At 40.3% G+C, this 132,500-nt stretch overlaps 2 protein-coding genes across 5 annotated transcripts in view; one reads left to right on the top strand and one right to left on the bottom strand.

The window, feature by feature from the left end:
• Nucleotides 1-10,974: 10,974 nt before the first annotated feature.
• LOC128699320 (PHAF1 protein CG7083) lies at nt 10,975-65,151 on the top strand. Of its 4 annotated transcripts, none has more exons than XM_053791934.2 (9): nt 10,975-11,282; nt 18,917-18,999; nt 20,849-20,976; nt 21,231-21,390; nt 22,127-22,346; nt 42,050-42,252; nt 43,697-43,870; nt 61,405-61,545; nt 61,912-65,151. In XM_053791934.2, the coding sequence occupies exons 1-9, from the start codon at nt 11,219-11,221 to the stop codon at nt 61,969-61,971; spliced, it is 1,233 nt and encodes a 410-aa protein (XP_053647909.1). In that variant the 5' UTR covers nt 10,975-11,218; the 3' UTR covers nt 61,972-65,151. The 4 variants fall into 4 exon arrangements, with proteins under 4 accessions (XP_053647909.1, XP_069954352.1, XP_053647908.1 ...); XM_053791933.2 differs by having other exon boundaries at nt 11,023-11,282; nt 61,399-61,545; XM_053791935.2 differs by lacking the exon at nt 61,912-65,151 and adding an exon at nt 44,540-44,575 and having other exon boundaries at nt 11,023-11,282; nt 61,399-61,519.
• A 59,648-nt stretch (nt 65,152-124,799) lies between these two features.
• The window catches only part of LOC138854516 (uncharacterized), a 484,295-nt gene continuing 476,594 nt past the window's right edge, over nt 124,800-132,500 (bottom strand). Inside the window, exons 4-5 of the mRNA XM_070098286.1 lie at nt 128,452-128,658; nt 124,800-127,675 (exon numbers count right to left, since the gene is read on the bottom strand). Of these exons, the coding sequence (XP_069954387.1) occupies nt 124,884-127,675; nt 128,452-128,658 (2,999 nt within the window). The 3' untranslated portion in view covers nt 124,800-124,883. The remainder of the gene's footprint in view (nt 127,676-128,451; nt 128,659-132,500) is intronic.

Here is a 132,500-nt window from a genome sequence, read left to right on the forward strand (position 1 = left end):
AACAGAAGTAAGACATGAGAGAGAGGGGTGGGTTGATTGCATCTTCTTGGACTGCAAGAAGGCCTTTGACACAGTTCCTCACAAGAGATTAGTGCAGAAGCTAGAGCATCAGGCGCATATAACAGGAAGGGCACTGCAATGGATCAGAGAATACCTGACAGGGAGGCAACAACGAGTCATGGTACGTAATGATGTATCACAGTCGGCACCTGTGACGAGCGGGGTCCCACAGGGGTCGGTCCTAGGACCAGTTCTATTTTTGGTATATGTGAACGACATGATGGAAGGGTTAGACTCAGAAGTGTCCCTGTTTGCAGATGATGTGAAGTTAATGAGGAGAATTAAATCTGATGAGGACCAGGCAGGACTTCAAAGAGACCTGGACAGACTGGACACCTGGTCCAGCAAATGGCTTCTCGAATTTAATCCTGCCAAATGCAAAGTCATGAAGATAGGGGAAGGGCACAGAAGACCACAGACAGAGTATAGGCTAGGTGGCCAAAGACTGCAAATCTCACTCAAGGAGAAAGATCTTGGGGTGAGTATAACACCGAGCATGTCTCCGGAAGCACACATCAATCAGATAACTGCTGCAGCATATGGGCGCCTGGCAAACCTGAGAACAGCATTCCGATACCTTAGTAAGGAATCGTTCAAGACACTGTACACCGTGTATGTCAGGCCCATACTGGAGTATGCAGCACCTGTTTGGAACCCGCACTTGATAAAGCACGTCAAGAAACTAGAGAAAGCACAAAGGTTTGCGACAAGGTTAGTTCCAGAGCTAAGGGGAATGTCCTATGAAGAAAGATTAAGGGAAATCGGCCTGACGACACTGGAGGACAGGAGGGTCAGGGGAGACATGATAACGACATATAAAATACTGCGTGGAATAGACAAGGTGGACAAAGACAGGATGTTCCAGGGAGGGGACACAGAAACAAGAGGCCACAGTTGGAAGTTGAAGACACAAATGAGTCAGAGAGATATTAGGAAGTATTTCTTCAGTCATAGAGTTGTAAGGCAGTGGAATAGCCTAGAAAATGACGTAGTGGAGGCAGGAACCATACACAGTTTTAAGACGAGGTTTGATAAAGCTCATGGAGCGGGGAGAAAGAGGGCCCAGTAGCAACCAGTGAAGAGGCGGGGCCAGGAGCTAAGACTCGACCCCTGCAACCAAAAGTAGGTGAGTACACACACACACACATACATAGTTTTAAGAAGAGGTATGACAAAGCTCAGGAAGCAGAGAGAAAGAGGATCCAGTAGCGATCAGTGAAGAGGCGGGGCCAGGAGCTGAGTCTCGACCCCTGCAACCACAATTAGGTGAGTACTATTAGGTGAGTACACACACACACACACACACACACACACACACACACACACACACACACACACACACACACACACACGTGTAAGGCAGTGGAATAGCCTAGAAAATGACGTAGTGGAGGCAGGAACCATACACAGTTTTAAGACGAGGTTTGATAAAGCTCATGGAGCGGGGAGAGAGAGGGCCTAGTAGCAACCGGTGAAGAGGCGGGGCCAGGAGCTAGGACTCGTCCCCTGCAACCACAAATAGGTGAGTACACGTACTCATATACAACAGGCCTAGTGTCTAATCGACATGTGCCTAGGACAAAATGGTAACTAACTAACTAACAGTGGAACTTTTGTTAGGGCGGGGAGGGGTGTCTATCAGGGGTATGCAAGACACGCCCACAATGGAAGCATAAAAGTCTTATCACTGGTGACTCTGCAGCATAAATCAGTTAGATTTTTTATCACTTAAACTTTTTCTTACAGATACCAAAAGTTGAGTCATCGTACCCCAGCTGCGTAATTATTTTTAACAAATTTCATGCGCTACATTGTTACATTCATGAGGGCAATGATGAACCCTTAGGGTTATGCAGTGGGTGGGGAATGGAAGGTAATTACGTTTGAACCGAGACAGGGAAGGGGCGGTTAAAATTCGTTGGGTCAAAAGTCGTTCACCAGCATCAAGATCTCCCCCCTCCCTCCCTCCCCAAGACAAGACTACTGCACAAGTCTTCAAGAAAGAAGAGGTACGACACTCCCACCTGGGGAGTTACCAGGTCACTTCATGGAAAAGACCTGGACCGGGACTATACTGGCGAACTACTTTACTTCACTTTCCCCATAAACAGGTTGTGCTTTAAAATAATAAACTAAGGAGCGTAACAGTTCTCATTCTGTAAATTCGGAGGTATTCTAAATTAATTATCACATAAGTATATCTCTAGGACGTAGGACTTTATACAGTGGACCCCCGCATAGCGAACGCATCGCATAGCGAACAATCCGCATAGCGAACGCTTTGTTCGCTGAAATTTTGCCCCGCATAGTAGACAAAAACCCGCTCAGCGAACTTCGTCCGAGACGCGTCCAATGTGCGGCCTCGGCCAGCCTCACATGTGCCGCCTGTCCCATTGTTTACCAGCTAGCCTCCGCGGTAACATTCAAGCATACACTCGGAATATTTCGTATTATTACAGTGTTTTCGGTTCTGTTTGTTGAAAATAAGTGACCATGGGCCCCAAGAAAGCTTCTAGTGCCAACCCTGTGGTAAAAAGGGTGAGAATTAGTATGGAAATTAAGAAAGATTTTGAAGGGTTTGGGGCTAACCCTGAGAAGCCTATGCCAGTTGTGGAATCCATTGTGCCTACTTCAAAAATTAAGGAAATGTGTGCACAGTGGGTTGAACTGCAAACCTTTATGGATGAAAATCACCCTGACACAGCTGTTGCAAGGCGTGCTGGTGACTATTTCAATGACAATGTTATGGCCCATTTTAGACAAATCGTAAAGGAACGGGAGGTACAGAGCTCTATGGACAGAAAGAAGTCCAGTGACTCTCAAGCTGGTCCTAGTGGCATTAAAAGAAGAAGGGAAGTAACCCCGGAAAAGGACTTGCCTCCTCAAGTGTTAATGGAAGGGGATTCCCCTTCTAAACACTAACACTCTCTCTCCCCTCCTCCCATCCCATCAATCATCACCAGATCTTCAATAAAAGTAAGTGTCATGTAATTGTGCATGCCTTTTTCAGTTTGTGTGTACTAAAATTAACATTTTTTTGTGGTAAAAAAATTTTTTTTTCATACTTTTGGGTGTCTTGCACGGATTAATTTTATTTCCATTATTTCTTATGGGGAAAATTAATTCGCATAGCGAACATTTCGCATAACGACCAGCCCTCTTGCACGGATTAAGTTCGCTATGCGGGGGTCCACTGTATTTCCTGTCAAAATACTCGCGTAGTATAAATACTGAAGCTGTCGTAGATAATGAACTCATAGTGGAATGGAGGATAGCCTTGTCTCCCTACAAGTCTCCAGACTTAGGCTTACATATTTCATTATTTCTTCTAGACTTCGTCATGTGTGATGAAGTATTACTGGAAAACATCTAGACTGGTTGAGTATGACAGGAAACTCACTGTGACAGGAAATCCATCTTTTGCGAAGTATTACGGGAAAACCATTTGATGATGGTGTATGACAGGCAAGCGAGATCAAAAATGGTTATAATCATAACCATAATTTTTAAAGGAGTGAACGGGTAATCCAGCGGAAGGCCTCGGCTAAATGATCAAAGCCGCAGCGGCTGGTCATCATATGACTATAACCTGCGTCAGAAACACTTGTCCTGTTTCCTGACAAATCTTACCTAAGCTACCCTAACCTATGACAGGTCGAGCAGTAAAATATGATAGAAAAACCATCCTGTGTGACAGAATGACAGGAAAACTACCGTGAGTGTTAGGGACAGTTCTCGCTGGAGGCAGTTGCGAAATGTGGAGTAACCAAAGTTTGATAAAAAAAAAAAAGATTGAACTGGCATGGTAATACCCATAAGATGTAGAAAAGACGCGTGTGCACAGATTAAAAAATAATTTGTGTATGTATCTCTTCATACAAACTTAAGTACATTCACGAGATTGTACGATAATATACCCCCAGAAATATTTTCGAGATTAAGTTATTGTTTACTTCTATAAAATACGTTTTGAGAGGAAGGAAGAAATATATTAAGCTAAAATGTAAATGACAGCACACGGGAAAACCCAACACACACACATACACACACACACACACTGGCACACACACACACTGACACACACAGGGGCACAGAAGACCACAGACAGAGTATAGGCTAGGTGGCCAAAGACTGCAAATCTCACTCAAGGAGAAAGATCTTGGGGTGAGTATAACACCGAGCATGTCTCCGGAAGCACACATCAACCAGATAACTGCTGCAGCATATGGGCGCCTGGCAAACCTGAGAACAGCATTCCGATACCTTAGTAAGGAATCGTTCAAGACACTGTACACCGTGTATGTCAGGCCCACACTGGAGTATGCAGCACCTGTTTGGAACCCGCACTTGATAAAGCACGTCAAGAAACTAGAGAAAGTACAAAGGTTTGCGACAAGGTTAGTTCCAGAGCTAAGGGGAATGTCCTATGAAGAAAGATTAAGGGAAATCGGCCTGACGACACTGGAGGACAGGAGGGTCAGGGGAGACATGATAACGACATATAAAATACTGCGTGGAATAGACAAGGTGGACAAAGACAGGATGTTCCAGGGAGGGGACACAGAAACAAGAGGCCACAGTTGGAAGTTGAAGACACAAATGAGTCAGAGAGATATTAGGAAGTATTTCTTCAGTCATAGAGTTGTAAGGCAGTGGAATAGCCTAGAAAATGACGTAGTGGAGGCAGGAACCATACACAGTTTTAAGACGAGGTTTGATAAAGCTCATGGAGCGGGGAGAGAGAGGGCCCAGTAGCAACCGTTGAAGAGGCGGGGCCAGGAGCTAAGACTCGACCCCTGCAACCACAAATAGGTGAGTACAAATAGGTGAGTACATACACACACACACACACACACACACCTACACACCTACAACAGGCCTAGTGTCTAATCGACATGTGCCTAGGACAAAATGGTAACTAACATGCACACACACACACACATATATATACACACACACATGCACACACACACACACACACACACACACACACACACACACACACACACACACACACACACACACACACACACACACACACACACACACACACCTACACACCTACAACAGGCCTAGTGTCTAATCGACATGTGCCTAGGACAAAATGGTAACTAACACACACACACTGACAGGAGGAAAGGACGAAACTGAGAGGGTACAAAGACGAAAGGAGGAACGGGAGGCATCGATGAAGACGAGCAGAACCCAGACTCAGGTGGAAGGACAAATACATCCTACAGAGACACCCACAGAAGGACTCCAACCACAACAACCCCGAAGCAACTGAATAACCTCAACCAAAACCCGCACACTGTTCCCTCTGCCCCCACCCCCCACCACAAACCCCACCCACACTGTGACAACCCCAAAGCAGCTGAACAATCTCAATCAAAACCCACACACTGTTCCATCTGCCCCCACCCCCCACATCACAAACCCCACTGCTGCAGCAGCTCCCTACGGGCACTCTGCCCTCACCCCCATCACAAATCCCACCCACACCACAAACCCCCATAGCCCCCCAGGGCTCCCGCTCCCCAACCCCAATATTCTCCCAGGTCCACCCTGATAGACAAGAAGCTGAAGGTGTGGTACACAAACGCAGATGGATTAGCAAATAAATATGAGGAGTGGCACGAAAGAATCACCGAAAAGTCCCCAGACATCATAGCAGCCACAGAAACGAAACTCACTGAGACAATAACAGACGCAGTCTTCCCACCGGAATATCAGATCATGAGGAAAGATAGAAGGAGCAGAGGGGGAGGAGGGGTTGCACTGCTCATAAAAAAAACGATGGAGTTTCGAGGAAATGGATGGCATGGACGAGATTGGAGAAAGGGACTACATAGCAGGCACAGTTCAATCTGGGAAACATAAGATAGTCATTGCTATGATGTATAACTCACCACAGAACTGCAGGAGGCCAAGAGAGGAATATGATGAGAACAACAGAGCGATGGTGGACACACTGGCTGAGGTGGCACAAAGAGCTCAATCGTCCAGAGCAAAGTTACTGGTTATGGGTGATTTCAACCACATGGAGATCGATTGGGAAAATCCAGAGCCTCATGGGGGCCCCGAAACATGGAGAGCCAAGATGATGGATGTGGTACTGGAAAACCTCACGCATCAACACATCAGGGACACTACCAGAGAGAGAGGGGAGGATGAACCAGCAAGACTGGACCTTGTGTTCACCCTGAGTAGCTCAGACATTGATGACATTACATACGAGAGGCCCCTCGGAGCTATTGACCACATAGTCCTGAGTTTTGATTACATAGTAGAGTTACAGGTGGAGAGGGTAACAGGAGTCGAATGGGAAAAGCCAAACTATAAAAGGGGGGACTACACAGATATGAAGAACTTCCTGTGGGAGGTGCAGTGTGACAGAGAAATGGTAGGAAAGACAGTAAATGAAATGATGGAGTATGTAACAACAAAATGCAAGGAGGCAGAGGAAGGGTTTGTTCCCAAGGGCAACAGAAACAATGGGAAGACCAAAAGTGCAGGGAGGCAAAAACTAAGTGCATTAGAGAATGGAAGAGGTATAGAAGGCAAAGGACCCGGGAAAACAAGGAGATCAGTCGAAGAGCCAGAAACGAATATGCACAGATAAGGAGGGAGGCCCAGCGACAGTACGAAAATGACATAGCATCGAAAGCCAAGTCTGACCCGAAATTGCTGTTTAGCCACATTAGGAGAAAGACGACAGTCAAAGGCCAGGTAATCAGGCTGAGGAAAGAAGATGAGGAACTCACAAGAAACGATCAAGAGGTATGCGAGGAGCTCAACAGGAGATTTAAGGAAGTATTCACAGTGGAGACAGGAAGGACTCTGGGAAGACAGGACAGAGGGGGACACCAACAGGGAATAGACCAACAGGTGCTGGACGATATGCACACAACTGAGGAAGAGGTGAAGAAGCTGCTAAGTGACCTTGATACTTCAAAGGCAATGGGACCGGACAACATCTCCCCGTGGGTCCTCAGGGAGGAAGCAGATATACTGTGTGTGCCATTAACCACAATCAACATCCCTTGAAACTGGGCAACTACCTGAGGTATGGAAGACCGCAAATGTAGTTCCCATTTTTAAAAAAGGATACAGAAAAGAGGCACTAAATTACAGACCAGTGTCACTGACGTGTATAGTATGCAAAGTTATGGAGAAGATTATCAGGAGAAGAGTGGTGGAGCACCTGGAACAGAACAAGATTATAAACGATAACCAGCAAGGATTCATGGAAGGCAAATCCTGTGTCACAAACCTTCTGGAGTTCTATGACAAAGTTACAGAAGTGCGACACGAGAGAGAGAGGGGTGGGTTGATTGCATTTTCTTGGACTGCAAGAAGGCCTTCGACACAGTTCCTCACAAGAGACTAGTACAGAAACTAGAGGATCAGGCGCGTATAACAGGAAAGGGCACTGCAATGGATCAGAAATACATGACAGGGAGGTAACAACGAGTCATGGTACGGGATGAGGTATCACAGTGGGCACCTGCGACGAGCGGGGTCCCACAGGGGTCGGTCCTAGGACCAGTGCTATTTCTGGTATATGTGAATGACGTGATGAAAGGGATAGACTAAGAGGTGTCCCTGTTCGCAGATGATGTGAAGTTAATGAGAATTAAATCAGATAAGGACCAGACAGGACTTCAAAGAGGCCTGGACATGCTGGACACGTGGTCCAGCAACTGGCTTCTTGAATTCAACCCTGTCAAGTGCAAAGTCATGAAGATCGGAGAAGGGCAAAGAAGACTGCAGACAGAGTATAGACTAGGTGGCCAAGGACTGCAAACCTCGCTCAAGGAGAAAGATCTTGGGGTGACCATAACACCGAGCATGTCTCCAGAGGCACACATGAACCAGATAACTGCTGCAGCATAAGGGGGCCTGGCAAGCCCGAGAATAGCGTTCCGATATCTAGTAAGGAATCGTTCAAGACACCGTACACTGTGTACATCAGGCCCATACTGGAGTATGCAGCTCCAGTTTGGAACCCACACCTGGTCAAACACGTCAAGAAATTAGAGAAAGTGCAAAGGTTTGCAACAAGGCTAGTTCCGGAGCTCAGGGGAATGTCCTACGAAGAAAAGTTGAGGGAAATCGGACTGTCGACATTGGAGGATAGGAGGGTCAGAGGAGACATGATAACGACATACAAAATACTGCGTGGAACAGATAAGGTAGACAGGTACAGGTTGTTCCAGAGAGGGGACACAGAAACAAGGGGTCACAATTGGAAGCTGAAGACTCAGACGAGTCATAGGGATGTTAGGAAGTATTTCTTCAGTCATAAAGTCGTCAGGAAGTGGAATAGCCTAACAAATGATGTAGTGGAGGCAGGAACCATACATAGCTTTAAGACGAGGTATGACAAAGCTCTGGAAGCAGAGAGAGGACCTAGTAGCCATCAGTGAAGAGGCGGGGGCAGGAGCTGTGTCTCGACCCTTGCAACCACAATTAGGTGAGTACAATTAGATGAGTACACACGCACACACACATTGGGTCCTCTCTCCCTGCTCCATGGGCTTCATCAAACCTCGTCTTACATAGTTTTAGGACGAGGTTTGATAAAGCTCATGGAGCAGGAAGAGAGAGCACTCAGTAGCAATCAGTGAAGAGGCGGGGCCAGGAGCTGTGACTCGACCCCCACAACCACAAATAGATGAGCAAATAAGTGAGTACACACACTCTCTCCTCGTGGAGAAGATTATCAGGAGGAGAGTGGTGGAGCAACTAAAACGGAGCAAGCTTATAAACGACAACCAGCACCGATTCATGGAAGACAAATCCGGTGTCACAAACCTACTGGAGTTTTATGACAAGGTAACGGAAGTAAGACACGAGAGAGAGAGAGACGGGTGGGTAAATTACATTTTCTTGGACTGCAATAAGGCCATCGACACAGTTCCTCACAAGAGATTAGTGCAAAAGCTAAAGGATCAGGCACATATAACAGGAAGGGCACTGCAATGGATCAGAGAATACCTGACAGGGAGGCAACAACGAGTCATGGTACGTGACTAGGTATCAGAGTAGGCGCCTGTGACGGGTGGGGTTCCACAGAGGTCAGTCCTATGACCAGTGCTATTTTTGGTATATGTGAATGACATGACAGAAGGGATGGACTCAGAAGTGTCTCTGTTTGCAGATGATGTGAAGTTAATGAGGAGAATTAAATCGGATGAGGATCAGGCAAGACTACAAAGAGACCTGGACAGGTTGGAAGCTTGGTCCAGCAACTGGCGCCTCAAATCTAACCCCGCCAAATGCAAAGTCATGAAGATCGGGGAAGGTCAAAGAAGACCGCAGACAGAGTATAGGCTAGGCAGCCAAAGACTGAAAACTTCACTCAAGGAAAAGGATCTTGGGGTGAGTATAATACCGAGCACATCAATCAAATTGCTGCAGCATATGAGCGCCTGGCAAACCTGAGAATAGCGTTCCGATACCTCAGTAAGGAGTCGTTCAAGACTCTGTACACCGTGTACGTCATGCCCATACTGGAGTATGCAGCACCAGTTTGGAACCCACACCTGGTCAAGCACGTCAAGAAATTAGAGAAGGTGCAAAGGCTTACAACAAAACTAGTCCCAGAGCTAAGGGAATTGTCCTACGAAGAGCGGCTAAGGGAAATCGGCCTGGCGACACTGGAGGATAGGAGGGTTAGGGAAGACATGATAACGACATTTAAAATACTGCGATGAAATAACAAGGTGGACAGAGACAGGATGTTCCAGAGATGGGACACAGAAACAAGGGGTCACAATTGGAAGTTGAAGACTCATATGAGTCAAAGAGATGTTAGGAAGCATTTCTTTAGTTATAGAGTTGTCAGGAAGTGGAATAGTCTAGCAAGTGATGTAGTGGAGGCAGGAACCATACATAGTTTTAAGACGAGGTATGATAAAGCTCATGGAGCAGGGAGAAAGAGGACCTAGTAGCGATCGGTGAAGAGGTGGGGCCAGGAGCTATATATCGACCCCTGTAACCCCAAATAGGTGAGTACAAACAAACACACACACACACACACAAGTAGATACGAGGAAAATTTATGCCTCGAATGTCAGAATTTCAACGTAAATATTTTTTTCTTTATTGTCACAATGAATATCCAGTGAAATGTAGTTTACATTATATTGTGACTCCTCATTATGCAGTAATTATCCATAAAAGTTGCTGTGAGTCAAGACAAAGTCTAGCCACGTGTCACATAGTTTACAGGACAATGACACCTTGTAACCTTTGTTCAGGAACTGCGTACACTTCTTATTTTTACTTTACAATTACAGATTTATTCTCGGGACTGACTGACGGTTCTTCCTGCAACAATTTTCGCTTTTTATTAAAAAAAAATTGTACCATTCGTGCAACTTTATTGTAGCGAGAGAATGCCTCGACAGTATACAATATTGAACACGTTTAAAACTTGCAGGATTCCCGTCCACGAACACGCCACACCATATGACGCCACGTGAAATCATTTCTTGTCACTTACATACGTAGAAAATTACGCATTGGTAAAAGAAACTTCGCCTAATTATTTATTCGTTTTCTGTTAAAATAGTTGGTTCCAAGATGGGTGGGGGACGTGTGTAGGCTCCTCCCTACATCTCGGGGAAAAGTACATATATTTAACCACCTATTGCTCATCTTTACATAAGCTCTTATCTTATAGACGAGAAAACTGCTTAATATAATGCGCATTTAAAGGCATTTCCTTTCAAGATAGATATGACAGAAAAAAAATAATGTCAAAACACCTTGAAAGTCTGATCATGTTTGCGCATGCGCCTGATCAGCTGTTAGACTATAGACGTGTAAAACTTTAACACCAAAATACTCTGTATTGACTCCCTGTTATCACTAAGTGGATCTGAAACGCTTTAGAAACTCTTAAGAAACAAGTGTATAATGTATAGAGTTTCTAAATATGTTATTGTCTATTCAGGGTCCCCTATAAATAATAAATTAGCGCTGAAGTCGTATTTGTTTTAGTTTCTTTATGTTGTTAAATTGAGAAGAGATGAGGAACGCCAGAATAAAGGACGCACAAAAGTTCTGATACGTAAATCATGAGAAGGACACTTTAACTGTAATGAAGACGCTTCAAACATTGTAACGGAGGCTGAGTGAGGTGTACAGTATGTTGGAGCTTGAGGTTTATCCAGAACAATCACTGAGCTCGGAAAAATGGGAATTTGTTTTAGGTAAGTAGAGGTGATTGAGATCACCATCATCGTGTTCATTGTTTACATCATGGAATTTATGTGAAGATGGAAAAATGGACATAACCTTTTATTTTAGAGTAAACAGAAATATATAGGAAGAAGATTTAGTGGTTGTTGCCACGTATTAATAACCGAAACAACAATTAACTGACTTCCCAATGAAATTGATTTACTAGTCAAATATGTATGTACTCTTGGGATATACTATTACTATTTTATTTTACCAGTCTGACTTGAGATTTGCCACACTTAAAATTATTAAAGCGATGAAGGATATATTTTTTTATTGTCGTGTATACTTGGAGATAAATGTCTTTATTTTATACAGTTACAAAAGACTGGTGAAACTAATTTAATTTTCTTCATTTGGTAAACATACTATCTATACATGGCTCCCTTCAAGGGAGTTTCCTTGATGCTCATGAGGGCTCTTTATCCAAGGAATTGGATGTCCTTTTCCCCAGGTGCTGTATGACCACTGCAGGTTTAGCTCTTGCCTTTAAGCATAATAATAGCTAAGTAAGTTATTAATAGTTTTTAGGCACAGGTACACATAACTACAATTATCATATGTAGTGTAAATTACCTAGATAACCCAAAAAGTCAAAGTGACTTATTACCCTTATCAACCTATCTATATATCTACCTGTTAGTCTTTTTGTCTGTCTATTTATATTAGATCATATTTTAATTTCTGTGGCAGAGTAAGGAAAATAAAAGTACTCCCTTCTGTATTCAGTGCATTGTGGAAATAATGCTGTCTTAGGTTAGTACTTAATTTAACTTTGGTTAATGTCTAGCTTCACTTGCATTATTGCCTAACCTAACTTGGGCTAGTACCTACTTAGCCTTACTGAGGTTGGTACCTAACCTAACCTAACACAGATTAGCACCTAACTTAACTAAGGATAGCACTTAACCTAAGTTTATTTTTTCTGAGAACCTAGCCAAAATTCCTACACATCTGTAGTTATATTGAATGTAGCAATGTAGTTATTGACTTGAATTTAGTGCTATGACATATGTGCAGTAAGAGTTCCACAAGTGTTGACCTTCAGTCGTAGAGTTGTAGAGGTACTGTCTGGTATTACCTGATAATTGTAGGTCAGAGTGATGGGTTATAATGCGTACATCAAAATCCCATACTTTACCTTCCTACTTACAAATAACCTATACTAGCCTAAAATACTTAATTAATTTTGTGTGTATGTGCATTGGCATTGCTGCAATATTTGCATAAGCTACCACTTCTTGTTGCAGTCTTAGGCTTTAGATACTGTTCCCTTTTTGAGTATTGTACTGTGAAAATACACAACATTGAGACAGCAACCATCGTAGTTAAATATTTTGTACTTCTGTCTCATGAACACATAAGATGACAGGTAAATCTAGCAGACTCCTACAGTATACACTAGGGGTGTGCCATAGTATTGGTCTCAGTAGTTATTGCCCAGTTTTGATGATACTGCTGTCAGTTTGGTATTGGCCTAAACCTGGGTATCAGTATCAATGGATGTTGGCCAGTTGTGATGGTGTCAGTATTGGTATTGGTACCAGTATCGATGGGTATCGGCTGACTTTCATGATATTGATATCACCCAAAAATTGAGTATCATTGTTGGTATTTTCCCATTCCTAGTGTGCACCTACATTTACTTTTTTATGTGCTTCTTAATAGTTCTTAATCCCATAGTATTTCCTTTTTAGAGGAAAATTTTATTCCCATTATGTAGACTTACAGGTTTCCATGGCCAACAATGTTATTACAGTAAGACATTTGTGCCAGTCATTAATTCTTCATTGTCACCCAGTGAAATTTCACTATGTTGCCATCTTCTTCAGTCATGTTTTACCAGTTGGTGAGAGCCTAATTATTTTTCTCTTGCGATGCAGTGTCAAAGACATAGCAGTTTGCCTCCATTTCTCTGCCCTGCCTGGTTTCGATTGACCCCTCATGAAATTTAATTAGGTTCATGAGGCAGAGCTTACTACTATCTTTAGATTTTGCCACCCAAGTGGCTAGTTTATTGTGCACCCCATATCCATCCTGTGGACAGTAGCGCAAGAGCATATGGATACACAAAATGCCTAGGAACTAGGCCCCAAAGGGTTAACAGGAATACATATGGATTTATATCTGCATATCTATAGTTCACTTATCTGTTACAAGTAAATTTAGGAAATTTGCTTAGTATATCTAGTATCTTATTTTCATTAATAAGATATCTTGACATGTCACATAGGTTATTATACTGTCTATCTCTGTATTCCTCAATAAGGGGACAATTAAGCACATAATGTTCAAGACAGTGACCATATGCCTGATCACATAATTTACATTTAGTTTGATCATCATCTATGTGTCTCCCAAACTGCCAGAAGTACTTGTAACCAAGCCTAAGCCTGGCCACTACAACATCAGTCAGTCTGTTCACATTGCAAGTTGCTCCATAAACATACCTATGTTCATGTTATCATAGTGGGTTATAGATCTACTCAGGCTTCTTCTAACTGCATTCCTATAACAATCATTTTCATTATTTACTTCTCTCCTAATATTATTCCTAATGCTAGACACAGATATACCAAAGTTATATTCTACATTCTCCTTCTGGGTACTCTTCTTGGCTAACATATCAACTTTATCATGAAGGAGTAATCCAGTGTGTGATGGGATCCATAGCAATTGTACATTAATTCCTTTGTCTCTGATATTTGAGTATCTATACCTGGCTTCTCCAGTGAGCATGTTGTTTGAGTCATTATATGAGTTAACCCTTTCAGGATTCACAGGCCCTCTCAGGGACTTGTTCTCAGGGTCCCCCAAATTTCAAAAAAAAAAAAAAAAAGAAAAAAAAAAAAAAAAAAATCTTATGAAAATATAGAGAATCTTTTCCCAATCATAATGACACCAAAAGTATGAAATTTGATGGAAAACTTACGGAATTATGTTCTCGTGAAGTTAGCGGTCTCGATGATGTTTATGCATCGGCGATTTTGCCCACTTTGAGCCCTATTTTCGGCCAATTCCAATGTACTAGTCGACAAAAATCATAACTATTTCGCTAGAACTCCATTTTTTCTATCGAATGAGTACAAGAAACCACCAATTTACCGATTTCAGCTACCCAATACAGTGGTCAGAATTTAGCAATTTTGTCAATTTCACACAAATTTCAAAAGATGCCAATTTCCAAATAGGGTTCAGAATAAACAAGAAAGACATTCCTGGCACTAAAATAACATTTCCTCTTTTCATTAGTCACGTCTCCATGCCCCTCTTACATTCTTTTGCTTTCCATTTTGAATTTTTATTCTCACAAAAAATAGAAGATTTACTGTTATGCAGACTACTGCATTAGTATAGAAATGGTATAAAGAATATCGGCGCACTTGTGAAAGAATATTAGACTCACCAGTTGACATGTATTGGACGCTTAGCATGATTTGTTTACTTTTGAACTTTGGTAAAAATCGAACATTTCTGCTACTTTGAGCTCAATTTCAAGGCACTTTTCATTGTAAAACCAGTCAAAATCATCTCAATTTCTGTAATATGTCTTCCATTCTATACAATGAGACCAGGAAAACTAGATTACATACAACAATAAATACCATACGAAAATACAGTGCAAAGTCGCTGTTTTAATCCAAAAACACGGTCATAGTTTTTTTTTCTCTTCGCACTGTGTACTGCAGGATTTTTTTTATACTGCTCACACTGACCACATAGACCCATTCTTTCATATGTAGGCCTACCAGCTTTCTTTCACTAGATTTGAAGGCGCTAGAATTTATGAGTACTAGAACATCAAGGACGCTGGTGCGTAAGCCGTATTAGTACGGCCGAAACTCTGAAAGGGTTAAGAGCACTCAGTGATGACATAGAATCAGTAATGATGATAGAGTCAAGCTCAGTGTCATAAGTTAGCTTTAGTGCCATTAGGATTGCAAACAGTTCAGTTTGCAATGTAGATGCCCAGTTGTTAATTCTTATGCCTAGTTCAACAAGTTTATTATCCTTATTAACTAGGGAGGTGGCAACAAGAGCAGATGCAGCCCTGCCAGAAGACTCCTGTTTAGATCCATCAGTGTATATTACTTGTGATAACTTATTACTACCAGCTAGGTGAGAAATTTCTTCTTGAGCAATTGCTTTAACAAGTGATTTAAGGAAGGGATTACTAGCAATGACCTTCTTGGGAGGCATTTGCAGGTATGTGATATTAAATGAGCACATCTTCCATGGAGGGGTGAAATGCTCTTGTTGTCCACAGTGATACAGTTCCTGCAGGTTATAAAACTTAATGCAATTGCACGTTTTCACAATCCATTTAGATCTGTGTGTATTTACTTTTAGACAGTTAGTAAGGTTCATTGTGACAGTGTCTGGTTCATTTCTTAACAAATCCAAATCCGAGTACTGTGTTAATCTCAGCAATCCTATCACTGATACTAGAAATACCAAGCTCCTTCCTCATATTAAGAACCTTTGTAGATTTGGGACAACCAAGAAAAATTCTGAGAGCTTCATCTTGCATTAACTCCATGGGTCAGAGAGAACTTTCTCTAGCTAATATCAACATGGGAGCAGCATAATCAATTAAGGACCTAACATAGGCTATGTACATCATTCTCATGATTCTCACATAGCACCATAGTTGGGGTTGTAGCCAGCAACAGCATTGAGAGCATTTAGCCTATCTTTGCACTTCTTATTTAGTTGTGGTATAGTGGATTTGTTAAAGGGTACATCTACACCAAGATATCTGTAAGTTTTAATGTAGCTAATGTTTTCACATTGCAAATAGATGTGGGGGGGATGTCGTTTACTTGTTAATATCTTTGATTTTAGAGGAAGATATTATGAGGCCTAGTCGATTACAAATTGCTTGAATTTCATTAAGAATGGTGCTCATCTTCTTATGCCCTGTTGTGTGGATCATGATGTGATCAGCATAGCTTATAGCTATATGTTTAGGTGAGGCAGGTAGAGCATTTAGGAGAGCATTAATCAGAATATTAAATAGCATGGGATTGAGAACTCCTCCCTGCGGAGTACCTAGGGACATTTCTTTAGACTCACTTCTAAAGCCTTGGTAGAGGACAGAGGATACTCTATTTGACAGGTATCCTATTATCCAACAGAGTAAGCTACTACCAATATTCATTTTGGCTAGTTCATTGGGTATAATGGTTCTGTTCACAATATCAAATGCAGATTTTAGATCAAGAAATGTGGTAAAACTAGTAGAGGTGTGTGCAGTGAGAAAGGTGGAAATACAGTTCTGCACACTTTTACCTTTCATGAACCCATAGAGGTAGGGGCAAAGTTGGTGTCTGATTCTGTAGTACAGTCTGTTAAGTATCATTCTTTCAAAAGTTTCACAAAGACAACTAGTTAAGGAGATTGGTCTAAATGTATCAGGCTGTTGGGGCTTAGGGATAGGCACAGTGAGACTATTGGTCCAGGAAGTATGAAGAATGCCCTCATTGTAACGGAGAATATACAGTGCCAACAAAGGGTTATCAGGCACTTGTCTTAGAGTTCTGAGAATATCATAGGTTATACCATCCTCTCCAGGAGCAGTTGATCGACCTTTAGTTAATGCATTATCTAATTCATACTCGGTGAAGAGGTAGTCACTCTCATCAGTATTTTGGCTCATAAAATTAATCAGTTTCAACAATTCTTCAGAAGCACTCTAAATTTGTTTTAATATGAGATGGAAGATTTTCATGCCTGGATGTTTTGGACCAGTCATTTATGAGGTCATTTGCTTTTCCGAGAGGAAAGGGATGAGCAACATTGCCAGTCTTTTTCCTTGGTATTTTATTTATACCTTTCCAAGTCAGACTTAAAGGGGTGGACCTATTTAATCCACTAACAAATTGTTCCCATTCCTGTTGCCTAAGTTCTTGCTTTCTCTTCCTTGCATTTGTTAGTGCAGCTTGGAACGTTCTGAGCAGGTCTGGATTTCTACATTCACGGTATGCTTTACCAATCCTCCTAGCTGCATGTGTTAGATTGCGTAGCTGTGGATCATTATAGTATTTACATTGGTTTTTATTGTCAGTTATAGTGGAAGGTCTATGTTTTCTTTTCCTGCCCACTTGATCTGTGAGGACAGTCTCAATAGTGGCAATTAAATCATCATTGAATTGTTGTCTGCCAATGGGCTCGTAATTCTTATACCATTGATCCAAGTGGTTAATAACGCTGTCTCTGTGCTCTGTGCACACAAAACCTGAGGCCAATGTCGCATTGCTTGTCGGTGAGTGAACATTATCCTGGGAGGTCATAGGAAAGATTTTGTAATAATCCATTGATTTTGGCACTTGTTTATTATGTGTGACTGCTAAATAAGCCACCATAGGCCCAAAGAAATCTAGTGCCAGTCCTTTGGTAAAGAAAGTGAGGAACATGAAAGAATTAATGAAAGAAATCATAGCAAAGTACCAAAGTGGAGGAGGAAGAGAGAGTGAAGACTGTGCCTTCTTCAGCGATTCTACGATATGTATGATACTAAAGCATCATAAGTCAATAAAGGCTATAGTGCCAGCCAGCGATAAAGTGTAGCATTAACAGTGTAGCAAGTAAGTTAAGCGATTAGAAAAAGTACAGCACGAACCTAACTCCTCTAATGTTGTTGGAAGTACACCTACCATCCGACTTACGACCTGCTCGACTTAGGACCACTCGACTTACGACCGTGTTTTTTATGCCAAATTTCTGGGAAATAAATAACTATTTGTGTTGTACACAGTGTTTATCCTAAACCTTACAGTATAAAATACAGTACTAACAACATAAAAAGTAAAGTAAAACATGAAATACCAAAATAAAACAATAAAATAAAGTCATTACAAAAAGTCTTGTTGATATTCAGTAGTAAAGTTCGACTTACGACCATTTCGACTTACGACCGGTTTCTTGGAACCGAACTCGGTCGTAAGTCGGATGGTAGGTGTATATAGGGCTACTGACAACACCACCAACTCTGCTGCCGCCTTCACCACCACTGTGTACAACTTCTGCTCTCACTGGCCCTTATACACCCAACAACAACAACAACAACAACAACACAACACCACTTGTGACATACGTAATGACATATTTTATTCATTCTAGAGTATAGATGAATTGTGATAGATAAATAAGCCATAGAGTTGATGTTAGTGTCATATTGAAGCATATTGTCCTGTCTCCAACAATAAACTTGCCTCCTCCTCCCCTCCTCGTCTGCCATTCACCAACAAGAGTCTTCAGTGAAGGTAAGTGTGATATTAAATGTTCATTTATACATTTTATTAGTGCTTTATATTTATTTGTCATTCTTTTCTGCATGTAAATCTATAAGCTAAAAGAAAAAAATTTTTGTTAATACTTCTGGGTGTCTGAAACGGATTAATTGGATTTACATTATTTCTTATGGGGAAAATGGTTTCAGTTTTCGTTAATTTCCCATTTCGTCAGACTCTCTGGAACGGATTAATCACAAAAACTGAGGGTCCACTGTATTTCTTTATTTATTTACTACAATAATATGTTTGTAATATCATGTATGTTATTCTCTGCAGTATATTTTATATTTCTTTTTTCCATTTGGCAGGAATGCACTTCAGCCAGGCAGTGGCCATAATACAACATCAGGTTGGCACTATTCGTGGTGTGCAGGTCCTCTACAGCGACACCGTGAGTAGTACCAGGGCAATTTTATGAAGTGTTTGTTAGGAAGTTATACTGTGCTTCCCATATTTTCCATATGCTATTGTATTTCATGAAAAAATCTTGGAGGTACTTTCTTTGTTGATTAGCCTATAACTAATTAATCTATCTATTGTAATTTAAAGTAGTATCAGTTCAGATTTGCTGAGTGTTGTTATTATTGTCTGAGACTGTAAAGGGTACAGATTATTGGAAAACCAGTCTATTGTATTTGGGATCACTGTTGTAAAGTACTAATAAACCACTCAAATGAACTTCATATAAAAGCTGTTTGTGCAAATAAATGTTCATCTGGTTCCATTAAGGTGTATGGTGTCTAAATTAGGATGATTATCATTCACTCCAGAAGAAAACAGACATATTATAAATCTTAGGCTGATCCCTAGCCATCTTTGTTCAGTTTGCTAATACGTACAGTGAACCCTCGATTTAACCTTTTGACTGTCAAGACCCCTGCTCACAAACTTGCTCTCAGTGTTGAAGAATTTAAAAAAAAAAATTATTTTTTCTTATGAAATGATAGAGAATCTTTTCCCGATGGTAATGACACCAAAAGTACGAAATTTGATTGAAACCTTATGGAATTTTGCTCTTGTGAATTTAGCAATCTCAGTGATATTTACGCATCGGCGATTTTGCCCACTTTGAGTCCTATTTTTGGCCAATTCCTTTGTTCCAGTCGACCAAACTCATAGCTATTTCTTTAGAACTCTATTTGCTCTATTGATTGAGTACAAGAAACCACTCATTTACCGATTTCAACTACCCAATAAAGTGGTCAGAAATTGGCAATTTGGCCAATTTCACGCAAGTTAAAAAAGATGCCAGTTTCAAAAAAGGGTCCAGAATGAACAATGCAGACATTCCTGCACTAAAATAACATTTTCTCTGTTCATCAGTCACGTCTCCAGGCCCCTCTTATATTACTCTTGCTTTCTATTTGAATTTTTATTCACACAAAAAATAAAAGATTTACTGTTATGCAGACTACTGCATTATTGTAATACAATAATTGTATAAATAATGTCAACCCATTTTTGACTGCTAATTGGACACTTACTGGACAATGTTTACATTTGTTTACTTTTGAACATTGGCAAAAATCGAACATTTCCTCTACTTTGAGCTCAATTTCAAGGTCCTTTCCATCTTGAAACCAATCAGAATCATTTCTATTTCTGTAATATGTCTTCTATTCTATCAAATGAGACCAAGAAAATGAGAATACGACAATAAATACTATACGAAAATCCACCTTGAAGTCAGCATTTTAATCCAGAAACACGGCCGGAGTCTTTTTTCTTATTATGCACTACATCCTGCAGGATTTTTTTTTATACTGCACACACTGACCATACAGACCCATTCTCTCCCGCTTGATTTGAGGCCCCTAGAATTTTGGAGTATAAATACGTCAGAAACACTGGCTCGTAAGATGTACATGTATATATATGACCAAAACAGTCAAAGGGTTAATGGACTAATGGAGGGGGGGAAGGGTATCTGTTATAGCAATTTCTGTTGAATCTGAATTAATAGAATATTTTTCTTTGATCATAGCAGTAATGGCCAATTTTTATATTAAACTGAGTTCATTAAATTTGAAAATGAATTTACCCAGCTAACCACAATAGTAATGGATAAATCTGGATTTAACAGTCTTTGTCTGTTAAATCCGAAATGAATCTGCATAGCAAAACAAGAATAACTAGCAATTCTCAATTTAACAGACTTTGTTGCTTCAAAATATTGTCTGGCCATAGAAAACAAAAGTTCTTAACATTATGTGGCTGTAAATGCTATGCAACTCTTGCAGACCTTGCTGGAGACTGACCTCATCTTGAACCTCTCTAATGATGGCATTCAGTTGTACTTTGATCCTGTGTGTCAAAGACTCAAGATTATTGAAGTGTTTAATATGAAGGCAGTGAAACTAAAATACTGGTGAGTCATCCTTATATGTGTGTATGTTTGATGTCCGAACAGATTGGTGCTTTGTATTAGTCACTGCATGCATGCGTGAAAACACACACACATTCATGCACACAAATTCACACTCATTCTATACAGTATATCCATACATTACAGTATATACATACATTTTTTCAAATGTTTCTTGACAGTTATATTTCATTATTTAAGGTAAACACCAATTTAATGTTTTTAATGTTAAAATGTTGTTTCAATTTTCCTTGCAGTGGGATTCCTTTTAATTCACCGGAAGTTGTCCCAAGCATTGAACAAATTGACCATTCATTTGGGGCCACCCATCCTGGCATTTATGACTGGGAGCGCCAGATTCTTGCAATCAACTTTCCAGGGCTCTCTTTCTTCTTCTCCGTAGATCAGAAATACCAGGCAAGTACTTAAGAAGTGAAAAAATAAAAGCTTATCCATAAATGATTACAATAGTATCTGTATTCCTAATAAATGCATCATTTGCTGGTGTGTCCTCAAATAATAGTGAGAACTGAACAGGTTTTGATTTTATTAGATTGATTTACATTTATAATTCATTACTATATTTAGTTTGTAATGGAGATATACAAATGATAATATGGTAATAAGTTTGTTAATTAATGTTTATGTATTTCAAATTTATTAATATTCTTGCTGCTGTAGCTGTTGCATCTCCTCTTGCTACTGACCCTGCTGCTCTTTTCCTTCCAGTTGCTCCTGCTCTTTGCCCTCTTGCTCATGTTACTCCCTCTTTTATACTCCTCCTCATCCCGTTCTTCCTGACCTTTCCTCTTAGTCCTCTCTCTCCTCCCTCTCCCCATCCTCCTTTCCCCTTTCCTGCCCCTCCTGTTCTTTCCCTCCTGCTCCTATTTCTGTTCCTTTCCCTTCTGCTCCTCGCACTTGCTGCTGTTTCCATTTCTGTTTCTTTCCCTCATATTTCTCCTTTTCTTCCATATTCTCTTGCTGTTCCTTCTCCAGGTTCTCCTGTTACTGTGTTCCTCCTCTGACTCCTCCTTTTTACTACAGCTAATCCTCCTGATCATTTCCCTGCCTTTGCATTAATCAGTTTAAATATGTATTTTCTAAATCTATTAGCTAAATAACTCAGCTTGTCTTTTATTATTTTTTCTCTTAGCCGTGCCTAAACAAGGGCCTAGGTTCACTGCAGTTTCCCAGTGGAGCATCCCCAGTGGTGTCTAAGATGCTCATATATAGTGGAAACAACCCAAATGATACAAGAGCACCACCTTTGCCACCCTCCTGCATTCACAACCTTATACACCTAGAATCACTCTTGGTTCTCCGAGATATGGGAAAAACAAAGGGCCTGAAGCTCAGTCTTTTTACTGATGATGGTATGTGCTTTTTCTTTCATGCAAATATTCCCAGTAGTAATTTTTTTATTTTATGTGAAGTGCTAAATTTACATGGATCGCTTGAGGCCATGAATGGTAGAGTCTCAATCTGCTGTCCATTAGTTGTAACTCGCTACCGTTCAGTGTACAGTAACACACTTACAGCTCCACAAAATGGTTCTTAACATTTTTTATTATAGTATAGAAAATAATTTTTGAGAGCAGTTTGAAGCTGTTTTCAGTTGGAGTTAATAGAAATTTGAAGAGCAGTGCTAATTCAGGGTGTATGCAGTAGTAGAAATAGCCTTGGCCTATATACCTTCTGTCAAATGGACTACAGCCTCTCCTCACTTAACAACGAGTTCCGTTCCTAAGACCACATCATTAAACGAATTCGTCGCTAAGTGAGGAGCATACTCTAATGGTACTGGGTTTGTGTCAGCCATCTTTGATATTGTTCTAATGTCACCTTTGCACCATTTATAACATTTCTGGTATATTTTTAAATGTTTATACAATAGTGTACTGTATATTGAAATAAACAGAATAGAGGAAATTATGTGTGTATGGATTGATTTTTAGCTTCTTTAATTGAGAGGTCATGAAGGGCACCAGTGGGTTTCTGTGGGTAACCACATGGGTATGAACTTTTCCATACTAAAAAATCTAAATGAGCCGGTTCAGGGCTTCCTGTCCTTGTCTCCTTGTTTCAGGTGAGGGGCTCTTGTTTCAAGGAACTGGACTTTCATTCTCTTTGGATTAAACCTGAATGCTTCCCTAATATTACTCAGGTGTTATATGACCCCAACAGGTTTAATTCTTCCCCTCATTAACCCTTTAACTGTGTCTGTCGAACTAGTACGCACCATTTTTCGTACCCACAAATCTGCCACTTGCCAATATTTTTTACCTCAGGGCAACTTTTTGGGTCTTCCATCTGTTCATACATTTAAAAAACCTAAGGCCAGCAGGGTGCATACAGTGTATCCTGACTAGCTACTCAGGTGATGACTGCATGTCCTACGTACTAGTATGCCTCACTACCTAATGTAAACGAAGGAACCAGGAGCTGCTGTTCCATCACCAGTTTCCCTACTAACCAACAGAGTGTGCAAGTGGCTCAAAGATGACTTACTCAGTCCAGATTTATTATAATTTTATAATACTAGCTGTGAAATTTAGCTACAAAGCACATTAGGTATATTTAACTACTTCAGGGTCTGTGCTGTTAATCTATGGTTTTGAACTTTGGATCAGTGCCGTAGTTCTACGCCATGAGCTCAGCTCACTCAGATAAGCTATGAGCAGCAAATATGGGCCTAAATATGAGAGAATGGGTCTGTGTGATAAGTGTGCACCATATTAAAAAATCCTGCAGCCTGCACTGCATAATGAGGAAGAAACTGCCACCGTGTTTTTAGTTTAAAACAGCGATTTTGCTGTGTATTTTCCTATGGTTTTTATGGTTGTAATCACGGTTTTTTGGTCTAGTTTGATAGGATGGAAGTCGTGTTACAGAAATAGAGATAATTTTGATTGGTTTTAGGACTGAAAAATAGCTTGAAATTGAGCCCAAAGTAGCAAATATGTTTGATTTTTGCCAATGTTCAAGGGGTAAACAAATCACATCATGCATCCAGTACACATCAGCTGATGGGTCTGATATGAGTTCAGGAATGCACTGATACTATTTATACAATAATTAAAAAAAAAAAAAATACAATATTTCATAACAGTAAATCTTTTATTTTTTGGTGTGAATAAAAATTCTTTATGTGAATAAACAATCAAAATGTGTAAAGCCTGGAAATATAACTAATGAACAGAGGAAATGTTATTTTAGTGCCAGCAATGCCACCATTATTTATTCTGGACCCTATTTTGAAATTGGAATATTTTTAAATTTATGTGAAATTGGTCAAATTACCAATTTCTGATCACTTTATTGGTTAGTTGAAATAGTTGATTGGGCACTTTCTTCTCCTCAGTCGATAAAATGAAAGGCATACGTGCAAAACAGATAATAATTTGGTTGACTGGAGCAGTAATTGGTGTAAAACAGGACTCAAAGTGGGCAAAATCGCCGCTGCGTAAATATTGCTGATACAGCAAAATTGGCGATAGTGTAATTTCATCAATTTTCCATCAAATTTTGTACTTTGTTTTATTGCCTTCAGAAAAAGGTGTGAAGATGGTACTGTATACACTTTTTTGGCTATGATATCTTGAGACTGGTTATTAATTAAATTTTGTAATTGTTCCATTATGGGACACTTGAGTTCTCCTGTCTTAAGAGACAGGGAAACTCACGTGCCCATTAAACCCTAAATGATTTAATGATGATGCCAATATTATTATATTTATTACTTATTTCTTTTTCTGTCTCATAAACACGCTAGATAACAGGGATATCTTGCTACTCCTACTTACACTTTGGTCACACTTCACAGACACGCACATGCATATATATATATATACATACATCTAGGTTTTTCTCCCTTTTTCTAAATAGCTCTTGTTCTTCCTTATTTCTTCTATTGTCCATGGGGAAGTGGAAAAGAATCTTTCCTCCGTAAGCCATGCGTGTTGTATGAGGCGACTAAAATGCCGGGAGCAATGGGCTAGTAACCCCTTCTCCTATAGACATTTACTAAAAAAGAGAAGAAGAAAAACTTTATAAAACTGGGATGCTTGAATGTGCGTGGATGTAGTGCGGATGACAAGTAACAGATGATTGCTGATGTTATGAATGAAAAGAAGTTGGATGTCCTGGCCCTAAGCGAAACAAAGCTGAAGGGGGTAGGGGAGTTTCGGTGGGGGGAAATAAATGGGATTAAATCTGGAGTATCTGAGAGAGTTAGAGCAAAGGAAGGGGTAGCAGTAATGTTGAAGGATCAGTTATGGAAGGAGAAAAGAGAATATGAATGTGTAAATTCAAGAATTATGTGGATTAAAGTAAAGGTTGGATGCGAAAAGTGGGTCATAATAAGCGTGTATGCACCTGGAGAAGAGAGGAATGTAGAGGAGAGAGAGAGATTTTGGGAGATGTTAAGTGAATGTATAGGAGCCTTTGAACCAAGTGAGAGAGTCATTGTGGTAGGGGATCTGAATGCTAAAGTAGGAGAAACTTTTAGAGAGGGTGTGGTAGGTAAGTTTGGGGTGCCAGGTGTAAATGATAATGGGAGCCCTTTGATTGAACTTTGTATAGAAAGTTATAGGTAATACATATTTTAAGAAAAAGAGGATAAATAAGTATACAAGATATGATGTAGGGTGAAATGACAGTAGTTTGTTGGATTATGTATTGGTAGATAAAAGACTGTTGAGTAGACTTCAGGATGTACATGTTTATAGAGGGGCCACAGATATATCAGATCACTTTCTAGTTGTAGCTACACTGAGAGTAAAAGGTAGATGGGATACAAGGAGAATAGAAGCATCAGGGAAGAGAGAGGTGAAGGTTTATAAACTAAAAGAGGAGGCAGTTAGGGTAAGATATAAACAGCTATTGGAGGATAGATGGGCTAATGAGAGCATAGGAAATGAGGTCGAAGAGGTATGGGGTAGGTTTAAAAATGTGGTGTTAGAGTGTTCAGCAGAAGTTTGTGGTTACAGGAAAGTGGGTGCGGGAGGGAAGAGGAGCGATTGGTGGAATGATGATGTAAAGAGAGTAGTAAGGGAGAAAAAGATAGCATATGAGAAGTTTTTACGAAGTAGAAGTGATGCAAGGAGGGAAGAGTATATGGAGAAAAAGAGAGAGGTTAAGAAATGTAAAAAGAGAGCAAATGAGAGAGTGGGTGAAATGTTATCAACAAATTTTGTTGAAAATAAGAAAAAGTTTTGGAGTGAGATTAACAAGTTAAGGAAGCCTAGAGAACAAATGGATTTGTCAGTTAAAAATAGGAGAGGAGAGTTATTAAATGGAGAGTTAGAGGTATTGGGAAGATGGAGGGAATATTTTGAGGAATTGTTAAATGTTGATGAAGATAGGGAAGCTGTGATTTCGTGTATAGGGCAAGGAGGAATAACATCTTGTAGGAGTGAGGAAGAGCCAGTTGTGAGTGTGGGGGAAGTTCGTGAGGCAGTAGGTAAAATGAAAGGGGGTAAGGCAGCTGGGATTGATGGGATAAAGATAGAAATGTTAAAAGCAGGTGGGGATATAGTTTTGGAGTGGGTGGTGCAATTATTTAATAAATGTATGGAAGAGGGTAAGGTACCTAGGGATTGGCAGAGAGCATGCATAGTTCCTTTGTATAAAGGCAAAGGGGACAAAAGAGAGTTCAAAAATTATAGGGGGATAAGTCTGTTGAGTATACTTGGTAAAGTGTATGGTAGAGTTATTATTGAAAGAATTAAGAGTAAGACGGAGAATAGGATAGCAGATGAACAAGGAGGCTTTAGGAAAGGTAGGGGGTGCGTGGACCAGGTGTTTACAGTGAAACATATAAGTGAACAGTATTTAGATAAGGCTAAAGAGGTCTTTGTGGCATTTTTGGATTTGGAAAAGGCGTATGACAGGGTGGATAGGGGGGCAATGTGGCAGATGTTGCAGGTGTATGGTGTAGGAGGTAGGTTACTGAAAGCAGTGAAGAGTTTTTATGAGGATAGTGAGGCTCAAGTTAGAGTATGTAGGAAAGAGGGAAATTATTTCCCAGTAAAAGTAGGCCTTAGAGAAGGATGTGTGATGTCACTGTGGTTGTTTAATATATTTATAGATGGGGTTGTAAGAGAAGTAAATGCGAGGGTCTTGGCAAGAGGTGTGGAGTTAAAAGATAAAGAATCACACATAAAGTGGGAGTTGTCACAGTTGCTCTTTGCTGATGACACTGTGCTCTTGGGAGATTCTGAAGAGAAGTTGCAGAGATTGGTGGATGAATTTGGTAGGGTGTGCAAAAGAAGAAAATTAAAAGTGAATACAGGAAAGAGTAAGGTTATGAGGATAACAAAAAGATTAGGTGATGAAAGATTGGATATCAGATTGGAGGGAGAGAGTATGGAGGAGGTGAATGTATTCAGATATTTGGGAGTGGACGTGTCAGCGGATGGGTCTATGAAAGATGAGGTGAATCATAGAATTGATGAGGGGAAAAGGGTGAGTGGTGCACTTAGGAGTCTGTGGAGACAAAGAACTTTGTCCTTGGAGGCAAAGAGGGGAATGTATGAGAGTATAGTTTTACCAACGCTCTTATATGGGTGTGAAGCATGGGTGATGAATGTTGCAGCAAGGAGAAGGCTGGAGGCAGTGGAGATGTCATGTCTGAGGGCAATGTGTGGTGTGAATATAATGCAGAGAATTTGTAGTTTGGAAGTTAGGAGGAGGTGCGGGATTACCAAAACTGTTGTCCAGAGGGCTGAGGAAGGGTTGTTGAGGTGGTTCGGACATGTAGAGAGAATGGAGCGAAACAGAGTGACTTCAAGAGTGTATCAGTCTGTAGTGGAAGGAAGGCGGGGTAGGGGTCGGCCTAGGAAAGGTTGGAGGGAGGGGGTAAAGGAGGTTTTGTGTGCGAGGGGCTTGGACTTCCAGCAGGCATGCGTGAGCGTGTTTGATTGGAGTGAATGGAGACAAATGGTTTTTAATAGTTGACGTGCTGTTGGAGTGTGAGCAAAGTAACATTTATGAAGGGGTTCAGGGAAACCGGCAGGCCGGACTTGAGTCCTGGAGATGGGAAGTACAGTGCCTGCACTCTGAAGGAGGGGTGTTAATGTTGCAGTTTAAAAACTGTAGTGTAAAGCACCCTTCTGGCAAGACAGTGATGGAGTGAATGATGGTGAAAGTTTTTCTTTTTCGGGCCACCCTGCCTTGGTGGAAATCGGCCAGTGTGATAATAAAAAAAAATAAATAAGAAAAAATAACAAAATTCTTAGGCCCTGTGGACAAGTTTCAGATCAGGGGTTTGGACCCTGAAAGGGTTAGCCCAGGATAACCCTGTAAAGTTAAACAATGTGAATAATTTCCATGTTTTGATGAGCAATACATGCTGAAATAATTGTTATATTATAGAGTTACAAGACCAAAGAAGTAAAAAATACACAAAATAATTATAAAATATATACAGAACTGGTCACAGACCAGGCCGCAGGGGCGTTGATCCCCGGAACTTTCTCCAGGTATACAGTACGACCCCACTTATATGGCAGGTTAGGTTCCAGGCTATCACCAGAAAGTGGACATTGCCAGAAAGCAGAATGCCATTTTTTCCCACTTATAAATACATATAAATGCCAGATAACAAGTTTACATTAACCTATATTAAGCTTGTGATAGACCTAAGCATTAACCCTTTCAGGGTCCGTCCCGTAGATCTATGGCTTTACGTTCAGGGTCCAAACCGTAGATCTACGTCATGAGCTCAGCTCACTCTGATAAACTGTGAGTGGTACATTTGGGTCTAGATATGAGAGAATACATCTATGTGGTATGTGTGCACCACATAAAACAGATCCTGCAGCACACTGTGTATAATAAGAGAAAAAAAACTGAAATCGTGATTTTTTGATTAAAACAGCGACTTTGCAGTGTTTTTTCGTATGTTTTTTATAGTTGTATTTGCAATTTCTTGGTCTCATTTGATAGAATGGAAGACATATTACAGAAATAGAGATGATTTTGATTGGTTTTAGCACTGGAAATGGCTTGAAACTGAGCTCAAAGTAGCAGAAATGTTAAATTTTTGCCGATATTCAAGAGTAAACAAACGACCTCACACGTCTAATACACGCCAGCTGGTGGGTCTAATATGCATTCACAAATATAGTGATGATATTTATACAATTATTACAGTATTGCATAACAGTAAATCTTCTATTTTTTGGTGTGAATAAAAATTCATTATGTGAATAAAAAATCAAAATGGAATTTATTTGTAAAGCCTCAAAACGTAACTAATGAACAGAGGAAATGTTAGTTTAGTTCCAGGAATACCTACATTGTTTATTCTGGACCCTATTTTGAAATTGGAATATTTTGAACTTTGTGTTAAATTGGCCAAATTAACAATTTCCGATCACTTTAATTTGTAGTTGAAACAGTTGACTTGGCGATTTCTTGTGCTCAATCGATAGAATATTAGTAATATTAGTGAAATAGCTAAGAATTTGGTTGACTGGAATAATGTAATTGGCCTAAAATGGGAGTCAAAGTCGGCAAAATTGCCAATTCATAAGTATCGCTGACACATCAAAATTCGTGAGAGCATAATTTCATGAATTTTCCATCAAATTTCGTACTTTTTGTTTTATTACCTTCACAAAAAGATTCTCTACCATTTCATATGAAAAAATAAAAAAATTTTTTTTTTTAAATTCTTGGACACTGGGGCACCACTTCAGATTTGGGCCTTGGACCCTGAAGGGGTTAAAAACAATAAAAAATAAAATACACACACAGTACACTCATTACTTACCTTAAAATATATGTAGTCTTAATGTAGGGTGAGAGGTGATGAGTAGTATTTATTGTAAGAAGTCAGGTGTGGGATGTATGGTAGCCAGCCAGGCCACCCTACTCCACCCACATGTAATATATAGTAGACCATTATATTACATGGTAGTTACATTCCTGAAAAATGCTATGTTAGGTAAAAACCATGTTAGTTAAACTGAAGAACTTGTGGGAAAAATAGGGTTATGTTCCTGGGAGCCCCCAACAAACCAAACAACTTTTTTTTTTAGATCAACAGATCCTACAAAAATAAAAGTGAATATGTAATTGTAGTTCATTGTCGTGATATATTATGTTTTTATTGCTTAAGACTACATATGTAAAAGAATTAATAGTATTTCTTGCCTTAAATTGTGGTTGCTGGTGTATGTCAGTGATTGTGAAGACAGTGGAGATGCATGGTTTGGCCCTACTGGGCTGAGGTGGATGATTGTTGGTTGTCAGCAGAAGTGGATGGTAGAGGTTCTGGTACTAAAGTCCATGGTTGTATTGGAGTGTGCATAAATTCTGTAATGAATCTCTGGGCTCTTTTACGCTGCAGTACATTATTCAGCTTACGGTAAGGCATCATCAGCTGGTCTGGACCCCGTTTCAAAGCACTGCTTCTAGATTTGTAAGGGTCCTCTTCAGTGAAAAAGTCTGCTAGTTTAGCAGCAACATGGAACTGCTCACATAACTGCTGCAACATTAACTGTTTTTCTTCAGGTTCTTCTTCATCTTCTGTTATGTGGCTCCCTTGTATCTGTGCATTGAGCTCTGCCAACATTTCCTCTAGACTCCTGTCTTTATCATCATCATCTAAGAGCTCATTCATATCTTCAAAACCATCACCTGGTACTCTCCTTGCCAGCTGAACAATTTCCTGAACCTGACTCTCAAGCAAGGGAAAACCAGTGAAAGAACTAACTACAGAAGGCCATAACTTTCCCCAGCATACATTTAATGTTGATTGGGGCACTTCATTCCATGCACAGCTGATGGCATCTGCAATGTTAAATTTATTCCAGAAACTTGGTACTGCCAGGTTGGAGTCAGAATCCATTGATGCAACTAGTTTTTTCATAACTTTTTTGTGAAGTTACACTTGGATGACTGAATAACTCCCCAATCAAGTGGTTGTATTAAAGATGTTGTATTTGGAGGTAAAAATACAACTTTTATATGTGGGGTCATATCCAGCAAAGCTTGTGGATGAGTATAGGAATTATCAAGAATGAAGAGAGCCTTGAATGCAAGGTTCTTGCTGTGCAGGTAAAACTTGACTTCAGGGATAAAGTGATGCTTAAACCAGTCAATAAATATTTCCTCTGTCATCCATGCTGACTGGTTTGACCCCCAAATTACTGGTAAGGTGTTTTTATCTATACCTTTCAAAGCACGAGGATTCTTAGAGCAGTAAATAACCATGGGCTTACTCTTGAAATCACCTGATGCAGTACTGCAAAGGAGCAAGGTCAAGTGATCCTTTGCTATCTTGAAGCCTGGTGCACTTTTCTCTTGCTAACTGATACAAATTCTTGTTGGCATTTTCTTCCAAAAACATTTGTCTCATCAGCATTAAACACTTAATGTGGCTCATAGCCACCTTCAGAAATAATTTCCTACAATTCAGCAGGGAAATTACTTGTTGCTGTATGATCAGTTGAAGCACTTTCACCAGAAAACTTAATATATGTAACTTGTTATACAACTTAAATTTATGAAACTAGCCTGTGCTAAACATATACTATTTTTCATGCCTTCCTTCTTTATCACACACTGCTTTAAACAATTGTAAGGCCTTTTTCCTAATTAAGATGAATTCAGTGGTGCACCTTTCTTTGTTTTTTGTTCAATCCACTCAAGTAACAAGTTTCCAGTTTTATTTACTTGTTGTGATCTACATGTCATTCTTTTCATGAGATGGCAGCCTGGGTTATTCATTACACAAGCTCGTGTATTCATCTCATTCATTCTAATTGTACAAACTGACACTTCATTAAGGCCATAGGTCCTCACTATTTCCACCACACGTGAGCCACTCTTAAGCTTGTCTAATATCTCAATTTTCTTCATGATTCCTAGACTTAAACACTTGAACCTTTTCTTGCCACTTCCACCAATACAGTGCACCCTCAGTTAACGACATTAATCCGTTCCAGAGAGCTTGTCTTTAACCAATTCTGTCGTTATCCGAATTAATTTTCTCCATAAGAAATAATGGAAATCCAATTAATCCGTTCCAGACAAAATCATTTTTTACATGAAATATACATTTCCCTACACAGAAAACAATGAGACATGCAGAATAAACAATACTAAAGTGACACTTGCCTTTATTGAAGACTTATTAATGAGGGATGAGACGGGAGGAGGGGAGAGGATGGAGGTGTATTATTGTTTGGAAGGGGAATCCCCTTCCATAAAGACTTCAGGTACCAAGTCCTTTTCCGGGGTTACTTACCTTCTTTGTTTTTTAACCCCTTGACTGTCGCAACCCCCAATCCTGAGGTGTCTCCTGGTGTCGCAAAATTTAAAAAAAAAAATTATTTTTTCTTATGAAATGATAGAGAATTTTTTCCCGATTGTAAAGACACCAAAAAAAACGAAATTTGATGGAAAACTGACGGAATTACGCTCTCGCGAAGTTAGCGACCTCGGCGATATTTACAAATCAGCGATTTCGCCCACTTTGAGCCCTATTTTCGGCTAATTCCATTATTCCAGTCAACCAAACTCATAGCTATTTCTTCAGAACTCCATTTTTTCCATCGATTGAGTACAAGAAACTGCCCATTTACCGATTTCAACTACCCAATAACATGGTCAGAAATTTGCAATTTGGCCAATTTCACGAAAATTAAAAAATATGACAATTTCAAAATAAGGACCAGAATGAACAATGCAGACATTCCTGGCTCTAAAATAACATTTTCTTTGTTCATCAGTCTTGTCTCCAGGCCCCTCTGATATTACTCTTGCTTTTTATTTTGAAATTTTATTCAAACAAAAAATAGAAGATTTACTGTTATGCAGACTACTGCAATACTGTAATAATTGTAAAAATTACATCAACCCATTCATGACTGCATATTAGAATGGCTAGTTGGACATTTATTGGACAATGACATCATTTGTTTTTTACTTTTGAACATCGGCAAAAATCAAACATTTCCCGTACTTTGTGCTCCATTTCCAGGTTCTTTTTATAGTAAAATTAATCAAAATCACCTCTATTTCTATAATATAGTTTCCATTCTATCAAATGAGACCAAGAAAACGAGAATCCAACCACAAATACTATACGAAAATAGACCACAATGTCGGCATTTTAATTAAAAAAACGGTCGGAGTTTTTTTTTCTCATTATGCACTGCATGCTCCAGGATTTTTTTTATATGGTGCACACTGATCACACAGACCCATTCTCTCACATGTGAGCCTACCAGCTTTCTCCTGCCTGATTTGAAGCCGCTAGAATTTATGGTAGGGTGTGCAAAAGAAGAAAATTAAAGGTGAATACAGGAAAGAGTAAGGTTATGAGGATAACAAAAAGATTAGGTGATGAAAGATTGAATATCAGATTGGAGGGAGAGAGTATGGAGGAGGTGAACGTATTCAGATATTTGGGAGTGGACGTGTCAGCGGATGGGTCTATGAAAGATGAGGTGAATCATAGAATTGATGAGGGAAAAAGAGTGAGTGGTGCACTTAGGAGTCTGTGGAGACAAAGAACTTTGTCCTTGGAGGCAAAGAGGGGAATGTATGAGAGTATAGTTTTACCAACGCTCTTATATGGGTGTGAAGCGTGGGTGATGAATGTTGCAGCGAGGAGAAGGCTGGAGGCAGTGGAGATGTCATGTCTGAGGGCAATGTGTGGTGTGAATATAATGCAGAGAATTCGTAGTTTGGAAGTTAGGAGGAGGTGCGGGATTACCAAAACTGTTGTCCAGAGGGCTGAGGAAGGGTTGTTGAGGTGGTTCGGACATGTAGAGAGAATGGAGCGAAACAGAATGACTTCAAGAGTGTATCAGTCTGTAGTGGAAGGAAGGCGGGGTAGGGGTCGGCCTAGGAAGGGTTGGAGGGAGGGGGTAAAGGAGGTTTTGTGTGCGAGGGGCTTGGACTTCCAGCAGGCATGCTTGAGCGTGTTTGATAGGAGTGAATGGAGACAAATGGTTTTTAATACTTGACGTGCTGTTGGAGTGTGAGCAAAGTAACATTTATGAAGGGATTCAGGGAAACCGGCAGGCCGGACTTGAGTCCTGGAGATGGGAAGTACAGTGCCTGCACTCTGAAGGAGGGGTGTTAATGTTGCAGTTTAAAAACTGTAGTGTAAAGCACCCTTCTGGCAAGACAGTGATGGAGTGAATGATGGTGAAAGTTTTTCTTTTTCGGGCCACCCTGCCTTGGTGGGAATCGGCCGGTGTGATAATAAAAAAAAATAATAAAATATACGTCAAACACGGTACCTCATAAACATATATATACGGCCGCGACAGTCAAAGGGTTAATGCCACTAGGACCAGCTTGAGAGTCACTGCACACCTGTGGCACTAAATATCTGTCCAGAGAGCTCTGTTTTTGGCATCTCTTTAAAAATTTCACTAAAAATGGGACACAACATTGTCATTGTAGATGTTGCCAGCACTGCCTGCAACAGCTGTGTCAGGGTGATGTTCATCCATAAATGTTTGCACATAAGAAAGCAGGAACACTGCAGCAGGCCTGTTGACCCATACTAGGCAGGTCCTTCACAAACCATCCCACTAATAGAATCGTATTTGCCCAACCCAGTTTTCAGTGATTCCCAAGCAATGAGCTTTAATAATTCTATCACTCCTGTGCAAGTCCCACTCAAATCAAATCATGTGTGGGGAAGTACCCTGGCTGGTATCTGGGGAAGTACCCTGGCTGGTGTGTGGGGAAGTACCCTGGCTGGTATGGGGGGAAGTACCCTGGTTGGTGTGTGGGGAAGTACCCTGGCTGGTATGTGGGGAAGTACCCTGGCTGGTATGTGGGGAAGTACCCTGGCTGGTATGTGGGGAAGTACCCTGGCTGGTATGTGGGGAAGTACCCTGGCTGGTGTACCACCCTCTACCACCACCACTTTCGTATCTTTCTACCAACTTTTTCTTGAATTCTATAGTGTCTCTCACCCACTTTACCAATGGGCTGGCACTAGAAGCTTTCTTTGGGCCCATGGTGGCTTATTTAGCAGTTACAAGCACTAAAAAAAAATGGAATAATACAAAATGTATTGCATGTACGCGTGGAATTGTTCTCACTGGCATGTAAACAATGGCACACTGGCTATGCATGGAGCGGCCGGGCATCTCAGGCCACGTGGATACGTTTGGGACAAATGACTTTAACCGAGTTCTTTGTTGTTAACTGAGCCAATATTTTGACTCAAAAATGTGTCGTTATCCGATGACGTCATTAACTGAGGGTCCACTGTACTTGTATGCCTTACTGGGTGCCATGATTGCTTGGCAGATACAAGATATGGCAATTAAAAGATCTAAACTCAATCCACAAACATAATAATAAACATAGCTAGCTTCTAGCAGAGAATGGGCCTGAGTCGGAGAAGTATCCCACGGGCGATGCTCCAAATTTCTTCCCCTCTTGCAAACCGAACCATGTTAAGTTAATTTTATGAAGTGTTGTATAAAATTGTGCCGCAGTTTTTCAACAGTGCAATAACCAAAACATGCCAAATAAAGCTGTGTACTATAACGGTCTACTGTACTACGATATTTAAAGCGCCCTAGAGCGATAAAATGTGCATACAGTACACTCATTACTTACCTTAAAATATTTGTAGTCTTAATGTAGGGTGAGAGGTGAGTAAATGAGGTAAAACGAATAAACAAGAGAGAACAAGTAAAGGAAAGAGGAGAGAGACATGGAGGATGTAAACAGATGAACGTGTCTGGTTATGGTTGATACACGTTCATCTACATGTAACATCTCATATTTATGTTAATTTATTCTACTGTGGGGTGTATTTATCGTGTTTATATGTTTCATAGCTTGTTTATTATATAATTTTTAAAAAAATCATAGATGGATTAATGAAAATGTTTATATTAACGTAATATATGACATTTAGTGCACCTCAGAGTGATTATTATTGTGTATTATTATTATTATCATTATTAATATGGCATCCTCAAGATTGATAAAACACTCTTAGTGATTTTAATGTGTACCTGCACTCCAGCACAGTGTGTAAGTTTATTTAGGTACAGGTGCACATAAGTATAATTATCTTTGTATATATATATAGCATGTTAAATAACTCAACAACACTTGAAATTTTGGAAAGTTTCCAGACATAATGGAGATTCGCGGTGCTCATGGTGCACCGGGTGGACCCCGGTGACCGTATTAGAAAGTCAGGCAGGGGAGTCACATAGCGAGTTTTGGTCATAATTTGAAATGTCCATACTAGTGGAATGCCATAAGGTGAAACACCGTAAAGCGAGGCTCTGCTGTATACCATATTTATAAGCTGGTGAAGTCAATCAATATGACTTACTGTGGACCCTCCCTTTTCGTGGGGCTCTGTGCCACGCACACAACCTCCCACACATGCATGCTGAGGAGGCAGTGTCGCTTTGTTTACGGGTGAGTGAACGTTATCCTGCAAGGTTGTAGAAAACATTTCATAATAAATCAGTTTTTTGCACTTGTTTATTCTGTGTGACTGCTAAATAAGCCTCCATGGGCCCAAAGAAAGCTGCTAGTGCCAGCCCGTTGATAAAGAAGGTGAGAAACATGATAGAATTCCAGAAAAATCTCATAGCAAAGTACCAAAATGGAGGAGGAAGAGAGGGGAGAATGTGCCTTCTTCAGTTATTCTACGCTATGTACGATTAAAGCTATAGCGCCAGCCAGCGATAAAGTGTAGCATTAACAGAGTAGCAAATAAGTTAAGCGATTAAGCGACACGAAACTGACTCCTCCAATGTAATTGGAGATATATAGGGCCACTAACAGACATACGCCATCCTGCCTATCTTCCACCACCCTAACCAATGCCAGCATCTCCAAGGTACAGTAAATGTAAATCTTTCTTATTTATAAATTACGTACATTGTTTGTGTGAATAGTGTTGGTGGCTTTTGGTGCCGCCTCCACTACCACTAATACGTATGGCTTCTCTCAGTGGCCCTTATAAATAAGCCCAACATCATCATCACCACCAGTTACTCCTCACATACGTAATGACATATTTTATTCATTCTAGAGTATATGTTTCTATGATTAATACAGTGGAACCCCGAGTTTCGGCCGTAATCCGTTCCAGGAGCTAGGCCTAAATTCAAAATGACTGAAAGGCAAAGCAATATTTCCTGTAAGAAATAATGTAAATACAATTAATCCATTCCAGACTACAAAAATATTCACAAAAAATACATTTTATAAAGAATAACTATAGTTTAATATACATATAGTACATGTACTTAAAACTTATACTATATGGTATTAAATGAGTAATACAATATCACATTTATGTACCTTTATTGAAGACTTTTGTTGGCATCTGGAAGATAGGGAGGAAAGAGGGAGGACTTATTATTGCCTCCACCACTGCCTCACTGCCACTATGAAGTTTCTTTGGGCCCATGGTGGCTTATTTCACAGTCAGAATCAATAAACAAGCACTAAATTCAATTAATTTATTGTGAAATGTTCAGATGAGCGCACAAGGTAATGTTCACTCAAGGAAAAAACAAAGCTAGACTGGCTCACAATGCCTGTGCGGGGATGCGCTCAGGCGCGGGCAGGCAGACAGGTCTGGTATGCTGGCCGAAACCCAGGGCAAAGACCAAAATGGGGGACAAAATTTGGCTGAAAAAAAGTGGCCGAAACCCGAAGTGACTGATTCTTAGGGTGGCCGAAGCCTGGGGTTTCACTGTATTGTTTATTATGTCATATTGGATGAATTGTGATAGATAAATAAGCTGTGGAATATAGTTCTTCTCTATAAAATGTATTTTTTTTTATACTTTTGGATGTCTGAAATGGATTAATTGGATTTACATTATTTTTTATGGGGAAAATGGTTTCAGTTTTAGTCGATTTCACATTTTATTGGACTCTGGGAACGAATTAAAGACGAAAAGGGAGGGTCCACTGTATTTCCACGTTTTAAGAAGTATTACACTGAAACACTTGTAATGTTATAAGTATTCCTTGTACATAGCCTTAAAAGATAAAAAAAAAAAAAATCAGTCATACTGTATATATACCAATTATTCCAAGTGAAGTAATGTTTCAATTGCTGAAACATCTTGAAACACATGTAAAATCTAGTATATATAGCATTAAAAATTAAAAGCAATTAAAAAAAAAAAAAACAGAAAAACAATCATATCTTAATGTCAAAAAATTGTAAAATGTAAATACCACTGGTGCTGTTGCCAATTAGTGATCTATTTTCTCCAACTTCAGCGTGCCATAAAATCATAAGTTTTTATCAGATTTTGCTCATTTTACTCTTATTTAATTCAGGAAAACAAGCTCTGTTAACCCTTTCAGGGTCCACAGAGACTTGTTCTCAGGGTCACCCAAATTTCAAAAAAAAAAAAAAAAAAAAAAAAAAAAATTTCTTACGTATAGATAGAGAATCTTTTCCCGATCATAATGGCACCAAAAGTATGAGATTTGATGGAAAACTTAGGGAATTATGCTCTCGCGAAGTTAGCGGTCTTGACGATGTTTACACATCGGCGACTTTGCCCACTTTGACCCCTATTTTCGGCCAATTCCAATGTACTAGTCAACAAAAATCATAAACTATTTTGCTAGAACTCCATTTTTTCTATCGAATCAGTACAAGAAACCACCAATTTACCGATTTCAACTATCCAATACAGTGGTCAGAATTCAGCAATTTTGCCAATTTCACACAAATTTCAAAAGATGCCAATTTCCAAATAGGGTCCAGAATAAACAAGAAAAACATTCCTGGCACTAAAATCACATTTCCTCTGTTCATTAGTCACGTCCCCACACCCCTCTTACATTCTTTTGCTTTCCATTTTGAATTTTTATTCTCACAAAAAATAGAAGATTTACTGTTATGCAGACTACTGCATTAGTGTAGAAATGGTATAAATAATATCAGCGCACTTGTGAAAGAATATTAGACTCACCAGTTGACGTGTATTGGGTGCTTAGCATGATTTGTTTACTTTTGAACTTTAGTAAAAACCGAACATTTCTGCTACTTTGAGCTCAATTTCAAGGTACTTTTCATTGTAAAACCAGTCAAAATCATCTCAATTTCTGTAATATGTCTTCCATTCTATACAATGAGACTAGGAAAACTAGAATACAGCAATAAATACCATACGAAAATACAGTACAAAGTCGCTGTTTTAATCCAAAAACACGGTCAAAGTTTTTTTTTTTTCTCATTACGCACTGTGTGCTGCAGGATTTTTTTTATACTGTGCACACTGACCACATAAGACCCATTCTTTCATATGTAGGCCTACCAGCTTTCTCTCACTAGATTTGAAGGCGCTAAAATTTATGAGTACTAGTACGTCATGGACCCTGGTGCGTAAGCCGTACTAGTACGGCCGAAACCCTGAAAGGGTTAATCTGTAAAAAAATTTTTTTTTTATATTGCAAAATCTTACCCCCACCCAGGAATTTTTTAGGCTATCACACAGTTAAAGAGTTAAAATAAATTTCCTTTCTTTATATAATTTTTAATTAAAATAATTTAATAATTAACCCATTAACTGTCCAAACGTAGATCTACGTTTGCTCGCCCAGCACTCCGAATATTTTGAAAAAAAAAAATTAAATTAAAGAGGGCAATTTTGTGTGTAATAACACCCAAAAAAAAAAAAAAATTAGGACCAGTGCTTACCGAGATGTAAGACCGTGAAGTTGGCGCTAGATGCTCACCTGATGGCAACATGGAGTCCTGCCGCTTGCAGAAGTGTTTCCGATATACCTTTTTTTCTCGTTTTTATATTATTTTATATAATTTTTATTCTCTTCATAATTACAGTTTATAGTAGTTCTTGTGATTTCATAGCCAATCTTTGTTCTGACACTAATATCAGGTACTGAAATTGTACTCAAATTGTTACACACTGACAGGTCAACATTTACACCTGCCTTGGTCATTTACTATTGTCTAGGAATATAGAAAAAGTAATTATAGGTCCCAGCAATGTTTTAGACACGCTGGAGTATATATGAAACTCCTTGAAGCATGGTGTTAAGACGATTGTTACTAAACTGCTGACAGGGTAAGCAATGGTGTGATACTTGATGATCGTGTACTGCTGCATGGAACTCTGGCTTTATTTGTTTTCACTGCTACACACAAACATGTCTGTCTGTCTAGCTATGTCTGTTTATCTGTCTTTCTGTCTGCCTGTGTGTGTGTGTGTGTGTCTTTGTCTGCCTGTGTGTGTGTCTGTCTTTCTGTCTGCTTGTCTCTCTTGTCTCTGAGAGTTGCTCACAAACCAACTGGTATTACACACGATCACGTCTGATTCTTGAACAAGTGAAAATGCGTATTACTTGCCAGTTGCCAGTCATGCTAATTTTTTTTATTTTTTTTTATTATCACACTGGCCGATTCCCACCAAGGCAGGGTGGCCCGAAAAAGAAAAACTTTCACCATCATTCACTCCATCACTGTCTTGCCAGAAGGGTGCTTTACACTACAGTTTTTAAACTGCAACATTACACCCCTCCTTCAGAGTGCAGGCACTGTACTTCCCATCTCCAGGACTCAAGTCCGGCCTGCCGGTTTCCCTGAACCCCTTCATAAATGTTACCCTGCTCACACTCCAACAGCACGTCAAGTATTAAAAAACCATTTGTCTCCATTCACTCCTATCAAACACGCTCACGCATGCCTGCTGGAAGTCCAAGCCCCTCGCACACAAAACCTCCTTTACCCCCTCCCTCCAACCTTTCCTAGGCCGACCCCTACCCCGCCTTCCTTCCACTACAGACTGATACACTCTTGAAGTTATTCTGTTTCGCTCCATTCTCTCCACATGTCCGAACCACCTCAACAACCCTTCCTCAGCCCTCTGGACAACAGTTTTTGTAATCCCGCACCTCCTCCTAACTTCCAAACTACAAATTCTCTGCATTATATTCACACCACACATTGCTCTCAGACATGACATCTCCGCTGCCTCCAGCCACCTTCTCGCTGCAACATTCATCACCCATGCTTCACACCCATATAAGAGCGTTGGTAAAACTATACTCTCATACATTCCCCTCTTTGCCTCCAAGGACAAAGTTCTTTGTCTCCACAGACTCCTAAGTGCACCACTCACCCTTTTCCCCTAATCAATTCTATGATTCACCTCATCTTTCATAGACCCATCCGCTGACACGTCCACTTCCAAATATCTGAATACATTCACCTCCTCCATACTCTCTCCCTCCAATCTGATATCCAATCTTTCATCACCTAATCTTTTTGTTATCCTCATAACCTTACTCTTTCCTGTATTCACTTTCAATTTTCTTCTTTTGCACACCCTACCAAATTCATCCACCAATCTCTGCAACTTCTCTTCAGAATCTCCCAAGAGCACAGTGTCATCAGCAAAGAGCAACTGTGACAACTCCCACTTTATGTGTGATTCTTTATCTTTTAACTCCACGCCTCTTGCCAAGACCCTCGCATTTACTTCTCTTACAACCCCATCTATAAATATATTAAACAACCACGGTGACATCACACATCCTTGTCTAAGGCCTACTTTTACTGGGAAATAATTTCCCTCTTTCCTACATACTCTAACTTGAGCCTCACTATCCTCGTAAAAACTCTTCACTGCTTTCAGTAACCTACCTCCTACACCATACACCTGCAACATCTGCCACATTGCCCCCCTATCCACCCTGTCATACGCCTTTTCCAAATCCATAAATGCCACAAAGACCTCTTTAGCCTTATCTAAATACTGTTCACTTATATGTTTCACTGCTTATATGTTTCATGCTAATTATGCAATATATTTACAAGCACAGTATAGCACCTTGTTTGGATTTTTTGGGTTATCCTAGGTAATTTACGCTATGTATAATTGTACGTATTTTTTTTGTTTTTTAACAAGTTGGCCGTCTCCCACCGAGGCAGGGTGACTGTACTATATATTGTTTATAATTAAGTACATGTACTTTACTCTGATTAAATATTTTATCAGTGATGTTAATTGTTTGTTTTCAAAATTTTTATGTGATTATGATTATCACTGTTATTTAATTTTTTCAGGGAGGTCACGCCACCATGACTCTCGTCAGACATTCACTAGGACTATCCACTTTGGGGCTTCATGTCAGGAAGTCGCAGTTGCTTTAGGGGCACCATCACGGATTTTCTACAAGTCTGAAGATAAAATGAAAATTCATAATGCCCATGCCCGAAAAGCAACCACACGCTCTGATTTCTTCTTCAATTATTTTACTCTAGGACTGGTATGATTACTAATGTAATATCTTTGTAGTCTGTAGGAGGGATGAGGATGTTGCAGTCTGGAGGGTCATCTGAACTGTGATGTCAGCACACTTCTGGCAAGAAACCAATTGAATGATTGACAGTGAATGTGTTTCCTCTTTTTTTTTTTTTCATGTAGGATGGTCAGTACAGTCCCTACAAATCTGAACGCTTCCTTATTTTGTGGATTTTGATGATCAGTGTTTTTACAGCTGGACAACCTTAAAGACATTTGAACAAGATTTGGTTTAAATTATACTTGATGGCTTTCCCATGCATCTCTCTTTATTTTTTATTAATATCAGTTTTAACCTGATTCAGTTGCTGTATTATGGAGTTGTTTTTTTTTATTAACACATTGGCTGTTTCCCACCGAGGCAGGGATATGATCTCCAAAACACATAATTTTATTAGCGTCCATAGGATTTTCAAAAAATGTCTTTAAGCACATGCTGCAGAAGTTGGACACCTCTCATGGTCTCAGCTGTAGATTTGCTATATCAAATGTAACTGCCATCCTTTCAGTCAATGTCCTTAACTCAACATCTCCACCTATCCTTTTCCTATCAACACTCACGCCTCTACCTTGTAGCACTGTATGACCCTCATTGAATTGTACACCAGTTTCACACACTACTGTATTATGGATGTGCTTCTTAACATGCTAAAAATCTGTAACTTGTCTTTACATATAAGAGCAAACTCCTCAAGTCTTCCATAATTGCATCATAATCTGGTTTCAGCATACTACAAGATCAAGGGAAGCTTGATGCTAAAACTGTCCTTACCCTGAAATAACTTATTCCTGCACCTAGTTCAAATCATGTTACCTGACTTATTGTAGGTTATGTTCTCTGCCTTAATATATAAACTTTGCCACATGGTGATACTGAAATATACAGTACTTATTTAATGTTTTATTGTCTCCATATAGGTTCATTTGTGCCTTTGGCAAGGGGATAGTAACCCCTTTTCCTGTATACATTACTAAAGTTATGGAGAGAAATTTCTGTTTTTCTTTTTGGGCCACCCTGCCTTGGTGGGATATCGCTGGTTTGTTGAAAGTAGAAGAAATTTGTATTGATAGATACTTCATGCACTCCTGAAATTTCTTATTTACTTAACTTTTTAGCTATACATAGCTATGAATAAATGTGTGTGTGTACTCTTGGCAGAATTGCTTTATTAAAGTAATGTTACAAGAATGTCAAAGCCATCCCAAAAATTAAAAAGATTAAATTAAATATTGTGCTTTTACATTGTAAGCAGTAATTGCTTCTCTCACTCTTCAGGGTCATATAATAACTCTGGTTTAGTTTCATTACAAAATGTTGAATGCTGAAGACATTCTGTATTCGCTTTTTCATATACATATACAGTCTTGCATGCATTCATTATTTAGATGTATTTTAATTTATTTCACAGGACATCCTCTTTGATGCCAAAACTCAGCGTGCCAAGAAGTTTGTGTTGCACACCAACTTTCCAGGACATTATAACTTCAACATGTACCACCGATGTGAGTTTGAGCTCCCTCTTACTGTTCCTCGTCAGCCTGAGGATGCAACACAGCTCATTGACTTACCCTCCACAATCACGGTATGAAGCACAGTTGGTTATTGTAATTGAAGAGGTTACCCGAGTTGAATTTAAATCTGTAATTTAAGTAGATGGAGTTATAGTGGGCTGATGTCTTGTCAGATGTTAGTAGTATTAGTGTAACTTGCATGCCCTGGAAGATTACTCTGTATTTCTTTCATATTTTTATTTACCTTTACTTTATAGCTTAGAAAGATGTTAATGTCTATATACTGTATTAACATTTTTCCTTTTTATTTACTAAAAGCACTGCATGTCAGTAGAAAAATGTGGTTTTTAATATTTTTTTATACTAATTTCACATAACGTTAGTGACCTGAAACATTTTCACTAATTAGCACTGAAGTTTCTCAAGGACAGTGAAATGACCATGAAATTTCAAAGAAGGCTCTGTAAATACATTCATTACACTGTAATATTTAACAAATGTATGTGAATGTTGGAAAAGTAGTGACTGAAGCATGTAGCAGAGGCTTTGCCCAGTGTTGGAACTTTAAATCCCAATAACTTAATATGTAACCCATCATTTTAACCAGAGTTGATTTTAAAGTATTTTCTTTTGTTGATTTTCATCTAACTCCTGATCAACGATTCAACGCTGACCTCCGACTGATGAATTACGTAACGACCCATCATTGTGCTCTGGCTATTTGTTATAAATATGGTAAGAGGTTCAAGAAAGACAAGCACATTGTGCTTTCATAGGTTTGATATTGCTTACTTTTTCAAGAAGTGATTATTGAGAAACTTTTCTTTGTAATTTTATCTTGTGGAAGGTTTTTGTTGTTCTTGCGTTAAACTGACATATGACATTTAATTTGCTGTAATTTACACACACATGCAAGGTATCTCTACAGAAAATATTTTCTTAATGTTATGCTCATTCCATCTTGGTGTTGGTAAGGTGTCATTTCCCATTAAGTTTATTTATTGAATCTAAAAGTAGATTAAGGAATGCATGAAAATGGGAGCATTTTCAGTGGAATGTTAGTGACGATAAGTGTATGCTAATGAGAGGGATGGGTGTATAGAGAAGTGAGGTATGGTAGGTGGTTTGTAATGCTTGGAGAAGACTTCATAGCTCACTATATTAAACAGTAGAAGATAGTGTCATGAATATAGAGTTAATATAGTGCAAACTCCAATATCTGTATTATCTGTACATGTTTTCATATACAAGGGTGTAAATCGAATACAAAGTGCTTCTAATTTTACTCATGTACATCTCTTGTATTTGAATTTTTTTCTTGCACCCTGAGTCACACTCGAGCTGATTTGAATGTTTCTTGGTTATGCTTAGCCACAGTGTTTCCGAACGTTTCTCAGTTATTTGTTGAATTTGCATAGTTTTAAATATGTATTTTATAGATCTATGTTGCCCAACCTAACCTTACCTAGTGTACATTAAAACAAAAAATTATTTGTGGAGTTATAGGAAACTTAAAAAAATTGATGCTAAAACCCTTGTAAGAAAATTAGCCTAGTAAAATAAGGGAAGGTTGTGTATACAATAAGACTGAGCAAACTAATTATTTTGCTCTATTACAACACTATCCTTATTCTATGCTGACACTAATGCTATTTTTTGCACTCTCATTTATTTAAGTTTATATACACACACAGTAGTTGCTCTTATACCTGTGTTACTGTGTTTATAAGATGTTTCCTGTCATTTTGCATAAAATGGATAGAATAATTCAGTGACATTGAATATTCACTTGAAAATTGCACATTAAAGCAAGGAATTCTTCTATATATATTTTTTAAATATGGTTCAGCACTAGTGCCTTCTGTTTTATCTTGTCATAAGTGCCACATATGTGACACTCATGGTTTTCTATGAAGTGACATGGAATGGGCAAAAGCTAGAATTGGTCACTGCCTGCCATTTAAGTCAGGATCTTTGTAAAAACCATTTTAGTGTTGCAGATGTAGCTATCTGTAACCTTTCCAGAAAATGAATTTTCTGGTTGTGGATCCCGTACGACCTGTGGTGCATTGGGTTAAAGCACAAGCTGTGTAATTCTAGGATTGTTAGACTGTGGGGTCAAACTCTCTTACTCCATTCAAATTGTTAAATTTATTAATTATGTTTTCAGGACATTGACAAGTGGGTTAGAGGCATAGAAGTTAATAGTAGTCTTTGTGTGGTGGACTTCGAATCCACTTCTTGCATTTAATGACCCACGTGGGTTTTGTGCTTCACAAAAGTTTAATCCCCATTTTAATGAAGTTTAAATATTTGGATGCTCTCTGTAAAAATAAATAAATATATATATAAATATTTTGGGATTTGACAAGTTGTTGGAGTGTGAGCGAGCAGGGTAATATTTTGTAAAGGGATTCAGGGAAACTGGTTAGCCAGATTTGAGTCCTGGAGGTGGGAAATACAGTGCCTGCACTTAAAAGGAAAGGTTTAGAATACAGTGGAACCTTGTTTTTACATCTATGTTATAAATAATAATAGTACATATTATTAATAACATGTATTATTATTAACATGTATGTTATTAAATACCATTGCCTCAATCACTGCCTCTACCACTCCAGTCACACTCAATCTACAAGCACCAAACACAATGAATTATTGTGAAATGTTTGGAAGAGCAGGGAGACTAATGTTCACTCCAGCACAAACAAAGTCACACTGATGATGTGTCAACCACTCCCTCGTATTTTTGTACAATTTCCTTCTTCAATTATATCATATTTATTATTATTATTATTATTATTATTATTATTATTATTATTATTATTACTATTGTTATTATTAGCTGTAGCAGAAATGTTTAATTCTTTGCAGTGTTCAAGAGTAAACACATGATGTCACCATCTAATACCTGTCCGAATAGCCATTCCAATATGCAGTCATGAATGGGTTTACATTATTTATACTGTAGTTTAATAGCAAATAATGAACAAACAAAACACTCACCACACTGAGTGGTGGGAGGGCTGGCTGCCAGTTGCGGGGGTCGGAGGGAGGGTAGTAGGGACTCGCAGGTGGCGGGAAACTTAAATATGATTTGGCGGCTGGGAATTTGGCGGTTGGGAATTCGCGAATGTGTGAAGCCCGTGAAAGTTGAAAATGTGAATGTTGAGGGAGACCTGTATATACAGTGGTCCCTCGTTGTTCGTAATTAATCCGTTCCTGGAGACGTTACTATAAACGAAATTTACGATTTACGAATCAATTTTCCCCATAAGAAATAATGTAAATACAATTAATCCGTTCCTGACACCCAGAAGTATTAAAACAAAAAAAATTTTAACATGAAATATACATGTAGTACATAAACAATACAATGGGAAATGATGAATGAAACATTAACAGCATAACACTTACCTTTATTGGAGATTCTTCTTAGTGTATGGGAGACTGGAGGAGGAGAGAGAGTGGATTGTTTATAGTTTGGAAGGGGAATCCCCTTCTCTTCTCTGTTTCTTAATGCCACTAGGACCACCTTGAGAGTCACTGGAGTCCTGTCTCACAAAATAACTGTGGAGAGAGCTCTGTTTCTGGCGTCTCTTTAACACTTCCCTAAAATGGCCAAAGACTTTGTCACTGTACATGTTGCCAACCTGGCTTGCAACAACCTTGTTAGGGTGATGTTTCTCCATAAAGCTTTCCATCTTACCCCACATAGTAAAAATCTCTTTAATTTCTGAAGAAGGCACCTTCTTCCATCTCTCTTCCTCCTCCTCTGCAGCAAGATTCTGAGCTGCGATGTGTTGCTCTTCCTGCTGAAGCTCTTGCAGCTCCTCAGTGGTGAGCTCTTCATTGTGGTCTTCCACCAATTCTTCCACATCCTCCAAACTCACATCCAACCTCATGGAACTCCCCAGTGCCACAATTGATTTTACAACAGACATAGGCTCATTAGGGTCAGTCCCAAATCCTTCAAAATCCCTCTTGTCGACACAATCTGGCCACAATTTTCTCCAGGCAGAGTTCAAAGTCCTGGTAGTCACTCCCTCCCAAGCCATACCTATAAGGGTTATGCAGTGGAGGATGCTGAAGTGTTCTCTCCAAAATTCCCTTAGGGTCAAGTGAGTGTCTGTGGTCACAGTCAAGCACCTGTGAAACATTGCTTTTGTGTAGAGTTTTTTAAAGTTTGCAATAACCTGCTGGTCCATGGGTTGGAGGAGAGGAGTGGTATTCAGGGGCAAGAACTTTACTGTGATGAACCCAAACTCCTCGAAAATTAGGTCATCCAAGTTTGGAGGATGAGCAGGTGCATTGTCCATTACTAGCAGGCACTTGAGATCCAATTTCTTTTCCAGGAGATATTCCTTCACACTAGGGCCAAACACTTCATTGAACCACTCGACGAAAATTTCCCTCGTGACCCATGCCTTACTATTAGATTTCCAAAACACACACAATTTACTCTTCATAACATTGTTTTCCCTGAACACTCTGGGATTTTCAGAATGGTACACTAGTAATGGCTTCACTTTGAAATCCCCACTAGCATTAGCACAGAACATTAGCGTCAGCCTGTCTTTCATAGGCTTGTGTCCTGGCATTGCCTTTTCCTCTTGTGTAATGAAGGTCCTCTTTGGCATTTTCTTCCAAAAGAGGCCTGTTTCGTCACAATTGAACACTTGTTCAGGTTTCAGTCCTTCACTGTTTATGTACTCCTGGAATTCATGCACATCGCTATTGGGCCGTGCGGACGTGCTGCGCAGTAGCTCCTGATTGAGTTGGCTTTTGCGCAGTGTTGACGTGTACTTAGCTCTGTGAAGACCTGTTTGCGCGCTCTCTGCGAATTGAAGCAAGATGCCCTCCATCGAGCAACTTTACCAACAACTTAAGGAAGAATTGAGGATAGCGAAGTTGGAGATTCGGCGACTGACCGAGGAAAACAAGAAGATTCGTAGTAGTCCTCCTGTTTTGAGTCCTCAGGTTAAGAAGGGAAACTGGTCAGTGGCTAGACAGCAGGGAACGAAGTTGACGATCAAGAAGACGAATGGAAAGATAGAAACGATGAAGAAAGAGACTGCCGTGGAAACTTGTGGAAACATCTAATACATTCTCAGTGCTACCCGACGAATGTGAGTCGACTACTGGGAACATCACGACGAACGACACCAAGGAAGGTAAGAATATTGTTGTTGTTGGGGATAGCCAAGTTAGGTATATGGATAGGGCGTTCTGCTTGAAGGACAGGAGTAGGAGACAGAGAGTTTGCTTTCCTGGGGCTGGGATGGAGGATATTGTTAGCCATCTGGATGACATCATGAGAGGTAATGGGAGGAATCCTATTATCTGGCTCAGTGCTGGAGGCAACAATGTTGGCAGACGTAGGAGTGAAGACCTGATTAGCAGGTATAGGTCAGCAATAGAAATAATTAGGAGTAAGGGTGGGAACCCTGTCATATGTGGTATTTTGCCAAGGAGAGGAGTTGGAAATGAATGGTTGTCCAGGGCAATTGGTGTCAATTGCTGGCTGGACAAATACTGTAAGGAAAATGCAGTAACATTCATTGACAACTGGGACCTCTTCTATGGCAGAAATGACATGTATGCCAGGGATGGGGTTCACTTATCTAGGTCTGGGGTGGTAGCACTGGCAACTGCAGTGGAGGGAGCAGTTAGGACTTTAAACTAGGAATAGTTAGTGGTATGGGTTTTGGCAGGAAAACAGTGAAGTCCCAGTGTAGTAATATTACGAGTTCTAGGGGAACTAGTAATAAGCAGAACGAGGTAGATATTGAAAAGCCAGGGACTTTGGGTGATAAGGACAGTAATAGGTTTAGTAGAAAAACAGAAATGAGCAGGAAGGGTAAAGAGAAAGGAGAGTCTTTCAATGTTTATTATGCTAATTGCCGTAGTGCTAGGAATAAGATGGACGAGTTGAGATTAGTTGCTAGTGCAGGTAACATTGATGTATTTGCCTTAACTGAGACGTGGTTTAATTCAAAAAGTCGGGACATGCCTGCGGAATGTCATATTCAGGGTTTTAAATTGTTCCAAGTAGATAGAAGTATCGGGAAGGGGGGTGGGGTGGCATTGTATGTCCGAGATCGCTTGAACTGTTGCATAAAAACGGGTATTAAGTCTGAAGTAACATATACAGAGTCTGTTTGGATAGAATTTTCAGAGGGGCATGAAAAACTGATTTTAGGAGTGATATACCGTCCCCCAAACTTAGATAGGGACCAAGGGAGACTACTATGGGAGGAAATTGTTAGGGCCACAAGGCACGATAATGTAGTAATTCTAGGAGACTAACTTTAGTCATATTGATTGGAATTTCTTGACTGGGAATTTAGAATCATATGACTTCTTAGAAGTAGTTCAGGATTGTTTTTTGAAGCAGTTTGTGACAGAACCTACAAAGGGGAAATAACCTGCTTGACTTAGTTATGGCAAACAATGAATCCCTTGTTAATAATTTAGAAATTTCAGAGGAACTGGGTGCTAGCGACCACAAATCAATTACATTTAGCATTGAATGGAAGTACGATAGTAGAGTTAACTCAGTAACAGTCCCAGATTTTCGCTTAGCAGATTACGATGGGCTTAGAGAACACTTATCATCTGTTGACTGGGGTAACGAAGTGAGATATCAATATGACAGTTTTCTGAACACTATACATGCTGCTCAAAGAACGTTTATCCCATATAAAGAAATTAGATCAAATAGAAATGACCCAAAATGGATGAATAATAGGCTCAAATATCTACTAGGGCATAAGAAAGGAATTTATAGGCGTATCAAAAGAGGTGAGGGTATCTTATGAATCAGTATATTGACATTAAGAGGGACATTAAAAAGGGGATAAGAAAAGCTAAAAGGGACTATGAAATTAAAGTTGCTAGGGATTCTAAAACTAACCCAAAAAGTTTTTTCCAGGTCTATAGAACAAAAGTTAGAGATAAGATAGGTCCCCTTAAAAATAACTATGGGCACCTTACTGACAAAGAGAATGAAATGTGCTCGATTTTTAATAATTATTTTCTCTCAGTTTTTACACAGGAAGACACTAACAATATTCCAGTAATTAATTTTTATAGTGGGCTACAAGAAGATAAATTATGTAACATCACAGTCACTAGTGAAATGGTTGTGAAGCAGATAGACAGACTGAAGCAAAATAAGTCGCTGGGTCCTGATGAGGTTTTTTCAAGGGTTCTTAAGGAATGCAAAATGGAACTCTGTGAACCATTAACTAATATTTTTAATTTATCTCTTCAAACAGGTGTAGTGTCTGATATGTGGAAGATGGCTAATGTAATTCCTATTTTTAAAACAGGGGACAAGTCGTTACCGTCAAATTACCGCCCAATAAGCCTGACCTCAATTGTAGACAAATTACTAGAGTCAATTATAGCTGAGATTATAAGAAGCCATCTCGATAAGCATAGCTTGATTAATGATACTCAGCATGGATTCACAAGAGGCCAGTCTTGTCTAACTAATTTATTAACTTTCTTCAGTAAAGCTTTTGAGGCTGTTGACCACGATAAAGAATTTGATATTATTTACTTAGATTTTAGTAAGGCTTTTGATAGAGTTCCGCACCATAGACTGTTAAAGAAAGTGGCAGCTCATGGCATTGTGGGAAAAGTGCTCTCGTGGATCGAGTCATGGCTCACTGACAGGAAGCAGAGAGTGTCCATAAATGGGGTTAAATCCGAGTGGGGATCTGTAACAAGTGGCGTTCCACAGGGATCAGTCTTGGGCCCATTGTTGTTTATAATATATATCAATGATCTTGATGAGGGAATTACTAGTGATATGAGCAAATTCGCCGATGACACAAAGATAGGAAGGATAATTGATTCAAACGTAGATGTTATGGAACTTCAGGAGGATTTAAACAAACTCTATTCTTGGTCAGAAAAGTGGCAGATGCAGTTTAATGTAGATAAATGCAAGGTTCTGAAGCTTAGGAGTGCCCATAACCCTAGTACTTATAAGTTAAATGATGTAGAACTTAGCCATACAGATTGCGAAAAGGACTTGGGGGTTATGGTGAGCAGCAACCTTAAACCAAGACAGCAATGCCTAAGCGTACGTAATAAGGCAAATAGATTACTGGGATTTATATCAAGAAGTGTAAGCAACAGAAGTCCAGAGGTCATACTGTAGCTTTATACATCATTAGTAAGGCCTCACCTAGATTATGCAGCTCAGTTCTGGTCTCCATATTACAGAATGGACATAAATTCGTTAGAAAACATTCAGCGTAGGATGACTAAATTAATACATAGCATTAGAAATCTTCCTTATGAAGAAAGATTGAAGACTCTTAAGTTACATTCACTTGTTAGACGAAGAATGAGGGGAGGCCTGATCGAAGTGTATAAGTGGAAGATAGGTATTAATAAAGGGGATATTAATAAGGTCTTGAGGATGTCTCTCCAAGAGAGAACCCGCAGTAATGGATTTAAATTAGATAAGTTTAGATTTAGAAAGGACATAGGAAAGTATTGGTTTGGAAATAGGGTAGTTGATGAGTGGAACAGTCTACCTAGTTGGGTTATTGAGGCTGGGACTTTGGGTAGTTTCAAATTTAGGTTGGATAGGTACATGAGTGGGAGGGGTTGGATTTGAGTGGGACTTTCACATCAGAGCTTATTTCTTGGGTGGCATTGAAAATTGGGTTGGGCAAATGTTTTGTTAGTTGGATGAATTGTAAAGGACCTGCCTAGTATGGGCCAACAGGCCTCCTGCAGTGTTCCTCCTTTCTTATGTTCTTATATTTTTCAGCCGCCTTGTGGTCTGAACTGGCAGCCTCACCATGCCTTACCACACTGTGTATGCCAGTACGGTTCTTAAATCTCTCAAACCAGCCTTTGCTGGCCTTAAATTCACTCACTTCACCACTATTTTCAGGCAATTTCTTTACCAAATCTTCATGCAACTGCCTAGCCTTTTCACAAATAAACGAAGTCATAAGAGTATCTCCTGCTAATTGTTTCTCATTTATCCACACCAATAATAACTTCTCAACCTCTTCCAGTACTGGTGATCTCATTTTTGTCAGCATAGTTACTCCCTTTGCAACAACAGCATCCTTTATTTCATTTTTCTTGGCCACTATGGAACATAAGGTTGTGTAGGGTTTCTTATATATCCTGGACAGTTCGGCCACACTTGTACCACTTTCATATTGTTCAATGATGGTTTTCTTAAATTCAATCGTATTTCTCACCTTCTTTACCACAGGCTTGGCACTAGGAGCTTTCTTTGGAGCCATGGTAGCTTATTTAGTACTTGCAAGCACTAAAATAAATGGAATATTATGAAATATTTCGCTGGAGCACGTGAGGGGACCTTCGCTCACTGGTAAACAATGCCAGACTGGCTGCCGCCCTGGCTCACGCCGTGCGTACGCGTCCCGGACGAACTACGACTCGCGAGTCAACCTATGAAAAGCGAGTCCATGTTTATACGAAAATACCCCTATGATTGGCGAATTTTACGATTGCCGGGAACTACGAAAAGCGGGGGACCACTGTGTGTGTGTGTGTGTGTGTGTGTGTGTGTGTGTGTGTGTGTGTGTGTGTGTGTGTGTGTATATATATATATATATACACAGTGGACCCCCGCTTAACGAACACCTCCAAATGCGACCAATTATGTAAGTGTATTTATGTAAGTGCGTTTGTACGTGTATGTTTGGGGGTCTGAAATGGACTAATCTACTTCACAATATTCCTTATGGGAAAAAATTCGGTCAGTACTGGCACCTGAACATACTACTGGAATGAAAAAAGTTCGTTAACCGGGGGTCCACTGTATATATATATATATAATCATTATTTAGTTGTAGCTACAGTTAGAGTAAGAGGTAGATGGGAAAAGAGGAAGTTGACAACAACAAGTAAGAGGGAGGTGAAAGTGTATAAACTAAGGGAGGAAGTTCGGGTGAGATATAAGCGACTATTGGCAGAAAGGTGGGATAGTGCAAAGATGAGTAATGGGGGGGTTGAAGAGGGTTGGAATAGTTTTAAAAATGCAGTATTAGAATGTGGGGCAGAAGTTTGTGGTTATAGGAGGGTGGGTGCAGGAGGAAAGAGGAGTGATTGGTGGAATGATGAAGTAAAGGGTGTGATAAAAGAGAAAAAGGTAGCTTATGAGAGGTTTTTACAAAGCAGAAGTGTTATAAGAAGAGCAGAATATATGGAGAGTAAAAGAAAGGTAAAGAGAGTGGTGAGAGAGTGCAAAAGGAGAGCAGATGATAGTGGGAGAGGCACTGTCAAGAAATTTTAATGAAAATAAAAAAAATTTTTGGAGTGAGTTGTTAAACAAGTTAAGAAAGCCAAGGGAAAATATGGATTTGTCAGTTAAAAACAGAGTAGGGGAGTTAGTAGATGGGGAGATGGAGGTATTAGGTAGATGGCGAGAATATTTTGAGGAACTTTTAAATGTTAAGGAAGAAACAGAGGCAGTAATTTCATGCACTGGCCACAGAGGTATACCATCTTTTAGGAGTGAAGAAGAGCAGAATGTAAGTGTGGCGGAGGTATGTGAGGCATTATGTAGAATGAAAGGGGGTAAAGCAGCTGGAACTGATGGGATCATGACAGAAAGGTTAAAAGCAGGGGGGGATATAGTGTTGGAGTGGTTGGTACTTTTGTTTAATAAATGTATGAAAGAGGGGAAGGTACCTAGGGATTGGCGGAGAGCATGTATAGTCCCTTTATATAAAGGGAAAGGGGACAAAAGAGATTGTAAAAATTATAGAGGAATAAGTTTACTGAGTATACCAGGAAAAGTATACGGTAGGGTTATAATTGAAAGAATTAGAGGTAAGACAGAATGTAGGATTGCGGATGAGCAGGGAGGCTTCAGAGTGGGTAGGGGATGTGTAGATCAAGTGTTTACATTGAAGCATATATGTGAACAGTATTTAGATAAAGGTAGGGAAGTTTTTATTGCATTTATGGATTTAGAAAAGGCATATGCTAGAGTGGATAGAGGAGCAATGTGGCAGATGTTGCAAGTATACGGAATAGGTGGTAAGTTACTAAATGCTGTAAAGAGCTTTTATGAGGATAGTGAGGCTCAGGTTAGGGTGTGTAGAAGAGAGGGAGAATACTTCCCGGTAAAAGTAGGTCTTAGACAGGGATGTGTAATGTCACCATGGTTGTTTAATATATTTATAGATGGGGTTGTAAAAGAAGTAAATGCTAGGGTGTTTGGGAGAGGGGTGGGATTAAATTATGGGGAATCAAATTCAAAATGGGAATTGACACAGTTACTTTTTGCTGATGATACTGTGCTTGTGGGAGATTCTAAAGAAAAATTGCAAAGGTTAGTGGATGAGTTTGAGAATGTGTGTAAAGGTAGAAAGTTGAAAGTGAACATAGAAAAGAGTAAGGTGATGAGGGTATCAAATGATTTAGATAAAGAAAAATTGGATATCAAATTGGGGAGGAGGAGTATGGAAGAAGTGAATGTTTTCAGATACAGTGGACCCCCGCACAACGATGGCATCACATAGCGATTATTTCGCATACCGCTTACTTTAATCGCAAAATTTTTGCCGCGCATACCGATTAAAAACCCGCTCACCGATTTTCGTCCGAGACGCGTCCAATGTGCGCCCTCAGTCAGCCTCACATGTGTCGCCCGTGCCATTGTTTACCAGCCAGCCTCCGCGGTAACATCCAAGCATACACTCGGAATATTTCGTATTATTACAGTGTTTTCGGTGCTGTTTCTGGAAAATAAGTGACCATGGGCCCCAAGAAAGCTTCTAGTGCCAACCCTACACCAATAAGGGTGAGAATTACTATAGAAATGAAGAAAGAGATCATTGATAAGTATGAAAGTGGAGTGCGTATAGCCGACCTAGTCAAGCTGTACAAGAAACCCCAATCAACCATCGCTACTATTGTGGGCACCAGAAAGACAATCAAGGAAGCTGTTCTTGCCAAAGGTTTAACTGTGTTTTCGAAACAAAGATCGCAAGTGATGGAAGATGTTGAGAGACTCTTATTGGTGTGGATAAATGAAAAACAGATAGCAGGAGATAGCGTCTCTCAAGCGATCATATGTGAAAAGGCTAGGAAGTTGCATGAGGATTTAATTAAAAAAATGCCTGCAACTAGTGATGATGTGAGTGAATTTAAGGCCAGCAAAGGTTGGTTTGAGAGATTTAAGAAGCGTAGTGGCATCCATAGTGTGATAAGGCATGGTGAGGCTGCCAGTTCGGACCACAAAGCGGCTGAAAAATATGTGCAGGAATTCAAGGAGTACATAGAAACTGAAGGACTGAAACCTGAACAAGTGTTTAATTGTGATGAAACAGGCCTGTTCTGGAAGAAAATGCCAAGCAGGACCTACATTACTCAGGAGGAAAAGGCACTCCCAGGACATAAGCCTATGAAAGACAGGCTTACTCTTCTCATGTGTGCCAATGCTACTGGTGATTGCAAAGTGAAGCCTTTATTAGTGTATCACTCTGAAACTCCCAGAGCGTTCAGGCAAAAGAATGTCCTCAAGGATAATTTGTGTGTGCTGTGGAGGGCAAACAGTAAGGCATGGGTCACTAGGGAATTTTTCTATAACTGGTTACACCATGCATTTGCCCCCAATGTGAAAGATTACCTAACTGAAAAGAAATTAGAACTTAAGTGCCTCCTGGTGTTAGACAATGCCCCTGGTCATCCTACAGACGTGGCAGAGCGACTTTATGGGGACATGAGCTTCATTAAGGTGAAGTTTTTGCCTCCTAATACCACTCCTCTCCTGCAGCCCATGGACCAGCAGGTTATTTCCAACTTCAAGAAACTGTACACAAAAGCTCTGTTTGAAAGGTGCTTTGTAATGACCTCAGAAACTCAACTGACTCTAAGAGAGTTTTGGAGAGATCACTTTAATATCCTCAATTGTGTAAACCTTATAGGTAAGGCTTGGGAGGAAGTGACTAAGAGGACCTTGAACTCTGCTTGGAAGAAACTGTGGCCAGAATGTGTAGACAAAAGGGATTTTGAAGGGTTTGAGGCTAACCCTGAGATGATTATGCCAGTTGAGGAATCCATTGTGGCATTGGGAAAGTCCTTGGGGTTGGAGGTTAGTGGGGAGGATGTGGAAGAGTTGGTGGAGGAGGACAATGAAGAACTAACCACTGATGAGCTGATAGATCAACTTCAAGAGCAAGAGGCCAGACCTGGGGAAACTGGTTCAGAGGAGGGGAGAGAGAAATTGAAGAAGTTGCCTACTACAAAGATTAAGGAAATCTGTGCAAAGTGGCTTGAAGTGCAAACCTTCATGGATGAAAATCACCCTCACACAGCTATTGCAAGCCGTGCTGGTGATTATTACACTGACAATGTTGTGAAACACTTTAGGCAAGTCATAAAGGAACGAGAGGTACAGGCCACTATGGACAGATATCTTGTGCGAAAGAAGTCCAGTGACTCTGAAGCTGGCCCTAGTGGCATTAAAAGAAGAAGGGAAGTAACCCCAGAAAAGGACTTGCTACCTCAAGTCCTAATGGAAGGGGATTCCCCTTCTAAACAGTAAGAAGATAATGCTCTCCCCTCCTCCCATCCCATCAATCATCACCAGATCTTCAATAAAAGTAAGTGTCATGTAAGTGTGCATGCCTTTTTCAGTTTGTGTGTATTAAAATTAACATTTCATGTGGTAAAAAAATTTTTTTTTCATACTTTTGGGTGTCTTGCACGGATTAATTTTATTTCCATTATTTCTTATGGGGAAAATTCATTCACATAACGATTATTTCGCATAACAATTACCCCTCTTGCACGGATTAAAATCGTTAACCGGGGGTCCACTGTACTTGAGAGTTGACGTGTCGGCGGATGGATTTATGAAGGATGAGGTTAATCATAGAATTGATGAGGGAAAAAAGGTGAGTGGTGCGTTGAGGTATATGTGGAGTCAAAAAACGTTATCTATGGAGGCAAAGAAGGGAATGTATGAAAGTATAGTAGTACCAACACTCTTATATGGATGTGAAGCTTGGGTGGTAAATGCAGCAGCGAGGAGACGGTTGGAGGCAGTGGAGATGTCCTGTCTAAGGGCAATGTGTGGTGTAAATATTATGCAGAAAATTCGGAGTGTGGAAATTAGGAGAAGGTGTGCAGTTAATAAAAGCATTAGTCAGAGGGCAGAAGAGGGGTTGTTGAGGTGGTTTGGTCATTTAGAGAGAATGGATCAAAGTAGAATGACATGGAAAGCATATAAATCTATAGGGGAAGGAAGGAGGGGTAGGGGTCGTCCTCGAAACAGTTGGAAAGAGGAGGTAAAGGAGGTTTTGTGGGCTAGGGGGCTTGGATTTCCAGCAAACGTGCATGAGCGTGTTAGATAGGAGTGAATGGAGGCGAATGATACTTGGGACCTGACGATCTGTTGGAGTGTGAGCAGGGTAATATTTAGTGAAGGGATTCAGGGAAACCGGTTATGTTCATATAGTCGGACTTGAGTCCTGGAAATGGGAAGTACAATGCCTGCACTTTAAAGGAGGGGTTTGGGATATTGGCAGTTTGGAGGGATATGTTGTGTATCTTTATACGTATATGCTTCTAAGCTGTTGTATTCTGAGCATCTCTGCAAAAGCAGTGATAATGTGTGAGTGTGGTGAAAGTGTTGAATGATGATGAAAGTATTTTCTTTTGGGGGATTTTCTTTCTTTTTTGGGTCACCCTGCCTCGGTGGGAGACGGCCGACTTGTTGAAAAAAAAAATATATATATATAAATATATATATATATATATATATATATATATATATATATATATATATATATATATATATGTATATATATATATATATATATATATATTCTCCATGGGGAAGTGGAACAGAATTCTTCCTCTGTAAGCCATGCGTGTCGTAAGAGGCGACTAAAATGCCGGGAGCAAGGGGCTAGTAACCCCTTCTCCTGTATATATTACTAAATTTAAAAGGAGAAACTTCAGTTTTTTCTTTTGGGCCACCCCACCTCAGTGGGATACGGCTGGTACGTTGAAAGAAAGAAAGAATATATATACACACACACACACACACACACACACACACACACACACACACACACACACACACACACACATACATACATACATACATACATACATACATACATGTATATACACCTACCATCCGACTTACGACCTGCTTGACTTACGACCACTCGACTTACGACCGTGTTTTTTATGCCAAATTTTTGGGAAATAAACAACTATTTGGGTTGTCATTTTAATTTTTAGTGATTTCCATATTCCTGTAAAACAGTGATAACCAGTGAAATCCATTTTTCATAGAACAGTGAAGATGGACATTTTGAATAACTTGCCAGACACTGTATATGCTAGGGGACTGAACTGTAGAAGTTGTACACTTGTTTCATTCCTAAATGGGGAAGGGTTATGTAGAAGAATTTTAATAAAAGTACACAAATGAAAGGAAAAAATGTATGTCCCTTAAAAGAAAATAACATAATTTTGTAATACACAATAAAATTGAAAAATGCCAGAAAAATTAGTTGGAAAGTTAACCCTTGAGAACCATTTATTGTACTTCAGGCAGATGACCGGTTGCTCTCCTTTGACCCATTTCCTTGTACTATATTGTACTGTCACTATAATAGTATATTGCTATACATATAGCGAGCATAAACTAGTATATAACAGTAAGCAAAAGTAAAACATCTTTCAAATTATGTTTAAAATAGGTAGGGTTTAAGATTGATTAATTGATGTCATCATGGCTGTTTAATGCATTTATAATTAGGTACATGGTGCTTCGAGCACTCCAGGCAATGAACTTACAAACCCCATGCATGTTTATTGATTCAGAGACCTCTCTCACTTGCAAACAGCTCCTCTTTTCAGCCTTCTGCTTTACTCAGTTTTCACCCAGCACATACAGGATAACTGGCATTGTCATTAGTCTGCAGAGTCAGTCAAACTGTTTTCTGTAAAATCTATGCCAGAACTTCCAGCAATCCTTGCTGTAGTGGCTGTGGTTGCGTGTTGGACTAGCCAGACTCTGTGTTGTACACAGTGTTTATCCTAAACCTTACAGTATAAAATACAGTACTAACAACATAAAAAGTAAAATAAAACATGAAATACCAAAATAAAACAATAAAATAAAGTCATTACAAAAAAGTTTTGTTGATATTCAGTAGTAAAGTTCGACTTATGACCATTTCGACTTAGGACCGGTTTCTCGGAACCGAACTCGGTCGTAAGTCGGATGGTAGGTGTAAATGTTTTTTAATATGCTGGCCATCTCGCACTGAGGCAGAGTGACCTGAAAAAGAAACTTTCACCATCATCTATCACTGGAAACACATTTACCATGAGTAAAGAAGAAGAAGAAATCAGATTATTGTGATGCCAACATTTTTAATGGGTATTTGAGGTCAGGGAGGTACTACCGTTCTCCCAAGTGAGTGTAAAACGAAAGCCTGTAATTGTTTTGTGTAAAACGAAAGCCTGTAATTGTTTTACATGATGGTAGTATTATACACAAATAACCCGCACATAAAAGAGAGAAGCTTACGACGATGTTTCGGTCCGACTTGGACCATTGACAAAGTGAATGGTCGAAGTCGGACCGAAACGTCGTCGTAAGCTTCTCTCTTTTATGTGCGGGTTATTTGTGTATCGTTCCAGTCACGGTATTGTGCCTTTTTTGTTATTGATGGTAGTATTGCTGGTGTCCATTTTTCTGTCTCATAAACATGCAAGGTTTCAGGTACATCTTGCTACCTCTACTTACACTTAGGCCACACTACACATACATGTACAAGCATATATATACAAGCCTTTCTGGGTTTCTTCTATTTTCTTACTAGTTCTTGTTCTTGTTTATTTCCTCTTACCTCCATGGGGAAGTGGAACAGAATTCTTCCTCCGTAAGCTATGCGTGTTGTAAGAGGCGACTAAAATGCCAGGAGCAAGGGGCTAGTAACCCTTCTCCTGTATATATTACTAAATGAAAAAGGAGAAACTTTCGTTTTTCCTTTTGGGCCACCCTGCCTCAGTGGGATACGGCTGGTGCGTTGAAAGAAAGAAAGAAAGAAAGATTTGAGGTCAGTGTATAATATAAATATTAGGCTGAAAAAAAGAAGTGAAGTAATTAATGGTGTATTTCAAGACTTAGTGGAGGTGTTGAGATGGTTTGATTATCTAGAAAGAATGTAGGAGGATCAGTTAAAAAAAAAGTGTATAAATCTAGGGTGAAGGAAAGGTGTAGAAGACATCCCAGGAAGAGTTGAGATTATATTGCTGTTGATGTGAGCATAGTAAAATCTACAGTAGGAGTCAGGGAAAACTGATTAGCTGGACTTTGAGTTCAGCTAATCAGCTAGGGAATAGGGGATAGGGATTGTTTGTCTTCTGTCAGTCAAAAAAATTTGGGTCACCCAGCTTTGGTGGGAATTGGCTGTGTTAAAAAAAAAAAATTGCATTCTATGATATTGCTCCTCAATATATTGATTGATGGTTGATGTAGCTTACTTTAACTTGCTTGAAATATCCTTGGGATGCATTGTATAAGGGATAGTTTATTTGCAAGTTTTGTAAACAGGTTCAGAGTGTAACCCTCTGGGACACGCTGGGATCCAGGATCAAGCCTCGGGGGCGTCCAGTCGTTCTCCACCGATCCTCTTCCACCAATACGTCAAACCCTTTTGGCTCAACCTTTTGCCATGCATATCAGGATATTATTTTTGAGGTAGGTGGATATACTGTATGTATATTTTTCATCTATATGTGAATGTATTTACTGTTTCAACAACTAGGCTTATTAGTTCAACCAAGTTTTTTTTTTTTCCTCTCTTTTTTTTTTTTCTTGTATACAGTAATCTGTTCTTGTGTAAATGAATGGAATGTGCACAATTGTCATACACTTTAGTTTGCCTCATGTCTACTGAGCTGATTTTTTTAATATCCTTAAAAAAAATTAAATTGCAAATGAATTGCCAGTATTCTATTTATATTTTAGACTACTGTATTGACAGCTATGAAGCATAACTTGAGTTTAAAAGTAGTAAAATAAATTTAGTGCACTACTTTAAGATGTACATTTTTATAATTTCAGGTTATGGCCAATGGACATATAGCATCTGTAACTTTATATGAAAGTGAAGAAGCTGCATAGTACTGGTTCTAGGATGGTGACAGCATTTCTGTGGGATTTCAGAACCACACAAGACCAGAAGGTATTCCCTCTTATCAGAAGCATCCACTATAACTCGAGTACTCTTAATAGTCTCTTGGGAAATTTTTAGTTTAAAAAAAAAATATTTATGCATCAGCAGTCAAGAAAAAATGTTAAGATTGATGGTGCTAGTGTGTAAGCAGCATTTTATGATGTGAAACTACAAGACATTCCTTGTAGGTTGTGTTGGATTTCATTGCTCCTTGCAGGAATTTATTGCAGGCTATGCCAATTGGTAATAGTATGGAGGATAGTGGAGAGCATAGATAGCTGTCCCTCATGTATCCTTCAATGCTCGTCTCCAGCCTGGTTTGGTAATTATGAAGCGCAGTAATTACGATATTCAGTACATTATACTGACTCAGCTTAAAGGCTGAAATCAGTTGAAAAGATAGTGCATTCATTGTTTGTGGTTCTGTAATGCTTGGTACAGTATAGTTTTACAAGAAAATATGCAGTGGAAAATATGTAATCATTTTATGTTAAAAAAATTTAGTTTTTTAAAATATTTTGTTTTCTATAATAGTATTTCTAAGTTTTGAATACTGTACAAGACAATTTTTTCGTAATCATCAATATTATACCACCTACATTTTCAAAAGTCAGATAGATAAGAATATTGACTAGATAAGGCCATATTTTGATGTTACTAAGTTTATTTTATAGTTCTCATATATATTAATGTTAACAGGCACAAAGAAATTTGTAAATATTTTATTAGTACAGTAAATATTTTTTCACTTATGCTTATTAAGATGATTTGATAGCCCTGTTCTTTTTAATTTGTGGTATTATTTTTAAGTTTATTTATTTCAAGTTTAAGGTCTTGCCTGTTTGCATCCTAAGAGGTACATATAGGTACCCCTGCAACAATATATATATATTTGTATGTTTATAAGAGTGTTATGCTTTTTTATAGGAGGAAAAGCATGCAAGGAATAGTAGCCAAAGCTGTGCTCATACTTAATCAGAAGATGTCAATTTAAGATTACTGACAAACAATGAAAAAGTAACTCTAAAAATTATAAATATTTTTATTTGCTGCTGATAGCTCATTAAAAAATGATGATTTAAATTGTTAAGTAAATATAATACAGTTTGAAATTTCCATAGTAGGGACTTGGAAATGTTTATGAAATGTTTGAATGGGCTCATTAAAGTGCTAATATGTGTGGTTCCAATGTTGTTTTATGTATGTATAATTTGATTGCTTAAAAGAGGCTACACTTTACATATCTTTTTAATTCATTTGTAGACTACCCCAGTGGCATTGCACAACAGTTACAAGAGATTTCTGCTTGCCAATACTTAAAAACTTTATAAATGGCTTGCTTGTAATTAAAAATAATTAGACTGAAACTTTTGAAAAATGATTCAAGAGTAAGTGATAAATTAGCAAAAATTACAACTGGTCCAACTTATGTGATTGGTCATTCAGTAAAGAAATTTACACAAAAAAATATGAAAACTTTCCATAAGGAGTTGAGTAAATTTTATTATTTAAAATTGAGAAATGGTACATTAACCATAATTTTGTTTACATCCTAGTTTTTTCATTTTTACCTGGGAGATATTGTACACCTCACCATTTACAATATATTTTTAAACTGTAAAAATATAATCTCAAATACCTTTATACAATTATTATTATTTTAATCATAACCAAGTGCTAACCTTTTTTACAGTTAATAATCTAGTGCTTACAAGTATGCACTAGATTATTAATTGCATGGTAAATGCCTTCCACTACATTGAAGAAAATGGTTAACTGAATAAGAGCATGGTGTTTGGATGTACAATGCTAAAATGAACAAATAGTTCCAGGAAGAAAAATTTCTGGTGTAATAAGCACATATGATGTTAAAAATGAGGACATATTTATATTCAAAGTATTTTCAGTAATCCAAAAGATTGTTTTTAAAGAATGTTTCCCGTGTCTTTCTCAATATAATTATACGGGAGGGCAATAAATAACTTTCTTATAATAAATATGTAGATTCACTACTTCATTTAAATAAAAAATTTTGAAAGTGAAAATGGTTACATAGAAAACTTTTTTTCATCTCATGTGAGATTTATTTGTTTGTGTAACACTTGGTAAATAGTATGATATCATATAAGAAAATAAATTAGATTTTTTCATCAGTTGACCAGTTTGGAAAAACGTAACTGAATGGATCCACATAAAAGGAAAAAGCCATTGAAAATATCGGCATGCCTAAAAATAAAATTTCCATGTAACTGTAAAAAATATAATACTTTTATGTATGCCTCTTAGGCATTTATTTTAGTTTTAACGTGAGCAAAAATGAGATTTTTGTTGCTATTGGTAGTAATGAGAAACTGAACTGAAGGAACATTGCTGTAACACGTTTTCAGTTTCCATGACCTGATGTTTTTAAAATGTAACAGAAGTATTGTAGATTCAATTGATATGAAAATCTTTGAGATGTCCAAATATTTTTCCTCAGAATGTTGATAATTTTAGTTTCCAATCAAGTCTTTCAAACTTTATTGTTACTATTCATATACATTTCTTATTAGTCATAAGGTGAAAAGTTATGGACAGACTTTTGCCAAATGTTTAGTTAGGGAAACTAGACAGTAGTGATTTACTGTATATATAAATGGCAATACACTTTAGCTGGTGGGGAAATCTTGTGTATTGCTATAATAGGCAAGTGAGGCAGTGTTTTTGGTACCATTGCTAAACACAAAGGTTATTGGCACCTAGTTTCCAAGCTGTTGGCTATTTATGACCCAAGTGCTTTAATGGACTAATTTTCTAAACTTCCAGTTTACAACTGTTTTTGTTGAAAATGCAATAAGGTTTTCAACATTGCTTGACTGAACTAATTTATACAAACTGCTTAACTTTTAGAATATAAGTGTTTCATAGTGTGAGTGATATAACTCTTATATTTACCTCATGTTATTTATTGGAATTAAATGTAATGTGCATGAAACATTTGTTATCTGTTGTGAAAACAGAACTGAAAGAATACAACCCATCCTCCATAACAAACATCGGTATTTTACTATGAATAAAGACTGACGGTTAAGCCACTGTGAAAATAAAATGTGAACGTTGGAATTTTACTGTCATGTTTCCTGATTCTTCTCGGTTGTTTCCTTTATTCATGCATTACTATATATTATAATTGCTTAAATTTAGGGTCACTATGTTTCACAGGCGGTAAACCCGTGGGAGCAGGGCCTAAACTAAATAGCATATACAAATAAATTGGCTTAAGGATATAAAGGAAAAAATCAGTTTTGGCACTAGGAGGACAGTTTGAAGAATAGGAATGATAATGAATTTCTGTACAGCAAGAATGCTGTTTTCTCTGATTGCATTTACAGTAAGCTACACACTGATAAAGCATACTCAACTATTTGTCAACTAAAAGAAACTTAAGAAAACCAGTTTTTAGAGGGAAGATAAATATCTGGTGTGTTTCTAAAATGTTTTGTCCAATTATGGTCTTAAATGGACTTATTTAGGCAGAATCTCATAAAAATAATTGTTTTTTTTTTCATTCAAGAAGCTATTTTTTTTATTGTCTAGTGCACTGAGAATCTAATTAATTCAGTTTAAACCCATTTAGAAAAAAGTAATTCATAAATTTGGCTAATGCATGATGCCTTAAAATTTTGGGGTAAAATGTAAACAAAATGTTATACATTCTTCTCTTCTCATAAACTCTTCCTCACCAAAAGCAATTTGATACTGCACTTTATATTAATATCTAAGTAGAAACTGTATCTTGGCTAAATGTTTGGAGAATGGTGTGTTTACTTGCATTATAAGCAGTATTGTAGATCTTCTTTCAACAAACCAGCGATATCCCACCGAAGCAGAGTGGCCCAAAAGAAAAAAACGAAAGTTTCTCCTTTTAAATTTAGTAACATATACAGGAGAAAGGGTTACTAGCCCCTTGCTCCTGGCATTTTAGTCGCCTCTTACGACACGCATAGCTTACGGAGGAAGAATTCTGTTCCATTCCCCATGGATCAGTAATGTAGATCTTTCTTCTTTCAATGTACCAGCCGTATCCCATTGAGGTGGGGTGGCCCAAAAGGAAAAACGAAAGTTTCTCCTTTTAAATTTAGTAATATATACAGGAGAAGGGGTTACTAGCCCCTTGCTCCCGGCATTTTAGTCGCCTCTTACAACACGCATGGCTTATGGAGGAAGAATTCTGTTCCACTTCCCCATGGAGATAAGAGGAAATAAACAAGAACAAGAACTAGAAAGAAAATAGCAGAAAACCCAGAGGGGTGTGTATATATATGCTTGTACATGTATGTGTAGCGTGACCTAAGTGCAAGTAGAAGTAGCAAGACGTACCTGAAATCTTGCATGTTCATGAGACAAAAAAAGACACCAGCAATCCTACCATCATGTAAAACAATTACAGGCTTTTGTTTTACACTCACTTGGCAGGACGGTAGTACATGTACCTCCCTGGGTGGTTGCTGTCTACCAACTTACTACCTAGGAAGTACAGTAATGTAGATATATTATTCATTTTCCAGCCATTATTTACTCTAAAAATATCAAGTTTAAGAAATGCAATAAGGGAGAAGTTACATGAAAAAGAATCTTGTAAAACTAAGAAATGTACAGATGATAAAAAATTGTAGCTTATTTTATCCTTATTACCCTCGCATTAAATTGAGCTACAAAAAATTTCACAAAGTATTAATTGTTAATTTAAATCATTAACTCTTTGAGGGTCGACAGGCCCTCTCCGAAACTTGTTCTCAGGCTCGGCCAAATTTCAAAAAAAAAAAAAAATATTTTTTCTTATGAAAAGATAGAGAATCTTTTCCCGATCATAATGACACCAAAAGTATGAAATTTGATGGAAAACTTACAGAATTATGCTCTCGCGAAGTTAATGGTCTCGACTATGTGTACGCATCGGCGATTTTGCCCACTTTGAGCCCTATTTTTGGCCAATTCCAATGTACTAGTCGACAAAAATCATAACTATTTCGCTAGAACTCCATTTTTTTCTATCGAATGAGTACAAGAAACCACCCATTTATCAGTTTCAACTATACAATAAAGTGGTCAGAATTTAGCAATTTTGCCAATTTCACACAAATTTCAAAAGATGCCAGTTTCCGAATAGGGTCCGGTATAAACAAGAAAGACGTTCCTGGCACTAAAATAACAAGTTCTCTGTTCGATAGTCACATCCGCAGGCCCCTATTATATTTCTTTGGCTTTCCACCTCTTCAAGGGGGGCTAGTTGGCGTGGTGAAGGGGCTCTTGGTCTGAGGAATTAGATCTGTCAGTCTCCTTCTTCAGACCGAACCTAATTACCCCCCAATCCCCCCTTCCCTATCCCATCCTCCCCTTTTCCCTTTCCTCCTCCCCCTTCCCACCCCTCCCTTTTGCCCTTCCTCTTTTTGGCCTTTGGGATTTTTCCCACAGGCGTGCTAGTTCCTAGGTAGGGAAAAGGGTACTGGGGCCCATCCCATTCTGTTGAGGTTCTTAGAGGTGGCGTAGTTTGCCGTGGAATCTGGATCGCCTGGGGATGTCCCGATCCCTCTCCGGTATCCCGGAGAGTGGCTTTGGGCGTCTTTCGAGTGACGGGTGTATCTCTGGAAGCCACCTTTCAGATTCCGGGGGTGGTGGCCGAAGGAGGTATGCTTTGTGGTGGATATCCGGCCACCCTCTCTTTTGTCCACTGAGGTAGCTCGGCAGATGTGAGGTTGCTATCCCAGATTGCTGGTTTACTGGCATGATGGGTAGGGTATGGCACGGGTTCCATGCTGCATCTACGTTACTTGCGGTGCTGAGGTCCTCTTGGGCGTGGAGGGAGATTTCTGGCCCTTTCATTCCTCCTAGGAACTATCCCTCCCTGGTCCTCTCTTTTTTTTATTCTTTTTTTATTTTTATTTTCTTCTTTCTTTTTTTTTTTTCTTAAAAACAAAAAGAAAGAAGTAACCTAACCATGGAGAACCCAATCCATGAACCTGATACCCCCGGGCCCCTTCTTGATACCGCACCCTGTTCTGGCCCCTGCCTCGTCTTTGGACCACTCTTCGGACACTCCTCGTGCCTCTGTACCTCTTGCCGGTGCTATTTCCTCACCCGCTTCAGGTACTGAGGTCTCGACTGACTCCTTGGATTTATCTGACCTCCGCTCTCCTTTGACTATGCTTCCGGCCTCTCCCTCTACGGTGTGGCAATTTTCGAATCGCCGGCTCGTTCCACGTCGGACCAACTCTGGTCCCACGCCTAAACGCCAATGACAATTACCTGCTGATGATACTTCTCCACCTTCTCGTTCTTCTCAGAAAAGATCGACACGTCATGCACTCCCTTTCCATGCTCAGTTTCAGACTGCACAATGGACTAAATTCTTCACTTTACGACCGACTTTCTCTACCGCCTATCTTTCCGACCACAGTACAGTGGACCCCCGGTTAACGATTTTAATCCGTGCAAGAGGGGTAATTGTTATGCGAAATAATCGTTATGTGAATGAATTTTCCCCATAAGAAATAATGGAAATAAAATTAATCCGTGCAAGACACCCAAAAGTATGAAAAAAAAAATTTTTTACCACATGAAATGTTAATTTTAATACACACAAACTGAAAAAGGCATGCACACTTACATGACACTTACTTTTATTGAAGATCTGGTGATGATTGATGGGATGGGAGGAGGGGAGAGCATTATCTTCTTACTGTTTAGAAGGGGAATCCCCTTCCATTAGGACTTGAGGTAGCAAGTCCTTTTCCGGGGTTACTTCCCTTCTTCTTTTAATGCCACTAGGACCAGCTTGAGAGTCACTGGACCTCTGTCGCACAACAAATCTGTCCATAGAGCTCTGTACCTCCCGTTCCTTTACGATTTGTCTAAAATGGGCCACAACATTGTCATTGAAATAGTCACCAGCACGGCTTGCAACAGCTGTGTCAGGGTGATTTTCATCCATAAAGGTTTGCAGTTCAACCCACTGTGCACACATTTCCTTAATCTTTGAAGTAGGCACAATGGATTCCACAACTGGCATAGGCTTCTCAGGGTTAGCCCCAAACCCTTCAAAATCTTTCTTAATTTCCATACTAATTCTCACCCTTTTTACCACAGGGTTGGCACTAGAAGCTTTCTTGGGGCCCATGGTCACTTATTTTCCAGAAACACCACCGAAAACACTGTAATAATACGAAATATTCCGAGTGTATGCTTGGATGTTAGCGCGGAGGCTGCCTGGTAAACAATGGCACGGGCGGCACATGTGAGGCTGGGTGAGGGCGCACATTGGACGCATCTCGGACGAAAATCGGTGAGCGGGTTTTTAATCGGTATGCGCGGCAAAAATTTTGCGATTAAAGTAAGCGGTATGCGAAATAATCGCTATGTGATGCCATCGTTATGCGGGGGTCCACTGTATTGGCAAGGCACTCCTACGCCATGTTGGTAAAGATATTTCTTTTCATGCTCTTAAGAGCGGTACGCGCATCATCACTGTACAGAATGCTACCCAAGTTCATGATCTTTCTCTTCTTTCCCATATAGATACTGTTCCTGTCACTATTGAAAAACATCATTCCCTCAATTCTTGTAGTGGTACCGTCATTCTGCCCCATACCATAGTTCAACAAAATTTCCAGACATGTGGCAATGACATTCTTGAACAGCTGGAACTCCAAGATCTCCCAATCCTCAAGGTAGACACTTATGTTCTTCCTGCCCGCAGGCGGAGACGATACCCTAGCAATGTGGCTCGTTTAACCTTTGACAGCCATGAATTCCCATCCTCAGTTTATGTAGCAGGACATCGGTTACAAGTTCGAAAGGTGATCCCTACACTGCAACAGTGTAGAAATTGCTGGCGATTTGGCCATCCACCGAAATATTGCAGATCCATAGCCGAATGTCCAGTCTGTGGTGCCGATGACCATTCTAATACGTCTTGCAATCGACCTCCCTCTTGCCTTAATTGTCATGAGGCTCACCCTTCGTACTCTCGCCGTTGCCAAGTCTACTTAAATGAGCGGGAAGTCCGTTACCTCAAAGAGGCAGGTCTCCCTTATACTATGGCAGTTTCTCATCTCCGCCTCCAAGGGAGACTACCTCGTGTTTCTTATTCCCGTGTTTCAAAACGTCCCCCCACTTCTGGGGTCCCATCTTCTGCAGCCTCCTCTGTGGTTACCCCTCTCATAGTCACTCCTGTATCTAATTCTTTTGCTGTCCTAGGCTCAGACGTCTCTACTTCAACGCCTCAGTCTGTTCTCGCTTCTTCGTGTTCTCCCTCACAAGCCTCAGTATCGACGAGACCTCGTACGACACCTCCCAATCGTCCCTCTACTTCTTAGAAGTCAAAAAAAGGTCCTTTAACCCCTCCTTCCCTTCTTCCACCTCCTCATTTTACCTTCCCTGTCTCTGTACCGGGTTCTTCCCCTCTCACTGGCTCTGTTACAAGTGTAGAGGTTCACCCTCCTCCTCGTACTATACCTACCTCCCCTGTTCCCTCCCAAGTTTCTTCCTCTTCTGCCACCTCCCAGGTTTCTGCCTCTTCTGTCCCCTTCCACGCTTCTTCTCCAGTTCCCGCCACCCTTTCGCCCCCCCCTACCTTGGTACAGTCCATTACAGTTCCAATCTTTACTCATCCTCCCCCTACCATCTCCAATATTGTCTCCCATACGACGTCTCTGAATTCCGAAACACTTGAAGCAATCTCTGAATATATTGCAGAGACCAAACCATCAATGGACACTGATCCACCCTCTGTTCCTTCTCTCTCCTCTCCTCTCCTCTCCTCCATCTGCGCAACTCCTTTCTTCACAGCGCACCGTTCCTTCGCTGCTTGAACATTTTCCGCTGCCTCCGCATGTGGACTTTTCTAACCCTTCTAGTCCGTAGGAACCCTTACCTGAGGATTTCAAGTATCTTTATCATTGCCAATCATGGCCTATTTACAGTGGAATATACGCGGCCTCAGGGGTAATCGGGGTGAGCTTCAGATGTTACTCTCCCAGTTTTCCCCTGTTGGTGTTTGCCTACAGGAACCAAAATTACACTCTGCTGTTATCTCTCCCATCTCAGGCTATAATTTATTGTATTCTTCAGATCCTTTTCCTGATGGGACCTTTAATGAAAGTGCCCTTCTTCTACGCACTGATATTCCGTACCATCAGCTATTTGTTCGTACTTCGCTGCATTACACAGCAGCCCGTATCCACTTGCGTAGGTGGTATACGCTCTGTTCTTTATATCCCTCTCCTTCTCGGGCATTATCTATTCCGGATATTGCCTTTCTTGTTTCGTCATTACCACCACCGATTCTGTTACTTGGCGATTTTAATACCCATCATTTCCTCTGGGGGGGTCTCACTGTGATTCCCATGGCATTCAGTTAGAGGCTTTTCTTGCCACCCACCCCCCTCCATGTTTTAAATACAGGTACTCACACCCATTTTGATCCTCGGACTCACACTCTCTCTTGCATCGATCTCTCAGTCTGCTCTTCCTTCGCCGCATTAGACTTCACCTGGTCTGTTCTCCCGGATTTACATGACAGCGATCATTTCCCAATCATTCTTACTTCCCCTTCATATTCACTACCTCTTCGTATCCCACGCTGGCAATTTGATCAGGCAAATTGGAACCTTTACTCACAACTAACTGTTTTTAGTGAGGTTCCTTCTTCGTCCTCCATTGATGAGCTTTTACACCTCTTCTCGTCCTCCGTTTTAACCGCAGCTTCTCATTTTATACCCCAAACTTCGGGCAGGCATTCTCAGAAATGTGTGCCTTGGTGGTCTCCTGCTTGTGCTCGTGCAGTATGTTTGAAATGCGCTGCATGGGGCAGGTACCGGTACAACAGAACCACGGAGAGACTTCTTGACATTCCACCCTCATTTTATCGAAACTTGATTATGGTAACCAGATATATTCACCAGCATCTCCTGCTACTCTCTCTAGCCTTAACCCCATTTATCACCAAGGATTACGTTTATGCCTTGGTGCTTTTCGCTCTTCCCCTGTTGAGTGCCTCTATGCAGAAGCGAATGTTCCATCTTTATCCGATCGCTGTGATGCCCATTGCCTTCGCTACTATGTACGCTCTCATGATCTCCGCAATCCTTCCATTTATAGAATGGTCACTGATATTAGTAGACATTCTTTATTTGTTCGCCGCCCCTGTTTACTTCGTCCCTTCTCTCTTCGCCTTCATTCGCTCTTGTCTTCTCTTCAATTACCACCTTTCTATGTTCATGTAGCATCTCACTTTTCCCTACCCCCCTGGGAAGTTCCAGCTGTTCGAGTCTGTTTTTTTGTCTCTCTCCCTTGCTCGAAAGCCCAACTGTCTACGGTCGCATCCCGCTCTTTTTCTTGACCACTTCCACTCTCATTCTCATGCCATTGCTGTGTACACAGATGGCTCTAAGTCTTCTGATGGCGTAGGATTCGCAGCAGTGTTTCCGGACAGCGTTGTACGAGGGCATTTACTATACACAAATAACCCGCAAATAAAAGAGAGAAGCTTACGACGACGTTTCGGTCTGACTTGGACCATTTACAAAGTCATTTACTATCTTCGGCTGGTATTTTTACTGCTGAGTTGTATGCCATCCTTGCAGCACTTATCCGTATTGCATCTATGCCTGTGTCATCATTTGTGGTTGTCTCAGACTCCCTTAGTGCTTTACAGCCTATTCAGAAATTTGATACGCCTCACTCCTTAGTCCTCCGTATCCAACTTTGGCTACGCCGCATCTTTACCAAGCATAAAGATATTGTTTTTGTTGGGTCCCTGGTCATGTTGACGTACAGGGCAATGAACAGGCAGACACTGCTGCGCTGTCAGCAGTACATGACCTACCAGTTTCATATAGAGGTATTCCATTTACGGACTATTTTGCTGCAATATCTTCCCACCTTCACACCCATTGGCAACAACGTTGGTCTACTATGCTCGGTAGCAAACTTCAATCTATTAAACCGAGTATAGGTTACTGGCCGTCTTCTTATCACCAGTGTCGAGGTTGGGAGACTACTCTCTCCCGTCTTCGCATTGGCCATACTCGTCTTACTCATGGATATCTCATGGAGAGGCGCCCTGCTCCTCTCTGTGAGAATTGCCAGGCTCCATTATCAGTCAGCCACATTCTGTTGGACTGCCCACTTTATCAATGTCTTCGCTCCGCTGCTCTCTCTTTACCTTCCCTTCTCGCTGATGGACCCACCTTTCATCTGGACTCTCTCATTGACTTTTTGACAACAACTGACTTACTTCACAAATTCTGATACCTTCAGCCCTTTCTACCTCAATCTCTTGCTACCCTCTACCCCCGTACTATCCCCTGCCCCGCTGTTTTCTGTAACCTACTGCTCATCCCTCCTCCCTTCTGCCGCCCAATACCCTCGCTTCCTTCCCTACCCTGCAGCGCTGTATAGCCCTTGTGGCTTAGCGCTTCTTTTTGATTATAATAATAATAATTTGGCTTTTCACTTTGAATTTTTATTATTACAAAAAATAGAAGATTTACTGTTATGCAGACTGCTGCATTAGTGTAGAAATAGTATAAATAATATCAGCGCACTTGTGAAAGAATATCAGACTCACCAGTTGACGTGTATTGGACGCTTGGCATGATTTGTTTACTTTTGAACTTTGATAAAAATCGAACATTTCTGCTACTTTGCGCTCAATTTCAAGGTACTTTTCATTGTAAAACCAGTCAAAAATCATCTCAATTTTTATAATATGTCTTCCATTCTATAAAATGAGACCAAGAAAACTAGAATACAACAATAAATACCATACGAAAATACAGTGCAAAGTCGCTGTTTTATTCCAAAAACACGGTCAAAGTTTTTTTTTTTCTCATTACGCACTGTGTGCTGCAGGATTTTTTTATACTGCACACACAGACCCATTCTTTCATATGTAGGCCTACCAGCTTTCTCTCACTAGATTTGAGGGCACTAGAATTTAGGCGTATTAGTACGTCAAAAACCCTGGGTCGTAAGCCATACTAGTACGTCCGAAACCCTCAAAGGGTTAATATTTATAAATTTAGTAATTATTTTATGTATGGTACACACAAAAAAAAAGGCAAAGAGTTTATGTGCTAATTTATCTCTGAGTTGTGTCAAGCATAAACAGTAAAAGAAAACTCTGTCTTACCATTAAAGTTTGTGTTGCTATTGTAGTAATCAAAGACCATCAAAACACCTTAAGATAAAAATGCATTGTCGTGCTTGTAAATCACTTGAAAAAACATATGTTTTAAAAATAGACAAGAAGCAAAACTGTGAATGTTTCAATCCCTACACTGAAGAGAATTCCACTGTAGGGATCAAAATATTGAGTTTAGTATCTTCATTTTCAAAGTGTGGATTTTCTGAGCAACCTTTAGATGTACAGTGGACCCCCGGTTAACGATATTTTTTCACTCCAGAAGTATGTTCAGGTGCCAGTACTGACCGAATTTGTTCCCATAAGAAATATTGTGAAGTAGATTAGTCCATTTCAGACCCCCAAACATACACGTACAAATGCACTTACATAAATACACTTACATAATTGGTCGCATTCGGAGGTAATCGTTATGCGGGGGTCCACTGTATATAGGAGCTACCCACCTGGAACTCTTTAGAACACATGGTGGTGAATTTGGTATAGCTGTAGACTTGCAAATGCAAGGCCATGGGTTCAGTCGTCTGTACTGTACAACTTGTACATTTTGTTACTCTCACATGATGTAATTCTCATTTCAAGGATGAAATAATTGAGCTTCAGATATTTTATCGAATGTGCCACTGAATAAGAAATAACTTGCCAGACATTAGGTAGTAATATTAGGAGCCCTGCTATGATTAATTAATTAATTAATTAATAATTTTTTGAACACCGAATTATTTATTAAACAGCAGCAGTAAATTTCAAGCAAAGCTTGGAGATTCATGTTTGTTATGGCATAAATTACAACATTACTATAACCAATTTATCAGTTCTGAACAATAGTTTGACATTTGCTCATTATGTAAAACTAACAATTAGCTGTTTTGTTAAAATTTTCTGTCTTGAATTTGCTATGCTACTTGTATTAGGTATAGCTCATGAGTACTTACATGACAACTGTTTTGTGTAATAAATAGCATAGATGCCAATAGTGCTAGGCAGCAGTTTCCTGATTTCTTAGACTAACAAATCATAACTTGTTAACTTTGAAAGTGTCATTGTTAACTAAAAAATTCGGAATTGCACATTAAAAATGTATTATTTGTTAAACTTAAGAAGAATCAGAGCATTATTTTAGTATTTACATGAGATATTTTTTGTACTAAATTTTATTTTACTATTGAATTCCCTGTTGTAGAACTGCCCTGCCATGAAAACATTTTCAAAACTAGGTTTAAATATGACCAACTTTCAGATTAGTGAACATAGTGAATTTAAAATAGTTATTTATATAAGTAAATAATTGCTGGTTTTCTTTAACATAAAGTGCTTTTACTTTCAAGATTTTACCTTTTCATTGTTTAGTTTCAAATAAGTTTTATTTTATAATGATTTTTGTCATACATATACTGTACATACATACATACATATATATACATATATATATATATATATATATATATATATATATATATATATATATATATATATATATATATATATATATATATATATATATATATATATATATATATATATATATATATATATTTCAACAAGTCGGCCGTCTCCCACCGAGGCAGGGCGACCCAAAAAAGAAAGAAAATCCCCAAAAAGAAAATACTTTCATCATCATTCAACACTTTCACCACACTCGCACATTATCACTGTTTTTGCAGAGGTGCTCAGAATACAACAGTTTAGAAGCATACACATATAAAGATACACAACATATCCCTCCAAACTGCCAATATCCCAAACCACTCCTTTAAAGTGCAGGCACTGTACTTCCCATTTCCAGGACTCAAGTCCGACTATATGAAAATAACCGGTTTCCCTGAATCCCTTCACTAAATATTACCCTGCTCACACTCCAACAGATCGTCATGTCCCAAGTATGTATGTATGTATGTATGTATGTGTGTATATATATATATATATATATATATATATATATATATATATATATATATATATATATATATATATATATATATATATATATATATATATATATATATATATATATATATATATATATATATATATATATATATATATATATATATATATATATATATATATATATATATATATATATATATATATATATATATATATATATATATATATATATATATATATATATATATATATATATATATATATATATATATATATGCAAAACAACCACTCTGAAAGAATAGAGAAATTCCAAGCGCTTTCGTGACTACTCACATTATCAAGGAACTTGATAATGTGAGTAGTCACGAAAGCGCTTGGAATTTCTCTATTCTTTCAGAGTGGTTGTTTTGCATATTCTGAAATCACCTGTTTACTGTGATCTTATTGCATATATATATATATATATATATATATATATATATATATATATATATATATATATATATATATATATATATATATATATATATATATATATATATATATATATATATATATATATATATATATATATATATATATATATATATATATATATATATTGGTTACATAATCACACATCTGCTTCCAGAATCCACATTCTTTTTATGGGCATTTTATTATTAATAAGTAAGAGCTATAATGATAATCAAGTCTGTCCTCATCTGAAATGTCACTTAATGATTGTGTTGTCCCCTGTATATTTTTTCTAGATTTTGTTATATCATCTAGTATGTCCAAATACTATGTGACTGTTAGTGGTTGCCAGTTTTCTTTTGATGCAACGAGTGGTCAGCGTCTTATTTATACATACTAAGGGTTGTCAGTAGCCGTATTTGCTCTAATTGGAGGTTTCCTCATTTGTGTGACATACACCATGAGGGGGGCTGTGGTAATCATAAATTGTTTATTTGTCCACTTTAGAGAGTAAAAGCATTTTAATCTAGAATTAATAGGGAGGTAATTACCAAACTTCATCTTGTAGCCTTAGGAAAATATGGAGACAAAATATTTAATTTTGCAAACATAATATAGTAATAGTTGTTTAACAAAGCAGGGCATTTGAGTAATAGAAAGATCAGTACAAGTATTAAATAAAACTGTGTGCAAAATAAAAATTCCAATATTATGGGAACATGTACATAGGCTTATACTGGTAATTGTAACATTCTATGAGTTTGCATGGGGTGAACTATAGCTGTAGGTTCTGGTCTTAAGACTCACAAGGAAGGTATTACATGAGATTGAATTTAATAAAAAGAAAATAGCTTTCATGTCTTAGGGTGTTTTATGTATAGATAAAATTATGTTTTTCACATGAAGTGTTTTTAATATGTTTTCAGTAGAAAAGATTGTCAGGAAAGATAGTTTGTAAAAAAAATACTTTTTTTAACCTCAGATGGATGCCACTTCAAATTTTTGAATGCTCAAACTCAAGATATTATTTCTCTGTCTGCCTTTGTGTGTATGCTTTATTATTATTATTATTTCACATTAACAAGAATGACACTTGAATGCATACATATGAACATCTCACCCAACACATCAGCCATCCCCACTGAAGCAGGGTGACCTAAAAAAGAAAGAAACACTTTCACCAGCATTCAGCTCTTCCACCATCATTCACACACAATCACTGTCTTTGCAGAGGTGCCAAGATATGACAGTTCAAATGTCACTCCAAACAGCCAATATCCCAAACCCCTCCTTTAAAGTGCAGGCATTATACTTCTTGACTGAAGTCCAGTTTACTTGTTTCCTTGAATCCCTTCACAAAATACTATCCTGCTCACACTCCAACAGCTCGTGAAGTCTCAAAAATCATTCATCTCCATTCACTCCTATCTAACACACTCACACATGTCTGCTGTATGTCCAGTCCCCTTGCACACAAAACCTCTTGCACCCCCCTCCCTCCATCCTTTTATAGGATGACCCCTACCCCTTCCTCCCCTCCACCACAGATTTGTACACCCTCTAAGTCATCCTGTTTTGCTCCATCCTCTCTAAATGACCAAACCACCTCAACAATACATATGTATGCAGCTTAATAAGAAAAACCACTTGGATAGCCCTATTGGCTAAATTTTTGCACTTCTTGAGAAATCCTTAACCTGTCAAAGATCATAGAAATTGAAAGTTTTTTTCTCAGGCTTGCTCATTAAAGTTGACAACCTTTCTGGTTTCTGTGATCCTGCCAAGCTTGGTTTAATAGGTTGAAAAGCATAGCCAACCTTTATCCCTTGTCATTCTTGTGATTTCCCTAAGCATGTACAGTATATTGTATAATCCATTTTAATAGAACTGGAATTATTCACAATCCTCAAGTTGTGGCTTGATACAGTTTCTCAATAAACCAAAATGCAGTCTAGTTTCTTCTGCAGTTTGTGGGTTAATTGTGAAATTATTCCAGAAACAGTATTGAGACTTATTCTTTATGAAAATGGGTTAATGTGAGAGAATGAATATACATATATATACTCTATATTAGGCAATATTTTTTTTTTATCATTTTATGTTTTATTTATACCATTTTGAAAGCCTTATGTTTATGCTTGCCTACTGAAACTCAAAAGGGTATACTTTTTAGTATACATTTTAGTTTTTTACAGGATTAGTCAAGTGCTTCACTGAGTCCTCCATTTGTTAAGCAGTGCATTGTCAGTGATATGATGATAGGAAAATGTTCATGTGTATTTAATAAAACAGTAATTCCTGTGTTTTAGGATGCCATTTGAAGTAGCAGATTTGAATTTTGCTGAGTTGCTTCTGTAGTTTGTTTTTATTTGAAGAATAAAGTACTGTAGTTGTGAGTTGAAGTTGATAATATGAAGAGAAGCTTGACTTAGAAATATATCTCTGTTCTTGACAAAGAAATACATTATTTTGTTTTAACAGAATGTAGTCTATCCTCATCTTGAAGGTTGCATATAGATATATTTCTCAAGTATGCTTGTGTTTAAATCTATTTCCCTTTAGTATGTTCAGATACTACATTGTCCTTTTTTGTCTGCCAATTTCCCTTGATGCATTTGAAGGCACGCTATGTGTGTTTGTCAAGGATTGTACGTCAGCATTTTCTAGCATACTGGGATATATTTTAATTTGCTGTTCATGAGGACAGGCTGCTGAATGACAGAAGAATCTGCTGATATGCTTTCTGCGAGACTTTAATTAAGCAGTGACAATCATTTTCTCCATGTGGATTAGTTGCTCCATGTGGATTAGTTGTTCCATGTGGATTAGTTGGGAAGTTTGATGAAAGCTTTACTTCTTGATTATTGGAACAGTTCACTGATTTGTTACTTCTTTTTCAGATTAGTCACAATAATTTTGTTCTAAATTGTAGAAACATTTGTTTAACAGTTTATATACAGTATTAAGAATGTTAATTTTTGTTATATACTGTAGTTTGTCAGTTTTTGGGTCTGGTACCCATGGACCTGCACTTTGATAAACTATATTGCATTCTTATTTAGCTATTTTGATTTGGTAATGTTTGTTTTTATTGGACTTTTCAGTATTTTTCTCTGTGAAACCATTCATTAATATTAGAAATTTTAATAGCTTAAAATCAGTATTAACCCTTAACACTTTCAGGGTCCGTGCCATAGATCTATGGCTTTACATTCAGGGTCCAAACCGTAGATCTACGCCATGAGCTCAGCTCACTCTGATAAGCTGTGAGTGGTAAATTTGGGCCTAGATATGAGAGAATACATCTATGTGGTATGTGTGCACCACAAAAAACAAATCCTGCAGCACACAGTGTATAATGAGAGAAAAAACTGAGACCGTGATTTTCGATTAAAACAGCGACTTTGCGGTGTTTTTTCGTATGTTTTTTATAGTTGTATTTGCTATTTCTTGGCCTCATTTGATAGAATGGAAGATATATTACAGAAATAGAGATGATTTTGATTGGTTTTAGCACTGGAAATGGCATGAAACTGAGCTCAAAGTAGTGGAAATGTTAAATTTTTGTTGATGTTCAAGAGTAAACAAACGACCTCACACGTCTAATACACGCCAGTTGGTGGGTCTAATATACATTCACAAATGTGGTGATGATATTCATACAATTATTACAATATTGCATAACAGTAAATCTTCTATTTTTTGGTTTGAATAAAAATTCATTATGTGAATAAAAAATCAAAATGGAATTCATTTGTAAAGCCTCAAAACATAACTAATGAACAGAGGAAATGTTAGTTTAGTGCCAGGAATGTCTGCATTGCTAATTCTGGACCCCATTTTGAAATTGGAATATTTTGAACTTTGTGTTAAATTGGCCAAATTACCAATTTCCGATCACTCTATTTTGTAGTTGAAACAGTTGACTGGGCGATTTATTGTGCTCAGTCGATAGAATAGAAGTAATACTAGTGAAATAACTAAGAATTTGGTTGGCTGGAATAATGTAATTGGCCTAAAATGGGAGTTAAAGTCGGCAAAATCACCAATTCGTAAATATCGCTGACACATCAAAATTTGCGAGAGCATAAGTTGGTCAATTTTCCATCAAATTTCGTACTTTTTGTTTTATTACCTTCAGAAAAAGATTCTCTACCATTTCATAAGAAAAAACAAATTTTTTTTTTTTAAATTCTTGGACCCTGGTGCGCACTTTGAAATTTGGCCTCTGGACCCTGAAAGGGTTAAACTGTCCAAACGTAGATCTACGTTTGCGCGTGTAGCGCTCCAACCTTGATTTTCTCCATAAGAAACAATGTAAAAAAAAATGTAGATCTACGTTTGGAGCACTATGCGAGCAAATGTAGATCTATGTTTGGACAGTTTAAGGGCTAATTAAAATTAATGCTTGACATTGCCTTATTTTTTATTTTTATTTTTTAAGTTAAAGCAAATTAATTTGATCATTTATGGTGGTAGGAACGTAAACTTTCCTCTCATTATTGCTTTGTAACTCAACTTCTAGCCATGGGAGCTTTAGTTATGCATAATGTTTTTTGGGGATTTACCTTTTGTACTTGGACCTTAAAAATTAATTGACAAATACTTTTATTAGATATTTCCTCTTAGTAGTTCAATCCATTCATTACTTCCAGTGTGTCAGTAGATGTATGAATGTGTTACTGCCAACCAGTGTCATCATAACCATTTGTGTAGATGCAGGCATACACATACATTCTGGTACTCATAGAGATTGGATTGTTAGTCTGGGAGATGCCAGTCATACAGGACTTGTAATAGCAGTTATAAGAATTTGAGTTATTGCAACAAACAAGGCTATACATATCATTGAAGAGATGTCACAGTGTTAGACTCGATAGATGTGTCGCATTTAATTTTTTGACTGGTTCACCTTAAGATTTGTTAAACAGTGGTGTTTATTTACTTTACTGTCCTTGCCACTTAAACATTGCAAATGGGAAAAACACTAGCCTTCCTTTTAATCATGTGATATTGCCACAATTTTTGCTAATTTTTATTTTTAATACTGTATTTCATATAGCTAGCTCACTGTCAGTGAGTAATTAGAAATTACCATCTGACAAGGAAAGGGGTTTGTCTAGCACTGTTAGAAGATTTAACACTTTTTATGAATATAGTAACAGATGTATGCCAAGGGCTGCAAACAAAGATGTGAATGAAAATAGCAACAGTTCATTGTTTCAGTCAGTGATTTGCTCGAGCTAAGCCTTATCAAGTTACCAATAGAAATCCTCAAATGTAAAGTCATATATCTTATTGCAGAATAAGAGGGAGAGAGGAACAGGATAGTGTGGGGAGGGTAAAGCATGTTACATTTATTTATTTACTGCCACCAAAAATAACTTAACAATAAGAGGTGGAGCAATTTTTACTTACCATTAGTTTGTTTTTTGTTGTCATTATTCTGGATTGACAGATTAAAGGAGAAAATGCCTAGATGTGGTGGCAATCCAGAGTCTGACCACAAAGGCAAGAAATGGGGAATTTAATATACCTTTATATCTTGCAATATGAACCATCTGGAGTCAATTAAGTGAATGTGATGCAACAAGATTCAGCTAATTGTATACCTTTCTACTTGGTCCTTCCCCACCTAATGTATTTCCTCCCACTGAGTTGAGTTTATTTGTTTTTCAATGCACCAGCCGTATCCCACCGAAGCAGGGTGACCTGAAAAGAAAAACAAGTTTTTCTTCATACATTTAGTAATTTGTATTGGAAAAGGGGTTAGTAGCCCCTTGCTCCCAGCATTTTAGTCGCCTCTTATGACATGCATGGCTTACAGAAGAAGGATTCTTCTCCACTTCCCCATGAAGAGATATATAAGCTCATATTTTCACGTTCCTGGGGTGGAGTGATTTAGCTCGTTTCATGCAAAAACATCTGTAATATAGGCTTTGCTATATTTAGTGGTATTATTCATGATTTAATAATATAAATGAAGCTTTGTGGGAAGTAAGGGGTGATTAGCTTGTCAGAACTTTTTCACAAGCTCAGTGACATATTAAACTAAAAAATATTTGGCATGGATTTATGCGATAGTTGATCTTTCTTCATTTGAGCAGCTTCTCTTTTCTTCTGGCATGCTGTCTCCTCTGTCATGCAGTGCTGAAGGACCTTCCTCGATGTCATGCATTTCTTGAATATTATTATTATTAATACGTATTCTACATCTCTGATGCCTCGTTTCCTCTGGTAATTTTCCCTTTAGGGAATGGCCCAAACAAATGAGCCTCCAGTCTGCCATCCTTTGAAGGAGGTACCTTGATGCTGATGAAGGGCTGGTGATCCAAGAAATTGGAGGCACCCTTGGATCAAATCTGATTACCCTCATTTACCTTACAGGTTTAGCACTTTCCCATGAACATAATAATCCAGGCTCCCATGTCTAAATATGGATAGCATTCTCTTGTATTAAAGGGTCAGATGTGTACAGTACTTCATATAGGATTCAGATATTGGAGAGGATAAAGTACAGTACTTGTAAGACATTATTTTATTACCATTTATCTAGATACAGTTTATTGTTATAAGCATGAAATTGTAGATTTTTTTTTATATATTTAGGGCATGAATGAAAGACATTAGGAGACAAGATTTTTGTTCATATTGACTTGTGGTAAAGAATCTGCTGATGGCTATGCTGGGTAAATTGTTGTAGATAGGATTAAGTTTAGCTCATCGCATATTGCATTATGGTTGTTTCCCTACTGTAGCAAAGACAAGTCACGATAGTGGGCTCAGTATCTAAGTTCTTAGAGAGTGCCTGTTTTCCTTGAGTGTTTCAGTATTTATTGATAGTAAGTGGCCGATGCAAATACATGGTTTACTGCTTTCAGGTATGCCATGAGAGTAATTTGTGTAAAGAGGGAGTGAGAGAGATAGTTTCTTTCTTGATAACTCAGTAAAAAAATATTAAGATCTCATATAAAAACCAAAAAAATATTTTTTATTTTAAGGACATAAGGTAATTTTTTTATTACTCTGTTCAAGCAATATTGTATCTATACAAACTATATAATCATAGTGTGTGTGTGTGTGTGTGTGTGTGTGTGTGTGTGTGTGTGTGTGTGTGTGTGTGTGTGTGTGTGTGTGTGTGTGTGTGTGTGTGTGTGTGTGTGTGTATTTGTCATAATTGACCCCATTATGTTGCAGACTTTGTTGGTTGCATCATGCATGCTAGCTCATTTTGTACTTTCCTGAAGTATAGTGTAAGCTAATCATTTGGATACTAATTTTTATTTTATCCAGGGTTTGTGTGCTCACTGACACTAGTTAATTTGCTATTCAAAAAAAAAAAAAAAAAAAAAAAAAAATGGATGTGTTTAAAGTTTTTGCAATTGTGTATGGTATTTGAAATTAATTTTATATGATAACTTTTGACAATGAGCTAGGGGTTTGAAAAAGTAGGATTATATGTATTCTTTGTCTAGCATATTAGCTGACTCTTAGACATTATATGCCACCTGTTAGCTCAGTGTTAACTCTTTAACTTCAAATCTCAGACTTTGTAAACCTTGATGGAGAGTTTGGTAAAATATTTTTAGTGGCCTTACCCAAGTCAATCCCGATAAAAAGTATCGTAGGACTTAATAATGATGGTGGAGTAGTACTTAAGTTCAATGTGTTGTAGCCAGAAACTGGAGATAGTGACGATTTCATCAGTGCTTGAAGACATATTTCTTAAGTAGGGCTGAGTCTCAAGACTCATGTATGGTTTTAACACAGTTCTGTACTAAAAAATTAATACTGTAATATCAATTTTAGGGTCTGTTTTTGTGTGTTCATGCTCTGTTGAAGAAGTTGGTTTTGATACTTACCTCTTTTATATTCATTGTATTTTAAAAAAAGCAGTTAATCTTACAATAAAATAAGCAGTTTGAATAATATCTAGAATGAATATGCTTAACATTTGTTGGTTCCATGTGATAATTGACATGCCAAAATCATCTGATGTAAGTCCAAAGCTTCATTTGAAAGCTTACCACTAATTTGAAAATGGAATTTCAGAGCATAAATAGAACAATATTAATATATCAGTGTTTTTGTTATTTTTCTACAATACTAGAAGAGAGAGCCTGGTGAAAATAAACAAGTACAACTGTGTACAATGTGTATGTTAATAAAGTCTATGGGGTTTCGTACACACATGCCAATATTGCTCTACAAGGTAGACAGCTCGGACGTTTATACTATCTATGATTATTGTTTCTGGTTATACCTTACAATACTAGTAAAGTGGTGGAGTCTGAAAAGGGACTTCTACAGCTGCCAACTCTTATTTGTCATTTCAGTATAATTTTATGAAAAAAAAAATTAATTCAATTGTAGGTAGAATTTGTAACTGTTCAATATGGAAACAGTACATATCCAAGTATTTTTCTTAAAATGCATTTCATTTTGGGAAAGGAAAAATAAGTATCACCATTCTAATTGTCTGTACAAAATTGTGCATTATTTATGTATACATGAGAAGCGTGCAGCAAAAACAAAAATCAAAGATGCGTGGCACTTGCATTAGTAATCTGTATTAGTTTACAAACAACAGCTTGGCAAGAAACAGATCAACTGTAAAATTATCATGCTTTCTTTAAGTACATAAATTATGTCAGTTACAATTACAGTGGACCTCCGGTTTTTGGCTGGTGCAGAAATTGTACAATTCGGATTTCGAACACTTTTTGGCAAAATATTCCCCCCAGGTTTTGTACATCCCCTCAGAAAACATTGGTACCAGACGCGTGTGCCTGGGCTGCTCATACGTTTGTGACTCACTTTTGGGCACATTAAATGTCTTATTTTAGGTTAATATAGACATTTTCATTAATCCATGTATGAGATTTTCTTCAAAATTATGTAAGAAACACTTTACATAGCATATGAACATGCAGTGTTTATATGTGGTGGAGGGTTAACATTACGTTTCCTCAGGTCCAGCATTAGAGAAAACTATGAATCTGTGTTGGCCCAGTAACCGCCCTTTATACGTAAGCTTTTGTTTACAATTCTCGGCATGAAATATTCATTGCTTCTCCCTTTGTTTATGATGGCATCTAAAGGTAGTTGTTAGAAACGATTAAACTCAGTGAACATGGTATGTCGATGGTAATAATATGGCTGTAGGCCACAGTGTATGTAGCCAGTAGGTATACACTGGGATGTAGTCTGCCTGGGACTACAAATAAATACTACTCACCAACAAGAGTCTTCAATAAAGTTATGTAATGTTCATTTATCATTAAAATTAGTCATTTGTATTTATTTCCCATTGTTTTCTGTGTAAAACTATAATTATCCTCTATAAAATGTATTTTTTGTTAATATTTTTGGTTGTCTGAAATGGATTAATCGGATTTACATTATTTCTTACGGGAAATATTACTTCAGTTTTCTGCCATTTCGGATTTCGGCCAACCTTCTGGAACAGATTAATTACGAAAACCAGGGGTCTACTGTACTTGGTCATCCTTCTGTTACTCAAAAACCACAATATTTTTGGCTGAATTTTGGGTATTCTCTTATGCATACTTTTTTTTTATTATGGCATTATATATTGTTTAATGTAATTCTTTTGGCAAGTAAAATTCCCTTTCCTAATTTGCAGCAATATGTACTGAGATTAAAAAATGCCAATTAATGTCAAACAGGTTTATCACAATACTGATCATTCTGGCCTTTTTCATATTTAGAACCCATATATGTAATTTCTGTTACCTGGAGTTTACCTGGAGAGGGTTTTGGGGGTTAGTGCCCCCGTGGCCCAGTCTGAAACCAGGCCTCATGGTGGATCAGGGTCTGATCAACCAGGTTGTTACTGCTGTAGGTACACTTTGCATAACTTTCAAGTAGCAGCATTATTTATAACAAAAATACACAAACACACATTCACAAACAAAAACACGCTATGCATGTTAGGAGTGAGTGGAGGTAAAGGGTTTTTGGGAACTGATGAGTTGTTGCAGTGTAAACAAGGTAACATTTTGTGAAAGGATTCAGGGAAACCACTTAGCTGAACTTGAGTCCTGGAGATGGGAAGTACAATCCCTGCACTCTAAAGGAGGGGTTTGGGATATTTGCTGTTTGGAGGGACATCTGATCTGAACTGTCATATCTGTGTGCCTCTGGCAAGACAGTGATGGTGTGGGTGGTGGTAAAAGTGTTTCTTTTTTTAGATCACTCTACCTCAGTGGGAGATAGACAGTGTGTACAAAATACAGTTTTTTTTTTTTTTTAACACATTGGCTGTTTCCAACTGAGGCAGGGTGACCCAAAAAGAAAGAAAAATACTTTCATCATCATTCATCATGTTTGTAATCTGTATATATATTTTTTTTAACAAGTCAGTCGTCTCCCACCAAGGCAGGGTGACCCAAAAAGAAAGAAAATCTCCAAAAAGAAAATACTTTCATCATCATTCAACATCTTCACCTCACTCACACACAATCACTGTCTTTGCAGGGTGCCCAGATACAAGTTTAGAAGAATATTTAAAGATATATAACATACCCCTCCAAAATGCCAATATCCCAAACCCCTCCTTTAAAGTGCAGTCATTGTACTTCCCATTTCCAGTACTCAAGTCTGGCTATATAAAAATAACCAGTTTCCCTGAATCCCTTCACTAAATATTACCCTGCTCACATTCCAACAGCTTGTTAGGTCCCAAAAACCATTTGTCTCCATTCACTCCTATCTAACACGCTCACACATGCTTGCTTCAAGTCCAAGCCCCTCGCCCACAAAACCTCCTTTACTCCCTCCCTCCAACCATTTCGAGGATGACCCCTACCCCGCTTTCCTTCCCCTACAGATTTATACGCTCTCCACCAAGGCAGGGTGACCCAAAAAGAAAGAAAAATACTTTCATCATCATTCAACACTTTCACCTCACTCGTACGCAATCACTGTCTTTGCAAAGATGCCCAGATACAACAGCTTAGAAGCATATATAAAGATATATAACATACCCCTCCAAAATGCCAATATCCCAAATCCCTCCTTTAAAGTGCAGTCATTGTACTTCCCATTTCCAGTACTCAAGTCCTGCTATATAAAAATAACCTGTTTCCCTGAATCCCTTCACAAAATATTACCCTGCTCACACTCCAACAGATCATCAGGTCTCCAATCACTCCTATCTAAAACGCTCTCACATGCTTGCTGAAAGTCCAGTCCCCTCGCCCACAAAACCTCCTATCCCCCCCCCCCCAAAAAAAAAAAAAACATTTCGAGGATGACTGCTACCCTGCCTTCCTTGCCCTACAGATTTATATTATCTCCAAGTCATTCAACTTTGTTTCATTCTTTCTAAATGACCAGGCCACCTCAACAACCCCTCTTCAGCCCTCTGACTAATACCTTTAGTGACTCCACACCTCCTAATGTCCACACTCCGAATTCTCTGCATAATACACCACACATTGCCCTTAGACACGACATCTACACTGCCTACAGCCGCCTCCTTGCCGCAGCATTTACAACCCAAACTTCACACCCATATGAGAGTGTTGGTACCACTACTTTCATACATTCCCTTCTTTGCCTCCATGGATAACGTTTTTTGTCTCCACAGATACCTCAACACACCACTCACCTTTTTTCCTTTATCAGTTCTAGGGTTAACCTCATCTTTCATCAACCCATCCACTGACAAGTCAACTCCCAAATGTCTGAAAACATTCACTTCTTCCATACTCTCTCTTACCAATGTGATATCCAATTTTTCTTTATCTAAATCGTTTGATACCCTCATCACCTTATTCTTATCTATGCTCACTTTCAACTTCTATCTTTACACACCCTCCGAAACTCATCCACTAACCTTTGCAACTTTTCATTAGAATCTCCCAAAAGCACAGTATCAGCAAAAAATAAAAGTGTCAGTTCCCATTTTATATTTCATTCCCCAAAATTTAATCCCACCCCTCTCCCCAACACCCTAGCATTTACTTCTTTCACAACCCCATCTATAAATATATTAAACAAACAACCATGGTGACATTACACATCCCTGTCTAAAACCTACTTTTACCAGGAAGTAATCTCCCTTTCTCCTACACACCCTAACCTGAGCTTCACTATCCACATAAAAACTCTACAGCATTTAGTAGCTTACTACCTATTCCATACACTTGCAACATCTGCCACATTGCTTCCCTATCCACTCTATCATATGACTTTTCTAAATCCATAAATGCAATGAACACTTCCCTACCTTTATCTAAATACTGTTCACATATATGCTTCAATGTAAACATTTGATCTACACATCCCCTACCAACTCTAAAGCCTCCTTGCTCATCTGCAGTCCTACCCTCTGTCTTACCTCTAATTCTTTCAATAATAACCCTACCATACACTTTACCTGGTATACTCAGTAAACTTATTCCCCCATAATTTTTACAATCTCTATTGTCCCCCTTCCCTTTATGTACAGGAACTATACATGCTGTCTGCCAATCCCTAGGTATCTTCCCCTCTTTCATACATTTATTTAAAATCCCAACCACTCCAGCACTATATCCTCTCCTGCTTTTAACATTTATGTCATGATCCCATCAGTTACAGCTGCTTTACCCTCTTTCATTCTGTTAGTTACCATTTTGTCCTAGGCACATGTCAATTAGACACTAGGCCTGGTGTGTGTGTGTGTGTGTGTGTGTGTGTGTGTGTGTGTGTGTGTGTGTGTGTGTGTGTGTGTGTGTGTGTGTGTGTGTGTGTGCGCACGCGCGTGTGCGTGCGTGCGTGCGTGTGCGTGCATGAGCATGGCACAGACACACATGGTCTTATGACTGGAACTCCGTCGTTAAGTGAGGAGAGGCTGTATGTATGTATGTATATGTGTGTGTATATATGTGTATGTGTATATATGTGTGTGTATATACGTATATATATACACACACACACATACATACAGCCTCTCTTTACTTAATGACGGAGTTCCATTCCTAAGACCATGTTGGTAAACAAATTCATCGCTAAGTGAGGAGCAAACTATAATGGTAGTGGGTTTGTGTCAACCTTCTGTAACCCCTAAACGGTCCAAACATATATATACGTTCTTAACGCTAGCACCCCAAACGTATATATGTTTTAATTTTCCTGCCTTCAAATTTGGCACGATTGGCCTGAAATCTCTGGTCAGCATAGAATGGGTTTTAACGTTCAGTGTGGACCATATTAAAAAACTCTGGGACCCCTTATTACATTGTGGGAGCGCCAGTTAAACTGAGTGCCAGCTTGAACAAACAGTGCGGCAAACACCAAGGATTCACTGATGTAATGTTGTATTAATACTCCCCTTTAAAGAGGAAAGTGATGTTAACCCCAAGTTTAGGGTCTGTCTATCTCTGTTTATCTATCTGTCTATCTCTGTCTCTGTCTATCTCTGTCTCTGTCTATCTGTCTCTGTCTCTTTTTATCTGTCTCACAGATACACACAAATACAATTATACTTCTTCCTCCTCCTCCTTCCTTCTTCTTCTATACTCCCGTGTATCCAAAACATTACTGGGACCTATAAATACTTGTATATATTCCTAGACAATAGTAAATGACCAAGGCAAGTGTAAATGTTCACCTGTCAATGTGTGTGACAGTTTGAGTACAATTTCAGTACCTAATATTTGTTAGAACAAAAACTGGTTATGAAATGCCAAGAACTACAATAAATTGTCATTATCAGATCATAAAAATTATATAAAATAATAAAGAAATGAGAAAAAATGGTATATCGGCAACACTTCCTCAAGCGGCAGGACTCGATGTTGCTGTCAGGTGAGCATTAAGTACCAACTTTGCAGCCTCATATCTCAGTAAGTACTGACCCTAATTTTTTTTATTTTAATCCTATAACACTTAGAAAATTTTTCTCCTTGTTTCAATTAAAAAAAAAAAATTTTTATTTTTCAAAATATTCGGGGCACTGGGGGCGAGAATGTATATATATACGTTTGGACCATTTAGGAGTTAATATTATTTTATTGTCACCTTTGCACCATTTATAACTTTTCTAGTGTACTTAAAAATGTTTATACAGTAGTGTACTGTATATTGTAATAAACAGAATAGAGGAAATCAGCTCTAATATACATTATTTAGGTATGCCTACTGGTCAGAGAGTCCGTCGTAAGTCCGAGTCCGTCAGTAAACAAGTACGTAACTAAGAGAGGAGAGGCTGTATTTATGTTGTAATCTTAGTTAAAGACTTTTCTCAGTTTGAAAATAATAAACTCTTTTACATTTTTAACATGGAATCTTGTAGACACAGTCGTCAGCATTTTGGGAGGAATATTTTAACAAAGGTTTTTGTACTGTATCAAGATTCTTAAATACATCTTTGATATTGATATTGTTAAGTAGAGAAGGTATATCAAGAAAGTTTTCATGGTAAGGGAGGACCAATATATTTTTAGTTGAATAAGGCTGTTTGTCCTTTCTTGAATTGTAAAAAGTATTTCTAGCAATTTTAAAAGACTGATCAATTAAGTGTTTTGGGTACTGTATTTTAATCTTTTGATAAAAAAATTCACAAAAAATGCTGATGGCTATGTCTACAAGATTCCAAGTAAAACATGTGATAGTTTATTACAATCAAACTGGGAAAAGTCTTTAACTAAGATTACAAAAAACATAAATATAGCATTAGAAGTACACAAGACTCTAATGCTATGTTTATTTATGAGAGAGATTTTAACCATCCATTTGATCTGCAAGAGGCTGAGAAAGTTTTATCAACCAGGTCTGTGGTTGAGAGAAATATAATAGAATTAAGTTTCATAAAAAATAATTTTGAAATTAATATAAATACTGCTTTAGGATTATACAAATTGAATTCTTGTATAATTAATAAAATTTGGGAAGAATTTAAGATACATTGGAAAAGTTAAAATCTTAAAGCTTGATTAAAATAAAAGCTGTATTTGACAGGTCCTTGACCACCTACCTACATCATCATAAAGGGTCAGGTGTTGTAAGTTGACCACAATGTGTAATCTCGCCCTTATATGCATTTTGCTAATCTTATATTTCTTCAGTTTCTTGATAATGTGAGAAATCACAAAAGTGCTTGGAAGTTCACTATTTTTTTTCAAAGTGGTTGTTCTGCAATATTGTGATATCACCTGTTTACTGTGGTTTTATTGCATGCATGCATGCTGCATATAAATACATGTCATGCCAAATAGGTAAAACTTGCAATTTTGGCATAAATAGCACTGTTTTTCTTGCTGAATAAGGCAAGCGAAAATTTGTGTATACAATATCTCAAAAATCATTCTGAACTTAAGGAAAAAAATATATTTCATTGTGTTTCATATTACAGTAGGGCCCCACTTTACGGCGTTTCGCTTTACGGTGTTCCGCTAATATGGCAACTCCAAATTATGACCAAAATTTGCTATATGGCAAGCAGTCTTTCAAATACAGCGCGCCCCACCTGGATTGTTTGCATTCTCTGTGAGCACATCTATTATGTCTGGAAACTTTCCATAATTTCAAGTGTTTAAAAGTTATTGCATATTTTATATGTACTCTGATAATTATGCTTATGTGTACCTGTATCTAAATATACTGTGGACCCCCAGTTTATGATATTATTTCATTCCAGAAGTATGTTCAGGTGCCAGTACTGAACGAATTTGTTCCCATAAGGAATATTGTGAATTAGATTAGTCCATTTCAGACCCCCAAACATACACGTACAAACGCACTTACATAAATACACTTACATAATTGGTCGCATTGGGAGGTGATCGTAAAGCGGGGGTCCACTGTACTTACACATTGTGCTGGAGTGAGGGTACACATTAAAATCACTAAGAGTCTCTCTACTCATGATGATATAGTAATACTAGGTAATAATAATCTCTCTTGGGGACATTAAATGTCTTATTTTCATTAATCCATCTATGATATCTTCTTCAAAATTATGCAAGAAACACACTACATAGCATATAAACATTATACATACACCCACAGAATAAAAAATGACATGAATATAAGATTTATTTACAAAGCGGCTTTGTAGGAGTTTCGGAAGAATTATGTTTTCTCTAGTCAAACATTGGGGATAACTCTAGATAAATATTCCTTTCATATGTCTTCACTCTGTATATATAGTAATTCACGATCCTTGTGGGTTTAGTGCTTTTTTATTATAATAATAATTTGTAATAACTTGTAGTAATAATAATAATTTGTCAGAGTATCATTCCTTCTAAAAATTACATGAGAATGGAAGTGTTGGTCTTTATTTATTCTACTGTACCACTGTGGAGACAACTTATACACAATGTAAGGTGTTTGTATGAATGTTTATGAACCATAACCAGATGCATCGTCTGTTTGTTTACATAGTGGGTGGGGTGGCCAGGCTGGCTTCCCTACACTACCCTACCTATCAAACCACTTTCTACAAATAAATACTTCTCACCTTTCACCCTACATTAAGACTTCAAATATTTTAAGGTAAGTAATGAGTGTACTGTATATGCATTTAATCACTCTATTTAAGCATCGTGGTATATTATGTGTGGGTGGGAGTGGCTAGGAGGGCTACCACACCTAACTTATAGTAAATGCTACTCGCCTTTTGCCCTACATTAAGACTACGAATATTTTGAGGTAAATAATGAGTGTATTCTGTGTGTATTTTACTTTTTATTGTTTTTTAATGCCTAAACTAACTTAATATATGTTAGTGTAAACTTATTATCTGGCATGTATATGCATTTATAATTGGAAAAAAATGGCGTTCTGCTTTCTGGCAGTAGCCTGGAACCTAACCTGCCGTATAAATGGGGCCCTACTGTATAAAGTTATTGTAAACGTACCTAAAATATATTTAGTTGGATAAGGCTAAATTAAATTGCACTTGTTATATTAAAAGAAAATTTTAGAAAGGACTTAATTTTAAATGAGTTCTTGCTAATTGACCAGTTTTACCTATTCGGCATGACATTACACACACACCAGGCCTGGTGGCTAAAGCTCCTACTTCACACACGGAGGGCCCGGGTTCGATTCCCGGCGGGTGGAAACATTTCGACACGTTTCCTTACACCTATTGTCCTGTTCACCTAGCAGCAAATAGGTACCTGGGTGTTAGTCGACTGGTGTGGGTTGCATCCTGGGGGACAAGATTAAGGACCCCAATGGAAATAAGTTAGACAGTCGATGACGCACTGACTTTCTTGGGTTATCCTGGTTGGCTAACCCTCCGGGGTTAAAAATCCGAACAAAATCTTATCTTATCTTATCTCACACACGCACACGCATGCACGCCTTACACCTACACCTTCGTACCCCCTCTCCTAACTTAATGGTAGTGAGCTTGTATCAACCAACTTTTATATTGTTTTAATGTCACTTTCGCACCCTTTATAACATTTCTGGTATATTTTTAAATGCTTATACAGTAGTGTACTATATATTGAAATAAACAAAATAGAGGAAATCAGCTCTAATATACATTATTTAGATAGGAATACTGGTCAGAGAGCCCGTCGTAAGTCCGAGGCGTCGGTAAACGAGTATGTCGTTAAGTGAGGAGAGGCTCTGTGTGTGTGTGTATATATATATATATATGTCGTACCGAATAGGCAGAATTTGCGATCTTGGCTTAAATAGCAACGCTCATCTTGCCATATAGGACAAGTGAAAATTTGTGTATGCAATAATTTCGCCAAATCATTCTGAGCCTAACGAAAAAAATATATTTCACCGTGTTTGTTTAATGTTAAATTATTGTAAACAAATCTAAAATATATTTAGTTGTGTTAGGCTAAAATAAATTGCGCTTGTTATAATAAGGTTAGGTAAATTTTCTAAGATTCTTTTGGTGCAAAATTAAAAATTTTTACATTAACATTAATGAAAAAAAATATATCTTTAAGCGTATAAGAGAAAATTTCAGAAAGTAATTAATTTTAAATGAGTTCTTGCTAATTGACCAGTTTTACATATTCGGCATGACATATACATATATATATATATATATATATATATATATATATATATATATATATATATATATATATATATATATATATATATATATATATATATATATATATATATATATTATAATATTACCTGCATTATTGTTTTCCAGAAATTTTTATCAAAATCCAGCCAAAAATATAACCATTAGTACAAGATACGTGTAATGTCATGGGGAACTTGTGGATTTGTATAGCTTATAGGTATACAGAAAACTGATGAAGAGGTACTGTGTACATGGAGCTCTCTGTCTGGTTTGTTTATGAATGTACAATCAACAGTATGCTAGTTTAGATATGTTTTATTAGTGAAGTGATTAGCAATGCGAGGCTTATAAGCACAAGTTGCCAAGTTTGAAGTTCGAGGGTACAAACATTAGTGTTCTGAGTGTTGCACTTCACTTACTGAGTTTGCATTGTGGTCTGTATGGGTATCACCAGAGTTTCTCATACTTAACTTCAGTTCTTGTGGTAGCAATGTTGTCTCTAATTCAACATGCCTCTCATGATAAGTTCCTTTGTTCTTGGTACTGTATTGGAGTTTTAATTATTGGAGATGCAAGTAGCATACCACTAGTACATTGCAGTCTTAAGTTTCTTTATGACTTCTTTGTCAGGCAGTTCATAATGTTACTTTGCATTCCTTAAGGTTACTGCATAATTAGGGAATTATTCTATCCTGGTCTGGTCACAATGCAGTTGCAGTGAAACTCAAACATAAGGCTGAAGGTAATCTTTTGGATCAGAATTTGACAAGTTTGGTTGCAGTCCAACTTGACCCTGGGGTTGCAGGCTTGTCTTCTGCATTGCAGCATTGCCTTTCAGAGGGAGAATGTAAGTTCCAGGGTGACATTATGGCTTTAAGATCTGCATTAAAGTCATTTTTATCTTGACAAGATGAAATTAATCATTTCGTCTTATCAAGCTAAGTTTTTTTTTTTTTTTTTTTTTTTTTTTTTTTTTTTTTTTTTGTTAATGGATGTCCAATACTTTGTCACCATCATGTAATAAATCTGTCTTTGCTAAAGCAATGAATGTTATGTATTTAGTACTAAATTGGTCAAAATGGTGGCAAATCCACATTTTATACTAGTTCTTAGTCTTGTAAAATTAGAGGATCATGATTCTGTACCATACATACTGTGTGTGTGTGTGTGTGTGTGTGTGTGTGTGTGTGTGTGTGTGTGTGTGTGTGTGTGTGTGTGTGTGTGTGTGTGTGTGTGTGTGTGTGTGTGTGTGTGTGTGTGTGTGTGTGTGTGTGTGTGTGTGTGTGCACATGTGTGTGTGCACATGCATACATGTATGCATGTATGTATATGTGTATATATATACACACACATATATATATGCAAGATAATCCACAGGGCACAGAAATCTTCAGCTCAAGTATTTTCACACTTCTCAGTGCATCATCAGGAGCTATGCAATGTTGCAAGAGTAGCAACAAGAGAAATGAGAGCTGTGGCTGGTGTCACCCAGACTACCCTACTCTGAGAAATCATCCCCATATTTCTCCTGTTGCAATGCTTGCAACATTGCATAGCCCCTGATGATGCACTGATAAGTGTGAAAGTACTTGTGCTAAAGATTTCCATCCCCCATGGCTTGTCTTGCAGTGTCAAGATCACTTGTCTGCGATTGTTTGCGTGCATATGTATGCATATATATATATATATATATATATATATATATATATATATATATATATATATATATATATATATATATATATATATATATATATATATAGATTAAGAATAGAATGAGATAGATATTTTTTACCTTCCATATGTACCATAAATATTACCTTTTTTATATTATTAGTTATAAACTTTGTTTACATTGAATATCTATTCACACTTCATTTTTTTTTTTTTGCTATAAATTTTCTTTTTACACTAATGAGATTGTGATTTTCACCATGCAAAGTGAAATGAAAATATACAAATATTGGTTTGTTTTAATTACTTCCTGTAAACATAGTTTTATATAAATATATTCCTAATGATACCTTGATGCCAGTTAGGGGGCTCTTAATCCAAGGAACTGGACTTATCCTTTTCTTCCTTGTATCAAACGTGATTGCTTCCCATTCTCTCAGGCACTGTTTGACCCCTGAATGTCAACACCTCTGTCAGGGGGAATTCTAGTTCCTAGGTCCTCTTCAAGGGGGGCTCCTTGGCGTGGTGAAGAGGCTCTTGGTCTGAGGAATTAGCCCTGTCGGTCTTCTTCCTCAGACCGAACCTAATTACCCCCCATTCTCCCCTCCCCTATCCCATCCTCCCCATCCTCCCCTTTTTCCATTCCTCCTCCTCCTCCTCACCCCTCCCTTTTGCCCTTCCTCTTTTTAGCCTTCGTGATTTCTCCCACAGGCGCGCTAGTTCCTAGGTAGGGGAAAGGACACCGGGGTCGATCCCATTCCGTTGAGGTTTCTTGGCGGTGGCGTAGTTTGCCGTGGAATCTGGATTGCCTAGGGATGTCCCGATCCCTCTCCGGTATCCCGGAGTAGCTTTGGGTGTCTTTTGGGCGACGGGTGTATCTCTGGAAGCCACCTTTCGGATTCCGGGGGTGGTGGCTGAAGGAGGTATGCTTTGTGGCGGATATCCGGCCGCCCTCTCTTTTGTCCACCGAGGTAGCTCGGCAGATGTGAGGTTGCTATCCCGGATTGCTGGTTTACTGGCATGAAGGGTAGGGTATGGCACGGGTTCCATGCTGCATCTGCGCTACTAGCGGTGTCGAGTCCTCTTGGGCGCGGAGGGAGATTTCCGGCCCTTTCATTCCTCCTGGGAACTATTCCTCCCCGCTCCCCCCTTTTTTTATTCTTTTTTTTGTTTTTATTTTCTTTTCTTCTTTCTTTTTTTTTCTTAAAAACAAAAAGCAAAGGAGTAACCTAACCATGGCAGCCCTAGTCCATGAAACCACTACCCCCGGGCCCCTTCTTGATACCGCACCCCATTCTGACCCTGCCTTGTGTTTAGACCACTCTTCGGACACTCCTGATGCCCCTGTACCTCTTGCTGGTGCTGTTTCCTCACCCGCTTCAGGTACCGGGGCTTCGACTGACTCCTTCGATTTGTCTGAACTCCGCTCTCCTTTGACTATGCTTCCGGCTTCTCCCTCTACGGTACGGCAATTTTCGAATCGCCCACCCATTTCATGCCGGACCAACTCCGGTCCTACTCCTAAACGCCAACGTCAATCTCCTGATGATGCTCCGTCGTTACCTTCCCATTCTACTCGGAAACGACCGACACGTCAAGCACTCCCTCTCCACGCTCAGTTTCGGACCACACAATGGACTAAATTCTTTACTTTAAGACCAACTTCTTCTTCTGCCTACCTTTCTGACCATAGTATTGCCAAAGCGCTCCTGCGTCATGTTGGCAGAGATATTTCATTTCACGCTCTCAAGAGCGGTACGCGCATCGTCACTGTCCAGAATGCTACCCAAGCTCATGATCTTTCTCTCCTTTCGAATATCGATACTACTCCTATCACTATTGAAAAACATCTTTCTCTCAATTCTTGTAGTGGTACTGTCATTCTGCCCCATACGATAGTCCAACAGAATTTCCAGTCATGTGGCAATGACATTTTTGAACAGCTGGAACTCCAGGATCTCCCAATCCTCAAAGTAGACACTTATGTCCTTCCTGCCCGGGGGCGGAGACGTTACCCTTGCAATGTGGCTCGTTTAACTTTTGACAGCCGAGAACTCCCGTCCTCTGTATATGTCGCGGGACATCGGTTACAAGTTCGAAAGGTGATACCTACACCGCAACAATGTAGAAATTGCTGGCGTTTTGGTCACCCAGCGAAATATTGCAGATCTATGGCCGAATGCCCAGTCTGTGGTGCCGACAACCATTCTAATACATCTTGCAGTCAACCTCCATCTTGCCTTAATTGTAATGAAGCTCACCCTTCGTACTCCCGCCGTTGCCAGGTCTACTTAAATGAACGTGAAATCCGTTGCCTCAAAGAGGCAGAAGGTCTCCCTTATGCTATGGCAGTTACTCATCTCCGCCTCCAAGGGAGACTACCCCGTGTTTCTTATTCTCGTGTTTCCAAACGTCCCCCCACTTCTGGGGTCCCATCCTCTGCAGCCTCCTCTGTTGTTACCCCTCCCATAGCCACTACGGCATCTAATCCTTTTGCTGTCCTTGGCTCTGACGTCCCGACTACAACTCAGTCTGTTCTCACATCTTCGCGTCCTTCCTCACAAGCCCCAGTATCGACAAGACCTCGTACGACACCTAATACCAATCGCCCCTCTACTCAGAAGTCCAAAAAATCCACATTGCTCAAATCTTCTTTGCCCCTTCCTTCCCTTCTTCCGCCTCCACACTTTACCTTTCCAGTCTCTGTACCTAGTTCTTCCCCTCTCTCTGGCTCTATTACAAGTGTGGAGATTCACCCTCCTCCTCGTACTATGCCTTCCACCCCCGTCCCCTCCCAAGTTTCTCCCTCTTCTGTCACCTCCCAGGTTTCTGCCTCTTCTGTCCCCCCCCACACTTCATCTCCAGTCCCTTACACTTTTCCCTCCCCCTCTACTTTGGTACAGTCCATTACTGTCCCAATCTTTACTCACCCTCCTCCTCCTATCTCCAATATGGTCTCCCATACATCTTTGAATTCAGAAACACTTGAAGCCATTTCAGAATATATTGCAGAGACTAAACCTTCAATGGACACTGATTCACTTCCTGTTCCTTCTCTTCCCTCTCCTCCATCTTCACAACCCCATTCTTCGCAACGCTCCGTTCCTTCGCTACTTGAACATCTTCCAATGCCACCACACGTTGACTTTTCTAACCCCTCTAGTCCGTAGGTGCCTTTACCTACAGATTCCTGATATTTTCTTCATCGCCAATCATGGCCTATTTACAGTGGAATATCCGCGGCCTCAGGGGTAATCGGGGTGAGCTTCAGATGTTGCTTTCCAGGTTTTCCCCTGTTGGTGCTTGCTTACAAGAACCAAAATTAAACTCGGCTGTTTTCCAACCTATCTCAGGCTATAATTTATTGTATTCTTCGGATCCTTTCTCAGATGGGACCTTTAATGAAAGTGCCCTTCTTCTACGCAATGATATTCCGTACGGTCAACTATTTGTCCATACATCGCTGCATTACACTGCAGCCCGTATCCACTTGAATAAGTGGTTTACAATATGTTCTTTATATCTCTCTCCTTCTCGAGCATTTTCTATCCCAGACTTTGCCTTTCTTGTTTCATCCTTACCACCACCACTTCTGTTACTTGGTGATTTTAATGCCCACCATTTCCTCTGGGGGGGGTCTCATTGTGACTCACGTGGCATTCAGTTGGAGGCTTTTCTTGCCTCTCACCCCCTCCATGTTTTAAATACGGGTACTCCCACCCATTTTGATCCTCGTACTCATACTCTCTCTTGCATCGATCTATCAGTCTGCTCTTCCTCCACTGCACTAGACTTCACCTGGTCTGTTCTACCAGACTTACATGACAGCGATCATTTTCCGATCATTCTTACTTCTCCTTCCTATTCACCACCTTTCCGTAGCCCTCGCTGGCAGTTTGATCGGGCAAATTGGGATCTTTACTCACACCTCACTGCTTTTAGTGAGGTTCCTTCTTCATCCTCCATTGATGAGCTCCTACACATCTTCTCGACGTCAGTTTATACCGCAGCTTCTCATTCTATACCCCAAACCTCAGGCAGGCATTCTCAGAAGTGCGTGCCTTGGTGGTCTCCCGCTTGTGCTCGTGCAGTACGTTTGAAGCGTGCTGCATGGGGCAGGTACCGGTACAATAGAACCGCTGAGAGACTTCTTGATTTTAAGCAGAAGCGTGCGATCGCTCGCCGTGTCATCCGTGAAGCTAAACGCACTTGTTGGCGAGACTATGTTTCCACCATCACCTCTGCTTCTTCTATGAGTGCAGTCTGGAAAAAAGTGAGGAAATTGAGTGGTAAATACTCTCCTGACCCAGCTCCTGTTCTACGGGTCGCTGGTGTTGATGTAGCAAACCCTCTCGACGTTGCCATTGAACTTGGCACACATCTGGTCCGTATTTCCCGAGGGCTCCATCTATGCCCCTCGTTTCTTTCCTCAAAGTCTGCCAGAGAGTTAGTGCCCTTGGACTTTTCTTCTCTCAGAGAAGAACAGTATAATGCGCCTTTTACACTTCAAGAACTGGAGGCAACGCTCTCAGCTTGCCGATCATCGGCAGCTGGGCCTGACGACATTCATATTCGTATGTTACAACATTTACATCGGTCAGCCCTTGTAGTCCTCTTACACCTCTTCAATCTTATTTGGGCACAAGGAGTTCTTCCCCAGCTGTGGAAATCTGCCATTGTTCTTCCTTTCCGCAAACCGGGGTACTACTGGACATGATGCCTCCCACTATCGCCCCATCGCTCTTACTAGTGCAGTTTGCAAAGTGATGGAACGTCTCGTAAATCGACGTTTAATGTGGTATTTAGAGACACACAACAGTCTCTCCGCTAGTCAATATGGCTTTCGTAAGGGTCGTTCTACCATAGACCCCTTACTTCGCTTGGATACGTATGTTCGTAATGCCTTTGCGAATAATCACTCAGTTATTGCCATATTTTTTGACCTTGAGAAGGCATATGACACAACTTGGAGGTATAATATTTTGGCCCAGGCCCATTCCTTAGGCCTCCGAGGCAATCTACCATCCTTCCTTAAGAACTTTTTAACTGACAGACATTTCCGTGTTCGAGTCAATAATGTTCTTTCCCCGGACTTCGTCCAAGCTGAAGGTGTCCCTCAGGGATGTGTTCTAAGCACAACACTTTTTCTCCTTGCTATAAATGATTTGGCCTCTGTTCTTCCACCCAATGTTTGGTCATCACTCTATGTTGATGACTTCGCTATTGCTTGTGCAGGCGCTGACTGTCATCTTATTGCAGTTTCTCTCCAGCATGCGGTCGACCATGTTTCCACTTGGGCCACCACGCATGGGTTTAAATTTTCAAGTACCAAAACTCACCAAATTACTTTCACTAGACGCTCTGTTATCTCCGATCATCCTTTGTACCTCTATGGCTCCCGTATCCCCGAACGTGATACAGTCAGGTTTCTAGGCCTTCTCTTTGACCGTCGGGGTTAAATCCGAGTGGGGATCTGTAACAAGTGGCGTTCCACAGGGATCAGTCTTGGGCCCGTTGTTATTTATAATATATATCAATGATCTTGATGAGGGAATTACTAGTGATATGAGCAAATTCGCCGATGACACAAAGATAGGTAGGATAATTGATTCAAACGTAGATGTTAGGGAACTTCAGGAGGATTTAAACAAACTCTATTCTTGGTCAGAAAAGTGGCAGATGCAGTTCAATGTAGATAAATGCAAGGTTCTGAAGCTTGGGAGTGCCCATAACCCTAGTACTTATAAATTAAATGATGTAGAACTTAGCCATACAGATTACGAAAAGGACTTGGGGGTTATGGTGAGCAGCAACCTTAAACCAAGACAGCAATGCCTAAGCGTACGTAATAAGGCAAATAGATTACTGGGATTTATATCAAGAAGTGTAGCAACAGAAGTCCAGAGGTCATACTGCAGCTTTATACATCATTAGTAAGGCCTCACCTTGATTATGCAGCTCAGTTCTGGTCTCCGTATTACAAAATGGACATAAATTCGTTAGAAAACATTCAGCGTAGGATGACTAAATTAATACATAGCATCAGAAATCTTCCTTATGAAGAAAGATTGAAGACTCTTAAGTTACATTCACTTGTTAGACGAAGAATGAGAGGAGACCTGATCGAAGTGTATAAGTGGAAGATAGGTATTAATAAAGGGGATATTAATAAGGTCTTGAGGATGTCTCTCCAAGAGAGAACGCGCAGTAATGGATTTAAATTAGATAAGTTTAGATTTAGAAAGGACATCGGAAAGTATTGGTTTGGAAATAGGGTAGTTGATGAGTGGAACAGTCTACCTAGTTGGGTTATTGAGGCTGGGACTTTGGGTAGTTTCAAATCTAGGTTGGATAAGTACATGAGTGGGATGGGTTGGATTTGAGTGGGACTTTCACATCAGAGCTTATTTCTTGGGTGGCATTGAAAATTGGGTAGGGCAAATGTTTTGTTAGTGGGATGAATTGTAAAGGACCTGCCTAGTATGGGCCAGCAGGCCTCCTGCAGTGTTCCTCCTTTCTTATGTTCTTATGTTCTTATGTTCGGTTATCCTGGAAACCTCACATAACCTCTCTGAAGGCAATTTGTCACAGCCGGCTAAACCTTCTTAAAACCCTTGCTCATCTTTCCTGGGGAGCTGATCGTCGAACTCTGCTTCGCCTACATTCAGCCCTCGTTTTATCGAAACTCGATTATGGTGACCAGATTTATTCCGCGGCCTCTCCTGCTACTCTCTCTAGCCTTAACTCTATCCATCACCAAGGTTTACGTTTGTGCCTTGGTGCTTTTCGCTCTTCCCCTGTTGAGAGCCTCTATGCAGAAGCGAATGTTCCATCCTTGTCTGATCGCCGTGATGCCCATTGCCTTCGCTACTATGTACGCTCTCACGATCTACACAATCCTTCCATTTATAGAATCGTCACCGATATTAGTAGACATTCTTTATTCGTTCGCCGCCCCTGTTTGCTCCGTCCCTTTTCTCTTCGCCTACATTCACTCTTGTCTTCCCTTCAGTTACCACCTTTATATGTTCATGTAGCATCTCACTTTTCCCTACCCCCCTGGGAAGTTCCAGCTGTTCGGGTCTGTTCTTTCTCACTCCCTTGCTCGAAAGCTCAACTGCCTACGGTGGCTTCCCGCTCTCTTTTTCTTGATCACTTCCATTCCCATTCTCATGCCACTGCTGTGTACACAGATGGCTCTAAGTCTTCTGACGGCGTAGGATTCGCAGCAGTGTTTCCGGACAGCGTCGTACAAGGGCATTTACTATCTTCAGCTAGTATTTTTACTGCTGAATTATATGCCATCCTTACAGCACTTATCCGTATTGCATCTATGCCTGTGTCATCATTTGTGGTTGTCTCAGACTCCCTTAGTGCTTTACAGGCTATACAAAAATTTGATACACCTCACCCCTTAGTCCTCCGTATCCAACTTTGGCTACGCCGCATCTTTACTAAGCATAAAGATATTGTTTTTTGTTGGGTCCCTGGTCATGTTGACGTACAGGGCAATGAACAGGCAGACACTGCTGCGCGGTCAGCAGTACATGACCTACCAGTTTCTTATAGAGGTATTCCATGTACGGACTATTTTGCTGTAATATCTTCCCACCTTCACACCCGTTGGCAACAACGTTGGTCTACTATGCTCGGCAACAAACTTCAGTCTATTAAACCGAGTATAGGTTACTGGCCGTCTTCTTATCACCAGTGTCGAGGTTGGGAGACTACTCTCTCCCGTCTTCGCATTGGCCATACTCGTCTTACTCATGGATATCTCATGGAGAGGCGTCTTGCTCCTCTCTGTGAGAATTGCCAAGCTCCATTATCAGTCAGCCACATTCTGTTGGACTGCCCACTTTATCAACGAGCACGCAGAATTTACCTCTGTCGTCGTCTTCGCCCCGCTGCTCTCTCTTTACCTTCCCTTCTCGCTGATGGACCCACCTTTCATCCGGACTCTCTCATTGACTTTTTGACAACGACTGACTTACTTCACAAATTCTGATACTTTCAGCCCTTTCTACTTGTATCTCTTGCTACCCTCTACCCCCGTACTATCCCCTGCCCCGCTGTTTTCTGTAACCTGCTGATCATCCCCCCTCCCTTCTGCCATCCAATTCCCTTGCTTCCTTCCCTACCCTGCAGCGCTGTATAGCCCTTGTGGCTTAGCGCTTCTTTTTGATTATAATAATAATATAATAATCTAGTTCCTAGGTAGGGGGAAGGGTACTGTGGTCCAACCCATTCCATTGAGGTCCCTGGTGGTGGTGTAGGTTGCCGTGTAATCTGGATGAACTGGGGATGTCCATTCCCTCTATGGTTCTCCGGGGGTGTCTTTGGGTGTCTTTTGGGTGAGGGGTGTATTTCTGGATGGTGCCTGTCGGATTCCAGGAGGTGGAGGCCGAAGGAAGTATGCTTTATGGCGGGTATCCAGCTGCCCTCTCCTTTGTCCACCGAGGTGGCTCGGTAGATGTGAGGTAGCTATCCCGGATTGCTGGTTTACTGGCATGAAGGGTAGGGTATGGCACAGGTTCCATGCCGCATCTGCACTACTCATGGTGCTGGGGTCCTCTTGGGTGAGGAGGGGGATTTACGGCCCTTTCATTCCTAGTAGCTATTCCTCCACATTCCCACTTTTCTTTTTTTCTTTTTTTCTAAAAACAAAAACAAAGAAGTGAGATAATCATGGAGTCCCAAGTCCATGACCAAAATCCTCCCGGGCCCCTTTCTGCTACCACACCCTGTTTCAACCCTATCTCGTTATCTGACAATTCTTTGGACTTTTCTAATGCCCCTGTACCTTCTGCTGGTGCCGTTTTGTCACCAGCTCCAGGTGCCGAGGTTCCACCTGACTCCTTCGATACATTCTCCCTCTACAGTGCTGTGATTCTCTGATCACCAACCCATCTCAAGTCAGACCAACTCCGGTTCCACACCTAAACGACCAAGACCATTAACTGATGACACTTCTATTACTTCTCACTCTGTCCAGAAAAGACCGGCATGATGATCGCTTCCTTTACTACATTTCAAAGTACACAATGGACTAAGTTTTTTACTCGACAACCAACATCTAGTCACTGTTTCAGATCATAATATTGGCAAGGCGCTCCTACACCATGTTGGTCAAAATATTTAATTTCATGCTCTCAAGAGTGGTGCACGCATTGTCATGGTATACAATGCTAGCCAAGCCCACGATCTTTCTCTCCTTACCATCTTTCGTTGGGGGGGGAGGGGCTGATCGTAAAACTCTCCTTCGACTACATTCAGCCCTAATTGTATTGAAATTTGATTATGATGACCAGATATATTCAGCAGCCTCTCCTGCAACTCTCTCTAGCCTTAATCCCATCCATCACCAGGGATTGCATTTATGCCTTGGTGCTTTTCGCTCCACCGGTTGAGAGCCTTTATGCAGAGGAGAATATTCCATCCTTGACTGATCACCATGATAGTCATTGCCTTCACTATTATGTTCGCTCTCATGACATCTGCAATCCTTCCATATATTGGATAGTCACTGATGTTAGCAGACATTCTTTATTTGTTCATCGCCCCTGTTTACTCCATCCCTTTTCTCTTTGCCTACATTCGCTCGTCTTCTTTTCAGTAACCACCTTTCTATGTTCGTGTATTATTATTATTATAATCAAAAAGAAGCGCTAAGCCACAAGGACATTACAGCATATGTTCGTGTAGCATTTCACTTTTCCCTACCCCCTTTGGAAGTTTTGACGGTTTGTGTCTGTTCTTTCCTACTGCCACGTGCAAAAGCCCAACTGCCTATGATGGCTTCTCACCCTCTTCTTCTTAACCACTTCCAATCTCATTCTCATGCCATCGCAGCGTATACCAAGTTTTCTGACGGTGTTGGATTCACAGCAGCATTTCCGGACAGCATCGTGCGAGGGCATTTATTATCCTTGGCTAGCATTTTTACGGCTGAATTGTATGCCATTCTCGTATCACTTATCTGTACTGCATCAGTGCCTGTGTCACCATTTGTGGTTATTTCAGACTCTCTTAGTGCTTTACAAGCTATATATTTGATACACCTCAATCCCTGGTTCTTCGTATCCAATTTTGGTTACGCTGTATCTCTAGCAAGCACATAGATATTGTTTTTTTGTTGGGTCCCCTGTCATGCTGACGTACAGGGCAATGAACAGGCAGACACTGCTGTGTGGTCAGCAGTACATGACCTTCTGGTTTCATACAGAGGTGTTCCATTCCTGACTCACGAAATCGTAATGACACGATTGCAAACAAACCATACCACGGGTGGGGTTAGAACCCGCAATCCGAGTCTCCCAGTGGCTAACGTGATGGTCTGGAGTTTTGAGACTCTGATGGCGGGTTCTAACCCCACCCGTAGTATGGTTTGTTTGCAATCATGCCATTACGATTTGGTAACACTGATTATGTAAGTCTCGACACTTGTTAGTAGGTCTTTTTGCCACACTTGACACTATCTCCGAATATACCGAGACAAAACCACTGATGGACACTGTTCCACCTCCCATGTCTTCTCCTCACTCGTTTAAACCATCTGCAGAACTTTTCTTCGCAGTGTTCCAGTCCTTTGCTGCTTATTCGTTTTCCCTTACCTCCACACATAGACTTTCATACCCTTACTAGTCCATAGGCACCTACTGCTTCATATTCCCAATATACTTTTATCGCAAATCATGATTTACAATGGAATATGCTAGGCCTCGGGTGATCGCGGTGAACTTCAGGTTTTGCTCTCCCAGTTTTTACCTGTTTGTGTCTGTTTACAAGAACCTAAATTATGCCCTGCTGTTATCCATCCCGTCTCGGGCTATGTTTTATTACATTCATCTAATCCTTATCCCAATGGAACTTTTAATGAAAGTGCACTTCTTGTACGCACTGGTATACCATACCATCAGACCTTCATTCACACTTCGCTGCGTTACACAGCAGCCCAGCTGTATAGTCCTTGTGGCTTAGCGCTTCTTTTTGATTATAATAAAAATACACAGCAGCCCGCAACTGCTTGAACAAGTAGTATTCAGTAGTATGTCCTTTGTATCTCTCCACTTCTCGACCTCTTCAAGGGGGGCTCCTTGGCGTGGTGAAGAGGCTCTTGGTCTGAGGAATTAGCCCTGTCGGTCTTCTTCCTCAGACCGAACCTAATTACCCCCCATTCTCCCCTCCCCTATCCCATCCTCCCCATCCTCCCCTTTTTCCATTCCTCCTCCTCCTCCTCACCCCTCCCTTTTGCCCTTCCTCTTTTTAGCCTTCGTGATTTCTCCCACAGGCGCGCTAGTTCCTAGGTAGGGGAAAGGACACCGGGGTCCATCCCATTCCGTTGAGGTTTCTTGGCGGTGGCGTAGTTTGCCGTGGAATCTGGATTGCCTAGGGATGTCCCGATCCCTCTCCGGTATCCCGGAGTAGCTTTGGGTGTCTTTTGGGCGACGGGTGTATCTCTGGAAGCCACCTTTCGGATTCCGGGGGTGGTGGCTGAAGGAGGTATGCTTTGTGGCGGATATCCGGCCGCCCTCTCTTTTGTCCACCGAGGTAGCTCGGCAGATGTGAGGTTGCTATCCCGGATTGCTGGTTTACTGGCATGAAGGGTAGGGTATGGCACGGGTTCCATGCTGCATCTGCGCTACTAGCGGTGTCGAGTCCTCTTGGGCGCGGAGGGAGATTTCCGGCCCTTTCATTCCTCCTGGGAACTATTCCTCCCCGCTCCCCCCTTTTTTTATTCTTTTTTTTATTTTTCTTTTCTTTTCTTCTTTCTTTTTTTTTCTTAAAAACAAAAAGCAAAGGAGTAACCTAACCATGGCAGCCCTAGTCCATGAAACCACTACCCCCGGGCCCCTTCTTGATACCGCACCCCATTCTGACCCTGTCTTGTGTTTAGACCACTCTTCGGACTCTCCTGATGCCCCTGTACCTCTTGCTGGTGCTGTTTCCTCACCCGCTTCAGGTACCGAGGCTTCGACTGACTCCTTCGATTTGTCTGAACTCCGCTCTCCTTTGACTATGCTTCCGGCTTCTCCCTCTACGGTACGGCAATTTTCGAATCGCCCACCCATTTCATGCCGGACCAACTCTGGTCCTACTCCTAAACGCCAACGTCAATCTCCTGATGATGCTCCGTCGTTACCTTCCCATTCTACTCGGAAACGACCGACACGTCAAGCACTCCCTCTCCACGCTCAGTTTCGGACCACACAATGGACTAAATTCTTTACTTTAAGACCAACTTCTTCTTCTGCCTACCTTTCTGACCATAGTATTGCCAAAGCGCTCCTGCATCATGTTGGCAGAGATATTTCATTTCACGCTCTCAAGAGCGGTACGCGCATCGTCACTGTCCAGAATGCTACCCAAGCTCATGATCTTTCTCTCCTTTCGAATATCGATACTACTCCTATCACTATTGAAAAACATCTTTCTCTCAATTCTTGTAGTGGTACTGTCATTCTGCCCCATACCATAGTCCAACAGAATTTCCAGTCATGTGGCAATGACATTTTTGAACAGCTGGAACTCCAGGATCTCCCAATCCTCAAAGTAGACACTTATGTCCTTCCTGCCCGGGGGCGGAGACGTTACCCTTGCAATGTGGCTCGTTTAACTTTTGACAGCCGAGAACTCCCGTCCTCTGTATATGTCGCGGGACATCGGTTACAAGTTCGAAAGGTGATACCTACACCGCAACAATGTAGAAATTGCTGGCGTTTTGGTCACCCAGCGAAATATTGCAGATCTATGGCCGAATGCCCAGTCTGTGGTGCCGACGACCATTCTAATACATCTTGCAGTCAACCTCCATCTTGCCTTAATTGTAATGAAGCTCACCCTTCGTACTCCCGCCGTTGCCAGGTCTACTTAAATGAACGTGAAATCCGTTGCCTCAAAGAGGCAGAAGGTCTCCCTTATGCTATGGCAGTTACTCATCTCCGCCTCCAAGGGAGACTACCCCGTGTTTCTTATTCTCGTGTTTCCAAACGTCCCCCCACTTCTGGGGTCCCATCTTCTGCAGCCTCCTCTGTTGTTACCCCTCCCATAGCCACTACGGCATCTAATCCTTTTGCTGTCCTTGGCTCTGACGTCCCGACTACAACTCAGTCTGTTCTCACATCTTCGCGTCCTTCCTCACAAGCCCCAGTATCGACAAGACCTCGTACGACACCTAATACCAATCGCCCCTCTACTCAGAAGTCCAAAAAATCCACATTGCTCAAATCTTCTTTGCCCCTTCCTTCCCTTCTTCCGCCTCCACACTTTACCTTTCCAGTCTCTGTACCTAGTTCTTCCCCTCTCTCTGGCTCTATTACAAGTGTGGAGATTCACCCTCCTCCTCGTACTATGCCTTCCACCCCCGTCCCCTCCCAAGTTTCTCCCTCTTCTGTCACCTCCCAGGTTTCTGCCTCTTCTGTCCCCCCCCACACTTCATCTCCAGTCCCTTACACTTTTCCCTCCCCCTCTACTTTGGTACAGTCCATTACTGTCCCAATCTTTACTCACCCTCCTCCTCCTATCTCCAATATGGTCTCCCATACATCTTTGAATTCAGAAACACTTGAAGCCATTTCAGAATATATTGCAGAGACTAAACCTTCAATGGACACTGATTCACTTCCTGTTCCTTCTCTTCCCTCTCCTCCATCTTCACAACCCCATTCTTCGCAACGCTCCGTTCCTTCGCTACTTGAACATCTTCCAATGCCACCACACGTTGACTTTTCTAACCCCTCTAGTCCGTAGGTGCCTTTACCTACAGATTCCTGATATTTTCTTCATCGCCAATCATGGCCTATTTACAGTGGAATATCCGCGGCCTCAGGGGTAATCGGGGTGAGCTTCAGATGTTGCTTTCCAGGTTTTCCCCTGTTGGTGCTTGCTTACAAGAACCAAAATTACACTCGGCTGTTTTCCAACCTATCTCAGGCTATAATTTATTGTATTCTTCGGATCCTTTCTCAGATGGGACCTTTAATGAAAGTGCCCTTCTTCTACGCAATGATATTCCGTACTGTCAACTATTTGTCCATACCTCGCTGCATTACACTGCAGCCCGTATCCACTTGAATAAGTGGTTTACAATATGTTCTTTATATCTCTCTCCTTCTCGAGCATTTTCTATCCCAGACTTTGCCTTTCTTGTTTCATCCTTACCACCACCACTTCTGTTACTTGGTGATTTTAATGCCCACCATTTCCTCTGGGGGGGGGGTCTCATTGTGACTCACGTGGCATTCAGTTGGAGGCTTTTCTTGCCTCTCACCCCCTCCATGTTTTAAATACGGGTACTCCCACCCATTTTGATCCTTGTACTCATACTCTCTCTTGCATCGATCTATCAGTCTGCTCTTCCTCCACTGCACTAGACTTCACCTGGTCTGTTCTACCAGACTTACATGACAGCGATCATTTTCCGATAATTCTTACTTCTCCTTCCTATTCACCACCTTTCCGTAGCCCTCGCTGGCAATTTGATCGGGCAAATTGGGATCTTTACTCACACCTCACTGCTTTTAGTGAGGTTCCTTCTTCATCCTCCATTGATGAGCTCCTACACATCTTCTCGACATCAGTTTATACCGCAGCTTCTCATTCTATACCCCAAACCTCAGGCAGGCATTCTCAGAAGTGCGTGCCTTGGTGGTCTCCTGCTTGTGCTCGTGCAGTACGTTTGAAACGTGCTGCATGGGGCAGGTACCGGTACAATAGAACCGCTGAGAGACTTGTTGATTTTAAGCAGAAGCGTGCGATCGCTCGCCGTGTCATCCGTGAAGCTAAACGCACTTGTTGGCGAGACTATGTTTCCACCATCACCTCTGCTTCTTCTATGAGTGCAGTCTGGAAAAAAGTGAGGAAATTGAGTGGTAAATACTCTCCTGACCCGGCTCCTGTTCTACGGGTCACTGGTGTTGATATAGCAAACCCTCTCGACGTTGCCATTGAACTTGGCACACATCTGGTCCGTATTTCCCGAGGGCTCCATCTATGCCCCTCGTTTCTTTCCTCAAAGTCTGCCAGAGAGTTAGTACCCTTGGACTTTTCTTCTCTCGGAGAAGAACAGTATAATGTGCCTTTTACACTTCAAGAACTGGAGGCAACGCTCTCAGCTTGCCGATCATCGGCAGCTGGGCCTGATGACATTCATATTCGTATGTTACAACATTTACATCGGTCAGCCCTTGTAGTCCTCTTACACCTCTTCAATCTTATTTGGGCACAAGGAGTTCTTCCCCAGCTGTGGAAATCTGCCATTGTTCTCCCTTTCCGCAAACCGGGTACTACAGGACATGATGCCTCCCACTATCGCCCCATCGCTCTTACAAGTGCAGTTTGCAAAGTGATGGAACGCCTCGTAAATCGACGTTTAATGTGGTATTTAGAGACTCACAACAGTCTCTCCGCTAGTCAATATGGCTTTCGTAAGGGTCGTTCTACCATAGACCCCTTACTACGCTTGGATACGTATGTTCGTAATGCCTTTGCGAATAATCACTCAGTTATTGCCATATTTTTTGACCTTGAGAAGGCATATGACACAACTTGGAGGTATAATATTTTGGCCCAGGCCCATTCCTTAGGCCTCCGAGGCAATCTACCATCCTTCCTTAAGAACTTTTTAACTGACAGACATTTCCGTGTTCGAGTCAATAATGTTCTTTCCCCGGACTTCGTCCAAGCTGAAGGTGTCCCTCAGGGATGTGTTCTAAGCACAACACTTTTTCTCCTTGCTATAAATGATTTGGCCTCTGTTCTTCCACCCAATATTTGGTCATCACTCTATGTTGATGACTTCGCTATTGCTTGTGCAGGCGCTGACTGTCACCTTATTGCAGTTTCTCTCCAGCATGCGGTCGACCGTGTTTCCACTTGGGCCACCACACATGGGTTTAAATTTTCAAGTACCAAAACTCACCAAATTACTTTCACTAGACGCTCTGTTATCTCCGATCATCCTTTGTATCTCTATGGCTCCCGTATCCCCGAACGTGATACAGTCAGGTTTCTAGGCCTTCTCTTTGACCGTCGGTTAACCTGGAAACCTCACATTACCTCTCTGAAGGCAACTTGTCACAGCCGGCTAAACCTTCTTAAAACCCTTGCTCATCTTTCCTGGGGAGCTGATCGTCGAACTCTGCTTCGCCTACATTCAGCCCTCGTTTTATCGAAACTCGATTATGGTGACCAGATTTATTCCGCGGCCTCTCCTGCTACTCTCTCTAGCCTTAACTCTATCCATCACCAAGGCTTACGTTTGTGCCTTAGTGCTTTTCGCTCTTCCCCTGTTGAGAGCCTCTATACAGAAGCAAATGTTCCATCCTTGTCTGATCGCCGTGATGCCCATTGCCTTCGTTACTATGTACGCTCTCACGATCTACACAATCCTTCCATTTATAGAATGGTCACCGATATTAGTAGACATTCTTTATTCGTTCGCCGCCCCTGTTTGCTCCGTCCCTTTTCTCTTCGCCTACATTCACTCTTGTCTTCCCTTCAGTTACCACCTTTATATGTTCATGTAGCATCTCACTTTTCCCTACCCCCCTGGGAAGTTCCAGCTGTTCGGGTCTGTTCTTTCTCACTCCCTTGCTCGAAAGCTCAACTGCCTACGGTGGCTTCCCGCTCTCTTTTTCTTGATCACTTCCACTCCCATTCTCATGCCACCGCTGTGTACACAGATGGCTCTAAGTCTTCAGACGGCGTCGGATTCGCAGCAGTGTTTCCGGACAGCGTCGTACGAGGGCATTTACTATCTTCAGCTAGCATTTTTACTGCTGAACTGTATGCCATTCTTGCAGCACTTATTCGTATCGCATCTATGCCTGTGTCATCATTTGTAGTAGTCTCAGACTCCCTTAGTGCTCTACAGGCTATACGAAAATTTGATACATCTCATCCCCTAGTTCTCCGTATCCAACTTTGGCTACGCCGTATCTCTACCAAACATAAAGATATTGTTTTTTGTTGGGTCCCTGGTCATGTCGACGTACAGGGCAATGAACAGGCAGACACTGCTGCGCGGTCAGCAGTATATGACCTACCAATTTCCTATCGAGGTGTACCATTTCTGGACTATTTTGCTGCAATAGCTACCCACCTTCGCACCCGTTGGCAACAACGTTGGTCAACTCTGCTCGGTAACAAACTTCATTCTATTAAACCGAGCATAGGTTACTGGCCGTCTTCTTGTCATCAGTGCCGAAGTTGGGAGACCACTCTCTCCCGCCTTCGCATTGGCCACACTCGTCTTACTCATGGGTATCTCATGGAGAGGCACCCTGTTCCTCTCTGTGAGCAGTGTCAAGTTCCAGTATCGATTAGCCACATTCTGTTAGACTGCCCTCTCTATCAACGAGCACGCAGAATTTACCTCCAACGTCGTCTTCGTTCTACTACTCTCTCTTTACCTTCCCTTCTTGCTGATGGACCCTCCTTTAATCCTGACTCTCTCATTGACTTCTTGACAACGACTAATTTACTCCACAAACTCTGATGATACTTTTCGCACTCCCCTCAGCCCTTTCTGGTTCAGTCTCTTGCTGCCCTTTACCCTTTCACCATCCACTGCCCCGCTGTTATCCGTAACCTGTTGCTCATCCATCTCCCTTTTGCCACCTGATGCCCTCACTTCCTTCCTGCCCTGCAGCGCTGTATAGTCCTTGTGGCTTGGCGCTTCTTTTTGATTATAATAATAATCCACTTCTCGAGCATTATCTATCCTAGATGCTGCGTTTCTTGTTCTTTACCGCTACCTATGATCCTTGTCGGTTTAGTGCTTTCTTTGATTATAATAATACTGCCACCTATTCTGTTATTAGGTGATTTTAATGCTCATCATTTCCTCTAGGAGGGAGGGGGGGCTCACTGTGACTCAAGGCGATCAGTTAGAAGCTCTTCTCACTTCTCTTACCCTCCATGTTTTAAGTATTGGTACTCCCATCCATTTTGACCCTCGCACTCAATCTCTTGTATTCATCTCTTTATTTGTTCTGCGTCAACTGCACTTGACTTTACTTGGTCTGTGCTCCCACATTTACATGACAGCGATCATTTTCCTATCCTCCTTACTTCCCATTCATCTACACAGTAGGCTTCTTCAGTCGAGTACAGAAATTAGGCAGGAGCAGTAGAGATGTGAAGACGATGTAATCAGTTCATCACCCTTGAAGTCGTAGATTTGAGGTTGTCAGTCCCTCAGCCTGGAGAATTCTGTTCCAAAGTCTGGAACTAACTGAAGATCAAGCGACAGTGTAGAGACTTAAATACTGTCGGAAGGAGAGGTGCAGAGTAGTAGTAGTGAGAATGTAGCCACTGAGAGGTCATGTCCCTCTCAGATCAAACAGTTCTCACTTGAAAAAATTGTCCAAGGTGTTTTCTCTTCTGTACCAAGATGCCATTGTGTTGCAGTGTCTGACATAGTGATTATCAAATGGTATACAATACCGACAGGTTGGTAGATAAGACACATAGGCAACATTTAGGCAACTTTATTTCGAAACGTTTCGCCTACACAGTAGGCTTCTTCAGTCGAGTACAGAAATTAGGCAGGAACAGTAGAGATGTGAAGACGATGTAATCAGTTCATCACCCTTGAAGTCGTAGATTTGAGGTTTACCTGGAGTTTACCTGGAGAGAGTTCCAGGGGTCAACGCCCCCGCGGCCCGGTCTGTGACCAGGCCTCCTGGTGGATCAGAGCCTGATCAACCAGGCTGTTGCTGCTGGCTGCACGCAAACCAACGTACGAGCCACAGCCCGGCTGATCAGGAACTGACTTTAGGTGCTTGTCCAGTGCCAGCTTGAAGACTGCCAGGGGTCTGTTGGTAATCCCCCTTATGTGTGCTGGGAGGCAGTTGAACAGTCTCGGGCCCCTGACACTTATTGTATGGTCTCTTAACGTGCTAGTGACACCCCTGCTTTTCATTGGGGGGATGGTGCATCGTCTGCCAAGTCTTTTGCTTTCGTAGTGAGTGATTTTCGTGTGCAAGTTCGGTACTAGTCCCTCTAGGATTTTCCAGGTGTATATAATCATGTATCTCTCCCTCCTGCGTTCCAGGGAATACAGGTTTAGGAACCTCAAGCGCTCCCAGTAATTGAGGTGTTTTATCTCCGTTATGCACGCCGTGAAAGTTCTCTGTACATTTTCTAGGTCGGCAATTTCACCTGCCTTGAAAGGTGCTGTTAGTGTGCAGCAATATTCCAGCCTAGATAGAACAAGTGACCTGAAGAGTGTCATCATGGGCTTGGCCTCCCTAGTTTTGAAGGTTCTCATTATCCATCCTGTCATTTTTCTAGCAGATGCGATTGTCAGTCCCTCAGCCTGGAGAATTCTGTTCCAAAGTCTGGAACCTGTATGTATTGTATACCATTTGATAATCACTATGTCAGACACTGCAACACAATGGCATCTCTACTGCTCCTGCCTAATTTCTGTACTCGACTGAAGAAGCCTACTGTGTAGGCGAAACATTTCGAAATAAAGTTGCCTAAATGTTGCCAAAGTGACCTACGTCTCACCTCCCGGCGCTATATAAGGCTCCATCCTGTCACTTCAACTCCATATTGTTTCAGACTACGGAACAATGCTCTTCTCTAGACTGAGGGACTGACCACCTCAAAACTTTAAGGGTGATGGACTGATTACATCGCCTTCAAGTCTCTTATGCTTCTATCAACTTTTCTGTACTCGACTGAAGAAGCCTAATGTGTAGGCGAAACGTTTCGAAATGGAAATACCTAACTGTTGCATATGTGTCTTACCTAACAACTTATCTACCAACCTGTCGGTATTGTATACCATTTGATAATCACTATGTCAGACACTGCAACACAATGGCATCTTGGTACAGAAGAGAAAACACCTTGGACAACTTTTTCAAGTGAGAACTGTTTGATCTGAGAGGGACATGACCTCTCAGTGGCTACATTCTCACTACTACTACTCTGCACCTCTCCTTCCGACAGTATTTAAGTCTCTACACTGTCGCTTGATCTTCAGTTAGTTCCAGACTTTGGAACAGAATTCTCCAGGCTGAGGGACTGACAACCTCAAATCTACGACTTCAAGGGTGATGAACTGATTACATCGTCTTCACATCTCTACTGCTCCTGCCTAATTTCTGTACTCGACTGAAGAAGCCTACTGTGTAGGCGAAACGTTTCGAAATAAAGTTGCCTAAATGTTGCCTATGTGTCTTATCTACCAACCTGTCGGTATTGTATACCATTTGATAATCACTTCCCATTCATATTCTCACCCTCCTCGAAACCCACGTTGGCAATTTGAACATGCGAATTAGGATCTGCACTCGCGCCAAACTGCTTTTAGTGAGGTCCCTTCTTCGTCCTCTTCTGATGAGCTGTTACACTTATTTGCCACCTCAGTTTTAACCTCAGCTTCACATTTTATACCTCAAACCTCGAGCAAGCATTCTCAGAAATGCCTTGGTGGTCTCCTGCTTGTGCTCGTGCAGTACGTTTGAAACATGCTGCATGGGGCCGATATCGTTACAACAGGATCACCGAGCATCTCCTTGATTTTAAATGGGCGAGAGCGGTCACCTGACTTGTCATCCCTGAAGCTAAATGCACTTGCTTGCAAGATTATGTTTCTACCATTTCTTCTGCTTTCTCAATGAGTGCAGTTTGGAAAAAAGTGCAGAAACTGAGTGGAAAGTTCTCTCCAGACCCTGCTCCAGTTGTCTGGGTTGCCAGTGTCATAGTTGCAAACCCTCTTGAAGTTGCCACAGAAATTGGAAATCATCTTGTCTGTATCTCTAAAGGGCTCCATCTATATCCCCCGTTTCTTTCCTCCAAGCCTGCCAGAGTTACTGCCCTTAGACTTTTTTTCTAGCAGAGAAGAGCCCTATAATGTACATTTTACACTTATAGAACTAGAGTCCACACTTTCCGCTTGTCGATCATCGGCAGCTGGGCCTGACAGCATTCATATTCGCATGCTTCAGCATTTGCACCCCTCAAGGAAGGTTCCTTGATGTTGGTGAGGGGCTCTTGATTTAGGGAATTGGATCTGTGCTCCAGTTCCCCGAATTAAGCCTGAATGCCTTCCACGTCCCCCCCCAGGCGCTGTATAATCCTCCGGGTTTAGCGCTTCCCCCTTGATTATAATAATAATCAGCATTTGCATCCGTCAGCGCTTACAGTCCTCTTACGTCTTTTCAATCTTATTTGGTCTCGAGGAATTCTTCTCCAGCTGTGGAAATCTGCCATAGTTCTACCTTTTCATAAACCAGGTACTTCAGGACATGATGCCTCACACTATCGCCCCAGTGCTCTTACCAGTGCAGTTTGCAAGGTGATGGAACGTCTGGTAAATAGACGTTTGATGTGGTATTTAGAGACACACACGAGTTTCTTCCCCTGTCAACATGGCTTTTTTTAAGGGCCGCTCTACTACTGACCTCTTACTCCGTTTAGATACCTATGTCCGTAATGCCTTTGCTAGTAACCACTCCGCTATAGCAGTCTTTTTTTTTTTTTTTATCTTGAAAAGGCATATGACACTACTTGGTGGTATAACATCTTGGCCCAAGCTCACTCCTTAGGCCTCCGAGGCATTCTGCCATTTTTTCTTGCAAACTTCTTGTCTGAGAGACATTTCCGTGTTCGGGTTAGTAATTTGCTTTCCCCGGACTTTGTCCAAGCTGAAGGTATTCCTCAGGGATGTGTCCTTAGCACCACCCTTTTTTTCCTTGCTATGAATGAGCTGACATCTGTTCTCCCATTTAATATTTGTTCATTACTCTATGTTGATGATTTCACCATAGCTTGGGCAGGTGCTGACTGTCGCCTAGTAGCAGTCTCATTCCAGAATGCTGTCAACACTGTTTCCCATTGGGCCACTACTCATGGGTTTAAATTTTCTAGTGCTAAAACACAATTACTTTCACCAGACGTTCAATCGTCCCTGATACTCCATTGTACCTATATGGCTCACGAATCCCTGAATCTGTTACGGTCAGATTTCTCAGCCTACTGTTTGATCATCGGATGTCTTGGAAATCTCACATTACCTCCCTGAAAGCAACTTGCCATAGCCGGCTGAACCTCCTTACAAACCTCACTCATCTTTCATGGGAAGTAGATCGTCGAACTCTCCTTTGACTGCATTCAACTCTAATTTTATCGAAGCTAGTTTATGGTGACCAGATATATTCTGCGGCCTCTCCTGCAACTCTTTCTAAATTCAATCCCATCCATCATCAGGGATTACGTTTATGTCTAGGTGCTTTTCGCTCTTCACCCGTCGGCCTCTATGCAGAAGTAAATGTCCCATCCTTGAACGATCACCATGATGCTCATTGCCTCCACTATATTGTCTGCTCTCATGACCATCAAGGTCCTTTCACATACAGGATAGTAACGAACATTAGCAGAAGTCCATTTGTTCGCCACCCATTTAATCCGTCCCTTTTCTCTTTGTCATTAATCGCTCTTGTCTTCTCTTCAGCTGCCCCCTTTATATGTTCGTCTAACATCTAACTTTCACTTTCCTTTGGGAAGTTCTGACAGTTTGTGTCTGTTCTTCCCCCCTGCCGTGTGCGAAAGCCCAAATCCCTACAGCTGCTTCTCGCTCTCTTTTTCTTAATCACTTCCGATCTCATTCTCATGCTGTTGCAGTGTACACTGATGATGTGGTGCAAGGTCATTTATTAGACTCGGCTAGCATTTTTACAGCTGAATTGTATGCCATTCTCATTGCAATTATCTATTGCAACCCCTGAATGGGTCACAATGTATATAATGTATATTACCTGTTCATATAATTTTATATTACTGATATCTGCGATATTAGCTAAATCGTAAATATATTGCTTTATATTATTTGACTTAGTTATATTATTAGGTAGGATGTAACATTTACATCTTATTCAGTGCTCATTGGTTGAGAGTGTTTAATAGCTGACAGCATTGTCTAACTACTGTAACTACCACTCCGCTTCTTTCGCTGTCGACTTCTCTGTAGTTGCTGGGCAGCAGCAGTCCTCGGAGAGTCACGTGATCAGGGTGGGGTGATCACACCTCACCTGGGTGAGAGAACCGCCTTTTCTTTGCTAGTTCTCTCTCTCTGTTTGACGGTGATTCCAACAACACCTCCCTCTCCAGCTCTCCTTAGCTGGCCCTTGTTGGAACATCATCTCTGTCACTCTCTTGTTAGTTCTGTGTAACTCTGTTCACAGAGCATAACCTAGACTTAGTGATTTTCAACGTTTTACTGAGGTTGTGTGTCACACTGACACTCTGAGAAACTCAGGTCCTGAGCCGTAGCTTCTGACCTAATTTGTACTGGTATCTGTGCACCGTCACAGTCGGGGATTTTCTTATGCTGAACTTAGATTCAGTAGTATGGGAGTTTTGTGACTTTTGTGGAGGATCTGCAGATGGTCCCTACTTAGGGTCGTTATGTTATCTCCTTGTTCCTGATTCTGTGTTGTTGCTGCTTGTTATATTGCTGTTCGGCGAATCAACTGTTTTACTGTTCAAGCAAGCTGTTCTGATTGCCAGGTTGGTCAAGAAGTTAGTCTATGTGAGGACTTTTAGTCAGTCACTGGTTAAGTCTAATCGAGTCTTGAGACATAGCGAACTACTTAGAGCACTTATACACATACTCACTGTATATACATATTAGTATTATGCTCTTAAATGCTGACAATGTACCAGACGGTACTTAAAAGCCATAAAGATATGATATGTGACTTCAGCATAATACTACTGTATACGAGAGAAGTGTAGGAATTTGCATCCTATATTATATTAAATAGATTACTTTGATTTACTTTGATATTGTCCACCTAGACAACTTTATCTTTATTAATAAACTTCTTAAATTTTAATTTCTTTAGTAGCCTACCAGTTGTAATCCTGAAGCACTATTGAATATTACTATTAAATTCTAATGGATAATTGGACCAGGATACTGGCTACTTGTTACAAAAACCCAGTAACAGGCTGGATGCTGGAGGGGTAGACCTTTCTAGTATTCACTGGAGATCTCTATCATTAGATATCACATTTTTTGTAACATCCATATTACATCTATGCCTACTTCAAAGTTTGTGCTTTGCAAGCTATTAAAAGAATTGATTCGCCTCATCCCCTAGTTCTTCGTATACAACTTTGGTTATGCCGCATTACTAGCAAAAATAAAGAAATCGTTTTCTGTTGGGTTCCTGGTCATGTTGATGTTCTGGGCAATGAGCAGGCAGATTCTGCTGCGGGTTTAGCACTTTCCCGTGAATTTTATATGGCAAAAGTGCGACCCTCAAGGATTGTTCCTTGATGCCAGTGAGGGGCTCTTGATCCACTGAATTAGAACTGTTCGCTGATTTATCGAACTTGATAGCCTCTCTCTCTCTCCAGGCACTGTATGACCCCTGTGGAAATTTATTCGGTCCTAAAGTTCCACAGGACAGATACGTCGTATGAAGATCCCAACATGTCACGGATGGGATGGCTGGGTTGGGTGGCCCTTACACCCACCCAAAACACACACACACACACCCGGGTTGGCGAAGGTGGTTGGAAGGTACATTTAATTGATAGATTTATCCTTCGAGGAAGAGGTAGGTAGTTTATACTGTTAGTGAACTAATATTAGGACTATTGAGGCAAATGTAGATAATAATAATGTAGACCTAAGACCTTAACGAAGGTAGTAATAGGCCGGTAATGTAGGCAAACACTAGGTTATATTAGCCAGGGAGAACTGGCAGCCCAAGTTTGAACATTGGGGCACGGGGTTTTGAGACCGCAGTGCCTCCTTCTAAGATCAGACACCACCGGATCAACAAGTGCCGTGAACAGCAGGCAGCGCCCCCACGTGTCTTCACATACTAGACCTGGGAAAATCTGGTGGAGGCACCTCGACGTACCGTAGATGACATCCGTCAGGCCCATACGGTACGACAAGACATCCCTTTCCTTCTCAGAATTCTGGCCAGTTTCTGGGGGAAATTGCGAGTGAGTTGAACTGTGGGTCTTTGTGCAGGCAGGCGGCCCATGACCAGTACGTACTGGCGCCACTCCGTAAGGCTTAGAAGCTAGTGTCTATTTCTGCATAGTTATACTAGGGGATACACACCCCTTAGAAACAGGAAGGGAAGGGAAGTCCAGAGGGGCTAAAGCTTAGGGAGGTTGAAGACCGGGATACTTTCTCCAACACCAAGTAAGTTAGTCCTTTATACGTGCATGCAGGTGAGATTTCTTGCAACATCAGTCATTTATGGAAATCTGTCCTATAAGCCACTTGTGAGGCTGAGGTACCAGCCTCAGGGCTCGGTGTCAACAGAGCTTGCTAGGGTAGGCAACTCGCATGGAGGCAGTCCAGACAAATTTTCACAATCCCTACAAGTTTAGCACTTCAAGTGACCTCTGGCCTCTTGAGGCTGACGAGGGGCTCTTGATCTAAAGAACTGAACTTATCCCATCCTTCCATTGAACCTGAAGCCAGCTCATGCCCCAGGCACATGTCCCCTACGGGTTTAAAGCTCACCCCTAATAATGTGACCTCTGGGTTTAGCGCTGTCCCGAATATAATGAAGAACATGTGAATTTCGGATTTAGCGCTTTTCGTGGACACTGCGAATACAGTTGACCAGTGTGGCTCTTTAAGGTGGTGCCTTGATGGGCTCTTGATTTGTGGAAATGGAGTTACCCCATCCCCTTCCCTTTGATGAAACCTCTTTGCTACGAATTTAACGCTTTCCTCGTGAATATAATACTTTATATTTCTTGATAGGCTGTTTATCTGCAGACTATAACACTGTCACCAACAACCTGACTTATCAAACTCCAGCCACCACCTCAGGTGGAGGATGGAGCCTCCACCACTCGTTTGTCCTGAACAACTTTTACAGGTTGAGCACTTCTTGATATACAGTACTATCTAAAAAAATAAAAACAAGCGGTCAATTCGTGTTTGATGCTGGTGGAGTGTTTTAGATCCAGGGAATTAGAACCACACTCCCCTTGAGCTAAATCTGATTGCCTCCCATTCCCCTCAGGCGCTATATCACCCCTACGGATTTAGCGCTTCCCCATGAATGCAATAATATTACTTTTTATTATTAGTATTAAACATTGTATGGCCAAGGCCTTCACTCTTTTATTAAAACAAATGAGGTACATGATCAGTGTGCTTTTATGCTACTTTATATGAATGTATGTTTCCTTGTTCTATTCCGTCACACAGGCAAAGTTTTGTACTTCATGCGATGAAAAGTCAGCCTGACGTGGGAGACTTCAGCCAAGACCATGAGACTTGTCTCTTAGCTGTCTTTGGTTGACGACGGTCGTATCTGCTGTTCTCTCCCAACTACGTTAGCTCTTAAGGTAGTTTTAATGTGGTCTCCCTGAATGTGGACTCAGGTAAACACCTGCATCAACAGGTAAACTGGTAGAGGAAGAGGAGGATGTCGGACTGGAGGATGACATCTGCATACCAGGGAAACGACAGGAAGAGGGTGACTATTATTATTATTATTATTATTATTATTATTATTATTATTATTATTATAATCATAACTAAGCGCTAAATCCCGGAAGAGGATGAACGAGCGACTGTAACTCAATGACCACAACACTCGCGATGCAATTTTTGACCTTCTGGATCACGTACGTTTTGCGTTTGTCAAAAAAGTGAACTTTGGTACGTTTTTAGCAATGACCATTAAAGACGCAATGGATGATGTTGCCGCGAGCCTATCACGTACTGTAGTCGAGCAGATGGACATATCCAGAACTATCACGACACCGTGGAAATTTTCAGGGGCTCGACAACACATTTAACCGGGACTATCCGTCTGACAGGGAAGAATGTACACTCATTAAGAACAAGGCATAACATAAATACAGCCTTTCAAAGAACAGTAAATTCCTGCAAAATCTTATATGCAAACAGTCAAGCGTAAAGGGGTCACAAAGGGTTCATTGGAGAGTGTGAAAAAGGGGCGGGGAGAAACAACACATCAGTTGTTACACCAGGACCATCTGGTGAGAGCCAATTACGAGAAAAAAGTTCAGCTAACCTGTGTGCAGGTATTAAGTAAAGTAGCTCCTCCACGGAGACCAACTGGAAGGTCTCAAGGGGGCACAGTCCAAAAACGGATTGCTAGCATACTCAGCTCATACACTGAGGTCCGGGGGTCGATTCCCGGTACGGCTGGAAAACATTAGGACGTTTTTCCATAAGACACTTGCTGTCCATATTCACCCATCAGTAAAACAGGTGTGGGTCGCATCCTGGAACGAAATTGACTTAATTTGCCAGAAATGCTCTGCATAACAAGAGGCTTTCCATATAGCAGTATGTCATTGATGTCAGCTAGGCCTGTATACTTTGTACATGTACTTGTAGAAATAAAAGATATTATTAAAAAAGTCCTCAGCCTCATACTGGTACTAAACCGAAAGACGGTTGCCCAGGGAGTTGCTGACACCGGACAAGATATTCAGTTGGTACGTACGTATATATGGTTCTAAGTATCTATCAAGAATATTTTAGGGCATTTAAAAGAAACCTTGACAAGTCGGTCGACGATCCTAGCATTTCAAATAGAGGTATTTATAAATAAGCTTGCTGCAGAGGTGAATACACACACACTTATTCTAATAGCACTGTCATATCATGGAATGTAAATAGCTAGAGATACAGACTACCATTCATACACTACTTGCCGCAGGAGAAACTGTCGGAGTAGGTTTCACTGCAGGAAAATTTGTCAGGGATGGATAGAAAATTACCTTGCCCGGATATTGTTATGAGGAATTGCATTATATACGGAAAGCATAAAGACGCACAAGGTGTGGCAGGAGGTCTTACTAGAAAATGCTGACGTTGGCGTGTACACCAGTAGGAATATAGTGCTAAGAACAATCTCAAAGTAAGTCTTTAACCTCTACAGTGATAGTGAAAAAGTTGTTATTTATCCGAACACAGAATCGCGCGCCTATTGTACCTCTGTAATTCTTTGACTACCGCCTACAGAATGGGAATGGGGGTGCATAATAAAGATATTTATTATGCACCCCCATAACTCCAATAAAAAATCAATAAGGAAAACAGGCGAACTGTCCTCAAAGATTTAAGTTATACCATGAATTAAGCAAGGATCCTAGACTTCACCTTACGAAAGCAGACAAAGCAAATGCGATAGTTATTATGGATAAGGTAGATTATAGGGGAAAAATAAACATGATATTAGGAAACAGGGAAACTCACGCGCCTCTTAAGGGGGATTGCCTTGATGCTGGCGATGGGTTCCTGATCCAAGAAAGTGAAGCTACCCTCCTCTTCCTCTGATCAAACCTAATTCCTTCCCATTTTTCCAGGAGCTCTATAGCATACGAATTCAGCACTTCCTTATAAATATAATAAATAATGACGCTGAAACAAGGGATTCTGAATCACTAAAGAATTAATTTTACTAGGTCGTAAATAATAATGTCCTATCCAATATGATACTATTTGTACTTAGTAGAAGTAAGAACAATGTTAAAGTATACTAAAAATTACGTCTCTGTGTAGTTTTATTTCAAAATCGTCATTATCAGAGTCATTCCATATTATTATTTCCCCGTTTCTCCAGTATTCTTTCCGAATTTAATTCTCACTGAGCTAAGAGGTCCCTGATCATGAACGTCTGAGGCTTCCTGGGTAGAGTCTTGTCTTCCGCCTCACTACTAGTCTTGTCTTCACCAGAACCTTTATTTGTAAACGGTCGATTGACAGTGTTTATATCGGTAAGTAGAGGAGATTGATGTGAAGAAACTAGTGTTGATGATGGTGATGATGGTGATGATGGAGCTGGGGTTCTCTGTCTTGGCGATGCTGCTGGAGAGACGCAACAAAAGCTCTCTTTAATTTTTGTAGTAACTTCCCTGCCGTTTTCTGATACATGATCAGGTATTGTTATTAATTTCCCGGTATTGTCAGAATCTTCATTACCTTTAATAAGCTTTACGATATCTACGAGTATATCATCGTCTTCCTCTCTATCGTTATCAACTGCTCCCTCCGTGTCTCCCTGTTTGTCGTCTTTTAACCTTTTATTAAAATTTGCATAATTTGATGGTCTGTCTGTAATTTTTATTTTATCTTGAACTACCTTTTCTTGGGGAGAAATGCCGGCCTTAATCTCCCAAGGAACATTTTTTGATTTTAGCAAGTCGGACGTTGATTGTTTTTCATTGATGTAAAAGTCACTTTCAGAAATGTTTATGTCAACTGTACTCACCACAGAAGAGGTTAAGGTACTAGAAACAACTGCAGTTTCGGTGTCAGTCGATTCTTTCTGTTTATTCGATTCTAAAAACGGTTTCACTTTTATAGATAAAGACTGAGCGTTGTTAGGTGGACAGGATCCAAACATATTGTAACTTTGTGAAGTTTGCGTCGTGCTTTTCTTACGACATTCACATTCTGCAGATTGAAGGGATAACTTAGAGATTGAAAACTCTCTGTCGGCTTTATCCGTAACAGTAGACAATATTGCATCATCTAAAAATTCATGAAAACTTAGTGAATTATTGTGAAAACTACTATTTTCTATGTCTTCAGCGCTTAGATTATAAATTTTTCCAAGATCGCCACTCGGAGAGTTAACATGGTTCGACTCGTCCCCGTGACTTGTGCTACAAGACGGCTTGCAAATAGCTTTCGTGGTTCCGCTTAGGACAGTGGAAGGCCCGGATGTTGAAGAGCTCGTTGTAATATCATCCAACTTTGGATCTTTATTTCTTTTGGAAGTGCATGAGCCAGGCTCCGAGAAACTTTGTTCGCTATCCTTACCTCCCTGTATGGATTTCAAGAATTTTTGTTTACCTCTGTTACTCGCAGAGACTAACAAGTTGGCTTTTACTTTTGGGAGTTCTAGTGTGTTATGGTATGACATGGGAATGTCCACGTGGAAGAAAGAACTTTCTTTATGAATAATATTTTGTTGCTGGGAGTCCACTTGAGGGCTCGTGATGGGAAAACATGAGCTTCCCCAAATGCATTTGCAATTTTCTTGTCTCTCTTGGCCTCTTTGATCTTCTTTTTCACAAATTGTCCCAGAATGTGAAGTGTTCTGTAAGGATTCATCACTATCGTGAGTGTCACCGATCCAGTTCTTAGTAAATGGTGGAATCTGATGATGTTTGACTGTAACTGCATTGTAAGAGCTTACCTCTTTATTAAACTTGTTAAAATAGTCATCAAAAGAAGATGAAAATATCCCCAAACTTCCTGTATTAGATGTACTTAGATTACGAGCTGGTTGTAAGAAACTGGAGTAGCTAGTAGCGTCAGGCCTGGGGAATGGCTGCGAAAATGTTTGGGGAATCACGAAACTACGATCTAGGTTATTCTGAGGCCATGTGCTAGAGATAAGAGCTGGTTGAAGTTCTCCGAGGACGTTATAGCCAATATTCTCAGCCTTAGCTTCCTGTATACCATGAAGAACAGGGCGAGTACTGTGAATAACGGTTGGTACACTGAAATTTAATGAGTTATTTTTTATTGGCCCTAAGTTCGTTGAAATTCTGCTGAAGTTTTCTGCCGAACTTTTCCAACCGAGTACACCGTATGGAGAATGGTATCCTAACCCACTTAAGGTTTTCATTCTCTTCGTAGGTACGCAAGAATCAGCAGCAGCGACGTTATTGCTGCCTCCAGTATCATGGCCACTCGAAGTAGGTAAGTGAGGTTGTAGAACATATTGACTGGAAAGATCTCGTTTCCTCTGGGAACTGAAGTCGAATTTTCTATGTTTACTTTTTGTATTATGTATGTGAGAAGGTTCTTGTGTTGCGCTGATTTCACCATCATTGATGGAAGCTTCTTCAACCTTACCAGTTTCATCTTCGCATCTACTGGTTGAATCGCTGGTGGCGTTGGTAGTAAATTTCAAAGTCTCTGGTGTGGCAATAATGGTGGGGATGGCTGAAGCGTCCATTTTATCTAAGGTAATGCCGAAATTTATACTGCAAGATTTGTTAATCATGCAGGCCCTCACTGGCTGATCCGTCTTATATTTTGATGAGTTGGAGAATGTAGGGAAGAAAGCGCTTGTTGAAGCAGCAGCTGGACTCGCACTCGAAGTGGCTGCACCACTCTGATCACTTGGGCAGGATACAAAGTTTCCAGGCTCCTTTGGAGGCGACGCAGACATATTGGAGATACGACCAGAAAGACAAAGGCCGTCTCCGCCGCCATCAGCGCTTACTCCACTAGTCTGTGTGTGTGTAGCTCTAAGGATCCGGTTGATGGACGATATAGAGGGAAGGTGAGCGTGGGGACAGACTCCATCCCTGGCCAACCTAGAGCGGATCTCCCAGGCGAACATGCCTGGGTTCTGACGTTTGTATTCCCTGATACAGGCGACCACCCCAGGCGTTGAGACGCGTGGCTTGCTGCCTCCTATGAATGCGCGCCCACACAAAAGAGAGTGAAAGAGGAATGAATAATTGCTTTAAAATTTAGAGCGAACATGACATTGTAATTTACATGCGAGGCGATTATTAAGCAATGTAGTCGCATCAGTGTAGAATTCAATAAATTTAATGTTTCTAGATGAATATAAAATTAAAATTATGCAAGGAAACTTAATTTTTGACACAACAAATAACCTACATTTAGAAGAGGAAACTGTAGGCGGCGTTACAGTCCGCCCTAGACAATTATGAAGTCACGTTTCGGTCCCTCCTGGACCGAAACGTCTAAAGTTTCCTCTCTTAAGTGTGGATTATTTGTGAATTATTTCAGCCCCTGCAGCGTGAGCTATTCTTCTCGATGCATGTTCTGACACCTTTGTTGTTAGTGCTGAGCGAGGAAACTCTCGTGTGAAGAGTTTAACTCAAAAATCAGCTATATTAACTATTAAAAATGATGATAACAATAATAGATATAATGTGACAATGATAGCAGCTAGTATTTACCTACAAGGCATTAACCTAAACAAATTTAACACCATTATCACTTCTAAACCATCAACACCACATTACACAGATAACCCGCACACAGGAGAAAGAAGCTTATTACAACGTTTTGGTCCGATTTGGACCATTGATTAGCCACACAAAGTTACGAAGGCGAGGGAGCTATCACCATTATCCTCGCCACCATCAACAACAACACCACTACCACAATCAGCACTCCCACCACCGTCATTAGCACCACTACCACCACAGTCTTACCTATGGCTCCAGGCAGGATGGACCCCGTCTCAGAGAACCTGGCCAGGATCTTGGAGACGCACCCATGGGAGACCAGCAAGTGTCTGGAGATATCACATGGGCGGTAACCCAGAAGCGCCAGGTGGAGTATACGCCAGCGGGTCACAGCTGGCAGAGGTCGCCCATTGGCATAGTGACCTCCCAGCTGGTTCACGCCATAGCGACCACCTGCTGATAACAATCATGAAAAAAGAGGACCGTTTTTAGAAAAAGTTTTATTGGGGCAACATTTCGCTTTTTATGTAGAAATTTAACGACTCATACTTTGTTCTGTAAAGTTTTAACAAGTCATGTTTCGTTCTGTAAAGCTTTACCAATTGATCTTGATGACTTGATAAACCTCTACACAGAGTGAAACACTGAACCCATTAAAAACTTGCATATCTTTTCTTCACCACTCAGAAACAATACATCCATCCAACAATAGTTCCAATATTAGTTACCAACTGTCAAAGTTACTAAGCCTGTTTTGTGCGTGCGTGTGTGTGTGTGTGTGTGTGTGTGTGTGTGTGTGTGTGTGTGTGTGTGTGTGTGTGTGTGTGTGTGTGTACTCACCTAATTGTACTCACCTAATTGTGGTTACAGGGGTCGAGACTCAGCTCCTGGCCCCGCCTCTTCACTGATCGCTACTGGGTCCTCTCTCTCTCTGCTTCCTGAGCTTTGTCATACCTCTTCTTAAAACTATGTATGGCTCCTGCCTCCACTACTTCACTTGCTGACAACTCTATGACTGAAGATATACTTCCTAACGTCCCTGGACTCGTCTGAGTCTTCAGCTTCCAGTTGTGACCCCTTGTCCCTGTGTCCCCTCTCTGGAACATCCTATCTCTGTCCACCTTGTCTATTCCCCGCAGTATCTTGTATGTCGTTATCATGTCTCCCCTGACCCTTCTGTCCTCCAGTGTCGTCAGTCCGATTTCCCTTAACCTTTCCTCGTACGACATTCCCTTGAGCTCTGGGACTAGCCTTGTTGCAAACCTTTGTACTTTCTCTAACTTCTTGACGTGCTTGACCAGGTGTGGGTTCCAGACTGGTGCTGCATACTCCAGTATGGGCCTAACATACACAGTGTACAGTGTCTTGAATGATTCCTTATTAAGGTATCGGAACGCCATTCTCAGGTTTGCCAGGCGCCCGTATGCTGCAGCAGTTATTTGGTTGATGTGTGCCTCCGGTGATGTGCTCGGTGTTATGGTCACCCCAAGGTCTTTCTCCCTGAGTGAGGTCTGTAGTCTTTGTCCACCTAGCCTATACTCTGTCTGCGGTCTTCTTTGCCCCTCCCCAATCTTCATGACTTTGCATTTGGCTGGATTGAATTCGAGAAGCCAGTTACTGGACCACATGTCCAGCCTGTCCAGGTCTCTTTGCAGTCCTGCCTCATCTTCGTCCGATTTAATTCTTCTCATCAACTTCACATCATATGCAAACAGGGACACTTCAGAGTCTATTCCTTCCATCATGTCGTTCACATATATCAAAAATAGCACTGGTCCTAGAACTGACCCCTGTGGGACCCCGCTCGTAACAGGCGCCCACTGTGATACCTCTTCACGTACCAAGACTCGTTGCTGCCTCCCTGTCAGGTATTCCCTTATCCATTGCAGTGCCCTCCCTTTTACATGCGCCTGATCCTCCAGCTTCTGCACTAATCTCTTGTGGGGAACTGTGTCAAAGGCCTTCCTGCAGTCTAGGAAAACGCAATCTACCCACCCCTCTCTCTCGTGTCTTACTTCTGTTACCTTGTCATAAAACTCCAGGAGGTTTGTGATACAGGATTTGCCTTCCATGAACCCATGCTGGTTTTCATTTATAATCTTGTTCCTTTCCAGGTGTTCGACCACTCTCCTCCTGATAATCTTCTCCATGACTTTGCACACAATACATGTCAGAGAGACAGGTCTGTAGTTTAGTGCCTCGTTTCTGTTTCCTTTCTTAAATATGGGGACTACATTAGCTGTCTTCCATTTCTCAGGTAGTTGCCCAGTTTCAAGGGATGTGTTGAAGATTGTGGTTAGAGGCATGCACAGCATCTCTGCTCCTTCTCTAAGGACCCATGGGGATATGTTGTCCGGTCCCATCGCCTTTGAGGTGTCAAGGTCACTTAAGAGCTTCTTCACCTCCTCCTCAGTTGTTCGTATGTCATCCAACACTTGTTGGTATATTCCCTCTTGATGTTCCCTTCTGTGCTGTCTTCCCACAGCCCTTCCTGTCTCTACTGTAAAAACTTCCTTAAATCTCCTGTTCAGCTCCTCACATACCTCCTGATAATTTCTTGTGAGTTCTCCACCTTCTGTCCTTAATCTGATCACCTGGTCTTTGACTGTTGTCTTCCTCCTGATGTGGCTATACAACAGTTTTGGGTCAGTCTTGATTCTCGATGCCATGTCATTTTCATACTGTCGCTGGGCCTCTCTCCTTACCTGTGCATACTCATTCCTGGCTCTGCGACTGATCTCCCTATTTTCGTGTGTTCTCTGCCTTCTGTACTTTTTCCATTCTCTATTGCACTTTGTTTTTGCCTCCTTACACCGTCGGGTAAACCAGGGGCTCGTTCTGGTCTTCCCGTTGTTACTGTTGCCCTTGGGAATAAACTTTTCCACTGCCTCCTTGCATTTTGTTGTTACATATTCCATCATTTCATTTACTGGCTTTCCTGCCAGTTCTCTGTCCCACTGGACCTCCCGCAGGAAGTTCTTCAACCCTATGTAGTCCCCTCTTTTATAGTCAGGCTTTTCCCATTCAACTCCTGTTATTCTCTCCACTTGCAGCTCTACTATGTATTCAAAGCACAGAACCACGTGGTCGCTAGCTCCTAGGGGACTCTCATACTTGATGTCCTCAATGTCTGAGCTGCCCAGGGTGAACACAAGGTCCAATCTTGCTGGTTCATCCTCCCCTCTCACTCTGGTAGTGTCCTTAACATGTTGGTGCATGAGGTTTTCCAGCACAACGTCCAACATCCTGGCTCTCCATGTTTCGGGACCCCCATGTGGCTCCAGGTTTTCCCAGTCGATCTCCCTGTGGTTGAAATCCCCCATAACCAGCAACTTTGCTCTGCTGGAATGAGCTCTTCTTGCCACCTCAGCAAGTGTGTCCACCATTGCTCTGTTGCTCTCTTCATATTCCTCTCTTGGCCTCCTGCAGTTCTGTGGTGGATTATGCATCACTGCAATGACCACTTTGTGTTCCCCAGACTGAAGTGTACCTGCTATGTAGTCTCTTTCTCCCGTCTCATCTATGCCTTCCATTTTCTCGAATTTCCATCTGTTTTTTACGAGCAGAGCAACCCCACCTCCCCCCCTGCCCCTTCTATCTTTCCTCATGATCTGGTATCCTTGTGGGAAGATTGCATCTGTTATTGTCTCCATGAGTTTTGTTTCTGTAACTGCTATGATGTCTGGGGACTTCTCATTGATTCTTTCTTGCCATTCCTCATGTTTATTCGTTAATCCATCTGCATTTGTGTACCAAACCTTCAGCTTCTGTTCTAATACTGTAACTGTGGTGCAGGGGGTGGAAACAGAGGGATCGGTGTGTGATGGTCGGTTTGGATTGTTCAGTTGCCTTGGGGGTGTCGTGGCTGGAGTCCTTCTGCAGGTGTTTCTGTGGGGTGTGCTTGTCCTTCCATTTGATCCTGGGTTATTCTGCTCTCCTTTTTCATTTCCTCCCATTTCTCCTTTCGTTTTTGAACTCTCTCTTTCATCGTCTTCCTTTCGTCCTGTGTTCTGTCTCGATCGAGGTACACACTCCGGAACTCCTGCTTGCCTCTCAGCCGTGCTTTCTCCTGCAGGATCATGGTTCGGATTGATTCTGCCTTGAAAATTACTTTGAGAGGCCGATTCCTTTTCTTTGTGAACCACCCAATTCTCCGAAAATTTGCCACCTGGGTCATGTCCCCTTCGCCTATCACCTTCATGATATCTTCAATCGCTTTTTTCTCCTCCTGCTTTCTTTCATCATAAGTTTCCCCTTTAGCTTCGTCTAGCCCATAGACAAACACGGATCTCTCC

This window comes from Cherax quadricarinatus, chromosome 61, assembly GCF_038502225.1.
Source record: "Cherax quadricarinatus isolate ZL_2023a chromosome 61, ASM3850222v1, whole genome shotgun sequence".
NCBI classification, from domain to species: domain Eukaryota; kingdom Metazoa; phylum Arthropoda; class Malacostraca; order Decapoda; family Parastacidae; genus Cherax; species Cherax quadricarinatus.

Coding starts and splice junctions, on each gene's coding strand:
- LOC128699320 (XM_053791933.2), top strand. CDS start 11,219: ATGTTGGAGCTTGAGGTTTATCCAGAACAATCACTGAGCTCGGAAAAA. Junction 21,391..22,126: donor CCGTAGATCAGAAATACCAG/GCAAGTACTTAA, acceptor TTTTTCTCTTAG/CCGTGCCTAAACAAGGGCCT. Junction 42,253..43,696: donor ATTATTTTACTCTAGGACTG/GTATGATTACTA, acceptor TTTATTTCACAG/GACATCCTCTTTGATGCCAA.